At 40.1% G+C, this 144,179-nt stretch overlaps 2 protein-coding genes and 1 non-coding gene across 16 annotated transcripts; all 3 read left to right on the plus strand.

Annotated features, from left to right (window-relative positions):
- The first annotated feature begins 13,250 nt into the window (after nt 1-13,250).
- Nucleotides 13,251-21,032, plus strand: LOC137757257 (rho-related GTP-binding protein RhoG-like). Its single transcript, XM_068533941.1, has 2 exons — nt 13,251-13,352; nt 17,635-21,032. Exons 1-2 carry the CDS (start codon nt 13,251-13,253, stop codon nt 18,223-18,225), a joined length of 693 nt encoding a protein of 230 aa, XP_068390042.1. The 3' UTR covers nt 18,226-21,032.
- A 3,845-nt stretch (nt 21,033-24,877) lies between these two features.
- On the plus strand, nt 24,878-116,235 carry TAF1 (TATA-box binding protein associated factor 1). Of its 14 annotated transcripts, none has more exons than XM_068532838.1 (41): nt 24,878-25,078; nt 26,097-26,211; nt 26,356-26,472; nt 29,800-29,919; nt 31,039-31,280; nt 31,648-31,866; nt 32,257-32,475; nt 32,829-33,036; nt 34,924-35,100; nt 35,467-35,594; nt 35,688-35,795; nt 35,912-36,085; nt 36,529-36,702; nt 36,932-37,036; nt 38,817-39,017; nt 39,186-39,327; nt 39,743-39,873; nt 40,521-40,601; nt 51,555-51,704; nt 51,883-52,002; nt 52,310-52,485; nt 53,071-53,249; nt 54,687-54,900; nt 62,170-62,335; nt 63,733-63,944; nt 67,131-67,239; nt 67,457-67,555; nt 67,847-68,024; nt 71,174-71,241; nt 72,649-72,771; nt 74,594-74,686; nt 74,766-74,850; nt 98,412-98,479; nt 98,824-98,940; nt 102,117-102,242; nt 103,056-103,157; nt 103,424-103,580; nt 104,172-104,349; nt 111,742-111,782; nt 112,435-112,573; nt 115,585-116,235. In XM_068532838.1, the coding sequence occupies exons 1-41, from the start codon at nt 24,878-24,880 to the stop codon at nt 115,658-115,660; spliced, it is 5,838 nt and encodes a 1,945-aa protein (XP_068388939.1). In that variant the 3' UTR covers nt 115,661-116,235. The 14 variants fall into 14 exon arrangements, with proteins under 14 accessions (XP_068388939.1, XP_068388925.1, XP_068388929.1 ...); XM_068532824.1 differs by lacking the exon at nt 112,435-112,573 and adding an exon at nt 111,431-111,520 and having other exon boundaries at nt 24,879-25,078; nt 115,585-116,234; XM_068532828.1 differs by lacking the exon at nt 112,435-112,573 and having other exon boundaries at nt 24,879-25,078; nt 115,585-116,234.
- LOC137757561 (U6 spliceosomal RNA) lies at nt 77,663-77,769 on the plus strand. The gene has a single exon (XR_011072401.1). It is a non-coding gene; the product is annotated as a U6 spliceosomal RNA (small nuclear RNA).
- Nucleotides 116,236-144,179: the final 27,944 nt, after the last annotated feature.

Here is a 144,179-nt window from a genome sequence, read left to right on the forward strand (position 1 = left end):
CATCTGTTGATGGACACTTGGGTCATTTCTACCTTTTGGCTATTGTGAATAATGCTGCTGTGAACATTGGTGTACAAGTATCTGTTTGCGTCCCTGCTTTCAATTTCTTTGGGAGTGGAGTTTTTGTATCATATGGTAATTCTATGTTTAACTTTCTGAGAAACCACCAAACTATTTCCCACAGTAGCTGCAAACATTTTTACCTTTCCACCAGCAATGTACAAAAGTTCCAATTTCCTTTTTAAAAAATTATTTAAACTAAAAAAAACCCAAAAGTTCACGCATTTCTCCCACCCCTACTCCCCACCTCTTGAAACCCCTCTTTGCCTCTTGCAACCACCAGTCTGGTCTCTGTATCTGTAAGCTTGGAGATTGTTGTTGTTGTTATTGTTTTCAGATTCCACATATGAGAGAGATAATACAGTATTTGTCTTTCTCTGTATGACTTATTTCACTTAGCATAATGCCCTCAAGATCCATGCATGTTGTTGCAAAATGCAAGATTTCATTCTCTTTAATGACTGAATAATATATATTTCTTTATCCATTCATCCATTGATGGACAGTTACATTGTTTCCATATCTGAGCTATTGTAAATAATGCTGCAATGAACATGGGGGTGCATATATCTTTTCAAATTAGTATTTTTGGGTTTTTTTGGATAAATACCCAGAAGTGGAACTGCTGGATCATATGGTAGTCCTATTTTTAATTTTTTGAGGAACCTCCATACTGTTTTACATAGTGGTTGCATCAATTTACATTCCTACCAACAGTGCGCAAGTGTTCCCTTTTCTCCACATCTTTGCCAACAATTGTTATTTCTTGGGTTGTTTGTGTGTGTTTGTTTTTTTATTTGTAATAGTCATTTTAACAAGTGTGAGGTGATATCTCGTTGTGGTTTTGATTTGCATTTCTGTGATGATTAATGATGTTGATCATCTTTTCATGTACCTGTTGGTCATCTGTATGTCTTCTCTGGAGAAATGTCTTGTTCAGATCTTCTGCCCAGATTGTTTTTTTGTTTGTTTGTTTTTTTGTTTTTGCTATTGAGTTGTATGAGTTCTTTGTATTTTTCAGATGTATGATTTGTAATTATTTTCTCCATTCAATAGGATGCCTTTTCATTTTGTTGATAGTCTCCTTTGCTGTGCACAAGCTTTTTAGCTTGATGTAGTCCTACTTGTTGATTTTTGCCTTTGTTACTTTTGCTTTTGCTGTCAGATTCAAAAAATCATCACCAAGACCAATGTCAAGGAGCTTACCACGCATATTTTCTTCTAGATGTTTTATGGTTTCAGGTCTTACGTTTAAGTCTTAACCATTTTGAGTTAATTTTTGTGTATGGTGTAAGATAGTGGTTTAGTTTCATTCTTTTGCATGTGGCTGTCCAGTTTTCCCAACACCATTTATTGAAGAGACTGTCCTTTCTTCATTGTATATTCTTGTCTCCTTTGTCATAAATTGACTACAGTTCCAGTTTCTTCACATCCTCAACAACACTTGTTATTTTCCATTTTTTATCATAGCCATCCTAATAAGTATGAAGTTGTATCACATTGTGATTTTGATTTGCATTTCCCTAATGACTAATGATGTGTTGAGCATATTTTCATGTGTTTATTGGCCATTTGTATATATCCTCTTTGAAGAAATATCTATTCAAGCTCTTTGCCCATCTTTTTTTTTTTTTTAATATTTATTTATTTGGCTGCACTGGGTCTTAGTTGCAGCATGCGGGATCTTCGTTGCCACGTGCGAGATCTTTGTTGCAGCATACGAGATCTTTAGTTGCAGCACGCAGGATCTTTAGTTGTGGCATGCGGGATCTCGTTCCCTGACCAGGGATTGAATCCGGGCCCCCTGCATTAGGAGCCTGGAGTCTTAAGCACTGGACCACCTGGGAGGTCCCTTTGCCCATCTTTGAATTGGGCTGTTTGTTTTTTTTGTTTTGAGTTGTGGGAGTTCTTTTTCTATTCTGGATATTATTCCCTTATCAGATATATGATTTGAAAATATTTTCTCGCATTCCATACATTATCTTTTCACTTTCTTGATAGTATCCTTTGATGCACAAAATATTTTAATTTTGATACATTCCAATTATCTATTTTTTGTTGTTGTTGCCTGTGCTTTTGTTGAAAAGCCTGTCAATTTCCTATTGAATCTTCTGGCACCTTGTTGATAATCAATTAACTATATATGTGAAGGTTTATTTCTGGGCTCTATGTTCTATTCCATTTATCTATATTTCTTTCCTTATGCCAGTACCACACGTCTTGACTACTGTAGCTTTGTAGTAGTTGGTAGTTTTGAAATATGGAAGTGTGAGTCCTCCAACTTTGTTGTTTTTTCAAGACTGTTGTGGCCATTCAGGGTCCCTTCAGATTCCAAAAGAATTTTAGGATGGATTTTTCTATTTCTGCAAAAAGTTCCATTGGAATTTTGAGCAGGATTGTACTGAATCTGTAGATCACTTTTTCCCTACAACTGTGTGTGTGTATGTGTGTATACATACATATATATATAATTTATTGAGATGATCATGTGATTTTAAACCCTTTATTATGTTAATATCATATATCACATTGATTAATTTGCATATGTTGAACCATCCTTGCATCCCAGGGATAAATCCCACTTCGCCATTGTATATGATCCCTTTAATGTGCTGTCGAAATAAGTTTGCTAGTATTTTGTTGGGGATTTTTGCATCCATGTTCATCAGGGATGTTGGCCTGTAGTTTTCTTTTCTTGTGGTGTCTTTGTCTTGCTTTGGTATCAGGGTGATGCTGGCCTCATACAGTGAGTTATGAAGTATTTCCTCCTCTTCAATTTTTTAGAAGAGAATGAGAAGTACTGGTATTAATTCTTCTTTAAATGTTTGATTGAATTCACCAGTGAAGCCATCTAATCCTGAGTGTTTCTTTGTTGGGAAGTCTTCAATTACTGACTAAATCTCCTTAGTAGTTATAGGTCTTTTCAGATTTTCTATTTCTTTATGGGCCATTTTTGGTAGATTGTCTGTGAAAGGGACATACTCATTTCCTCTACTCATAGAATACTTCTGTATTCCAAATGTGTGAGTGTTTTTCCCACACCAAGAAATTCTCCAGATCTCAGCGGACACCAACTGGGTGTTCTATAGTTTAACTCAATTCTGACACTATCTAACTGGAGATAGCATCAGATCCCACAATTTAAGTGCTCAGTCCCACAAGTGTGCCCCCACTTCAGATGCCATTTGCAAGTCCAGGTTGTCATTTGTGTTTCTGAGTAAGCAGCTACATATCGGAGGTTCCCACAACCCCCTTCTTGAGTTTGATAACTTGCTAGAATGGCTCACCGAACTCAGGAAAACAGTTTACTTACTAGATTACTGGTTTGTTATAAAAGGATAAAAATCAGGAATAGCCAGATGGAAGAGATACATAAAGTTATGGGGGAAGGAGTGCAGAGCTTCCATGACTTCTCTGGGTGCAATACCCTCTCAGTACCTCCACATCTTCACCAACCTGGAAGCTCTCCAAACTCCTTTGGTTAGGATATTTCTGGGAGTGCATTTTGATATGCATGTTTGATTCAATCATTGACCATTGGTGATTACATCAATCTCCAGCCCCTCTCCCTTGGAGGTCAGGGGATGGGGCTGAAAGTTCCAATCCTCTAATCACATGGTTGGTTCCCCTGGCTATCACCTCCCATCCTGAGGCTATCCAAAGCCCCGAGCCAACAGTCATCTGGTTTATAGTCTTGTTCAAGTCTTCTGTTTCTGCATTGATCTGTCTGGTTGCTTGGCTGATCAAGTTGTCCTTGTTCCTTTTTTCCCTCTAATTCTAGTTCTCATTTCTAGTCAATGAGTAATAACCCCTATATTAAAAACATATTTAAACTTACATTTTTTCTGTACATAGCAATAATTATTTAGTACCTATAGTTCTCCCCTCATATTCTTTCCCACCTCTAATGTTTTTGTAAAATTAGTTGAAATTTTGGTTCTAAGCTTATTAAAATTATTGGCTACATTATACCTTTTATTTTAGGAATCCTTTTTTTTTTCTTTTAAAAAAATTTTTTTAGGAATCCTTTCTTAACAGTTGTACAACAGTCAAAACCATATTATCAGAAATTATTTACTTTCAGTGTTATTTACTTTTTTGTATATTAACATAGTTTCAAAATTTCAAACGTTTTAAGAGGATATACAATTTAAAAATCTCCTTCTCACTCTTGTTCCCAAGCCATACAGGTTCTCCTTCTAGGAAACAACTAAAGTTATCAGTTTCTTGAGAATCTTTTCAGAGATATTCTATGCATATACAAGCAAACATTCATGGTCCTTCTTTTAATTTTTTTCTTATCCAAATGATAGCGTACCATCCACATGTTCTGAATCTTGCTTTTGTCTTAACGATATATCTTGGAGGTCATACCAAATTATGCATTTTTAAACCTTTCATTGTGGAAATTTTCAAACATATACAAAGAAGAGAGAATAGTATAATGAGCCCCCATGAACCCATCACCCATTTCAGTAAAATAACGAACACTCTGTTATTATTGTCTTATTTATCCCTCGCATTTATTATTATTAATATTATTATTATTAAAACTTTGCTGGAGTATTTTAAAGCATATCCTATACATCATATCATTTCACTTTTAAATATTTTGGCTCATATCTTTAAAAGATAAAGACTTAAATACAACCACAATAACATTATCACACTCAATAAAATGTATAATTTCTCAATATCATCTAATACCTAGTCTGTATTTAGTTTTCCCTTAGTAGCTCAAAAATGTTTTATTTTGCAGTTGTCAACCTTCAGATATATATTTTTTAAATTTAATTAATTAATTAATTAATTAATTGATTAATTAATTAATTTGGCTGCCATTGGGTCTTCGTTGCTGCGCGTGGGCTTTCTCTAGTTGCAGCAAGCAGGGTCTATTCTTTGTTGTGGTGCTCAGGCTCCTCATTGTGGTGGCTTCTCTTGTTGTGGAGCATGGGCTCTAGATGCGTGGGCTTCATTAGTTGCAGCACGCAGGCTCAGTAGTTGTGGCTCACGGGCTCTAGAGCACAGGCTCAGTAGATGTGGCGCACGGGCTTAGTTGCTCCATGGCGTGTGGGATCTTCCCAGACCAGGGCTCGAACACGTGTCCCCTGCATTGGCAGATGGATTCTTAACCACTGTGCCACCAGGGAAGCCCCATCCTTCAGATATTTTTATTGACAATTTCGGAAGCTCTGCCACTCCCACTCCTTGTTTCCCTTAAGCTCTTTTTCCTATTTGACACTGTTGACTATTCCTCATAACTTTTAAAGCTATTCTGCATGTTCTTCTGTTCTAAATCCTTCTTTTTTATTTTTCCTTGGCTCCTCTACTTCCTCCTACCTGTACCCTTGAGGCCCAATGTTGAACTCTTCTCTTTTCTCTAACTTTCCTTTTCAGGTAACTAATCTACATTACTGTTTCAACTATCACCTTTGCTTGAAACTAATATAATACTGTCAATCAACTATACATCAATTAAAAAATAAACATCACCTTTGTTAATGACTAAAATCTTCATCTCTAGCTCAGGCCTCTCATCCAAACTCCAGTTCTCTATTTCTAACTGCCTACAGGACACTTCTGCATGAAAGCCCTATTGTAAACTCAAACTGAAAATATCTAAAATTGAGCTTACGATTTCCCCCATGCCAAGTAATTCTCTTCGTTTCCTCATTTCTGATCATGGATATTTCATTCTCCCTGTTCCTAAGCTTAACATCCTAGTTATTTCTAACTTGTGTTTCTCTTTCATTCCCCTTATTCAGTTAGTTACCAAATTCTGTTGATTCTTTCCTTGTAGTGACTCTAGCTTCTCTCCAGTCTCACTGTTATTCTCCAAAATCTAATCTCAGACCTTCATAGGTAACTTAGCTACCATTTAGCATTATGCTGGAAGTCTTGACCAATGCCATGAAATGAGAAATCAAAATAAGAGGTATAAATACTGGCAAGGCAAAGACAAAACTGTCAGGACTTCCCTGGTGGTGCAGTGGTTAAGACTCCACACTCCCAAATGCAGGGGGCCCGGGGTCGATCCCTGGTCAGGGAACTAGATCCCACATGCATGCCACAACTAAGGAGCCTGCATGCTGCAACTAAGGAGCCCACCTGGTGCAACCAAATAAATAAATAAATAAATAAATAAATAAATATTAAGAAAAAGACAAAACTGTCATTATTTCCAGTTGATATGAAAATCCAAGAGAGTCAACTTACAAGTTATTAAACAAAAAAGAAATATTTACATGCAAGATGGCCACTTATAAAATATATCTAAATCAATAACTTTCTATATAAGCAATAACTAAGTAGAAAATGAAATTTCATTCACAACAGTAACAAAAGCTATAAAATATATAAGAATATAGGCAAAAAAAAAAAGAATATAGGCAATGTTCTCTTATATAGGAGAGGATGAAAAAAAAGCACTAAGCATAAGAGAAAAATTTGATTGGACATCATCAAAATTAACTTCTGCTATTTCATTTAAGAAAATGAAAGGCAAGCCACAGAGTGGGAGAAAATATTCACAATACCTATGTCTGAGAAAGGATTTGTATCCAGAATATATAAAGAGCTTTTACAACTCTAAATAAGAAAACAACCTAATAACAAAATGGGCAAAAGATTTGAACAGACACTACACCAGGAAAGATGTATCAATAGCAATTAAGTAAATGAAAAGCTTCTCAAATCATTGGGCATCAGGGAAACGCATGTGAAATACCACTATATATACCCACTAGAATTGCTAAATTAAAAAGGCAATACTAAGTGATGGTGAAGATGTGGAGCACCAGGACTCGCATACATTAGAATTTTAAATGGTACAACCACTTTGCTGTACTATTTGATAGTTTTTTAAAATGTTAAACATACAAAGTTAAACATACACCTACCCAATGACCCAACAATTCCACTCTTAGGTATCCCTCAAGAGAAATGAAAACATATGTCCACAAAACGACTGATTGATGAAAGAAATTTTCAAATATTGAGGTACGGGGAAGTCATTCTGGCTTGAGTTAACTTGAATTTTATGCACACAGCCTGTTTGCGGCCTAACAAACATAGATTGTAACTCTGCTTTAATTATTAAAGAAAAGGACGCATTGACCGGAAGTAAACAATGCCCATGTTAAAAATAAAGATTAAATGCCTCCCTTCCTGAGATGCCAATACTGATACTCCTTCCATGATAAGGTTCCCTTCCCAGGTGCCAAGGCCAGTACTGACTCGCTGTGCACATGCCAATTTGGTTTTTGGTTTGTTTTTGGAAAACCTTGAAAGAATGTATCCATGACTTGTTTGATGTTCTTTGCTCTGACCAGATATAAAATTGTGATGAAAACCATGCTTATCTGGAGCAGTTCCTCAGCGTTATCTGAGAGGCTGTCTTCTGGGCTACAGTCCTCAGTTTGGCTCAAGTAAAACTCTTTTCTCTTCCTATTATAGATTATTTATTATTTTCGTCAATAAGACTTATATACAATATTCATAGCAACTTTATCCATAATGGCCCCAAACTAGAAACAAATTGCTATATATCCTTGCGATTGAATGCTACTAAGCAATAAAAGGGAATGAACTACTGTTATGCCCCACAACACGAATAAATCTCAGAAATATTATGCTGAGAAAATAATTAGCAGCTCATGGTTTTTGAAAAATCAAAATACTTATACAAGTTAAGAAGGTAACTATCAAGCTATCATATACAATGTGATGAAAGAAATTTTCACATATTGAGGTATGAGGGAAGTCATTCTGGCTTATGCATGATTTAACTTGAATTTTATGCTAGCTAAAACAACCTGCTTGTGGCCTATCAAACATACATTGTACACCTGCTGTAATTATTAAAGAAAAGGGTACACTGACCAGAAATAATGTCCATATTAAAAATAAAGATTAAATGCCTCCCTTTTGGGATACCAGTGCTAGTACTCCTTCGATGATAAGACTCCCTTCCCAGGTGCCAGGGCCATAGAGACTCACTGTGTACGTACTGATCTGCTTTTTTTTTGAAACTCTGAAGGAATGTATCCCTAACTTGTTTGATGTTCTTTGTTCTGACAAGATATAAAACTGTGCTGAAAACCATGCTTCTCTGGAGCAGTTGCTCAGTTATCTGAGATATCCTATTCCAAAAAAAAAAAAAAGGACACAAAAGAGTAAATGCTCTATGATTCCATTTATATGAAGTTCTAGAAAGGTATAATTAATCTTCAGTGACAGCAAGCAGAACAGTGGTCCTCTGGGGCTAGGGGTGGTAAGGATTGACTGCAAAGGGGTACAAGGGAACTATTTGGGGGTGATGGAAATGTATGTCTTGACTGTGGTAGTAATTATGTGGTGCATACACTTGTCAGAAGTCATCAAGCTATAAACTTAAAATGAGCTTATTTAGTGGTATATAAATTATACCTCTATATATTTGATTTAAAAAGAAAACATATAATTTGGCAATAAAAAGGGATGAAATACTGATACATGCTACATTGTGGATGAAACTCAAGAACATTACGCTAAGTGGAAGAAACCAAATACAAAAAGATGATATACTGTGTGATCCCATTCATGTGAAATGGTCAGGAAAGACAACTTTAGAGACAAGTAGATTAGTGGTTGTTGCCTGGGGGTTGGGAACAGGGAGTGACTGTAACTGGGCATGAAGGATCTTTTTGGGGTGATGGAAATGTTTTAAAATCAGACATGAAAAAAATAAAAAATTAAAATCAGATTGTGATGATAGTAGCACAACGTTGTAAATTTACTAAAAATCATTTAATTGTACACTTAAAGTGAACGAATTTATGGTATGTAAATTATATTTCAATAAAGCTGTTTTAAAAAGATAATTGACCATATGGTCCAGCAATCATGCTCCTTGGTGTCTATCCAAATGAGTTGAAAACTTATGTTTGCACAAAAACCTGCACTTAGATGTTTATAGTGCTTTATTCATAATTGCCAAATCTTGGAAGCAACCAAGATGTCCTTCAGTGGGTAGATGGATAAACTGTGGTACATCCAGACAATGAAATATTACTCAGCACTAAAAAGAAATGAGCTATCAAGCCAGGAAAAGACATGGAGGAACCTCAAATGCACATTACTAAGTGAAAGAAGCCAATCTGAAAAAGCTACATATGGTATGATTCCAACTAACGCAAAGCTATGGAGACAATAAAAAGATCAGCAGTTGTCAGATACTGGGGGGAGAGGGGAATGAATAGGTGGACCACAGAGGATTTTTAGGGCAGTGAAACTATTCTGTATGATACTATAATGGTGAATACATGTCATCATACAGTTGTCAAAACTCATAGAATGTACACCACCAAGAGTGAACTCTAATGCAAACTATGGACTCTGGGGAGTAATAACATATCAGTGCAGGTTTACCAATTGTAAAAACTGTACCACTCTAGTGTAGGATGTTGATCATGGGGGAGGTTGTACATGTGAGAGGGCAGGGAATATATGGGAATTCTCTATTTTCAGCTCAATTTTGATTTGAATTTAAAACTACTCTGAAAAATAAACTATTTTTAAAAAAGAAGAAATGAGCTATAAAGCCATGAAAAGCCGTGGATGAAATTCAAATGCATATTACTAAGTGAAAGAAGTCAATCTGAAAAGGCTAAAGATTGATTACAGCTATATAACCTTCTAGAAAAGGCAAAACTAAGAGACAGTAAAAAGATCAGTGGCTGCCAGGGGTTAGGAGGGAGGGAGGGATGCATAGGCAGGCCACAGAGGATTTTTAGGGCAGTGAAACTATTCTGTATAATACTATAATGGTGAATACGTTTGTTAAAACTCGTAGAATATACAACTTCAAGAATAAATCCTAAGGTAAACTGTGGACTTTGGATGATAATGATGTGCCAATGTAGGTTTGTTGATTGTAACAGACGTATCATGGGAACTCTCTACCTTCCGCTCAATTTTGCTGTGACCCTGAAACTGCTCTAAATAATGCAGTATTACAAAGTAACTATTTAGGGCTTCCCTGGTGGCGCAGTGGTTGAGAATCTGCCTGCCAATGCAGGGGACACGCGTTCGAGCCCTGGTCTGGGAAGATCCCACATGCCGCGGAGCAACTAGGCCCGTGAGCCACAATTACTGAGCCTGCGCATCTGGAGCCTGTGCTCCGCAACAAGAGAGGCCTTGATAGTGAGAGGCCTGCGCACCGCGATGAAGAGTGGCCCCCACTTGCCACACTAGAGAAAGCCCTCGCACAGAAACGAAGACCCAACACAGCCAAAAATAAATAAATAAATAAATAAAAATTTAAAAAGACAACAACAACAACAACAAAAAGTAACTATTTAGGGCTTCCCTGGTGGCGCAGTGGTTAAGAATCTGCCTGCCAATGCAGGGGACACGGGTTTGAGCCCTGGTTGGGGAAGATCCCACATGCTGCGGAGCAACGAAGCCTGTGCGCCACAACTACTGAGCCTGCGCTCTAGAGCCTGCGAGCCACAACTACTGAGCCCGCATGCCACAACTACTGAAGCCGGGGTGCCTAGAGCCCGTGCTCCGCAACAAGAGAAGCCACCGCAATGAGAAGCCTGTGCACCGTAACGAAGTGTAGCACTGGCTCACTGCAACTAGAGAAAGCCTGAGCGCAGCAACGAAGACCCAACGCAGCCAAAAAAAATAAAATTAAAAAAAAAGTAACTGTTTAAACAAAAATAATAACAATGTATCATGAGATAAAAGTAGAATGCACAATGAGCGGTCCAGGAAGAGAGAATGGAAGTATAATAATGTAAGGTTCTTATACTCTTTGTGAAGTGGTATAATAAACACTTAAAGGTAGACTGATAACTTATAGATGTACACCATCAACCTTTAAGCAACCACTAAAATAAAAAAAAACAAAGAGGTATAGCTAGGGACTTCCCTGGTGGTCCAGTGGTTACGACTCCATGCTTCCAATGCAGGGGGCGTGAGCTTGATCCCTGGTTGGGGAACTAAGATCCCACATGCCGCTCAATGTGGCCAAAAAAAAAAGGGGGTATAGCCAATAAGCCAACAAAGGAGATAAAATGGAATAAAAATAATATTGATTCATCCAAAAGAAGGCAGAAAAAGAGAACAAAGAAGAGATGGGGCAAATAGAAAACAAATAGCAAGATGACAGACTCAAACCTAACAATCACAAATCAACAATCACGTTAAATGTAGATGGTCTAAACACCCCAGTTACAGGGTAAAGATGATCGGATTGGGTAAAAAAAGCAAGACCCAACCGTATGCTGCCTACAAAAAATACTCCTTAAATACAAAGACACAAATAGGTTAAAAGTAAAAGTATGTAAAAAAAAGATGTACCATGATAACACTAGTCAAAAGAAAGCTGGAGGGGCTATATTAATATTGGACAAAGTAGATTTCAGAGCAAAGATACCATGAATAAAGAAGGTAATTTCATAATGATAGAGGGGTCAATTAATGAAGAGGACATAACAATTCTAAACACTTGTGCATCTAATATAAGACCTATAAAATACGTGAATCATGGACTTCCCTGGTGGTCCAGTGGTTATGACTCTGCGCTTCCACTGCAGGGGGTGCAGGTTCGATCCCTGGTCCGGGAACTAAGATCCCACATGCTGCGTGGCACGGCCAAAAAAAAAAAAAAAATCCATGAATCAAAAACTGATAAACTTGTAAAAAGAAATAGACAAATCCACAATTCAAGTCAGAGATTTCAATACTCTTAATAACTGATAGAACGAGTAGGCATAAAATGAGCAAGGATATAGTAGAAGTAAATAACACTATCAACCAAATTGACCTGGTTGACATTTATAGAACAGTCCACCCAATAGCAGCAAAATACACATTCTTTTCAAGTGTACATGGGGTATTTACCAGGATAGGCTATATTCTAGGCCACAAAACAAGTCTCAATGAATTTGAAAGGATTCAAGTCACACAAAATATGAATAATGGAATTTAAATTACCTATCAATAACAGAAACATCTCTGGAAAATCCTCAAATATTTGAAAACTAAATAATCCACTTCTAGACAACACATGGGACAAAGAAGAAATCAAAAAAGAAATTAGAACATATTTTGAACTGAATAAAAATGAAACCACACCATATAATTCATGACATTCTGCTGAAACAATAGTTACAGGGTAATTTTTAAGCACTAAACACCTATATCAGAACAGAAGGAAGTCTCAAAACAATAACTTCAGCTTTCACTTCAGTAAAAAGAAGAGCAAATAAAACTCAAAGAACAAAAATAATGAAGATCAAAGTGGAAATCAGTGAGATAGAAAACAAACAATAGAGAAAAATCAACAAAACCATATTCTTGTACACCAGTGTTCATTGCAGCATTATTCACAATAGTCAAAAGTTGGAAACAATCCAAATGTCCATCAATAGATGAATAGTAGCTAGAAAAGTCGAATTCATGGAGACAGAAAGTAGACTAGAGGTTGGTTTTCAGGGGCTGTGGGAAGAGGGGAATGAGCAGCAGCTATTGCTTAGTGGTACAGAGTTTCTATTCGGGGTGATGAAAAAGTTTCAGCAATAGACAAGGGTGATGGTTCCACAACATTGCGAATGTACTTAACGCCACCGGATTGTACACTTAAAAATGGTTGAAATGGCAAATTTTGTTATATATATTTACCACTATTTTAAAAAATTAATAATGTAATATATCAAAAACTATTGAATTGTACAATTTAAGTGAGTGAATTGTATGGTCTGTGAATTTATATCTCAATAAAGCTGTTAAAAAAAAGAGTGCATACTGTATGATTTCATTTATATAAAACTCTAGAAAATGCAAACTAATATATGGTGACAGCTACCTTAACTCACTACCACATTTTCTTTCACCGCCTCCGTTTTTACTAACACTTTTTCAGTTCCCTGACTGCCTCTTTATGTTAATATTTGTCTTGAGGAGAAAACAGCGGTCTGGGGAGGAGGAGGCGGCCTCACTTTGTCACGGGAAATGTGAAGCTCGGGGACCTCCGAACCGAGGAACTGGGACCCCAGAGATCCTTGATTACCCAAAGGTGTAGTTTAGAAGCCAGTGACTTGCAGAGCACGCGGCGGGCGCTAGAACTCCATTTCCCAGGAGGTCGCGGGGCACCGGGTGGGGACGGCGTCCGACGACGGGGGCGGGACTCGGTAGCTGCCCGGATGTGGCGCCGAGCCCGCCGAGCCTGCCCAGCCCAGCGAGAGACGCCTGGGAGGCTCTGCCAGCTGCGGTTCAACAGCGCGGGAGGACGACTACTTTGCCGGGTAATCCTTATGGAGAACCACCCCCCAGGCGGCCCCCTCATCCGCTCTTTTCTCGAGTCTCCCCATCCCCGGGACGGTTACCTTAGTATATGAGCCACTCCTTGGATGGAAGGGATTTGAGAGTGGGATGAGTTGTATGTATAGCGGGGAAGATCGAGCCAGCTCTTCCTATTTGTGAATCCGACGTGAGGCACCTCTCTGTCCCAGGCTCACGAGTCCATCTGAAGTCCCAGAACCAAGGACCCTCGGTGGAAAGGATGTGAGGGAAGGGCCGAGCGGGCTTGCGGTGGCTATCGATGGGTCACTAGAATTGCCTCTCTGGTTAAGTTTCCAAGCGCAGGATAGCCTCCCCTGGCTCCGGGTTGGGGAGAGTTCACATGGCTTCCTTCGCCCTGGGGTGTCTTTGACTGGACTTGAACCAAAAAGTCAGTCTTCAATGTGAAAAAGCTTCCCGGATTTAGTAGATAACTAAGTTGCAGAAAGTAGTAAATAAAAATGAGGGTCTTCTGCTGAATTGTTTTAGTTTCAGAAAGAATGATTTCAAGTGGGTTTGACTTTTGGAAAGGGTGAGACTTGGGGGGAGAATGTGCTAGAAATAGTAATATTCTGAGCTGCATTCTTGTCTTTACTGCTACTGGGTCTTTTTTAAAAATTTATTTATTTTTGGCTGCGTTGGGTCTTCGTTGCTGCGCACGGGCTTTCTCTAGTTGCGGGAGCGGGGGCTACTCTTCGTTGGGGTGCGCGGGCTTCTCGTTGCAGTGGCTTCTCTTGTTGCGGAGCACGGGCTCTAGGCGCCCCGGCTTCAGCAGTTGTGGCACACCGGCTTAGCTGCTCCGCAGCATGTGGGATCTTCCCAGACCAGGGCTGGAACCCGTGCCCCTGCATTGGCAGGCAGATTCTCAACCACTGCGCCACCAGGGAAGTCCAGTTATGGGGTCTTTTATGTTGTGCCTCTAACCTAGGAGAAAAGTGACTGCTGGGAAATGTACATGTGAAGAAGGATGCTTTGTCAGATGAGAATGGACGATTTAGAAGAAACTGTAATTCCAAGGTTAAAAGTGAATGCCTTCTGAGGTGTTGGTCTCTGCAGCTCCAGGCCTCTTCCAATTTCCAATCCTAGAGACATATTTAATGATCTCTGAGCTGAGGTGATGTCTACTTTACAGTGCTACTATGAAGCTTAAATAAGATATGTGAAAGTATTTTACACAATGCCTGTAACAGGCTCTCAGTTTTTAATTTCCCCTTGTTTCCTCATAGCAACTTATTTTTCTCTGGACCATGCTTTACTGTGTATTATTGTTTACCTTCTTATAGAAGTCCTGCCTTTACCCTAAGACTATAAACTTCTATCATCGTTCTTTTTTTTTTTTAACCCTTTTTTGAGTCCCTCCTAGCAGTGCATTGTGCATAGTAGTGCCTGGGAGAGTGTGTGGATAGCGGTGGAGATGAGGGGAAAGCTATGGGTGATCTGTAACCGGACAGCATTGTGCTGGATGCTGGAGCTGAACGAAACAACCTTTTCTCATATTGGTGATAAACAGAATATTTGCCTCTCTCTTGTAACTCCTAGCCTTCTCTCAGAGTTCCCAGCCCTTTAAAAACTATTATTTTTATTTTTAGTATTTTTAACCATTTTAAAGTGTACAGTACAGTAAGTATATGCACATTTTTGTGCAACAGATCTTTAGAATTTTTTTATCTTGAAAACCTGAAAGTCTATACCCCTTAAACAACTACCCATTTCCCCCTCCCCCAGCCCCTGGCAACTACCATTCTACTTTCTGTTTCTATGAATCTGACTATTCTAGATACCTCATATAAGTGGAATCATGCAATATTTGGCTTTTTGTGACTGGCTTATTTCACTTAGCATAATGTCTTCAAGGTTCATCCATGTTGTAGTGTATGAAAAGATTTCCTTTTTCTTTTTAAGGCTGAATTATACATATATATATATATATTTTTTCCTTCTTTATCCATTATCCATCGATGGACATTTAGGTTGCTTCCACCTCTTGGCTGTTGTGAATAATGATGCAATGAACATGGGTGTGCGATTATCTCTTTGAGATCCTGTCTTCAATTCTCTTGGATTATATTTTTTAGTCTTATTTTTAAACTTGTTAAATATGGAGAATTTCAAATATACACACAAGCAGAGAAAATCGTATAATGAATATGTGGGCTGAATGAATGAGTCAACTGTACAAAGCAGCCCCCTCCCACTTTTGCTGAACCTTCCCTTTCTTTGAGAGTTTGCTATAGGTGAGGGTGTTTTGGTTTTGTTCAGACCTGGGATGTTCTAGGTGCATTTCATCATGTAGGCCTGGTATTTATTATATATACCAGGAGCACTGGTAGACGTAAACAAGTAGAAAAGAGTGTAGATGGCTTTTCCTAGTTATAGAGGTGAGGAGCTGAACTTGGGATGCAAAATGGTCTTTGTGCCTAAGAGTTTTGCTCTAGTTCAGCAACCCCCTCAGATGCACTATTGTCCTGAAAGCAGCCACTTTGAGCAGAGACACTGGATGATACGTAGAGGCGGCTGGGAAGATGAGTTGTACAGGCAGTGATTGCTATCAGAGGCAAAAGAAATGAATCCAAACTGGAAAAGTCAAGGAAGGCTATTCTCATGGAGTGTGGTGGTGACTTTGCCCTGTTTCCATTGACTTTGTGTGTTTGATCCTCACGCATATTCCTAGATGGAAAAAGACAGCTATGGTCAGTGAGTCTTCTGGGATGATTGCCTACTAGAGCTGAATCAGGCTCTGGACTTTTAGCTGTGGGACCTGTGCCAAGGAAAGGAAGGCTTCTAGGTGGACCGCCTCACTGGGCAGAGCTGGTTGTGTGAGGAGAGAGCTACCCCTAGCGGGCCTGTGCGAAGCATGCTGAGAAGGCCAACTTTTTTTTCCCTTGACCCAAAATGAGCTGTTGTGTTTTGTCTGGTTTTTGTCTATGATATGGACCTAATGTAGACCTTAGCTAATAAGACAGCAGGATGGGGGAATGTGTCTATTCCCCCACATTCCCAAGGTGAGAAACTAATTGATTCTCAAATTTTTTTCCATAATCAAATACATATGATATTGTGTCCCCTTTCCTCCATGTTCGGACACTTGAAGTTAATGCTGTGAGGATCGGGTCTGAAATGAGGGTACTAGTTAAGAAGCTAAAGAAAATGGAGTGCTGTGGAGGCACTGACACAGTAGGGCATTGACAGAATATTAATAAGGGGGTACAGACATGGGAGCTCATAGTAAACGTGCTCCTTGGAGATCATCTGTGTTGTACCATTAACTCGCAAATACTTGATTCCTGAAGAAATGGACGAGAATATAGTGGTGTTATGACCTGTAGTTTTACTCAGATAAGGTCGGAAGGGGTGAGACCTCCTGGTTTGTCTAGCATTGTACTCACATTATAGAACTTTTGCCTTCCCCGGCAGATTAGTAATTTCTGTGAAGTCATAGTAGCTTCTAACACTTAATGAGTACTTCCTATGTGGCAGGCACTAATAAGTACAGCATACAGCACATGCATTCTTTCATGTAAGCTTCAGGTTAAAAACTTGCCCGAGTTCACAAAGCTTAGGAAAAGAGAGGACTGGTTTTCGACTCCAGGAGGTCTGACTTCAGAGTCTGGACTCTTAGCCGCTTCTCTGTACGGCTGAGTCTGACTGGCCTACCTTCCTCTCCAGTATTATGACGTCACTGTTGCTCAGGAACAGAGTGTCCTTTGCTGAGTCTATAGCCACAGACCCAAAGTAAGAGATGTGTTTCCTTTCGTTTCAACCTTGGGAACCTTCTTTCTATGCCAATTTTTTTTGTTTTTTAATTAGTTAACATTTATTTAGCATCTGCTATATTTTAGAACCTTTGATACTGTATACGCAGACCTTATGACGATACTGCAACATAAATACCTATCTTGTTGCGCTCACAGTCCTTTTTGAGAGTCTGATGACAGCTTTGGATCTTCTTTCCAGAAAAATTTCCTTATGCACATAATATTGCACACAGCTGCAGAGGTGGCTTCTAGAATCTACTGAAGCTTATCCTCTAGCAGTCCATGGACTCCATGGTAAGAATTCCTGCCCTCTGCCACCTTTCGCAGCTGACTCTTCCATAGTGTTAAGAGGCCAGGCAAGTGGCGGTGGCGGTGGCGGGGGGGGGGGGTCTCACCTCCTTTCTTTCTCCTCAGAGAGAAATGTTTATACGGCTTAGGCTCCTGAAATTAACCAGATGTCTGTGAACATTCTTTCTTTCTCTCTTGTCCGTAGGACTCCAAGGGAAGAATGCAGACGATTAAATGTGTGGTTGTGGGAGATGGGGCTGTAGGTAAGACCTGCCTCCTCATCAGTTACACGACAAACGCCTTTCCCGAGGAGTATATCCCTACTGTCTTTGACAACTATAGTGCCCAGACATCTGTGGACGGCCAGATCGTCAGCCTGAACCTGTGGGACACAGCCGGCCAAGAGGAGTATGACCGACTGCGAACACTCTCCTACCCCCAGACCAATATCTTCGTCATTTGTTTCTCCATTGGCAACCCATCTTCTTATGCCAATGTGAGGCATAAGTGGTACCCAGAGGTCTCCCATCATTGCCCCAATGTACCTGTTTTGCTGGTAGGCACCAAGAGGGACCTGCGAAGTGACATTGAGACAGTGAAGAAGCTGAAGGAACAGAGCCTAGTGCCCACAACTCCTCAGCAAGGCACTTCCCTGGCTAAGCAGGTGGGGGCTGTGAAGTATCTGGAATGTTCAGCCCTGATGCAGGATGGGGTCCATGAGGTATTTTCAGAAGCTGTCCGGGCTGTGCTTTACCCTGCCACAAAGAAGAACAGCAAGAAGTGTGTCCTCTTATAGCTTTTGGGGTGCTGCTTGGGGACTGCACCTAAGGAGAATAAGGGGGAATTCCTTTGACAGCATTTAACAATGCCAGCGTGAGCCACTTATCTCTTCCCCTGGAAACCCTAGACTCCAGGTTATTCAGCTTTTGGAGGAACAAAGAGAGGCTAGTTTGCACTTGGCTGCTTTGAAGTTTGGTCTGAACCTTTTGGAGGAAGTTTGAGAGAGTGAGAGTGTGTGTGTCTCTCCTGTCGAAGTGGTAAGAGGAGATGCCACCAAGCGCTGTTCTTTTCTGTCCTGGCCAGGCCACGACTAAGCAGAGCAGCCTAGCGCTGTTGTTTGTAGGCTTTTGCTTGGCTGTTTGAAATCTAATTTCAGCGTTCCTGGCTGTATTTACCGTTGAGCAAGTGCCTCCCAGAAGGACAAGGTTCTCCAAGTTTTCAAATCATTGCCTTAAGCTTTCTGATATACTAATGTTTGGAAACCATCTTATGTGTGATTCCTGGGTGTTCCCAATGTTGACATGCTCTTTCCATTCTTGAGAGGAGATATTTTTGCAATAATGGTTAAGCAGCATTCCTAGAGTTCTGTGAGATGGTAATAGATGTTTCTTAAAAGGGTTCTGTGGTCAAATAAGGCAGGAACCAGTGATTTAAATAATGCCAAATAGTTTCTTCTACTGCAGGAAGTTATAACTTTTAATAAGTATGCAGTATTTCCCAAACTTATTTCACTGAACTTTTGTTTTTTGTTCCCATGCAACACACCTATTAACATCTCTGGGAACACAGTTTCAGAGATGCTGGATTACAAGGCACTGGGAATTCCCATGGCGGAGACTGTGAAAAAAGCATAATGTCGTCCTGTTCTTTGTGCTGTTTCCCTCTTCATGCCTTTGAGAGGAATGTTTACCAGCCATGGCCTTGTTATTGGTTCCTCTTCCATCCTCAGGAGGTGGGTTTGGCACTTAGTCACGATAGCATATTGGCTGTGGGATCTGATGTTCAGATCTGCTCTCGGATTCTGCTAGCACAATAGGCACGGTGATGTGTAATGAACAGTCCCTCTGAAGAGCTGTGTCTCTGAGGCTTCTGTGTGGCTCTTTTTTCTCTCATCATCCTTCCGCTTGAAGGAAAGACCACTGAAGATTAACCCCCTAAATAAAACCAATGAAACGACCAACGAAATAAAATGTCCTGCCAGTCACTGTCAGGGGATTCTGTGAATGCCTCTGATACTTCTCTTCTGCTGTCATTCCTCTGAGTCACTATAAAGACTACCTTGCTCTCTTCCTGTTCCTCCCTCCTCTGTGTATCTCCCTGTGTGTGTGTTCAGCCCTGTGTGCCTTTTGAGGTTGCTCCAACAGGGCTGGGGTACGTTGGGTTTCCAGGCCGCAGGGCTGTCGTCGCCCTGGTGGCGGTGTTGCTGGAGTTGCTCAGTGGGCCTGCTGCTCCTTCTCCCTAGTTGTATTTTTGACCTTCCTCATTTGATATGGAAGGAAACCTTAACTCCCCTGCCTGGCAAATAGTGGTTGACAACTCCACTGTGCACATATCCTCTCACCCTGCCAGAATAGCATGGGATTTTTGAGAGTTTGGGAAATGGAGCTAAAAGGAACACATACCTCCCCTTGGGGTGGGTGGAGTGCCTGAGCTTCGCTCTGTGATCATCTTGCTGTTGCCCTTTGACAGGATATGATCAGAGTAACCTCAGGCTAACTGAACCTCCTGGAGAGGGTTGCCAGATAAAATACCATAATTTTTTAGTGTAAGTGCAATATTTGGGACACACTTACACTAAAAAATTATTTGCTGTTTATCTGAAATTCAAATGTAATGGGGCATCCTGTATTTTTATTTGCTAAATCTGGCAACGCTACTCTTGGAGAACCTGGAACCTGGAGGTCAAATATCAAGTACTGATAGAAGATAAAAGGTTATGTAGGGACTTCCCTGGTGGTCCAGTGGGTAAGACTCTGCGCTGCCGATGCAGGGGTCCCAGGTTTGGTCCCTGGTCGGGGAACTAGATCCTGCCTGGCGCAACTAAGAAGCCCGCCTGCCTCAACTAAGACCCGGTGCAGCCAAAATAAATAAATAAATAAATATTTTCTAAAAATGGTTATGTAAATTCTCTATTCTTCCTCCTTTTCTTCTCGTTGCCTTTTCCCTCACAGTGGACTAGTGTTTTGTTTTCTTTTTCCTTCATGACTGTACCCTCCACTCCACATAGTACTTCACTGGTGTATATTTCTACACTGCTGATTGTCTAAAGCTGTGGAGGATCCAGGATGAATACTGTTGTCCAGCGCTTGCCTTCTATCTCAGGTCCAATGTACTGTATCTATTTTCCAGTGTGTGACTCAGGGCCTCCTGAGGGTGGCAGGGATTCTGTATGAGAAGTGAGTCAACTAGAAGAGGGTGAGGGTGGACCTCCTCAACTAAGGCCCAGTAACACTTTGGAAAGTGGGGCTGCTGTTACAGTAACGTGGCCACCGTAGAAGTCAACTGGCTTCTGGGCACTGTGCCCACTGCCCTTGGGTAGGGTCACTGGGTTTTCCCAAAGGCAGCCAAATGAAAGTGTATTCCAGTCTCAGGATGTTCTGATTGATGCCACCTTGGGTGCTCACAGGACTTCATGGTTCAAAGGGGTTAGAAACATGGCTGTCACCTGGGTCTCTGAGAACTTTCTATTTAGCTACTGAAATCTTTTAAGTTGGATTTTAATTTAATAGTGCCTCCTGCTCTCCCTTTGCCTGGCAAATTCCCAAATGTAAGCCTGGGTTTGGTTTGGGCAAATTTGTGTCCTCTAATAAATGGAGGTGTGATCCACAAGTCTGAGAGAGTGGTTTTGTATTGGTCTGATTTAATAGTCTTAAGCATACACTGACATCTTGGTTTTTATACTTGAAAGGAATTTGTATGAAGACTAACATGCTAATATCACTTTTAACTTATTCATAAGGAATGGTAATAAACTTTTCTGATTTTACTGGGTCCATTGCTTTCTAAAAATCAAAGCAATTCCTCACCACCACCCCTTTGCTTTGAGTGGTTTCTAAATGCTTTTCAGCTTGCAAAGGATGAAATAACTATAATTGTCATATTGCACATGGCACCTATGCGTAGCTGTGCTTATTTCTCTACATCAGATAATCAGGGTAAGGAACTGTCTGCCCTGCTAACATTGATTGTCTAGTTCCTGCCCACCCCCTACCTATTCATCCCCAGGATTTAGCTTCATTTCCTGGTTTTCAATAATGACAGACCAGTTAGTTCCCTGTTGGTGATTTTCCTCACTTATTACACCACATTCAGTAAACAATTATCAAGCTCCTACTGTGTTACAGGCTTGACTGTGCTAGGGGCTGGGTTGTGAAGATAAGATATATCATTTAATATTTTTTGCCTCTTCCAGTTATCTCAGAAAAATCTCCTTCCCGTTTGTTATAAAAATGAACTAGGGAATTCCCTGGTGGTCCAGTGGTTAGGACTCTGTGCCTTCACTGCCGAGGGAGTGGGTTTGATCTCCTCCCCCCCCAAAAAAACCCACAAAGAACCACTCCCCCAATCCTGGCTGGCAACTGTAAATAGCGCTGGTACACTAGTAAGTGCACGAGTAAAGAAGTGCAAAACCATGTTTTTTGTTTTATTAAAAACAGCTTTATTGAGGTATAATTTACATACTGTACAATTCACCCATTTCAAGTACAATTTAATGATTTTTAGTAAATTTACTGAGTCATGCAACCATCACCAAAATTAAGTTTGAGAACACTTCCATCACCCCAAAGAGATCCCTCATGCGGTTAATCCCCGTTCCCACCCCCAGCCCTAGGCAACCACTAATCTTTGTCTTTTCTGAACATTTCATATAAACAGAATCAAACAATACATGGGTATATAATGAAAAAGAAGAGATAAGAACATACTCATTTGCATATATTTGCAAAAAGAAACACAGGAAATACAAATAGCGAATCATGCTGTACACCTGAAACTAATATGTTAATGTCAATTACGCCTCAATTGAAAAAAATAATAAACACAGGAAGGATAAACCAGAAATTAATGAAAATGGTTACAGGGAGTGGGTGACAATGGGGCAGAGAGCATAGGCATGGGAGCAAGACTTCTCTGGAAATAGCTTTTTATATAGTTTTGACTTTGAACCATGTAAAAGTTTACATTTTTTAAAAATAAAAATTGTATAAAATTTTTATCCTTTTTATTAAAAAGGACAATAAAAGCAAATCCTAAAGTTGAATACAAACGGAAACAACTCCACAGAGGAAAAAAAAGATTCACGTAATTTTTAATAGGATATAGTCTAAGGACAGAAAACTGCAAAGAACTTCTGAACTTTACTTAGGTTAACTGTTGGTAGTGGTATTGGTCTTGTAATTCTGAAAAGAGTAATATATATTGGTGTTAGGAACCAGAGTCTTCATTGTAAGAGAAGCAAGATACAAATATGAAATGGGGAACGGTGAGGGAGAACCCTGTGGTATTAGATTTGAATCGAAGGTATTAGTATAAACTCATTCATTAAAAATTTTTTCTCTCTCTCCACTGAAAGGGCCTACAAGCAATGATGCCCCAGTTTTGTTTTGTTTTGTTTTTTAAAATTTATTTATTTGGCTGTGACGGGTCTCAGTTGCGGCACGCGGGATCTTTGTGGCGGCGTGCGGGATCTTTAGCTGCAGCAGGCGAACTCTTAGTTGTCGCATGTGGATCGAACCTGGGCCCCCTGCATTGGGAGGGCGGAGTCTTAGCCGCTGGACCACCAGGGAAGTCCCGATGCCCCACTTTCTAAACACCATTCCCCACTAAAAGGAACCAGGGCTCCTTGGAGAAATGGCTTATATCAGATCCAGGACAGGGAATGCACAGAGTGAGCCTGGAACATCTTGTGCCAAAAAGCAAGGAAGGGCTCAAAGACTAATTGGGGTCATGTCAAAAGGACACAGGAGCCAGAGTGAAGTGGGAACTATTGGACAAATTTGTAACAGTTTGAGGATCAAAAAGGATAATGATGCTGTTAGATTGTAACACATTAAAATAAAAATACAAGAAAGGACGTAAGAAAAGGGAAAGTTCTTTACTGAGCAAGTCCAGTTAATAAACATAGAAGGAATTAAGAATTATAAAAATCACCCTTTTGCACTCTTCCAATATAATTGATTCAGGCAACGATCATCGACGGATGCTAAAACCTTTGGGTGCAAGGGCGATAGAGAACAGAATATTCACAGAATTTCAAAGTACCACCCCATAGGTTACTTACTAATACAAAAGGAAAAATGTGCCATTGCGATGGAGAGATCTGGTGGACACCACTTTTTTGAAGTGATCAAATTTAGCATCACCAACATTGGAACAACCTGACATTGTGCCTTCTGATGACCGGTAAGATATTTAACCGGAATCACTTTGAAGAAAAGATTAGACGAATTCAGCCTATAGAATATTTTCAAGACAACTTCCCTGGATTCTTCCAAATACGTAGTGTCATGCAACACAAAGAAAAATGCTGGTGGATTCTGGATTAAGAGACTAAAGGGAGATAAACAAATACAATGCATGAACCTTGAGTGGATCCCGGATTGAAATGTAAAATGCTCCAATTAGGACAATTGAGGAAATTTAAATACGGACTGTATGTTAAATGATATTGAATTAATGTTAAGCTTTAAAGATGTGCTAATGGTATTGTGGTTGTGTAGAAAAAAGTCTATTTTTAGGGGTGAAGAATCACGGTATCTGTAACTCACTTTTAAATGGTTCAGGAAAAAAAACCTGTTAAAATTGTCGGGGCTTTCCTGGTGGCGCAGTGGTTGAGAATCTGCCTGCCAATGCAGGGTACACGGGTTCGAGCCCTGGTCCGGGAAGATCCCACATGCCACGGAGCAACTGGGCCCGTGAGCCACAACTACTGAGCCTGCGCGTCTGGGGCCCGTGCTCCGCAACAAGAGAGGCCGCGGTAGTGAGAGGCCCGCGCACCGCGATGAAGAGTGGTCCCCGCTCGCCGCAACTAGAGAAAGCCCCCGCACAGAAACGAAAACCCAACACAGCCATAAATAAATAAATAAATAAATAACTTTGAAAAAAGTTGCAGTTATCTTTAAAAAAAAAATGTTAAAATTGTGAATCTAGGTGAAGGGTCGCCTGCTCGTTTTACTTATCTTTTACTTTCACATTTCCCCCCAAAAAAAGGGGGGAGGAAATCCATTTCTACGGGTAAATGTCAATTCAAAACAACTAACTGCAAAGGTACCTTTGGCACACTGCCAGTTCCTCTTTCGAACGAAACAGTACAGGAGGAGACAACACAAACAAGAAAAACCGGTTCTAATCTTCCGTGTCCTGTGGCGTGGTTACGTGCGGTTACCAGGACGTAGATGACGTGACCTAGGAAGCACTCCCCCCCCAGTGCACTGAGACAGCTCCTGCTTAGGTAAGTGGAAGGGGGCGGGACCGAACATTTTCTTTGACTAACCGCTTTTCACAGATCCAGCCTCCTGATCGCGTATAGTCCAATCAAAAGCCTCTAGTAAGGTAGTGACACCAATTCTCCTTTCTCGTAGGACTGGCGGCCTTTCCGGTTCTTTTTCTCTTTATTCCGCATCCGGTAGGGGTTGGTCACTGAACTCCGTGAGTCACTTCTGGGCGACATGGGTTTTTATTTCCGGCCTGTGGGGCGAGGCTGGGGTTTGCTGTCCCCCGTAGCGGCTGCCGGCGCCGACGCCGCCATCATGTCAGACACGGACAGCGATGAAGATTCCGCTGGAGGCGGCCCATTTTCTTTAACCGGTTTCCTTTTCGGCAACATCAATGGAGCCGGGCAGCTGGAGGGGGAAAGCGTCTTGGATGATGTGAGGGGGTGGGCGTGGGGATAGGGCTGGGGGTGGATCGGCTAAGGAAAAGGTGGAGTGAGGAGAGTTGAGTGGTCTTGGGAACCGGAAAAAGAGGGCGATGCGGCCCTCCCTCAGTGAGAGGGCGCACTTAACGTACGCGAAGAGGACCAGAGAAACAATTGCCATGCCAGTAGATCGTGCAGTAACGGAGAGCGAGGGGGCTCAGTTTGGGCGAGGGTGGAGACAAGAGAGGAGAACAGTAGGCAAGCTCTGGGACGTCAGCGGCGCTGATATGGGTGGCTTTGGAGCTAGTTAGATGGAAAAATAGCAGCTTAACCTAGTGAGAGTGCTTTCAAATCTTTGCTACGAGAACCTTGGAGATTCTTGAAACTGCGTTTGTGCCATCGCTGACTAGAGGTGGCTCTAGAGCGAGAGGACAGGACCTGCACGAAATCACGTGGTTCAGGTCCCAGTTCTTAGAACAGCCAATGTTCAAACCATCCGGGGCAGACCCCTTCTGGTCCCAGTGCACTTCTTACATAGTTTTCCCACCGTTCACTGACATTCATGAAATTGTTTCTTGTGCCTGACACTCACCTATCTTAAGTTCGTCTCCTCAAGGAGAAAATACTGACCAATATTCCTCATTCCCTGCAACACACAATAAAGACAGCAGTAAAGTTCTTGCCTTTGCTTTCTCTGATCGGAATGACCTCAGTTTCCTTAGCCTTTATTCAGGCAACTGCTGTTCCATTTATTTAGTCTTGGTGGGGGTTCCTTGAATAATCTTTCCTTACATTAGTTTAAAGGATGGTGATGAAATTGGACATGATGTGTTAATAAAGATCTGATCAATGTGGAGTTTAGTGGAAGACGTACTTTACAGTTCTCAGATATGATGCTGCTTTTAGCACGCTGCCGAGTCGTTTTTCAGATGGATTTATAGCTTTGTCGTGGATCTGGGAAATAAGCCTTGTGGGTGTGGGAAACTTAGGTTTAGGTATTGTCTTTGATTCTGGTGCTGTCCCTTTTTCAGGAGTGTAAGAAGCACTTGGCAGGCTTGGGGGCTTTGGGTCTGGGCAGCCTGATCACTGAACTCACAGCAAATGAAGAATGGATTGGGACTGACGGTGCCCTGGTAAATGATGAAGGTGAAGTCTGGGTCATGGGGAGTAAGGTGGGGGAGGAGGCTAGCCACTTACTGTACATGTACTTTTCAATGGGAATTATCTGAGGGAGTGAAAGTTTCTTGCTCTTTGTTTAGATCTACCCCCCCCCCCCCCTTTTATTTATAGGATGGATCAGGAGTACAGAAGATGCTGTGGACTATTCAGACATTAATGAGGTAGCAGAAGATGAAAGCCGAAGATACCAGCAAACAATGGGGACCTTGCAGCCCCTTTGCCATGCAGGTGATTCTTTGGTGCCATCAGTAAGAGCACTCCAGTACATTTTCTTGCTGTGTAGTCCAGTTTGTTTCTATCCAAGCTTTCTGTCATTGTTTCTGCTCTTTATGTCTTTGCTTCTCTCCCTTTGTCAGCTCAGTTCCAAGTAGCTGCTGTCCTCTTTTGTGTTCTGGGGCAGCGTTACTATACTCAGGCTTTTATTCCTCATACTGGTTAGTCCCAAATTCTTGGTGAATGCCAAATAAGGATGTTAATTCTTTTCTCCTTATCATCTGGTATTTGAGTACCTATGGGGTTCACAGTACTGTTTTAGATGCTATTTAAACTCAGTCTTTGCCCTCAAGGAATTGGTAGTTCAAGAAAGATTAAGTATGCAATGTTGTATATAAACGAGCACATGTATTTATCAGCTCAACTTCTGTTAATCACTCACTACCTGGGCGACACAGTGCGCTTAATGCTTGCTCACAACATAGGTTTTCCTCCCTGGTATAAGGTGCTACATTATAGAATCAAAATGTCAGCGTTTGAAGGGGTTTTAGTGGTTATTTATTCTTTACCTCCTCATAGATATGGAAACCTGGAACTTCAGAAAACTTGAATAAAATGTGGAACTTTATCAAAAGTTCTGTAGTTAGCTAGTGGCAGGCCTTCTAATTCAGCATTTCAGTTTATTAGGCATTGAGCACCCGTTATGTCCTATAAACTGTGATAGTAAAGTACAAAGATAATAAAATCCATTTTCTGATTTTTGAGGAGCTCGGCTCTGTAGTCTGGAACCTAGACTTGCTGATCCTAGTTCATTCTTTCCACTGCCCTATACTACCTTTCACTGTTTGGGACTTTGTGTGAAGTTGTTCACTGTTTATTCATTATCCACCTCTTTGAATTAGATTTCAGGCTGCTGAGAAGTATAGATAAAACCTTGGTAAAGAGCTGAACTTAGTTTCTTCAGAGCCAGTTAATAGATTTGGGTGCTTCTTATATAAAGAGAATTAACTGCACCACATACACAAGAAGTAACCTAGAAAAATAGAAGATACAGGCCTTACTTTCAGGGATATTGTTATCATTTGGGGAAGGTGAGATAAATGAATGCAAAACATAATTATTAATAATAAGAAGACATAAACTAGTTGCCAGCTCATATTTCTGTATAGAGTGTTACACTTAATTTTGAAGGGCTGCCAGACTGGCTAAGTCAAATAGCATAACTATTTGTTTGAGCACCCTGACATAGGCTGAGGGGGAGGTGGTAGCAGCTCTGATTTTTCAGGGCATGTTGTAATTTTCAGTTTTGGATTTGTTGTCTTGGCTAGGGATGGTAAGGAAGAGGATAGGTGAGCGGTTCTTAGTTGGGTTGTGTGAGCTGACCTCCTGGAAAAGGAGGATGCTGTATTTGATAGAGTCTCAGTACTGTGGGAAGCTCATTTCCAAGTTCTCTTGTCCTCTGAGGGTACCTTTATTTATGCCCTTAGCTTCCTCCTTCCCTGGCATTGGCCCCTTCACACGGCTTGATTGATAAGGGTGTTTCTTTGGAATAATTAGAAGTAGATGGAGGTCATTAGAAGAGGCTTCATGGAGGTGAATTTTGAGCAAAATTTTGAAAGATAAGGTTTGATGAAGAGGACGCAGCAGGGTATTGTGGTTTGGAAACATGGCTTGCATAAAGGTTTGGAGATAGAAACAAGCAAGTAGTGTGCGGGGAATTGGCCAGCAGGTTTTCTTGGAAGGAGTGGAAAACAAACACCAAATAGTAAGAACCAACCATAGAGCAATTTGACAGCACCTTTATGTACGCATTACTTGGGGTTTGCTGCCATAAGGAATTGTAAACTGATATAGATTGTTGAGTAAGAAGCAGGATGGTATAATGAAAAGAAGATGGACTTTGGAGTCAGAATGTCATAGGTTCAAGTCCCAACTCCATGTTTAGTTTGACCCTGGGAAAGTTGCTCAGTCTCTGAGGCTTGGATTTCTCATTTGTAATAATCTGTCAGTTTTTTTTCTGCAGTAAGTGTATTAATACCTACCTCATTAATAGGACTTTGGTGGGAATTCAAGTTCATTATCACATGGTATGAAAGCACCTACATAAGACAGTGTCATGGTGGATGCTCCATAAATGTTAGTTGTCTTTCCTTCCTAAATGAAAGTGAAAAGTGATGCTTGTTGCTTTGGGGTTTTGATTAGAAAAAGGGTAAAGGAGCAGACTAACTTGGAGACAGTTCTTGTGGGCTAGATGTAAAGTTATCAAGGTCTGGAGTAGGGTGACAACTGTGGAAAATGATAGGCAGGGTCAGACTTGAGAGTTGCTGATAAAACATCGGTAGGACTTGGTGAGTGAGGAAGCGTGTTGGAAAGACACTTTGTTGTTAAACCAGGCTTGAATTCTGACTTTGTCACTTAAAACTGTATGACCCTAAGTCACTTCACTTCTGTATCTCAGAATAATTCCTACTTTGCAGCATTATTGGGAGGATTATAGGTAAAATAGCTAAAAGTACATGGCACATAATGGGAGCTCAGTGAATAGAAGTTGCTATAATGACTACTATTAATGATTGATTGGAAAAGGTGTGTTGGGGGTAAGAGATTGATGAAGGAGACAGGAGGCTAAAATCATAAGCTGGGAAAATGAGGATGGAGGTGGTATTGATAGTAACAAAAGGGAATTTAAAAGAGTTGAAGGATATTTCAGTGTGATACGAAATGCAGTTGTTGAATATATGAATGGAAAAGCTCTTCAGGCAGCAGAACATGCAGTGCAATTGTAGAGGGGCTAAGTCAGGGCAAGACATAACAGATTTGAGTTTAGTCTGGATAAAGGTGATTCTTTAGAAAGGGAATGGAGAGTGTATAGAGGAATAAAAGCAGAGTGTTCAGGACTAAGTATTGAGTGATGCCACTGGTTAAAGGGTAGTGAAAAGAATAACAGACTACAGAAGGTAGACAGAAAAAAATGTGTCAAAGACTTGGGAGGTGAGAAGAAAGTCCAGTCTTAAGCTGACAGAGGAAAGAAGAATGTTAAATTCAGTTATGAGATTGAGTAGCATGAAAATAAAGGAACAGGGTTTGACCAGGAGAAGGAGCAAAGGTTTTAAACAGTTCTTGGGAGCTTCCTAAATTCCTGTATGAGATATACATGGTGTTAACAGCACTTGGTGATATGGTGTCATCTCTTTCTGAAGGCAGAAGCTGCATCTGTTGTGTGTTCTCAAGGCATCTGCCTAGTTCTTCATGTGGTGCTTTAAATTCTTGAATGACAAGGGAGCTCAAGGCTGTTGTGTGACATTCTGGATATTGAGGAGATCACTTTCTTGGTTTTATTAGATTATGATGAGGATGACTATGATGCTGATTGTGAAGACATTGATTGCAAGTTGATGCCTCCTCCACCTCCACCCCCAGGACCAATGAAGAAGGATAAGGACCAGGATGCTATTACTGGTGGTAAGTAGAGACTGTCTATTTTTGTCTAAGGAGCAAGTTCCATTCCTGATCCAAATTTCTGGCATGCTCATAGGGGGCTATCAAAATTAAGCTGCTAGGAAAAGACACAACTTCTAGAAGTGATTCATACAATTTTCAAATTTCAGTATTAAAGGGAAATTTTACTTTTAAAACATTTGACAACAGTATTTTAACATGCGCTCAAGAAAAAGTAGTTTAGGTCAGTGTGGTTCTCAAATCTGGCTGCCCATCAGCATCACCTCGAGTCTTTAAAAAAAATACAGATTTCTGACTCTCACCCTTGGAGAATCTGATTCAGAAGATCTGAGGTAGAGCTCAGGGATTTCAGAGAATTCCCCCAAGTAATTTCTGATGCAACTGATCTGTACTGGTATTTGGAAACTACCTGTTTAGATGACTCTCTTTAAAAGAAATGATTAAATAGGGAGGCACCTAGAATGTGTATAAGTCATTTAGAGCCAGCTGTCAGAGTCAGAGATTTCAAAGGCAGGGTCTTTAATGATCATCTCACCTATTCCTATGTCTGCAACAGCAGTAAGTAACCCTGTTCTAGGCTAGAAGATTGGGGAAGAGCAGTGTCTTTGACCTCCTGTATTTTGAGGCTTATGTCAACCTAAGTGTCTCCTATTAGAGTTTTAAGCCATTTCCTTAGTCTGCAGGCTAAGTAGCATTTGGTAACTTTGTGGCATAGATCTTATTTTATGCTAAATAATTTCATTGTTACCCTGTGGGCTTAAAAAATCTCTCCAGTTTATGGGTCCCTGAATCGGACATGAGGCCTGACTGGTATAAAAGTGTTATGTAATTTTTCTATTGGTCACATTTCTTTAACCTAATATACTTACAGAAAGTAGTAAATGTAGTAATAGTGTTTGTTTTCTCTCATCACAACCCCAGGGTACCAGGTACAAGGTGAGTTGGGGATGGTGGGAGATAATGAGTTGGAATGAGTTTTCTGGGTGGCATACTAGTAATCTGGGTGCTTGGAACTGTATCCCCTGCCACTGAGCCATGCTTAAGCCTAGAGTGGGTGTTGGCTGAATTTGAGGAAATATGCTCACAGTTACATGCCAAAGGGGTTTCTCTTCCTTGTTGCAGTGTCTGAGGATGGAGAAGGCATCATCTTGCCCTCCATCATTGCCCCTTCCTCTTTGGCCTCAGAGAAAGTGGACTTCAGTAGTTCCTCTGACTCAGAATCTGAGATGGGACCTCAGGAAGCAACACAGGCAGAATCTGAGGATGGAAAGCTGACCCTACCATTGGCTGGGATTATGCAGCATGATGCCACCAAGCTGTTGCCGAGTGTCACAGAACTTTTCCCAGAATTTCGTCCTGGGAAGGTACTTTCTATGGAGAATGCCCACATTGCAAACCACTGCCCTCTTGTAGATACTGAGTTGTGTTGTTAAGGTACTGAATATGGAATGGGTAGAATCTAAAGGTTTCCTTTTTTTAAGTTTTGTGCATTGATAGTACATGTGATTTATATAATTCTCATTAGAAATTGTCCTTTCTGTTTTAAAAGAACTAGTCCAAATTATTAAGGAGCACTTTACTTTCTTGGTAGATGTTATAAATCTGAGTTCAGCATTTCTTGATCCCTCCCTCACAGTTGAGTAGAATCCTCAAGGGAGTTTCCAGACTCAGAGCTACTGTTTTCCTATCTGACATTGAGTCTCTGACATAGAAGCATGTTTTGTGTTCTAGGTGTTACGCTTCCTACGTCTTTTTGGACCAGGGAAGAATGTCCCATCTGTTTGGCGGAGTGCTCGGAGAAAGAGGAAGAAGAAGCACCGTGAACTAATACAGGAAGAGCAGATCCAGGAGGTGGAGTGCTCAGTAGAATCAGAAGTCAACCAGAAATCTTTGTGGAACTACGACTACGCTCCACCACCACCTCCAGAGCAGTGTCTCTCTGATGATGAAGTAGGCAAAGTAGAGATCTGGAATTAAGATCTAAGAGGGGAACAAATGAGTTCTCCCTAGCTTATGTCTAAATTGAAAATAATACCTTAGCAGGCAGTGTCCTGTGCTGATTATCATTAAGTAATCACGATTTCAATCCCAGTGGCTGTCCCTTCCCTGTTGTAATAGAAAAGTATTGGGGGCAGGCAGATGGTGATACACTGATGAGTAGGAAAGTTGAATGATAGAGTATGCCATGATATACCTCCATTGTTTACATTCTAACTGCAGTCCTGTTCAAGAATCATCCTTATGGCTCCTCTAAGTTCCCCTCCTGCCTGTTAACTCCCTGTAGCCTTAGGGCATCTGGGATCAGGATATCTTCCTCCCCTCTACTTTATTCTGTTACAGATCACAATGATGGCTCCTGTGGAGTCCAAGTTTTCCCAGTCAACTGGAGATACAGATAAAGTGACAGACACCAAACCAAGAGTGGCTGAGTGGCGTTATGGTCCTGCTAGACTGTGGTATGATATGCTGGGTGTTCCTGAAGATGGCAGTGGGTTTGACTATGGCTTCAAACTGAGAAAGATGGAACTTGAACCTGTGATGAAATGTAGAATGATGGAGGTAAGTAACACTGGTATGTAAGAAAGGAATCACTGTGCCCAGAGCCCTATCAGTTTTACTTTACTTTTCAACTGGGGAGACACTAGGTAGGGTTTCCTTGGTGGGAGATTGAGGTGTCCAAGCCTTTTGTTTGGTGTGGTATATCACCCTGGCAACTTGGCCCCACTGCAAGGATTCTGTTTGTGAGATGAGTGCTGCGCCAGACTAGGAGTGGGAGGAGGCAGATACCCCTTCGTCATCAGGTTCTTCTCTCAAGTCAGAGACCACATTTGATGTATCTGTTGTGGGATTTGGAGTGGGAACTCTGACGAGTGACCATTCAGGGATTTGTTGTTCCTCTCCTGCTTGTGTAGGACTTCAGGAAACTTGAGGAAAGCAGTGGCACTGATCTTCTGGCTGATGAAAACTTCCTGATGGTGACACAGCTGCATTGGGAGGATGATATCATCTGGGATGGGGAGGATGTCAAACACAAAGGGACAAAACCACAGCGTGCAAGCTTGGCAGGCTGGCTTCCTTCCAGCATGACTAGGAATGCCATGGCTTACAATGTTCAACAAGGTGTGCATCTATGCCTGCTGTGTCCAGCACAAACTGTCCTTCATCTCAGTCATCTTAAGTAGGCTTAGCTGTGATCTTGGCTGCTGAGGGACAGTGAAATGTTTTGGATCTGAGCCCTGATTCTAGTCTGTAATGTTTTTTTTACACTGTTAATGAGCTAGGTTGGACTCTGATTTCTCATTAGAAAAATGTGAAAACTACTTTTTTTTTTTTATAATAATCTTTTATTTATTTATTTTTATATTTATTTTTGGCTGTGTTGGGTCTTCGTTTCTGTGCGAGGGCTTTCTCCAGTTGCTGCAAGCGGGGGCCACTCTTCATCGCGGTGCGCGAGCCTCTTCACCATCGCGGCCTCTCCTGTTGCGGAGCACAGGCTCCAGACGCGCAGGCTCAGTAGTTGTGGCTCACGGGCCCAGCCGCTCCGCGGCACGTGGGATCCTCCCAGACCAGGGCTCGAACCCGTGTCCCCTGCATTAGCAGGCAGACTCCCAACCACTGCGCCACCAGGGAAGCCCGAAAACTACTTTGAAGTTAAAGATCTTTCTGAACTGTAACAATGCTTTTATCTTTATAGTCTACTTTTGTTTCCAAAGGCCCTTTATCTTTATCATTCTAGAATTTGCTTTTTTCCTCCTTAAATACACGTGGACACTCAAAAAAGGTATGCTATGCTTAATGTAGAAAACTTTGAAGATACAGTACAGTGTCAAAAATCACTGGTAATCCTACCATCTAGAGACTATCAGCTTTAACTTTTTGGTGTTTTTTTCTTTCAGTTTTCTGTCTTTTGTGTGTATGTAGCTGAGCTCATTCCTATAGGTACAATTTTACATGTTGTGCTTTTCACGTAATGTAATATTATTTTACGTCATTTAAAGCTCTTCATAAAAATGTTTAATGACATGGGAAACTCATTTTAAATGGAAAAAAAACCCCAGATATGAAGGGGCATATTTGATACCCTGTTTGCATAAGTGAAAAAGAAAATCACACTATATAAACAGAAAGTTTACTAAAAGGGAATATACTATGGGATTCCCAGTGGTTCCTTCTAGTTTGTAAGATCACAGACAGCTTCGCAGTTTTCTTTATACCTTTCCTGTATTTTCCAAATTTTCTTGAGTTAATCTGGATTTCTTTTATAATTCAGAGGAAAACCAAAAATGTCTTCTAAATCTAAGAAATAGTTTTTTTTCTTTTTCCTTCCCTTCTATCTAAACGCTTTTATTAGTTACATAGCAGACATACATGGATGTTTTCATAATTTACCAATAATTATTGTATTTTAAATATAATATATTTTACTACATTTATTGTTAGCATATTTTACCATCATTTATTACCATAATTTATTTAATCAGTCCGTTATTAAACATTTAGCTGTCTAAATTTTGACTATTATAAAAAAACATTGCAGTGAACATTTTTGTCTGCAACATTTTTTTTTTTTTTTTAAGATTTTTATTTATTTACTTATGGCTGTGTTGGGTCTTCGTTTCTGCGCGAGGGCTCTCTCCAGCCGCAGCAAGTAGGGGCCACTCCTCATCACGGTGCGCGGGCCTCTCACCATCGAGGCCTCTCTTGTTGCGGAGCACAGGCTCCAGACTCGCAGGCTCAGTAGTTGTGGCTCACGGGCCCAGTTGCTCTGCGGCACGTGGGATGCTCCCAGACCAGGGCTCGAACCCGTGTACCCTGCATTGGCAGGCAGACTCTCAACCACTGCGCCACCAAGGAAGCCCTGCAACATTTTTAAAAGTACGCTGTATCCACTAGGTTCCTTTTCAGTAGCCACATGAGTAACTACTAGCATTTGCTCCTTTTCCCTTTGCTAGAATTGAAGGGGGCATAAATGTTTTGTTTGTTACTGTTTCCTCATGTTTTGACTAGGTTTTGCAGCAACCCTGGATGATGACAAACCTTGGTACTCCATTTTTCCCATTGACAATGAGGAGCTAGTGTATGGACGCTGGGAGGACAATATCATTTGGGATGCTCAGGCCATGCCCCGGTTCCTGGAGCCTCCTGTTTTGACACTTGATCCCAATGATGAGAACCTCATTTTGGGTATGGTACTGGCTGGGTCAGTGTTTCTCCTCCATAATTGACAGCTTGCTCTGCTAATGTCTGGGGCAGGAGCAAATCAGAAGGGTTGGGAAGGTCAAGACTAGAAGCTTCTTGATAGCAGTTTGAGACAGCAAAGTTGTGGCTGTCAGTTTCTAGTATTTGTGTATTGTTTAGGGAAAACTCATAAGGTAGGAATGTTGGAAAGTAGTACCTTGGAGATGTCAGGAGTGTAGTTTGGTTGGAGTTAATCATGGACTAGAAGTGGTCTGGAGAAGGATGAGAAATCTGGTTAGGAATTGCAAAGGTGTCAGTAGGAAAGGTGAATCTTCAGGGATAACAACTCCAGGGTGACTTTTGTTTCCTCAGAAATTCCAGATGAAAAGGAAGAGGCTACTTCTAACTCTCCCTCCAAGGAGAGTAAGAAGGAATCATCTCTGAAGAAGAGTCGAATTCTGTTAGGGAAAACAGGAGTCATCAAGGAGGAACCACAGCAGGTCTGTGAAGGGAAAAGGGGTTTGGTGTTTAGAAGAACAAAGAAAGGTAATGGAGAAGGGTAGTCTGACTAAGGTTTGATGATGTATCATTAGAACATGTCTCAGCCAGAAGTGAAAGATCCATGGAATCTCTCCAATGATGAATATTACTACCCTAAGCAACAGGGTCTTCGAGGCACCTTTGGAGGAAATATTATCCAGGTAAAAGTAGCATTTTTTCTGTGGTGAATGGGAACCACTGCTTTCTTCTGATGGAGGATATGGGTAAATCTTGCCTAGGCTGGAGTTTAATTTGAACCCTTATATTTCTGTCTTAGCACTCAATTCCTGCTGTGGAATTACGGCAGCCCTTCTTTCCCACCCACATGGGGCCCATTAAACTACGGCAGTTCCATCGCCCACCTCTGAAGAAGTACTCTTTTGGGGCACTATCTCAGCCAGGTCCCCACTCAGTCCAGCCCTTGCTAAAGCACATCAAAAAGAAGGCTAAGGTTGGTTATCTTGGTTAGAAGAAAACAGCTATAAAAGACATTGGAGTACAAATGGGGGAGATGGACTGGATATTAGATGATATTAGGAAATTATTTATTTTCTTAGATGTGATAGAATGTTATTGTGGTTATTTAGGAGAATGTCCTTGGGAGATGCATGTGAAAATGCTGTGAAGTGCCATGGTAACTGCAACTTTGAAAAACGGTTCAGCAAAATCTATTGAGAGATAGTTACAGATAAAACAAATATGGCAAAATATAAAGTTACATCTAAGTGGTGGGATAATAGGTGTTCATAGTTTTGACTTTATGTTTGACAATTTTTGCTATGAAGTTGGAAAAAAAAAAAGGCAAGTAAAAGTTTTTGATGTCTCAGTGAACAACATCACTCTGTAATTATTGTCCTGTCAGTAGCTGTACCGTATTGTCTTTGTTCTCGGCAGATGAGAGAACAAGAGAGGCAAGCTTCAGGTGGTGGAGAGATGTTTTTCATGCGCACACCTCAGGACCTCACAGGCAAAGATGGAGATCTTATTCTTGCAGAATATAGTGAGGAAAATGGACCATTAATGATGCAGGTTGGCATGGCAACCAAGATTAAAAACTACTATAAGCGGGTGAGTCTGCTCAGAAAATCTTTGTTGTTAGTATAGCTGTAGTTAAATATCCAGTGATCATATGTGAACGTGTGTTTTGTTATTTTATACTAGAAATTTATTGGGAGGAAGGAATGATATCCATTTTGCAGGTAGTACTATTAGTAGAATGCTATGCTCATAGAATATTTTGTGTAGGCTTATTGATTATATTCTGGGATAATAACTGGGTCTGCTGCATTCCTTATAGAAACCTGGAAAAGATCCCGGAGCCCCAGATTGTAAATATGGAGAAACTGTTTACTGCCATACATCTCCTTTTCTAGGCTCACTCCATCCTGGACAATTACTTCAGGTGAGGAATTATTTCCTGTTGTAACTCTTTCCTAAGGAAATTGACAGATGAGGAGCTAGTCAGCCCAGAAAGGACCAATTCTAGTTGATTGAGATACTATTTATACATCAAATATGGGAAAGAGCAATATAAACTAAAAATGATTATAATCCAAAAATTTTTTGCATCTTTTTATTGAAACTGGCTCCTTATTATGTTATTCAGTAGGTTAAATTTGAAATAGTTTTTTGAAAATACATAGTGGTAAGAAGTCCAGAAACATCTGGGTGGCATAGGGAAGTCAACCTGGGATTAATAATTTACTATAGGGACTTCCCTGGTGGTCCAGTGGTTAAGACTTCACCTTCCAATGCAGGGGTTGCAGGTTTGATCCCTGGTTGGGGAGCTAAGATCCCACATGCCTCAGGGCCAAAAAACCAAAACATAAAACAGAAGCAATATTGTAACAAATTCAATAAAGGCTTTAAAAGTGGTCCACATTAAAAAAAATCTTAAAAAAAAATTTACTATAGTTAATTTATGAATGTTTAATTTGTATGTGTAAGACGGGTATGTGTTGATTATAGTAGTCGTGGTCATTTTGAGTATTGAACCACCCTGAACTGTGCTACTTACAGTCCCCAGCTGTAGTGAAATGGTTTTTTCCCCTCTTTGTTCTGATGGGTATAGAGATGCCCTCTGCTAACCTAGCTTTTACATATTTTGTTAAGGGAAGGTACAGAGGTCCACAAATGATGTGAGGAAATCTTTAGCACTCTTCTACCTTGTTCCCCCCCCACTCCCGCCCCACTTCATTTCTCTTGGCAATCTTAACCATTTTACCTGCTCTTGTACCTACTTTATTCCATTGTTTCTATTGCTTATTCTCTTAAAACATCTACAAAGCACATTGTTTTTTTATCCTTTACATCTGTAGTCCATTTCCCACCAAATTTTGAGTATCACCTTCATACTGTTCCTGGAGTTCCTATCCCTGTAACTTGCTATTGAGATTTTTCTACCAGTCCATCCCCTTCTTTTGTGGCTACTTTTGTAGTCTCTCAGAGAGATCCCTTTTTACCTTCCCCTGTAACTCTTTTCCACATTTAGAATTTTCTTTCCACGCCTATCTATTGAAGATCCTCTCTCTTTTCTACTTTTCTGATTTTTTTGAGAAGTCTTTCCTTAGAATCACAGGTTCTTGTGATAGTTGATCCTCATCTGGCTGCTACTTAAACAAGCTCAAATGTTTCTGTCCTGCATGTTTGGTCTGTCTTTTCTAGCACACTTTCTAATTCATTAGTTGTTTTTGTTGTTTTATTTTTTTTATTAATTTACTTAACAAATGTTTTGATCTCACATATTATGTCAAGGGCTATGCTAGGTCTAGGGTAGTAGTATGGTACTTGTTAGTTTATAAAGTGATTTTCATATGTAATCTTTATAGCAATCGTGTGAGGTATAGGCGTTTTAAATATCTCCATTTTGTAGATGAGGAAAATTAAGCTCATAGATATTAAGTAATTTATCTGACATCATACAGTGAGTAGCAGAGCCACTGTCATCTGAATCCAAATCCTGTAATTTCCCCACTACTGACTCTTAAAGGTAGCCAGTGGGTAAAAAGTTATCTGTCTAATCCCATTTGATATTCCATGTTATAATTTGTTTACGTTATTCGATACACCTTAGATGGCATAATGGGGATAGAGAGCAAACAAGCTTGATTTTCCTTTCTCATTAGTTTACTAAATTTCCAGGGTTTCTCTGTATATAACTTTTGTGTTTTTATTTTTGTTAGGCATTTGAGAACAATCTTTTTCGTGCTCCAATTTATCTTCATAAGATGCCAGAAACTGACTTCCTTATCATTCGCACAAGACAAGGTTACTATATTCGAGAATTAGTGGATATTTTTGTGGTTGGACAGCAGTGCCCCTTGTTTGAAGTTCCTGGGCCCAACTCCAAAAGGGCCAATACACATATTCGAGACTTTCTCCAGGTAAGAATGAGAGGATAGGGAGGGGGTCTGGGTGTACGTAAAAGGATATGTGGATTTGGGGGCACACCAGGAAAGATCAAAACACATAGGGGATTAGCAGGGGAAGGGGCCCTGGGGAGGACTTTTATCCTTACTTTGCCAAATAAAAAAATTCGGTTTGTTGGGCAGGTTTTTATTTACCGCCTGTTCTGGAAGAGTAAAGATCGGCCACGGCGGATCCGAATGGAAGATATAAAAAAAGCCTTTCCTTCCCATTCAGAAAGCAGCATCCGGAAGAGGCTAAAGCTCTGCGCTGACTTCAAACGCACAGGTCATCAGTTGTGACTGATTATATGTCCTCTCTGCCTCTCTCCAAGAAAGGAATTAGGGCTTCCAGTTAAAAGGATAAACATACAGTTAATAAAATAGAAAAAAATAATAAAGTCATCAAAAGGAGGTAGCAAATCTTCTAATTATGGAGGCTCTGATTACTATTTAATTTTTTTTTTTTTTTTGCTATTTAATCTTGCCTGTCAGGAAATTCAGTGTGATTGTTGGATGTCTTACGTGAGATGTAGGAAACCTAGCAGCAGGGCTTTTCTTTGCCGGACAGTCAGGCTAACTGTGGCTAGGCCTGATACCTTCTAGGACATTGCCTAGTTCAGTCTTGTTTTGCCATCCCTGTTGGCTGTCAATGAAAGGGCCTTTGGAATTCAGAATGGTCTCATTTTCTCTCTCTTTTCTAGGCATGGACTCAAACTGGTGGGTGCTGAAGTCTGATTTTCGTTTACCAACTGAGGAGGAGATCAGGGCTATGGTGTCTCCAGAGCAGTGCTGCGCTTATTATAGCATGATAGCTGCAGAGCAGCGGCTGAAGGTGAACACCTTCCTCTTAGGCACTACTTATGCCTGTGGGTTTTTTTCAGAGAGATGAGGATGAAGACTTTTCTCACTGGCTTACGAATGATGGTTACTAGATTATTACCAATTATTTATAAAGTCAAACTGTATGATGTACTCTGTGTACATCAGTTCTGGGGTAAACTGCATTGTAGCTAAATACCAGTGGGAAGGCTTAGTGAGGGACTTAGGGCATATTGTTTTGCTTTGAAAATGGTTGCTCATTCATTTGGGTGGTGGTTTTAATCTCTGTTCTTTGTAAGACAGGTGTGTTAGCAGGGAAAGTACTTAGTTGTTTTCCATAGCCTTCCAGGTGGGCAGAGATGATGATGGTGCTGGACATGTGGTTTAGAGAAGCATAATGTCCTTATCAGGCCAAAATAGGAAAGATCTAGCTGGGGTGGGATAGCACAACTCTGTCCCACTGAGTTAATGAGCATCTCTATTTCGCTTCCTTATGGGCCTTAACTATCCACATGTATTAGCCTAAGGATGTAGAATGGTGATAGGTACGCCTAAGACTTTACAGAATCCATTCTTTATGCAAAATGGGCTTTGGTGTTCTGTACTTGGTATTCATTGAAACTTGTGCTTTGTCTTACGCATGGATTTGTCCTCTTCCAGGATGCTGGCTATGGTGAGAAGTCCTTTTTTGCTCCAGAAGAAGAAAATGAGGAAGATTTCCAGATGAAGATTGATGATGAGGTACGGCTTTAATCTTTATTAGTACATCCCATTTATCCTTTTTTTAAAAAACAGCTTTATTGAGATGATTGACATACAATAAACGGCACATGTTTAAAGTGTACTATTTGGTACGTTTTGTTGTATGTTTATACCTGTGAAATTGTCGTGACAAGATAATGAGTGTATCTGTCACCCCCAAAAGTTTCTTCGTGCCTCTTTGAAATCCCTTTCTCCTCTCTCCTCCGTTCTCTCTACCCTCCCTGTCCCTTGACAACCACTGATGTGCTTCCTGTCACTATAGATTAGTTTGCACTTTTTAGAATTTTAGATAAATGGAATCATACAGTTACATGTACTCTTTTTTTTTTAATTGGTAAAATACATACACAGAATTTACCATCTTAACCTTTAAGTGTGTAGTCAGTAGTGTTAAGTACATTCACACTGTTATACAACCAATCTCCAGAACTCTTTCCATCTTGCAAAACTGAAGCTCTATTACCCATTAAACAGTAATTCCCCATTTTTCCCTCCCCCAGCCCCTGGCAACCACCATTTTACTTTCTGTCCCTGTGAATTTTACTACTTTAGGTACTTCACCTAAGTGGAATCATACAGTATTTGTTTTTATATCACTGATTTATTTCATCTGGGATAATATTCTTAAGGTTCATTCAGGTTGTAGCATGTGTCAGAATTTCCTTCCTTTTTTTTTTTTGAGAGTTTTTGTTTTGTTTTTTATTATCTTTGGCTGTGTTGGGTCTTTGTTGCTGCACGCAGGCTTTCTCTAGTTGTGGCGAGCGGGGGCTACTTTTTGTTGCGGAGTGCGGGCTTCTGTTGTTGCAGAGCACGGGCTCTAGGCGCGCGGGCTTCAGTAGTTGTGGCGCATGGGCTCTAGAGCGCAGGCTCAGTAGTTGTGGCGCATGGGCTTAGTTGCTCCGCGGCATGTGGGATCTTCCCGGACCAGGGCTCGAACCCGTGTCCCCTGCATTGGCAGGCAGATTCTTAACCACTGCGCCACCAGGGAAGCCCTTCCTTCCTTTTTAAGGCTGAATAATATTCTGTGATATGTATACACACACACATATACCATGGAATTTTATTTTGGTTATCCATTCATCCATTGATGGACATTTGCATTGTTTCCACCTCTTGGCTGTTGTGAATAGTGCTGCTATGAACATGGGTGAGCAAATATCTCTTCAAGACCTTGCTTTCAATTCTTTTGCATATATACCCAGAAATGGAATTACTGGATCATATGGTAATTCTATTTTTATCAATAGTTTTTTGAGGAACCTCCATAATGTTTTTCAAAGCATCTGCACTGTTTTACATTCCTATCAATGGTGTATAAGAGTTCCAACATCCCCACACTTTCGTCAGCATTTGTTATTTATTGTTTTTTTGATAAGTAGCTATCTCAATGGGTGTGAGGTGGTATCTTAGTGTGGTTTTGAATTGCATTTCCCTGATGATTACTGTCTTTTCATGTGCTTGTTGGCCATTTGTATGCCTTATTTTGAGAAATGTCTGTTCAAGCCCTTTGCCCATTTTTGAATTGGGTTGTTTGCTTTTTGTGGTTGCGTTGCAGGAGTTTATGTATTCTGGGTGTTAACCTCTTTTCAGATATATGTTATGCAAATATTTTCTCCCATTCCATAGGTTGCCTGTCACTCTGTTGTGTCCTTTGTTGCTGAGAAATTTTAAATTTTGATGTAGTCCAGTTTACCTAATTTTACTTTTGTCGCTTGTGCTTTTGGTTCCATATCCAGGAGATCATTGCCAGATCCAGTGTCGGGAAGCTTTTCCCCTGTCTTTTCTTCTAAGAGTTTTACATTGTTAGTTCTTACATTTCAGTGTTTGTCCCATTTTGAGTTAATTTTTCTTTATGGCGTAAAGTAAAGGTCCACCTTCATTATTTTGTACATGGGTATTCTATTTTCCCAGCACCATTTGTTGAAAGTGTAAATTTTTTCTTGTCTGTGTTCTTCACTCTAATTATGTTGAGATTCATCCAGGTGGTTGTGTGTATTAATAGTTTGTTCCTTTTATTGCTGCGTAGTATACCACAGTATGGATGTACTACAGTTTGTTTAATCACCTGTCAAAGGGCATTTTGGTTGTTCCCAGTTTTTGGCTATTATGAATAAAGCTGCCTTAAATATCCATGTATAACTCTTTATATGGACATACATTTTTTTTGGCGGGGGGGGGGGTAAATACCTAGAAGTGAAATTGGCTGGGTTGTATGGTAACTCTGTTTTACCTTTGGAGGAACTGCCAGACTTTTCCACAGTGGCTGCACCATCTACATTCCTACTAGCAGTGTATGAGGGTTCCAGTGTTCCAAAATCCTTATCAACACTTGTTATTTTCTATTTATTATTATTGCTATTATTATTATTGCCCGCCTATAGTGGGTGTGAAGTGGTCTGTCATTGCAGTTTTATTTTTATTTTTATTTATTTATTTTTTTTTTCCACACACACACACACACACTGTATTTTATTTTTACAAGAGATGAGTAGACTGACACCAAGCATTGTATATGGATGACCACAACAAAAGCAACAATGATTGCAATTACCAAACATGAAACACACTCATACTATGTCATAATATTGACATTCAGTCCAGTAATCCTCCACTGTAACAGCTCCTTTACTTTGCAGTGAAAATTGATTTGTATATTCTTTGCCTCTGAGTCCTTGTGGGATTTTTTTTTTTTAATTCAGACAGAAAGTCACAAAAATTATACTCATCCTCATCAGTTCACTCAGTCCCATGTAATTAATTTTTTTTTCATCTTGATCTTTTGTTAGCAGTTTTATGAGTTCATCAGTTTTTCATTAGAGTTCTGAAAATGCTTATTCATTCAGTTCAGCAGTACAGTCAGTTACCAGAAACCTGTACTTGTCAGAGTCTTTTCCATGAATTTCTTGAAGATGAAACCCTTTTATAGGAACATATTTGCAAAAGCATCAGAGTACACCCAGAACTGTCTGTAAATGACAAAAGACTTAAAAATGACCACAGTTAAAGATTTGATGAAAGTTCATAATAATGCAGTTGACAAGAAAATTAGTTATTTCTGAGATATACATTTTAAAGTAATAACTAGGATTATGACTTATAACATTATACCAGAACATATAAGATTTTTAGAAATTTCATGTAATGTCTAAAACATTTATATTAATATATTTCCATACAAATAACCCAATGAAAGTTTAGTATTAGTTGTTTTGTTTGTTTTTTTATACTGCAGTTTCTTATTAGTCATCAATTTCATACACATCAGTGTATACATGTCAATCCCAATCGCCCAATTCAGAACACCACCATCCCCACCCCACCGCAGTTTTCCCCCCTTGGTGTCCATATGTCCGTTCTCTACATCTGTGTCTCAACTTCTGCCCTGCAAACCAGCTCATCTGTACCATTTCTCTAGGTTCCACATACATGTGTTAATATATGATATTTGTTTTTCTCTTTCTGACTTACTTCACTCTGTATGACAGTCTCTAGATCCATCCACGTCTCAACAAATGACTCAATTTCGTTCCTTTTTATGGCTGAGTAATATTCCATTGTATATATGTACCACAACTTCTTTATCCATTCGTCTGTCGATGGGCATTTAGGTTGCTTCCGTGACCTGGCTATTGTAAATAGTGCTGCAATGAACATTCGGGTGCATGTGTCTTTTTGAATTACGGTTTTCTCTGGGTATATGCCCAGTAGTGGGATTGCTGGGTCATATGGTAATTCTATTTTTAGTTTTTTAAGGAACCTCCATATTGTTCTCCATAGTGGCTGTATCAATTTACATTCCCACCAACAGTGCAAGAGGGTTCCCTTTTCTCCACACCCTCTCCAGCATTTGTTGTTTGTAGATTTTCTGATGATGCCCATTCTAACTGGTGTGAGGTGATACCTCACTGTAGTTTTGATTTGCATTTCTCTAATAATTAGTGATGTTGAGCACCTTTTCATGTGCTTCGTGGCCGTCTGTATGTCTTCTTTGGAGAAATGTCTATTTAGGTCTTCTGCCCATTTTTGGATTGGAGTGTTTGTTTCTTTAATATTGAGCTGAATGAGCTCTTTATATATTTTGCAGATTAATCCTTTGTCCGTTGATTCGTTTGCAAATATTTTCTCCCATTCTGAGGGTTGTCTTTTCGTCTTGTTTATGGTTTCCTTTGCTGTGCAAAAGCTTCTAACTTTCATTAGGTCCCATTTGTTTATTTTTGTTTTTATTTCCATTACTCTAGGAGGTGGATCAAAAAAGATCTTGCGGTGATTTAGGTCAAAGGGTGTTCTTCCTATGTTTTCCTCTAAGAGTTTTATAGTGTCCAGTCTTACATTTAGGTCTCTAATCCATTTTGAGTTTATTTTTGTGTATGGTGTTAGGGAGTATTCTAATTTCATTCTTTTACATGTAGCTGTCCAGTTTTCCCAGCACCACTTATTGAAGAGACTGTCTTTTCTCCACTGTATATCTTTGCCTCCTTTGTCATAGATTAGTTGGCCATAGGTGCGTGGGTTTATCTCTGGGCTTTCTATCCTGTTCCATTGATCTATGTTTCTGTTTTTGTGCCAGTACCGTATTGTCTTGATTACTGTAGCTTTGTAGTATGGTCTGAAGTCAGGGAGTCTGATTCCTCCAGCTCCGTTTTTTTGCCTCAAGACTGCTTTGGCTATTCGGGGTCTTTTGTGTCTCCATACAAATTTTAAGATGATTTGTTCTAGTTCCGTAAAAAATGCCATTGGTAATTTGATAGGGATTGCATTGAATCTGTAGATTGCTTTGGGTAGTAGAGTCATTTTCACAATGTTGATTCTTCCAGTCCAAGAACATGGTATATCTCTCCATCTGTTGGTATCATCTGTAATTTCTTTCATCAGTGTCTTATAGTTTTCTGCATACAGGTCTTTTGTCTCCCTAGGTAGGTTTATTCCTAGGTATTTTATTCTTTTTGTTGCAATGGTAAATGGGAGTGTTTCCATAATTTCTCTTTCAGATTTTTCATCATTAGTGTATAGGAATGCAAGAGATTTCTGTGCATTCATTTTGTATCCTGCAACTTTACCATATTCATTCATTAGCTCTAGCAGTTTTCTGGTGGCAGTTTTAGGATTCTCTATGTATAGTATCATGTCATCCGCAAACAGTGACAGTTTTACTTCTTCTTTTCCAATTTGTATTCCTTTTATTTCTTTTTCTTCTGTGATTGCCGTGGCTAGGACTTCCAGAACTATGTTGAATAATAGTGGTGAGAGTGGGCATCCTTGTCTTGTTCCTGATCTTAGAGGAAATGCTTTCAGTTTTTCACCATTGAGAATGATGTTTGCTGTGGGTTTGTCATATATGGCCTTTATTATGTTGAGGTAGGTTCCCTCTATGCCCACTTTCTGGAGAGTTTTTATCATAAATGGGTGTTGAATTTTGTCAAAAGCTTTTTCTGCATCTATTGAGATGATCGTATGGTTTTCATTCTTCAATTTGTTAATATGGTGTATCACATTGATTGATTTGCTTATATTGAAGAATCCTTGCATCCCTGGGATAAATCCCACTTGTTCGTGGTGTATGATCCTTTTAATGTGTTGTTGGATTCTGTTTGCTAGTATTTTGTTGAGGATTTTTGCATCTATATTCATCAGTGATATTGGTCTGTAATTTTCTTTTTTTATAGTATCTTTGTCTGGTTTTCGTATCAGGGTGATGGTGGCTTCGTAGAATGAGTTTGGGAGTGTTCCTTCCTCTGCAATTTTTTGGAAGAGTTTGAGAAGGATAGGTGTTAGCTCTTCTCTAAGTGTTGGATAGAATTCACCTGTGAAGCCATCTGGTCCTGGACTCTTGTTTGTTGGAAGATTTTAAATCACAGTTTCAATTTCATTACTTGTGATTGGTCTGTTCATATTTTCTGTTTCTTCCTGGTTCAGTCTTGGAAGGTTATACCTTTCTAAGAATTTGTCCATTTCTTCCAGGTTGTCCATTTTATTGGCATAAAGTTGCTTGTAGTAGTCTCTTAGGATGCTTTGTATTTCTGTGGTGTCTGTTGTAACTTCTCCTTTTTCATTTCTGATTTTATTGATTTGAGTCCTCTCCCTCTTTTTCTTGATGAGTCTGGCTAATGGCTTATCAATTTTGTTTATCTTCTCAAAGAACCAGCTTTTAGTTTTATTGATGTTTGCTATTGTTTTCTTTGTTTCTATTTCATTTATTTCTGCTCTGATCTTTATTATTTCTTTCCTTCTGCTAACTTTGGGTTTTGTTTGTTCTTCTTTCTCTAGTTTCTTTAGGTGTAAGGTTAGATTGTTTACTTGAGATTTTTCTTGTTTCTTGAGGTAGGCTTGTATAGCTATAAACTTCCCTCTTAGAACTGCTTTTGCTGCATCCCGTAGGTTTTGGGTCGTCGTGTTTTCATTGTCATTTGTCTCTAGGTTTTTTTTTATTTCTTCTTTGATTTCTTCAGTGATCTCTTGGTTATTTAGTAACGTATTGTTTAGCCTCCATGTGTTTGTCTTTTTTACGTTTTTTTCCCTGTAATTCATTTCTAATCTCATAGCGTTGTGGTCAGAAAAGATGTTTGATATGATTTCAATTTTCTTAAATTTACTGAGGCTTGACTTGTGACCCAAGATGTGATCTATCCTGGAGAATGTTCCGTGTGCACTTGAGAAGAACGTGTAACCTGCTGTTTTTGGATGGAATGTCCTATAAATATCAATTAAATCTATCTGGTCTATTGCGTCATTTAAAGCTTCTGTTTCCTTATTTATTTTCATTTTGGATGATCTGTCCATTGGTGTAAGTGAGGTGTTAAAGTCCCCCACTATGATTGTGTTACTGTCTATTTCCTCTTTTATAGCTGTTAGCAGTTGCCTTATGTATTGAGGTGCTCCTATGTTGGGTGCATATATATTTATAATTGTTATATCTTCTTCTTGGATTGATCCCTTGATCATTATGTAGTGTCCTTCCTTGTCTCTTGTAACATTCTTTATTTTAAAGTCTATTTTATCTGATGTGAGTATAGCTACTCCAACTTTCTTTTGATTTCCATTTGCATGGAATATCTTTTTCCATCCCCTCACTTTCAGTCTGTATGTGTCCCTAGGTCTAAAGTGGGTCTCTTGTAGAAAGCATATATATGGGTCTTGTTTTTGTATCCATTCAGCGAGCCTGTGTCTTTTGGTTGCAGCGTTTAATCCATTCACGTTTAAGGTAATTATTGATATGTATGTTCCTATGACCATTTTCTCAATTGTTTTGGGTTTGTTTTTGTAGGTCCTTTTCTTCTCTTGTGTTTCCCACTTAGAGAAGTTCCTTTAGCATTTGTTGTAGAGCTGGTTTGGTGGTGCTGAATTCGCTTAGCTTTTGCTTGTCTGTAAAGCTTTTGATTTCTCCATCAAATCTAAATGAGATCCTTGCCGGGTAGAGTAATCTTGGTTGTAGGTTCTTCCCTTTCATCACTTTAAGTATATCATGCCACTCCCTTCTGGCTTGCAGAGTTTCTGCTGAGAAATCAGCTGTTAACCTTATGGGAGTTCCCTTGTATGTTATTTGTCGTTTTTCCCTTGCTGCTTTCAATAATTTTTCTTTGTCTTTAATTTTTGCCACTTTGATTACTATGTGTCTCGGTGTGTTTCTCCTTGGGTTTATCCTGTATGGGACTCTCTGCGCTTCCTGGACTTGGGTGGCTATTTCCTTTCCCATGTTAGGGAAGTTTTCGACTATAATCTCTTCAAATATTTTCTCTGGTCCTTTCTCTCTCTCTTCTCCTTCTGGGACCCCTATAATGCGAATGTTGTTGTGTTTAATGTTGTCCCAGAGGTCTCTTAGGCTGTCTTCATTTCTTTTCATTCTTTTTTCTTTATTCTGTTCTACAGCAGTGAATTCCACCATTCTGTCTTCCAGGTCACTTATCCTTTCTTCTGCCTCAGTTATTCTGCTATTGATTCCTTCTAGTGTAGTTTTCATTTCAGTTATTGTATTGTTCATCTCTGTTTGTTTGTTCTTTAATTCTTCTAGGTCTTTGTTAATCCTTTCTTGCATCTTCTCAATCTTTGCCTCCATTCTTATTCCGAGGTCCTGGATCATCTTCACTATCATTATTCTGAATTCTTTTTCTGGAAGGTTGCCTATCTCCACTTCATGTAGTTGTTTTTCTGGGGTTTTTTCTTGTTCCTTCATCTGGTATATAGCCCTCTGCCTTTTCATCTTGTCTATCTGTGAATGTGGTTTTTGTTTCAAAGGCTGCAGGATTGTAGTTTTTCTTGCTTCTGCTGTCTGCCCTCTGGTGGTTGAGGCTATCTAAGAGGCTTAATGGGAGGCTCTGGTGGTGGGTAGAGCTGACTGTTGCTGTGGTGGTCAGAGCTCCGTAAAACTTTAATCCACTTGACTGTTGATGGGTGGGGCTGGGTTCCCTCCCTGTTGGTTGTTTTGCCTGAGGCAACCCAACACTGGAGCCTACCTGGGCTCTTTGGTGGGGTTAATGACAGACTCTGGGAGGGCTCACGCCAGGGAGTACTTCCCAGAACTTCTGTTGCCAGTGTCCTTGTCCCCACCGTGAGCCACAGCACCCCCTCCGCCTCTGCAGGTGACCCTCTAACACTAGCAGGTAGGTCTGGTTCAGTCTCCCCTGGGGTCACTGCTCCTTCCCCTGGGTCCCGGTGCGCCCACTACTTTGTGTGTGCCCTCCAAGAGTGGAATCCCTGTTTCCCCCAGTCCTGTCGACGTCCTGCAATCAATTCCCACTAGGCTTCAAAGTCTGATTCTCTAGGGATTCCTCCTCCCGTTGCCGGACCCCCAGGTTGGGAAGCCTGACGTGGGGCTCAGAACCTTCACTCCAGTGGGTGGACTTCTGTGGTATAAGTGTTCGCCAGTCTGTGAGTCACCGACCCACCAGTTATGGGATTTGATTTTACTGTGATGGCACCCCTCCTACCGTCTCATTGTGGCTTCTCCTTTGTCTTTGGATGTGGGGTATCCTCCTTGGTGAGTTCCAGTGTCTTCCTGTCGATGATTGTCCAGCAGGCAGTTGTGATTCTGGTGCTCTCGCAAGAGGGAGTGAGAGCACGCCTTTCTACTCCGCCATCTTGGTTAATCCTCCTGTCATTGCAGTTTTAATTTGCATTTCCGTGATAGCTAAAGATGTTGAGCATCTTTCTATGTGCTTATTTATCATCCAGTTATCTTCTTTGGTTGAGGGTCTGTATCTCTTTTGCCCATTTTTATTTTTAATTAGTTGTTTGTTTTCTTCTAAAGTTTTGAGAGTTCTTTATGTATTCTAGGTCCGAGTTCTTTATCAGGTACGTGATTTACAGAGATTTTCCTCCCAATCTGAGGCTTGTGTTTTAATTGTCTTAGCAGTGTCTTACGAAGAGCTGAAGTCTAACTTGTAAATCTTCTCCTTTGTTGCTTGTGGTTTTGGTGTTATATGTAAGATATTTTAATCTAACTCAGGGTTGCAAAGTTTTTTTCTCATATTTTCTTCTAAAGGTTTTATTGTTTTAGATCTTATGGTTAGATCCATTTTGAGTTAATTTTTGTTTAGGGTGCAAGGTGTAGGTTAAGGTTCATTTTTTTTGCATATGAATGTCCAGTTATTCTAGTACCATTTGTCAAAAAATTAAATGATCTTTTAAAACAAAAATTTGGTCATATCACTCTCTTGCCCAAAGACTTCCTTTGGGTCCTCATTTCTTTTAGGAAGAAATCCTTAACATGATTCATAAGGCTCTACATGATTTTGGTCTTGTATTGTAATACAACTCTCACCTCCTCTCATCTGTCACTGCCCATCTTATACTCTAAGCTCCAAACATACTGAAGTTCATTCAGTTCCCTTAATTTCTTTCTGCTGTCTTCTAGGATTTTGCAACTGCTATTCCTTCTGCCTAGAATGTTTTCTCTCCACGCCTCTGTCATCTGGCTTTCATCTACAAGTTATATTCTCCTGGAAGCTTTCCCCGACTCTTGCCCTCACTCCCACCCTTCATTCAGATTGGATCACCATCCTTTCCTTCTTTGTGTACATACAGCACTTTTTACTTTCCTATCACGGCACTGATCATGCAGTATTGAATTTGTTGGTTTATTTGTCTCTCCCTCACTAACATGAGGTCCTTGAGAAAGTAGTGCTTGACATGTGGTAGATATTCCATAAATATTTGTTAAGTGAGTGAATGATTGTCAGTGAGGTCAGGCAGAGTGACTAAAGAAGCATTGTTGTACTATTCTTTTGAGGTTGGAGTTAACAATGAGTGGATGTCTAAGAATTTCCAAAATTAAAGATTCTGTTGAATGGCCTTTAAGATTAAATCTTGAGTAGAGAATTGGCCTCTTTCTAGCTAATAATTTATACTCTTGACTGGTCTGTTTGGACAAGCACATTCCCCTTGTCTTAACTGCCTGCTTATTTAATGGGGTTGATGAACACTATTCAGGGTCCCAGGAGAGGACAGGCCTTTTTGACCAAACCAGTGGCAGAGGTAGAATACACTTTGATTTATTGCTACTGGGATTGGGGCCAGTGCTTTTGTAAAGCATGCTTATCATCTAATTGTGAGAGTCATTCTGAAGAAGGCGTTTGAGTAATTGGGCAATCAAATGTGGTCATCAATCTAACTTAACTCTTTGAGCATCGTGAGGGTGGGGGCAACACTGTCTTTGAGAACCCTCAGTCAAACCCAAGGGATATGGGTCTGAAGGGGGTACCACTGTTCCACATATTCCTACTTATACTGACTGAGATCTTGGCCTCTATTTATTATCATGATTTAAGTACCATAGGAAAGAACAGCAGGCTGAGTACTGGGCAGCTTTATGTAACTATTGATCTCTGTGGACAGTTTAAGAAAGCATCAAATTGTACATTATTGTAATTATCCCCACCTTCTAAGTATGGCTAGAGCAAATGTTTCCCACCACCCTTTGAATCTTTTTCTATAACTCAGGTTCGCACTGCTCCTTGGAACACCACAAGGGCCTTCATTGCTGCCATGAAGGGCAAGTGTCTCCTGGAGGTGACTGGGGTGGCAGATCCCACAGGGTGTGGTGAAGGATTCTCCTATGTGAAGATTCCAAACAAACCAACACAGCAGAAGGTGAGACTGTCTGAATTTCTAGAGGTTAAAAATCAAGGGAGGAAGAAATAGAGGTTAAGGAATGGAGATGAATGGGTGGGGATCTGGAAAGCCATTAAAATGTTGACAGGATGACTTAAATGCCTACCATAAAGAGTTCGGCTTACTAGGATTCTCTCTTGTTTTGTTTCTGAGGTAGGATGATAAGGAGCCTCAGCCAGTGAAGAAGACAGTGACAGGAACAGATGCAGACCTCCGTCGCCTTTCACTGAAAAATGCCAAGCAACTTCTACGTAAATTTGGCGTGCCTGAGGAAGAGGTGGGTGTGGAAGAGGAAGACTTACAGGCTCCTAGGGGCTTTGTATAGAGAGGGAAAAGCTTGGAGGCAGATGCTAGGAACTAACCTGGAGAATTTTGTAGGGTAGGTTGTGGTAAACTGGATCTTAGATACTTTTTCAGGAGTTAGCTTTCCCAAAGCTTTCTGTTTAACCTGCTTTGGGTGATTTCATTGTTGTTGTGTTTTTTGTTTTTTTGGTTTTGGTCTAACTCTCTAACCGTGTACCCTGGTTTGTCCTTTGAAATCCCTGAATGATTTGTGTGTGTGTGTGTGTGTGTATCTCTTGTAGATTAAAAAGTTGTCCCGCTGGGAAGTGATCGATGTAGTACGCACAATGTCAACAGAACAGGCCCGCTCTGGAGAGGGGCCCATGAGTAAATTTGCCCGTGGATCAAGGTTTTCTGTGGCTGAGCATCAAGAGCGTTACAAAGAGGAATGTCAGCGCATCTTTGACCTGCAGAACAAGTGTGTTGTTTTAGTGCTGAAGAAAATCCAAGCTGGAAAGGGGAGGGGTCCCAGACATTATTTTATAGTGAAGAGAAGGTCACCTAATAAAGTGACTAGTGGTCAGGTATCTGAGATTTCAGGGTGGTGTCTATTCATAATACTGCTAGAGTACCTACTCCCTTCAAAGCAGCTTGGCAAAGGTTTTGAATGGCAAGAACTGCTAGGTTCCATGGCAACTTTTGTGGCCTACTTGGACCTGGCAGCCATTACAGTGGTGATAGGCAACAGTAGGCTTAGTGGTTAGAGGATGGTAATGCCCTATTAAAAATGACCGATGTACTGATTTGTTTCTCAGGCTTTTTCCAGGAATTGTGAAAGAGTTGCAGTACTATTTCATATTTTGAACTTGCCTTGTGACTAAATTTCTGGGAAAACTTTGTAGAGCTTCTCTGTTCAGGGTCCCATGTCTTAGTGGATTTTGAATATTTCTTTTTTAAGGTTGATTTCTCAATTTCCTACTCTTGCCTAAACTAAAACTGTATTTCTTCAGTTGTTTCTACACATTTATGTTTCCCTCTTCTTAACATTGTTTTTTCTTTTTAGGGTTTTGTCATCAACTGAAATCTTATCAACTGACACAGATAGCAGCTCAGCTGAAGACAGTGACTTTGAGGAGATGGGAAAGAACATCGAGAACATGTTGCAGAATAAGAAAACCAGCTCTCAGCTGTCACGTGAGCGGGAGGAGCAGGAGCGGAAGGAACTGCAGCGGATGCTACTGGGTGAGGGTAGTGACTTCACAGACAGACAAGAAAAAGAAAGATCAAGAAAGTGTAAATAACCACGCTAATAACTGAGGTAAAGCTGGAGGCAGAATAAGTAGGGGATGAGTGTAGGGAAGCCTATAGATGAGGTAGAGAGATTCTGCAAACTGGACTCTAGGTGTGTCTGTGGGGCACAAATTGAAGAGATGCTGCCAGTCCACTACTGCCTCTGTCTGTATTTTAGGCCTGGCCAAGCCAGGGCTATCAGTGCTGTACATCAATTGAGTTTTCTGGGCATTCATCCTAGAGGGTAAGAGTTTTTAATACAGAATCTGTGGATGAATTGGGGGGTTGTTCATGAACCCTCTGAAATCACATGTACAATTCTGTGCAAATGTGCCTTTTCTGAGAAGATCCATGGCTTTCAGAAGATTCTCAAAGGAGTCTTAGACCCTAAAAAGTTTAAAATCACCAACCCAAAATTGCATAAGTTGACGGTGGGAATGAGAAAGGCCTAAACTGGTTAGGGATTTGGTCACTGGGAATGAAAAGAGAAAAATCAAAGGGACCTTAAGATTTCACTCTTGCTTGCTAGAAAGATGGTGGTGGTACCATTGATTAAAGTAGTAAATTTCAGAAAAAGAAGCAGGTTTAAGAAGGAAAGGTGTAATATGTGGTGTTTGAGGTCCCCATGATACTCCCAGTATAGATGTCAAGCAGGCAGTTGAAAACTTGGATGTAGATACTGAGAGAGGATAAAGGCTGAAGATGAAGATTTAAATGACTATTTTCACTCACAGTAGCCTTTCCTTTGTTTCCTCTCTGTAAAAGCTTTGTGTAATTCTGTTGTTCTGGCTACTTCGTAAAGATGTGATAAAGCCTTTCCTCGAGTGTGGTCCTGGACCAGCAGTATCTACATCACATGGGAGCTTGTTAGAAATGCAGCATCTCAGGTCTCACCCCAAACCTACTGAATTAGAATCTGTATTTTAACAGGATCCTCAGATGATTCCTATTCATTCATATTAAAGTTGGAGAAGCATACTCTAGGCCTTGAGACTCTGGATTTTTTCTGTGGTGCCATCTATTTCCCGTGGGTGCTTGGGTGCTTTTCTATAATGTGACCATCAACTGCTTCCTGCTTGGACTTTCTTCTTGCGCTGTTGTTCAGAGGAATCAGAATACAGCTACTGCTCTTCTGTCCCCTATATAACAAACGTGTTTCTTTGAGATCCTTTCAGAACTTTCTGTACTAACAAAAACGAGAACACTGACAGTGGTAAAATGAAGTCAGGAAAGGACAACTCAGTGTATTCTTGGGGCTGGTGGTGACTGATGCTTTCTGTAGAACCATAGTTCTGTGGGATGTTGAGCTTCGGAGTCTCCACTCAACCCCAAGAAAATGGCCATTTGGGTGGTAGGGGGAATGTGTGGAAATCTTTTTCTGCCTTGCAGCAGCAGGCTCAGCAGCAGCAGGAAACAATCACAGAGATGATGACACAGCTTCTGTGACTAGCCTTAACTCTTCTGCCACTGGCCGTTGTCTCAAGATTTATCGCACGTTTCGCGATGAAGAGGGGAAAGAATATGTTCGCTGTGAGACCGTCCGAAAGCCAGCTGTCATTGATGCCTATGTGCGTATACGGACCACAAAAGATGAGGAATTCATGTGAGTTTGACTCCCTCCCCACTTTCCAGTGCGATAAGGAGAATGATAATGATGGGGTAGGGAGTGAGGGTGGATGCTTGAGTTTTTTATATTTTTAATTTTTTAATTTTTTTTTCCACACCCACACACTGTATTTTGGCTTTTTTTTTTTTTTTTTCAATTTACTTATTTTGGCTGCATCAGGTCTTTGTTGTGGTGCACGGGCTCTACATCGCATGCAGGCTTCTCTCTAGTTGTGGCGCAAAGGCTTAGTTGCCCCGCGGCACGTGGGATCTTAGTTCCCCAACCAGGGATCGAACCCACATCCCCTGCATTGGAAGGAGGATTCTTAACCACTGGACCACCAGGGAAGTCCCCACACTGTATTTTATTTTTACAAGAGATAAACTGACACCAAGCATTGTAAATGGATGACCACAATAAAAGCAACAATGATTGCAATTACCAAACACGAAACACACTCATACTATGTCATAATATTGACATTCAGTCCAGTAATCCTCCACTGTAACAGCTCCTTTACTTTGCAGTGAAAATTGATTTGTATGTTTTTTGCCTCTGAGTCCTTGTGGGATTTTTTTTTTGCGGGGGATTTTTTTTTTTTTATTCAAACAGAAAGTCACAAGAATTATAATCATCCTCATCAGTTCACTCAGTCCCATGTAATTAATTTTTGTTTATCTTGATCTTTTGTTAGCACTTTTATGAATTCATCAGTTTTCCATTAGAGTTCTGAAAATGCTTATTCATTCAGTTCAGCAGTATAGTCAGTTACCAGAAACCTGTACTTGTCAGAGTCTTTTCCATGAATTCCTTGAAGATGAAACCCTTTTATAGGAACGTTTTTGCAAAAGCATCAGAGTACACCCAGAACTGTCTGTAAATGACAAAAGACTGAAAAATGACCATGGGTGAAGATTTGATGAAAGTTCATAATAATGCAATTGACAAGGTAATTTAGTTATTTCTGAGATATACATTTTAAAATAATAACTAGAATTATGACTTATAACATTATACCAGAATATATAAGATTTTTAGAAATTTCATGTAATGTCTGAAACATTTATATTAACATATTTCCATACAAATAACCCAAAGAAAGTTGAGTATTAGTTGTTTTTTTTGTTTGTTTGTCTGTGTCTCAACTTCTGCCCTGCAAACCAGTTCATCTGTACCATTTCTCTAGGTTCCACATACATACGTTAATATACGATATTTGTCTTTCTCTTTCTGACTTACTTCACTCTGTATGACAGTCTCTGGATCCATCCACGTCTCAACAAATGACTCAATTTCGTTCCTTTTTTTGGCTGAGTAATATTCCATTGTATATATGTACCACAACTTCTTTATCCATTCGTCTGTCGATGGGCATTTAGGTTGCTTCCATGACCTGGCTATTGTAAATAGTGCTGCAATGAACATTGGGGTGCATGTGTCTTTTTGAATTATGGTTTTCTCTGGGTATATGCCCAGGAGTGGGATTACTGGATCATACGGTAAATCTATTTTTAGTTTTTTAAGGAACCTCCATACTGTTCTCCATAGTGGCTGTATCAATTTACATTCCCACCAACAGTGCAAGAGGGTTCCCTTTTCTCCACACTCTCTCCAGCATTTGTTGTTTGTAGATTTTCTGATGATGCCCATTCTAACTGGTGTGAGGTGATACCTCACTGTAGTTTTGATTTGCATTTCTCTAATAATTAGTGATGTTGAGCATCTTTTCATGTGCTTCTTGGCCGTCTGTATGTCTTCTTTGGAGAAATGTCTATTTAGGTCTTCTGCCCATTTTTGGATTGGGTTGTTTGTTTCTTTAATATTGAGCTGCATGAGCTGTTTATATATTTTGGAGATTAATCCTTTGTCCGTTGATGCATTTGCAAATATTTTCTCCCATTCTGAGGGTTGTCTTTTCGTCTTGTTTATGGTTTCCTTTGCTGTGCAAAAGCTTGGAAGTTTCATTAGGTCCCATTTGTTTATTTTTTGTTTTTATTTCCATTCCTCTAGGAGGTGGATCAAAAAAGGTCTTGCTGTGATTTAGGTCAAAGAGTGTTCTTCCTATGTTTTCCTCTAAAAGATTTATAGTGTCCGGTTTTAGATTTAGGTCTCGAATCCATTTTGAGTTTATTTTTGTATATGGTGTTAGGGAGTGTTCTAATTTCATTCTTTTACATGTAGCTGTCCAGTTTTCCCAGCACCACTTATTGAAGAGACTGTCTTTTCTCCACTGTATATCTTTGCCTCCTTTGTCATAGATTAGCTGACCATAGGTGCGTGGGTTTATCTCTGGGCTTTCTGTCTTGTTCCATTGATCTATGTTTCTGTTTTTGTGCCAGTACCATATTGTCTTGATTCCTGTAGCTTTGTAGTATAGTCTGAAGTCAGGGAGTCTGATTCCTCCAGCTCCGGTTTTTTCCCTCAAGATTGCTTTGGCTATTCGGGGTCTTTTGTGTCTCCATACAAATTTTAAGATGATTTGTTCTAGTTCCGTAAAAAATGCCATTAGTAATTTGATAGGGATTGCATTGAATCTGTAGATTGCTTTGGGTAGTATAGTCATTTTCATAGTATTGATTCTTCCAATCCAAGAACATGGTATATCTCTCCATCTGTTGCTATCATCTTTAATTTCTTTCATCAGTGTCTTATAGTTTTCTGCATACAGGTCTTTTGTCTCCCTAGGTAGGTTTATTCCTAGGTATTTTATTCTTTTTGTTGCAGTGGTAAATGGGAGTGTTTCCATAATTTCTCTTTCAGATTTTTCATCATTAGTTTATAGGAATGCAAGAGATTTCTGTGCATTAATTTTGTATCCTGCAGCTTTACCAAATTCATTGTTTAGCTCTAGTGGTTTTCTGGTGGCATTTTTAGGATTCTCTATGTATAGTATCATGTCATCTGCAAACAGTGACAGTTTTACTTTTTCTTTTCCAGTTTGTATTCCTTTTATTTCTTTTTCTTCTGTGATTGCCGTGGCTAGGACTTCCAAAACTATGTTGAATAATAGTGGTGAGAGTGGGCATCCTTGTCTTGTTCCTGATCTTAGAGGAAATGCTTTCAGTTTTTCACCATTGAGAATGATGTTTGCAGTGGGTTTGTCGTATATGGGCTTTATTATGTTGAGGTAGGTTCCCTCTATGCCCACTTTCTGGAGAGTTTTTATCAGAAATGGGTGTTGAATTTTGTCAAAAGCTTTTTCTGCATCTATTGAGATGATCATATGGTTTTTCTTCTTCAATTTGTTAGTATGGTGTATCACATTGATTGATTTGCTTATATTGAAGAATCCTTGCATCCCTGGGATAAATCCCACTTGATCGTGGTGTATGATCCTTTTAATGTGTTGTTGGATTCTGTTTGCTAGTATTTTGTTGAGGATTTTTGCATTTATATTCATCAGTGATATTGGTCTGTAATTTTCTTTTTTGTAGTATCTTTGTCTGGTTTTGGTATCAGGGTGATGGTGGCCTCGTAGAATGAGTTTGGGAGTGTTCCTTCCTCTGCAATTTTTTGGAAGAGTTTGAGAAGGATGGGTGTTAGCTCATCTCTAGATGTTTGATAGAATTCACCTGTGAAGCCATCTGGTCCTGGACTTTTGTTTGTTGGAAGATTTTTAATCACAGTTTCAATTCCATTACTTGTGATTGGTCTGTTCATATTTTCTGTTTCTTCCTGGTTCAGCCTTAGAAGGTTATACCTTTCTAAGAATTTGTCCATTTCTTCCAGGTTGTCCATTTTATTGGCATAGAGTTGCTTGTAGTAGTCTCTTAGGATGCTTTGTATTTCTGTGGTGTCTGTTGTAACTTCTCCTTTTTCATTTCTAATTTTATTGATTTGAGTCCTCTCCCTCTTTTTCTTGATGAGTCTGGCTAATGGTTTATCAATTTTGTTTATCTTCTCAAAGAACCAGCTTTTAGTTTTATTGATCTTTGCTATTGTTTTCTTTGTTTCTATTTCATTTATTTCTGCTCTAATCTTTATGATTTCTTTCCTTCTGCTAACTTTGGGTTTTGTTTGTTCTTCTTTCTCTCATTCCTTTAGGTGTAAGGTTAGATTGTTTACTTGAGATTTTTCTTGTTTCTTGAGGTAGGCTTGTATAGCTATAAACTTCCCTCTTAGAACTGCTTTTGCTGCATCCCATAGGTTTTGGATCGTCGTGTTTTCACTGTCATTTGTCTCTAGGTATTTTTTGATTTCCTCTTTGATTTCTTCAATGATCTCTTGGTTATTTAGTAATGTATTGTGTAGCCTCCATGTGTTTGTGTTTTTTACGTTTTTTTCCCCTGTAATTCATTTTTAATCTCATAGTGTTGTGGTCAGAAAAGATGCTTGATATGATTTCAGTTTTCTTAAATTTACTGAGGCTTGATTTGGGACCCAAAATGTGATCTATCCTGGAGAATGTTCCGTGCACACTTGAGAAGAAAGTGTAATCTGTTTTTGGATGGAATGTCCTATAAATATCAATTAAATCTATCTGCTCTATTGTGTCATTTAAAGCTTCTGTTTCTTTGTTTATTTTCATTTTGGATAATTTGTCCATTGGTGTAAGTGAGGTGTTAAAGTCCCCCACTATTATTGTGTTACTGTCAATTTCCTCTTTTATAGCTGTTAGCAGTTGCCTTATGTATTGAGGTGCTCCTATGTTGGGTGCATATATATTTATAATTGTTATATCTTCTTCTTGGATTGATCCCTTGATCATTATGTAGTGTCCTTCCTTGTCTCTTGTAACATTCTTTATTTTAAAGTCTATTTTATCTGATATGAGTATAGCTACTCCAGCTTTCTTTTGATTTCCATTTGCATGGAATATCTTTTTCCATCCCCTCACTTTCAGTCTGTATGTGTCCCTAGGTCTAAAGTGGGTCTCTTGTAGACAGCATATATATGGGTGTTGGGTTTGTATCCATTCAGCAGGCCTGTGTCTTTTGGTTGGAGCATTTAATCCATTCATGTTTAAGGCAGTTATCAGTACGTACCTGTGACCATTTTCTTAATTGTTTTGGGTTTGTTTTTGTAGGTCCTTTTCTTTTCTTGTGTTTCCCACTTAGAGAAGTTCCTTTAGCTTTTGTTGTAGAGCTGGTTTGGTGGTCCTGAATTCTCTTAGCTTTTGCTTGTTCATAAAGCTTTTGATTTCTCCATCGAATCTGAATGAGATCCTTGCCGGGTAGAGTAATCTTGGTTGTAGGTTCTTCCCTTTCATCACTTTTAAGTATATCATGCCACTCCCTTCTGGCTTGTAGAGTTTCTGCTGAGAAATCAGCTGTTAACCTTATGGGAGTTCCCTTGTATGTTATTTGTCATTTTTCCCTTGCTGCTTTCAGTAATTTTTCATTGTCTTTAATTTTTGCCAATTTGATTACTATGTGTCTCGGCAAATATCTCCTTGGGTTTATCCTGTATGGGACTTGCTGCACTTCCTGGACTTGGGTGGCTATTTTTTTCCCATGTTAGGGAAGTTCTCGACTATAATCTCTTCAAATATTTTCTCTGGTCCTTTGTCTCTCTCTTCTCCTTCTGGGACCCCTATAACGCGAATGTTGTTGTGTTTAATTTTGTCCCAGAGGTCTCTTAGGCTGTCTTCGTTTCTTTTCATTCTTTTTTCTTTATTCTGTTCCACAGCAGTGAATTTCACCATTCTGTCTTCCAGGTCACTTATCCGTTCTTCTGCCTCAGTTATTCTGCTATTGATTCTTTCTAGTGTAGTTTTCATTTCAGTTATTGTATTGTTCATCTCTGTTTGTTTGTTCTTTAGTTCTTCTAGGTCTTTATTAAACATTTCTTGCGCCTTCTCGATCTTTGCCTCCATTCTTTTTCCTAGGTCCTGGATCATCTTCACTATCATTATTCTGAATTCTTTTTCTGGAAGGTTGCCTATTTCCACTTCATTTAGTTGTTTTTCTGGGGTTTTATCTTGTTCCTTCATCTGGTAAATCGCCCTCTGCCTTTTCATCTTTTCTGTCTTTCTGTGAATGTGGTTTTTGTTCCACAGGCTGCAGGATTGTAGTTCTTCTTGCTTCTGCTGTCTGCCCTCTGGTGGATGAGGCTATCTAAGAGGCTTGATGGGAGGGACTGGTGGTGGGTAGAGCTGACTGTTGCTGCAGAGCTCAGTAAACTGGGCTCTGTAAAACTTTAATCCACTTGACTGTTGATGGGTGGGGCTGGGTTCCCTCCCTGTTGGTTGTTTGGCTTGAGGCAACCCAACACTGGAGCCTACCTGGGCTCTTTGGTGGGGCTAATGACAGACTCTGGGAGGGCTCACGCCAGGGAGTACTTCCCAGAACTTCTGTTGCCAGTGTCCTTGTCCCCACCGTGAGCCACAGCACCCCCTCCGCCTCTGCAGGTGACCCTCTAACACTAGCAGGTAGGTCTGGTTCAGTCTCCCCTGGGGTCACTGCTCCTTCCCCTGGGTCCCGGTGCGCCCACTACTTTGTGTGTGCCCTCCAAGAGTGGAATCCCTGTTTCCCCCAGTCCTGTCGACGTCCTGCAATCAATTCCCACTAGGCTTCAAAGTCTGATTCTCTAGGGATTCCTCCTCCCGTTGCCGGACCCCCAGGTTGGGAAGCCTGACGTGGGGCTCAGAACCTTCACTCCAGTGGGTGGACTTCTGTGGTATAAGTGTTCGCCAGTCTGTGAGTCACCGACCCACCAGTTATGGGATTTGATTTTACTGTGATGGCACCCCTCCTACCGTCTCATTGTGGCTTCTCCTTTGTCTTTGGATGTGGGGTATCTTTTTTGGTGAGTTCCAGTGTCTTCCTGTCGATGGTTGTCCAGCAGCAGCTAGTTGTGATTCTGGTGTTCTCACAAGAGGGAGTGAGAGCACGTCCTTCTACTCCGCCATCTTGGTTCCTCCTGATGCTTGAGTTTTAGTGATAGGATTCTGCACAGTTGTCCCTGGAAGTCTGTGTTAATTGGGAACCATTTTGCCTTTAGAACTTTGGGTTTGAACAAAGCCAAATCACAGGGAGAATTCCAAATTTGTTGCAAAATAAAGGCATGTTTTTAGTTCCACTGGGTCCTTTGTGTTTTCATTGGTTGGTTGGCAAAAATCTTAGGGACTCCTCAGGGCTTCTCATTCTGAGAGAGGTGCCTCTCTGCACGTGGAAGACTGATGAGCAGGGTAGATGGGGATGCCAGGTAGCCCCTTTTGTTTCATTCTTGGTGGATTACTTTAGTTCTGAGATGTTTGCTATCAGGACAGTCTTCTTGGTTTAAGTTTGCTTATGGATCTGTGATTTTTTTTTCCCCATTATTTAGTCGTAAATTTGCCCTTTTTGATGAACAGCATCGAGAAGAGATGCGAAAAGAACGGCGGAGGATTCAAGAGCAACTGAGGCGGCTTAAGCGAAACCAGGAAAAGGAGAAGCTTAAGGGTCCTCCTGAGAAGAAGCCCAAAAAAATGAAGGAGCGTCCTGACCTAAAAGTAAGTATATGTGGTGTGATCATAACTAAGAAAGCATAGCTTTTCCCTTAGCTTTTGGCATCCTCCCTTACTGGGAATGAGGGCAGTATTGTGGAAAACTAGTTTGAATTGATGTGGCCACTTGGGTGTTATTAGTACTCTTGCGACTGCTACTGACAACACCAGACTTGATCTGGTGTCACTGGGTGTCATTTATACTTCATCCATTGGAAATATTTTCTGTGAGTTGAGATAGGTGTGGTGCATTTTTTTTAACATGTACATGTATGTACTTACATGAACACATCTTGTTTTTAAATTGCATGTGCTAAAAGAAGCAACAGAAAAAAACATACAGGTTGCTTTGCATAATTTAGGTGGGATTCCAGATATTACTGTGCAGTGTAACTGTAACGTGCATCACAGAATGAGGCAAGTATATATATGTGTATGGCTGGTTCGCTTTGTTGTGGGGCAGAGGCTAGCGCACCATTGTGGGGCAATTATACTGCAATAAAGATGTTAAAAAAAAAATTGAGGCAACTGTGGTACAGTGGAAAGAGCCATGGACTCGGAAACAGAAGATCTGGGTTCAGGTTCTTGTTCTGCCATTTAGTAGCTCTGTGACCGTAACCTCTCCAAACCTGTTTTCTCTTCTATAAAATGATACCTGTCTCACACTGGTGTTGTATTAAAGTATATAATGCATGAGGAGCACTTTATAAACTGTAAAATTCTCAACCAATGTGAACTGCTGTTAACACGTACTGAGGTCATCAAGTATTTTAATGTTTCTTTCTTCTATGTGATATTATATAAGTATTGTATGATACAGTATTGATCCACTTTACAGATGAAACTGAGGGCAGTTGCAAAAGTAAGATGGAGACTTGGGTTTTTTCGGGTTTTTTGCCACTCTGCCTGGCTTGTGGGATCTTAGTTCCCTGACCAGGGGTTGAACCCAGGCCTTCTGCAATGAGAGCACGGAGTCCTAACCACTGGACCACCAGGGAATTCCCGGAGACTTGGTATTATTAAGCCTTTTCCTTGAGGCTGGGAATACACCCATGCTGGCTGCCTGTGAGGCTGAATGCAGCCTTGGGCTTCCAATAGCCTTTCTTATGCATATTTAATATTTTCATAGTTTACAACTTAAATTGGGGGTAGAAATCCTCTCCCTTTTCTCCCTCACTTGGTTTTTAAAGTAATGTTCAGTCTCTGGATTTCATTTTGTTTTTAATGTGTCATTTCCATACATGCACTTTTGTCCAGTGCCTTCTGGTTGAAAGGCATATAATGATTGTTAGAATAAAAGTTCTGGGCCTGCCTTTGTTTCTCTTCTACCTTCTATATATTTCTTAAAGCTAACACAAAGAAGCCTGCTTACCTCTGACATGCTGATACTTTTCCTTTTGCAGCTGAAATGTGGGGCTTGTGGTGCCATTGGGCACATGAGAACAAACAAATTCTGCCCCCTTTATTATCAAACAAATGCTCCACCTTCCAACCCTGTTGCCATGACAGAGGAGCAGGAGGAAGAGTTGGAAAAGACAGTCATTCATAATGATAATGAAGAACTTATCAAGGTTGAAGGGACCAAGATTGTCTTAGGGAAACAGCTAATTGAGAGGTAAGAGATAGCAGGTGGGAGAGATCTGTTGGAGGTTGGTGATATCAATGGGTGGCAGGGGTGGATGTGATGTGTTCTCTGAAGTGGAATGTAGGACATAGGAACTTTGATGGATTTTCCTCACTAATTGTTGCCGGTAATGAAAATTAGTCTTGTGAAGCACTCATTAAGCTCCACCACTTGCCCTTGGGCATGCTGCCTAACTTTTCTGAGTCTTAGTTTCCTTATTTACAAAATAAAATCACCCTTACAATGGTAGCTATGAAGGTAAAATGAGGGAGACTATATAAAAAATGTAGTATAGTGCCTGGCATATAGTAGATGCTCTTCCTATTCTACTTCCAGGCACTTGTAATATTTGTAAGGTCCCTGATCTCAGATGTTCTGATAATGGACCATCCAAAAAGATTAAGGAGACAAACTGTGCTTATACTTATCTGTCTCTTGCCCTCAGAGAATTTGATAATCAAGTAGAAAAGTTTTTAAATAAAAAAAAATTCTCCCCTAAATTTTTAGTTTGAAAATTGCAAACCTACAGAAGAGCTGAAGGAATAATAAAGTTTGTTGTTCCTCTAAATTCACCAGCTGTTAACATTTGTCACATTTGTTTCATCTTTATTTATCTAAAACATTTTCTTTCTGCTGAAGCATTTGGAAGTTTTAGGCATCATGGCATTTCACTCAGATTCTTTAGCACACGTCTCCTAAGAATAAAGATGTGGCAAACATGATACTATTCCTACACGTAAGAAAATTAACATTAATTCAATAGGATCTAATATTCAGTCCTTATTCAAATTTCCCCAGTTGTCTCAATGTCCTTTATTGCCTGCCCCTCACCCCCCTTCAGGATCCAATTCCAGTTCAAACATTAAGTATTTTGAGTCTCTCTTAATCTAGAACTGTCCTCCCCACCTTTTTGGTTTTCATGACTTTGAATGTTTTGAAGAGTCCAGGCCAATGGTCTCATAAAATATTCCACATTCTGGATTTGTCTGTTTTCCCATTGATTATATTCAGAGTAAATGTCTTTGGCAAGATTACAACATAGGTGGTGTTATGTACTTACTGCACCACATCAGGAAGCAGATAACGTCAGGTTTTCTCAGTATTTTGATTATCTTATTAAAGTGTTAATCCCCAGATTCCTCTATAATAAAGGTATGTTTTTTCCATTGTAATTAATATGTGGGTGAATATCCTGGTTTTTTTTTTAATTTTTTTTTTTTTTTTGGCTGTGTTGTGTCTCCATTGCTGCACGTGGGCTTTCTCTAGTTGTGGCAAGTGGGGGCTACTCTTCATTGCGGTGCGTGGGCTTCTTGTTGCAGTGGCTTCTCTTATTGCGGAGCACGGGCTCTAGGCGTGCAGGCTTCAGTAGTTGCAGCATGCGGGCTCAGTAGTTGTGGCACGTGGGCTCTAGGGCACACGGGCTTCAATAGTTGTGGCGTGCAGGCTCAGGAGTAGTTGTGGCTCGTGGGCTTAGTTGCTCTGCAGCATGTGGGATCTTCCCGGACCAGGGATCAAACCCGTGTCCCCTGCATTGACAGACGGATTCTTAACCACTGCACCACCAGGGAAGTCCCTTTTTTTTTTTTCAGTAGCTTGAAACAACATACATTTATTATCTCACAGTTTCTATGGGTCAGGAGTCTGGGCACAGCTCAGCTGGGTCCTCTGCTCAGAGGCTGCCTTCAAGGTGTCACTAGGGACTGTGGTCTATCCTGCTAACAATCTTTCTCTCAATAGTTTTTTAACATCCATTGATGATCATTACCTGATAGCTCAGTTATTACATTGGGGGTTGCTTAATGGTGGTTTTTCTAATTCTTTTCATTCTTTCTACATTAACTGGCATTCTGTGAAGAGCTTCCCCCTCCCTTTTTTGTTTGGGTATTACTATAGATTCTGAAATTCTTTCTTTTGGAAACTTTAATATATTAAAATCTATTAACATCATTATTAATTTTGATGGCCAGATTGCCCCAAATTTGATCCCTTCAAGCCTGATCTGTGTCCTTTTGAAATGACCCTATAAATTTTGAAAACTTCTTTGCTTTTTGGCACGAGATGTTCCAGGCTGTCCTTGAAATTTCCCTGTCCCAGACCCAGAATCAGCCATTTCTCAGGGAGTCCTGGTTCCTTTTATTGGGGAATGGTATTTAGAAACCAATATCTAGGTGTTAGGTATGCTCATTGCCACTGAGATGTCATTGCTTCTAGGCCCTTAGTAGACAGAACTAGGAAATATACATATATTGTAAATCACAACTTCATATCAATACCTCCAATTCAAATTGTATCTCCTCATCTTCTCATCTTCCTCCATTTCATATTTTTATCTCATCCTCCTCATCTTCCTCCGTTTCATATTTTTATCCTTTCTTTGGTTCCCAACATCAATATATTTATTCATTTGCTCTGTCCTATGATATGTACAAAATAGTTTGAGAATTACAATACCAATACTACTACCAACAACAAATCTGTACAGTAGGTTCAAGGTGTTTTCTGTAATTTGTTGTCCTTGGATTATATGCCACTGAAGTTGTACAGTCAGGGTATTATATTCAAAATATATTTGAATTCTTTTTTGAGTATATAATTTTTAATTAATTTGATATGCAGTTATATTCATTTGTTTCTGTTTCTGTTTAGATTTGAGGGTTGTTTTCCATCCTCGTTAATTTAATTTATCAATATCTATAGTAGTCACGTCTTGAAGCACATTAGAAAAGGAAAATGTAGTATCTTGATCCCATATGATGGAAGGGAAAAAGGTGGATGGGCTTTTAATGATTGAGGGAGACTCAAATTAGTTTTTCTTTTCAAACCTGCTTTAATTTCTTCCTTGTTTCTATTCTGAGTAAGTTAAATTTCCTAGCCCTTTAATTACCCAAAGATAGAATGTTGGAGCTGGGAGGATTCTTGAAATTCCTTTAGCCTAGTTCCCTTATCTTCCAAATAGGAAACTGAGGTGAAGTTGTGGCTTGCCTAGTTCTTTATTAATTTGGAGATCCTATGAGGCCTTGCCTGATCTGAGCCTTAGAATGTGGATGTCTGGCCTTTGGTTTGGCTTTTTCCTCCCCAGGCTCATGCTCAGGTACTTTGGACTTTTTCATTGTAATTGCTTTTTTTCTGGGGACTAGAAATAGGGACTGCACACTATGAAAGTGTTATTGATTGCAGTGCAGATGAGGTTCGCAGAAAATCTCTGGTTCTCAAGTTCCCTAAGCAGCAACTTCCTCCCAAGAAGAAACGGCGAGTTGGAACCACTGTTCACTGTGACTATTTGAATGTGAGTATTGGCATTGCTGCTTTCTGACCAGATAGGGTTCTCATTAATTCCCCCAGCCCTCTAAGCCATGGCCCTGATATAGCCTTAGATTCTCTCCCTTTGGCCTTGCCCTGAGAATTACGTGTACTGTTCATTACCGGGTTTCCAAAATATATATTTATTGTGTTTTTTTTTTTTTTAATCTAAAGAAGCATTCTGATTTCTTATTTTTCCTTAGAGACCTCATAAGTCCATTCACCGGCGCCGGACAGACCCCATGGTGACATTGTCATCCATTTTGGAGTCTATCATCAATGACATGAGAGATCTTCCAAATGTGAGTTCATTGCATTCAGATCTACAGTATGGGTGGCAAGGCTGTTCTGCGTGATTTCAGATAGATGGCAGTAGAGTGTAGTCCTAGGAACCTGGAACTCCTAATTCTTTGGGATATAGTTTTTCATTTATTTTTTAACAATTTAGTAGAGGAAACAGACCTGCTCCATCTAGAAAGATTCCTTTGAGAGTTGATGGCCAGGTAGAGACAGGTAAGATGTGAGAGAGTCTTCAGGAATTGGTCTGGCAACTGTTCTTTGCTCATGGATGGTGCTGGTTCTTGTTTGCACAGACGTACCCTTTCCACACTCCAGTCAATGCAAAGGTTGTAAAGGACTACTACAAAATTATCACCCGACCAATGGACTTACAGACGCTCCGTGAAAATGTGCGTAAACGCCTCTACCCATCTCGGGAAGAGTTCAGAGAGCATTTGGAGCTAATTGTGAAAAATAGTGCAACCTACAATGGTAAGAATCACCTGTTCTTTGACTGCAAAGGTCACCTTTCAGATCCTTATTTATCCCTTACTAGTCCTAAATTTAGACTAGATTAGACTGACTGAAAGGACCTACAATGTATTAGTGCATTTTGGGGTTATGAAAATCAGGTAATGTACATTTTAATCATTTAATAAGTATTGCTTCTTTTTATTCCCACTTTTTTATGTATCCTCTAGAGAATTTAGAGAATCTGTTGAAATGAAACAATTGCATGAGAAGCAGTGGGAGATAGGAGTGAGCCTAAGTAAACAGAAGGGAGAGGCATTCAGTGTGGATGGAACCCCCGCAGAGTATGTGCTTGTTGACCATATTTGTCTTTGAGTTGGTCTACAAATCTGTTATAGGGGCTGTTATATGTCTACTTTGCTCAAAAGCTGGAAAGGCAAGGAGGAAGAAATCTGTTTTCTGAGTCTTAAAGAGTTCAAGAAACAGTGTAGCTTCTGCATGTAGAGGATAAAGTTTTCTGGTTTCCAGTTGTATCCTTAGTGTAGGGATTAAGGTTACAGATAGAGTATGAACTATGGCTCTGCCAGTTACTAATTGAGTTACCTTAGACAACTTATTTAACCTCTCATAGCCTCTTCAGTTTTCTTACTTGCACACATGGGACAATAGTAGTACCTAGATTTTAATTCGTTTCACAAGCAGGCCTGACCCATTTATCTAGTCTCATCTCCAGTGACTGGCTCCCAGACCTACTATAGATAGAGACTCCTGCTATGCTCAATGTTGTATTTAACTAAATATCCTATACCATGTCTTCATGCCTTTGTACAGTATTTGCCCTTTGTCTGGAGTGCCCTTTATTCCATTTCCAGTCATATTTCGAGACCAACTCATATCATCTCTTCATGAAGACTTATTCAGATTGCCCAAAGCACCCATTTTTTCAATCCTCTGTGCCCCCCCTAACACAATTAAATCAAGTTTTATAGCTCTTATGTGTTATATATAATTGTTTATATATCTGATTTTCCCATCACTTTGTGACCTCCTAGAGAGACTATTCATCTTTGTATTCCAAGGGCCTAGCAGAGTACAAGACACATACAAAGGAAGAATAAATTTATTAGTCCCAACTGTCATTCAAGGTGACAAGGATAAATGCATAAACAAAAATCAGCTTGGAAGGGGAATGGGAAGGTAAGAGTTGACTTTGAAAATACAGAGCTTGAGGTACTTGTGGGTCATTTAGGTGGCAGTGTTCGTAAAAATTTGGAAATTTAAGTTATGACTTTCACCACGTCACCCTCTAACTCAATCTTCCTTCTTCCTCATACCCAAATGCGGATAATAGTGTTAATAGTAGTAGTGCCACCATTGCTAGTATTGCTGTCCATCTAGTTGTACAACCTAGAAATGTTGGCCATTGTTATTCCACTCTCCCTGACCTATACTCATAGATCACTAAGTTGCATAAATTGTACCTTCTAAATTTTGCCGGAATACACCCCCTTCCTTTTGGTCTCCATTGCTAGTATCTTAGTTGAAGCCCTTGTCGTCTCTTGTTTGACCTCTTGCAATAGCTTCCAGACTTTCTCTCTGCTGCTTGCCTTAATTCTTCATACTGTTGACAGGGTATTTTTTTCTGATACACAAATTTGAAAAATTACTCTCTAGCTTAAAATCTCCAGTGCCTTTGTATCTCCTATGAGACCATTGTACTATGTCCCTTCTTGCCTTTCCAAGTTCCATTTCCTATGTCTCCTCCACACATACCTACCTGTATTCCAGTTGTACCAAACTACTTGTGATTCCTGTTGTGAAATTTATTGTTTCATGTTTCCATGAATTTGCTTACTTAACATGTTTTTGCATACTTTTTCCTCCCTCTGGAATGTTTTTCAGCCTTACTGTCTACCTGATAGACTTCTCCTGTTTAATAACACTGCTCGATTGTCATTCACAACAAGCCTTCCCTACTCCTCCCTGGTACTCAGATTTAATTGTTGTAAAACAACTTAAAACACGTTGCAACCCCTCCATAGTTCGTAGTAATCAGTGTATTCCTCTATTTGCACTTACACTCACTTTTTAAAAACTTTATTATGGAAATTGTTAGGCATATACAGAAGTAGAGAGAAAGTAAATAAACTTCAGTGCACCTATTCACCCAGTTCCACAATCACCAGCATATATGGCCAGTCTTGTTCATTGTTTAGCCTGTATTTCCAGACATCATATCATTTCATCTGTAGATACTTCAAGCACTTACACCCTGTCTTGCAATGCTTTATTTTCGTATCATTTTCTTTGACTAAACCAAGAACTCTCTAAGGTAGGGACTGTGTCTTATTTTCCCTTTATTCTCAACATTGAACATATCACAGACAGTCATTAAACAGTTGTTGAATGAATAAACAAACCCCTGTTAACTAATTAATAAGTAGTTGGGAAAAGAGCTGAGTTTTAGGCTCTGGGGAGCACTTACACGAAAGAATTGACAGAGGAAGATAAGAAAGTATACTGAAAGGAAGTAGCCAGAATTACTGTTTTTTTACATGAAAATGTTTTCACTATCCCTATGATGAGCTTAAATTAGGGTAGCCATAAGCAGGGAATGTAGGAGATAGTTGGAGGATTCTGTGAAGCTCTTGTTACGGATTTCAGGGAAACTAAAGTAATAGTCTGAGGTGGGGTGGAGGTTCTTTTCTGACAAAGGCTTTGGATTAGCCATATGTTGGGTGGACATCACAAACCATGAGTTCTGCAAACAAAAATTGCAGTCACAAATTTTGTATGCTAAGTATGGAAAGATTATAAATCATTCATTGGTCTCCTTAGCCATCCTTAAACAAATTGTCATTCCCCATCCATAGTTTTATTTTCAAGGTATTAAAGGCAACAGTATCGACAGTAGTACTGCTATGTATGGATATACACAAATAAGGGAGAGAGTTAAAATTAGTTTATTCATCCATATTGTGCATCTGCTATGTGTTAGGCACTGAAAAATGGAGATAAGACTGATACATTTGTCTAACCCAGCAGCTAGGCTGGTGCCTGGCACATATTAGGTGATTAAGTAAATGAGTTAAAAATCTGGAGAGGTGTTGGTAGCTCTTGCCTCCCATTTTTAGTGGTCCCATCTCTTTTATTGTTCCTCTGTAATCTAGGGCCGAAGCACTCATTGACCCAGATCTCTCAATCCATGCTGGATCTCTGTGATGAAAAACTTAAAGAGGTAAGACATTTAAAATGAGAGAAAAGCAGTAGAATGAAGCTGGCAGGTACCAGTATTGAGGAAGTAGGGAATGTAACAGAAGGAAGAGTAGAGAAATGAGGGAGTAGCCGGTCTTTTGTACGTTAGAGTCTGGAGGGGACCTTAGAAATCATGTAGTCTAATCCTTCCCTTTTGTAGATGGAAAAACTGAGGTCCATAGAAGAAACTAATTTGTCTTGGGCATCATGGCTATTAAATAGTAGGGCTACGATTAAAATATAAAATCCACATAACTCTTTAGAAAGGGCCAAGGAAATTGACTTCCCAGGAAGTCAGCTGAAGCTAAGAGACTGTTTTGGCAGGGAGAAATTTTAATTTTTAAAAGATAATCTATCTGTATTTCATCTTCTTAACAACAAAAAAAATGGCACCTTAATAGGCTTAAAAAATATAAGTATGATGATGTTAATATTGAAGTAGAAATTCCATAAAAGAGGATAACCAAATGGCCAGTAAACATGAAAAGATTCTCAACTTGATTGATCATTGGGGAGATACAAATTTTTTTTTTTTAGTTTTTAAATTTATTTTTATTTTTTGGCTGTGTTGGGTCTTTGTCCCTGTGCAAGGGCCCTCTCCAGTTGCGGCGAGCGGGGGCCACTCTTCATCGCGGTGCGCGGGCCTCTCACTGTCACGGCCTCTCCCGCTGCGGAGCACAGGCTCCAGACACGCAGGCTCAGTAGTTGTGGCTCACGGGCCCAGCCGCTCGGCAGCATGTGGGATCCTCCCAGACCAGGGCTCGAACCCGTGTCCCCTGCACTGGCAGGCGGACTCCCAACCACTGCGCCACCAGGGAAGCCCGGGGAGATACAAATTTAAACCATGATTAGTTAACACTGCATACCTCCCTTAGAAAGGGACAAAAAAGACAAAAAAACAAAAGACTGAGTTTTAGTGGGTGAGGATATGGAGCAGTTGACACACAAACTTTTTCCTAGTACCGTCTAAAATGAATTTATTGGGTTAGATTCCCTTACACAAAAGTCACTACTCAACAATAATGTGTTCAGTGTTTTCAGCAATAGTTTTATGGCAAAAGCAGTCTGATAATTAAAACTTAATTTGGTGAAGATGTGTTTGTTGTGGGAGCTAAGCTATTGATGCCCAGGGATGTATATTTTTGATGTTCTACAAGAATAGAAGATAGAATACCTAAAGGAATTGGTCAGTACATCTCTTTTGATCCTTTTACTGGAATATTATTTCTCTTATCTGGACTTTTTGTCTGGAACTGAATAGGCCACAATTCAAAGTTAGACTTTTTGGGACAAGGGCAATAGACAACTGAACCTTAAATTATCCTTAATACTCTATGGTGATTATACCTCAGGGAAACCCCTGCCTTTCCTTTGCTTTGTTTCATGTCAGAAAGAAGACAAATTGGCTCGTTTAGAGAAAGCTATCAACCCCTTGCTGGATGACGATGACCAAGTGGCATTTTCTTTTATTCTGGACAACATTGTCACCCAGAAAATGATGGCAGTTCCAGATGTAAGTGGTCTGTGTGTTAAATATTGTGAAGATAGTACAGGGGAGAGGAAAGGGTGAAAGGATGTGTGCCATGTGTATGTATGTTGGGGAGTCTGGAGCGTGGTGTTTGTCAATTCAAAATGGTATATAATTTTAAAAAGAAACTGTTTTGCTCTATGAGTGCATTATTGATATCAAAGAGGCCAGGAATCTGTGATATAGAGAGGTTCTTTATACCTGTTGTTGACATTCAGTATTTTAATGCTCCTGAATAGCCCTGGAGAGAAATTAGGATGCCAGCTAATGGGAGGTTTTGGATTTAGAGGTGCTTCTTAACAAATGAGAGTTTGATAATTACCCAGCATTCATTGTCTTTTTTTCCCTTATTTATTTATTTATTTATTTATTTATTTATTTATTTATTTTTGGCTGCGTTGGGTCTTCGTGCTGCGCGCGGGCTTTCTCTAGTTGTGGTGAGCGGGGGCTACTCTTTGTTGCAGTGTGCAGGCTTCTCATTGCGGTGGCTTCTCTTGTGGAGCACAGGCTCTAGGCGTGCGGGCTTCGGTAGTTGCGGCACACGGGCTCAGTAGTTGTGGCGCACAGGCCCTAGAGTGCAGGCTCAGTACTTGTGGCTCACGGGCTTAGTTGCTCCGAGGCATGTGGGATCTTCCCAGACCAGGGCTCGAACCCATGTCTCCTGCATTGGCAGGCGGATTCTTAACCACTGTGCCACCAGGGAAGTCCCGCGTTTGTTGTTTTTTGTTTCATTTTTTGTCTTGCAACTTTATGACAGGGGTACCATGTTGATTCTGTGTATCATTTTGTTGTAATGATCCTCCCTAGGGAATTCTGAACTGAGTTTCCTTTTGTGTTGTAGGCATATGTTGTGTATGCAGTAACGCTATAAACCAGAGTCCCCAATCTTTTTGGCACCAGGGACCGGTTTCGTGGAAGACAATTTTTCCACGGATGGTGGGTGGGGGACGGTTTCAGGATGATTCAAGCGCATTACATTTATTGTGTACTTTATTATTATTACATTGTAATGTATAATTAAATAATTACACAACTCACCATGATGCAGAATCAGTGGGAGGCCTGAGCTTGTTTTCACTTGCCACTCACTGATAGGGTTTTGATATGCGTCTGCAAGCCGTTGATTTATTATGGTCTCTGTGCAGTCAAACCTCTCTGCTAATTATCATTAATTATCATCTGCTAATCTGTATTTGCAGCCACTCCCCAGCGCTAGCATCATCACCTCAGCTCCACCTCAGATCATCAGGCATTAGATTCTCATAAGGAGCGCGCAACCTAGATCCCTCACATGCGCAGTTCACAGTAGGGTTCACGCTCCTGTGAGAATCTGATGCCGCTGCTGATCTGACAGGAGTCTGCTGATCTGACAGGAGTCGGAGCTCAGGCGGTAATGCGAGCGATGGGGAGTGGCTGTAAATACAGATGAAGCTTCACTTGCTCACTCACTCGCCTGCCCGACGCTCACCTCTTGCTGTGCGGCCCCGTTCCTAACAGGCCACGGGCCGGTACCGGTCCATGGCCTAGGGGTTGGGGACCCCTGGTGTAAACCTTCTGCATGGGACAAGGGAATGAGAGATTTTAATTGTGAATATAGAGTAGGGATCCTTACCCTACCAGGGCACATGAACCCATAAAGGAATCCCCTTAAATTATATGCAAAGTTTTGTATGATTATGTGTCTTTCTGGGAAAAGGGTCCATAGCTTTTGTCGGAGTCTTAAGAATATTTGTGACCCAGTGAAGTTTGAGAATCTCTGGTATAAAGAATGGTTTCCATTTAATTTCTCATGCTTTCTTTTTGCTAGTCTTGGCCATTTCATCACCCAGTTAATAAGAAGTTTGTTCCAGATTATTACAAAGTGATTGTCAGTCCAATGGATTTAGAGACCATACGTAAGGTGAGTGATTTGGTCTAAAAATGTCTTTTGGGAACCAAGTAACTTTGTGTATCTGAGTCCCTGATTCTTTTAATCACAGAATATCTCCAAGCACAAGTATCAGAGTCGGGAGAGCTTTCTAGACGATGTCAACCTTATTCTGGCCAACAGTGTTAAATACAATGGTGGGTATTTCTCCTTTTTTTCTCTTTCCATCAATATATCCATCCAACATTAGTTAGCATTATTAAAATTTAAGTGCATAAAGCAGGCTTGAGCCATGATAGTCAGCAGAATCAGTCATGTGACTTACTCTGCATTTTTTTTTAAAACAGGCATGTACTTTAGTGTGTTCTGTAAAGTTTGCTAATAACGTTTAATGATGAAAAAACAATGTATATTTATTTTCTAAACTTCGGAAAGCACCGAAAAATGAGATGAGAATAAAAATCAAATGGATATTACTTTGGGCCATCACTGCTTTCCATGAGATGTGAAAACTCACCTATGGGTGTGCTTCCTCAGAGCATGGGGTTTTTGCTCAATATGTGAAATGATTGAATAATGTATCTCAGGTGCTGTGCTAGCTACTTAATCTACCAGTGGGAAAGATATCATTGTCCTCATGTCAGTGAAGAGAAACAGTTAAAATGCAGCTTGGCAAGGGCTATATTAGAAGGATGTACAAAGTGCCCTAGAGGAGAGGAAGGAGTACCTTCACCTAAGGGTTAGGGAAGGCTTCATAAACAAGTTAATACAGTTCAGTTTTGAATGGCTCACTTAAGTGAACATCAGTTGAGCACCTAATATGTGCTGGCACTGATAGATGTTACAAATATAAAGTCAAATTAGATATGTTCTCTGCCTCCAAATTGGTTATAGTTTAGTTGGGAAAACAGAAAAGAAAAATTACAGAACTTAAGTATTATGCTAGATGCATTCACAGAGTGCCAAAGGAAAACAGAAACAGGATATCTAAATCAGAGTGGGATTAGAGGAAGCTTTCTGGAAGAGAGTTTTCTTAAGCTGAGTTCTAAAGATCAATGGAGTTTGCTAACCAAAAAATGAGGAGAAAGCGTTCTAGGCAGGGAGAAGAGCAATATATGAAGGCACAGGGACCTGAAATTACATCTTGGGTTTAAGAAACAAGTTATTGGGGTTGCAGTTAAGTGTAACTGTTGATGAATGACTGGTTATATATAGAGAAGTAGACAGGTGTCAAATCATAAGAGGGCCTAGTGTATGCCGTGTGTCATACTTAAGAGCTTTTACATTATCCTAAATGGAAAAACGTTGAAAGAATTAGGCAGCAAAATGACAATCCCAAATAACTCCTGAAGCAAAACAGAAGAGGGAGCTAAGGGCATTTGAGAGAATTGCCTAGCATACTGAGGTCTCAGCTAAAAATCCACCTGATTGTATGACTTTTCTGCACAATATTCAGGAACCCAAGTAGTGTGGCTGTTAAGTTTGCCAGATAGAAGGGACAGAGAATTAGAAAGAGGAGGTGACGGAGGGGACAACCAGAAAGACAGATGAGGAAATGGGTATTCTGGGTATAGTGAATAGAATATCATGGAGGAATGAAAGAACAGGGCAAGTTCAAGGAACTGTACTTGACTAGAACCTATATATTTCATTAAGAGAAGTGGTAGGAGGGCTTCCCTGGTGGCGCAGTGGTTGCAAATCCGCCTGCCAATGCAGGGGACACGGGTTCGATCCCTGGTCCGGGAAGATCCCACATGCCGCGGAGCAACTAAGCCCGTGCGCCGCAACTACTGAGCCTGTGCTCTAGAGCCTGTGAGCCACAACTACTGAAGCCCACATGCCTAGAGCCCGTGCTCCGCAACAGGAGAAGCCACCGCAATGAGAAGCCCGCGCACCGCAACGAAGAGTAGCCCCCGCTCGCCGCAACTAGTGAAAAACCCGCGCGCAGCAGCGATGACCCAACACAGCCAAAAATAAATAAATAAAATAAATAAATTTTTTTTAAAAAAAAGAAGTTGTAGGAGATGAACCTTCCACTTTTGTTCCATCTGGGTTGCGTTAAAAGAATCTGCGTCGTCCCTTGTGCCCTTCTTATTGCTGATTGGAAAGTGGAAATGACTTCTGTCAGGTCATTTATTTCTCCATTATTGTCTCCTGAAAGCACCTAAAGCTAATCAGCCAAAATTCTGGTAATAGAAGTTGGCAGGCTCACAGGTGTCTAAAAATGAGTATAACAAGTAATAAGCAAGCAAGAGTGTTACAGAGAGGATGCTTGGCCTGGTAATGACTGCCTGAAGATAGAGGGCAGATGTATGAGGAGCTTATGTAAGGCAACAAGAAAAACCCAGAAGATGCTAATTGAAATGAGAAGAGGGCAGATGGACAAATCACAGAAGACAAAAATTAAATACCAAATGAAAATGAATATTCAGTTGTACCTAGTAATCAAAGAAATGCAAATTGAAACACACCATTTTTTTGCCTATTAGATGAGCTCAATTTCTCTCTTTTTTTTTCAATTTCTTTTTTAATGGAAGTATTCAAAATGCTAGTGAGACAGGTACTCTCACATATGCTGTTGGCAGTGTAACATTGTTAGACATTTTTAGAAAGCTCTTTGACAGCATTGAGACTCAAAAATAGTTAAGTGAACAGACTTTGTGGTCAGGTAGACTTGAATTTGAATATTGGCCCCACCACTTCATAGCACTGTGACTTTGGACAAGTAACTTAGACTCTGCTTTCTTTTCTGTAAAATGGGGAAAATAATAATACCCTCCTCAGAGGGCTATCGTGAGGATTAAATAAAATAATGCATGTAAGTGCTTAGCACGTGGTAGGATAATCTATCCTAATCAGAGATATAGACAAAGCTGTTCATGATAATGTCATTTATATTAATTAGAAATAACCTGAACGGTTAATGTAAAGGGAATGACTAGTTATTGTGCCACCTGTATGATGGATTGCTATGTAAAGATTGAAAGCTTATTTTAAAAACTAATGACAGTGCTCACTTTGGCAGCACATATACTAAAATTGGAACGATACAGTGAAGATTAGCATGGCCCGTGCGCAAGGATGACACGCAAATTCGTGAAGCGTTCCATATTTTTTTGTTGTAAAGCAGAAACTAACACACCATTGTAAAGCAATTACACTCCAATAAAGGTGTTAAAAAAAAAACAAACTAATGACAAAAGTGCTTAGAATGTTAAGTGAGAAAAGCAGAACACATAACTTTATGTCATCTCAGTTATGCTTTTAAGAAAAGATACATAGAAAAAAGACGTGCTGGTGATAAGTGATTATTTCTGAGATGTAAGGTTACGGTTGCCTTCATTTTCATCTTTTGTATGTTTTCCAAGTTTTCTACTGGTATGGAAGGCAGGAAACTCTTTCATGAGGAGGTGATTTTTGAGCTAAATTTTGAAGGATGATGATTATTGTAGCTAATTCTTTAGTGAGCACCTGCTGTGCCAAGCAAATAGTCAAGTGGAGAAGGGTGGGGAAGAAGTTCCAGGTAGAGAGTGCAAATGCTAAAAAGATGAGAGTGCCTTGGATAGGGCAGTGCAAATAGTTGAGTTTGGCTAGGGTGCAAAGTGGGAGCTAGTTTTGGTGTTAAGAGATTAGTTTTTAAAGTTAGATGGGGCCAAGTAATGAAAGGCCTAGTATGCCTTTAAAAGGACAGACCACCATAACAGGTATTTTAGTAAGATCATCCTGGAAGCTATCTGAAGAATAGATAGGAGGGGAAATGAAATATGGAGACCAGTAAAGAAACTATTGACAGCAGTCCAAGTTAAAAGTACTGAGAGCTTGAACTAAGTTAAGTAGCAATAAGAATGGAAAGATGGGGACAGATGGTAGAGATATTGAGGAAGTAGGATTGATACCTTCATAAATGGTTGGAAGTTGAGCGTATGGGTAAAGGACAGGGAGAATTCAAAATGATGCCAAGTACTCTTATGCTCTTGGTGAGAACATAAATCAGTACAAACTTTTTAGAGGACTATAAATGTGTATTCCCTTTGACTAAGCAAGTTCATCTCTCAAAGGAATACTCCACATAGGTTTGCAAAGGCATACGTACAAATGTACATATGTTTGTAATTGCAACATTGTTTGTAATTGCAAAAATATAGGAGCATTCTAAATATCCAACAATAGGAAATTGGTTAAATTATGGTACATCTATATGACAGAATACTGTTTAGCCATCAGAATGGTAGATTAGCTAACAAATAAAGCTGTACCTTACATATGCTGATATCAAAATATATCCAAGATATGTACTGTTGAAAACTAGATCACTCAACAGTATTTACAGAAGGAGTTGCAAATTCAGATCCTATGGAGGCCAGACAGGTAACATAAATGAGTAAAACAGGCTCAGTAGGAATGGATGAACTGGAGAGCACATCCCCCATCTAAAGGGCTCAGTCACTATTTTGTTCAATTGTTGTCACAGAGTAGAATTACTAAAGGGAGAGGTGGAGGATAATCTTCACTTTATACTTTTTTGTACTTAGGTGTTTGAATTTTTTTAATTGAGCATGAAATACTTTTGTAATTAAAAATAAAGAAATTTCCGTTTTTTGGAAGGATGGATAAGTCAGATGACATTCAGAATTCTGACTTGGGCAAACTGGTGGTGCCATTGACTAATACAGTTGTCCCTCGATATCTGCAGGGGATTGGTTCCGTGACTCCCATGGATACCAAAATCTACAGTTGCTCAAGTCACTTATATAAAATGGCATAGTATTTGCATATAACCTACATACATCCTCCCATATACTTTAAATCATCTCTAGATTACCTACAATACCCAATACAATGTAAATGCTGTGTAAGTAGTTATAAATACAATGTAAATAGTTGCCAGTGTGCAGAAAAATCAAGTTTTGCTCTTTGGAACTTTCTGGAATTTTGTTTGCAAATATTTTCAATCTACAGTTGGTTGATTTCCGTGGTTGCAGAACCTGTGGATACAGAGGGCTGACTGTAATAGGAAATACAGGAGGAGTGGTTTTGGAGAAAAGTGGTAGAGTTCAATTTGGGCTATCTTGTATTGAGATAGGACATCCAAGTGAAGACTTTCAGTAGGTAGTTAGCTATATAGAGGTCCAAAGCTCAGAAGAGAAGTCTGTACTATTTGTACATATGGATATTTTTTTCAAATCATCAGCATATAAAAATATAAGTGCATGAGCTCAAATAGGGAGTAGGGTACATTCCTTGAACCCCCTGATGCTGTAGGTGAAATATGGTTGTATGTTTTTCAGACCATAGCTTTATCATATTACCAAAGTTGTATGTGACCCAAAAAAGTTAAGAACCACTGTTAAGAGAGAATGTAGGATGAGAATATACTCAACAAATACCAAATCAACATTTAAGGGATCAGGTGGAGAATACTGAGGAGTGACCGGAGTGAAAGAAGGAAAACCAGAAGAGAGTAATGTCCTGGAAACCAAGAGAAGAGGAAAATGGCCAACAGGTCAAGTGCTACGGAGAAGACCAAAGAGAACGGTCATTAGAAGAGCTATTTCAGTGCAGTGGTAGAATCAAAAGCCAGACTACAGAAGATATAGATGAGTGAGAATTAAGTGGAGACTGAAATTTGCCCGTGAAGGGAAGATGGAAGACTGTAATCAATGTTTTGGAGGGGACGAAGGCATTTGGACAGAGGGGACGTTTGTATAGGTGAAAGAGAAGAAAATTAAGAATATAAGATAGGATCCCTATGAGAATGGGAATATAAACATTGAGAAAGTTTCTGCCCAGTAGCCTCTCATTTTCTCTGCAAAGTAGCAAACGGGGTCTTTTGCTAAGAGTGGGTGAGGTGGTGGGAGACAGAATTTGAAGAGAAATGTAGATAAGGGTTTGAATTATCTGTTGTAGGAAATTTGAAAAGGAGCTGACTTAGAGACATTTCAGAAATATTGAGCAGCCTTTGAGGGTCCAGCTGAAGTTGGAGATCATTCATTTTTATAACAGCATCAATTGGCACAGTTGGGTAACTTGTCAGTGCTCATCAAACCACGTGAGGAAACAAGGCAGATGGTAGAATTGATTCAGGATTGGGATTTTGTTTCTGGATGTGTCACAGAGATCGGGAATTGACAGTGTTAGCAAGAAAAAAAAAGTTGATGGTTGAGCTTCTCAAACTTTGTCACCAAAGGTCCCTTTATAGCAGAGGATTATGACTACGTAGCCTCTAGTTTAGGGGGACTATCCCAAAGCAGCTCTACAAAAGCTTGAAATTTTTGTGGCAATTCATGTTTTATCTTTTAAATTTATACTGATTTTGTATTAGGCGAAATCTCTTTGTACTTTAACATGTTTCAAATTTCTTACCAAATTATTTTATATCCTCCCCCTCCCCCACCCCCACTCTCACCTCCATCTTCAAGTAAAACTGCTGATGAAGAAAGATAAATGACAGTGATCCTATAGCTTTCTTCAGTATACTGCTACACATTGCCTTAGTTTTTGAACTAAAGCCAGGAGAGGCTTGATAGAGACAGGAGTTAATGGGGATGCAAGTTTCCTTGAGATCAGAGAGAGAGAATGAAAAAACTGGACAGATACAAGGCTGTGATAAGGAAGTGTAGTATGTTGGCATTGAAACTTTCAGAGGTGAAGCAGTTTTTAGTAAAGACAACATTCTGGATATAGTCGTGGATATGTTTGGCTGGAGTGGAGATGCGAACCATTGGCATGAAGATTTGCAAGGATTTTGGATGGGTGGTACATGTGAACGTTAGAGTAACCCACCATGATGGGGAGGGATTTGGAGCCAAGAAGATTGTGCCAGGTGTGCAAGTCCTTGGTGAATGTGAGTAGGTTAATGATGGTGAGTAAAGGTGAAGAGCAAAGATCTCAGACTCAAGTGGCCTATAGGGGCCACGCAAGTAATGTAAATGAGTGAGGTGGGCCAGGTGTGGATTGTGGTAAACTGGAAGAGTACATATTCCATCTAAAGAGGCTTGTACTTTACTACATCTGATTGTTTTCCTAAGGAGATGAGTATCCAGTGTCACTAGGTATCTTAATTTTTCAGGAGAAGCTGAAAATCTGGATTTGTGTGTGTTAGACATTTCCCAATTTTTTCATATTTGCAAATAGTTAAAAAAAATTTTTTTAACTGTGCAAGCCAAATAAAAACATCTATCTGCAGGCCAAATCTGGCTCCAAGGCAGCTGGTTTTCAACCTCTGGCATAGTAGAGAACCAGCCTCAAAGTAGGAGGGATTTTTTTCTTTTCCCCAAGGGGAAGTAAATAATAATTTGGTAGCAGCAGTGGACAGCCTGGAAGGCTGTCTTCCCTGCATCCTTAACCAGTGGGTGAGAGTGTAAGAAACCTCTGAATAGGGCTGTAAGGGTAAGTGGTGTCATGAGATAAGAAATGTCACATTTTTTATACTAAAAGGACACCCATCATGGAGTTGAAGGCACATATGAGATGTTTCCTACCATCAGGTACTATACACAAAATAATACTTTTGTTTAAAACTGTGTTGGTTTGGCCAGATACGAACCTGCCTGTTTCTAATTAACAGTAACAAAGTCCATGTGGAATCTATTCCCTGCTTTAAAATTTTTATTTCAAAAAATTTTACTAACCAAAATTAGTAGAATGGTATCTCTAGTTAACATTATTTTGACTCTTTCCATTCAGATCTTTCACACATAATATCACACTGCATAGTGGCGTATTTCCATAGCATTTTATATACCTTCATTGACATATCCCGTATTATCATGTATATGACACATGAGCTATATTGTACATAGCTAGAATGCTTAACACTAAGGTTATCATCGGGCAACAAGTGGAAGATAAGTAATACTCCAGATGAAACTGCACCTGGAAGTATGCAGTACACATTGGAGGACACAGTCTTGTACTTGAGGTGGTGGTGATGGACTGCACACTGATATCGGAGTTTAGGCCTTTAGGCCTTCCAGATACCACATAGGTACTGAATCAATCTCAGAGCCTCTGTTCATGTTCAAATTACATTTGAAGGAACGTTAATAATCAAGGAAACCCAAAACTTGGGATTGGAACTGTTTGCAGTAGTCTTAAAAGGCACACAACATTCCATGTCAGTGAGAGAGTCATACAGATAAAGAAATCCTATCTGAAAAACACAGCCCACATTTTTTACTGGTCTTAACAAAGCCACAAAGTCTTAAGTAGTTGGCAGAGGCCTTAATACTTAACGTTTGATTTAAATTTAAGGTAAACTGCATAGTCTGTACCAATAGATTATGCCGAGCTATTCATGACGAAATCCCTTTTCCCAAAGAATTTCCTAGCAAGTTCCTCCTCCGGTGTTCTTCAAACCAAAAAGTCAACTCCAAGAAGAAGCCATCTTACCTGCAATAAGTAGATGATATATCATAAAATCTGAGCGCCTGACGTTTTAGAATGCTCAATAGGACCCTACAATCTAGATTAGATAAAAAATAAATTTACCCAAAAAATCTCTAGGGTAGTTTTTTCCTACACTTTTGTTTGAGTAATTCCCAACCCTGTGTGAGCTCTAATAGTTGTTCTGCTTATAGGACTCTTTCCGGACATGTGCAGCTTAGTATTCAGCTGAAGACTCAAGAGAGCCTTTCTGAAGATCTTAGGTTATTTTTCTGTGGAGTTCTCTTCTCTCCAGATCTGTCCTGCAATTTACAGCTGTTTTAGCCTCCTCAGACTCCACTATCTGGCTCTATGGCTTAGCAAGACTGCTGTGCTTTTCTTGGGTTTGGCAGAAAGTCAAGGACAACTGTAGGGCTCACTTCCTTTATTTCCTTTCTCCCAAGAATCACAGTCCTATACTTCCTGGTTGGAAACAGTTGTTTCATATGTTTTTTCCAGTTTTCCGGTTACAGTGGGAAGACTAGTCCAATAGCAGTTACTCTATCATGCCCAGAGGTCTTTCAGGTTTATGGTATTTTCTGACATACAGAAACTTCATTTTTATGTAGTTACATTTATCAGTCTTTGCCTTTATAATTTCTATCTTTGGTATAATTGTTTAAGAGACCTTCCCTACCCCCAAGATATCCAACTGTTTTTTTTTCTAATACATATAACATTTTAAACGTTTGAATGTTTATTGATTTTTATAAATAGAATCTAAGGTATAAGGTAAATATCTAACTTATTTTCTCTTCCAAAGGATCAGCCAGTGTCCAAGTTGTATTTATGGAATAGACTATCCTTTTCTACATTAGTACAAAATACCACCTTTATCATATACTGAATTCTTATATATATTCTTGAACCTATTTTGGAGCTTTCTATTTTGTTTTATGTGTTTGTTTATCCAGTCTGCACTGTTACCACCAGATAGTATCACTGTGATCATCATTCAGACTTTATAATTTTAAATTCCTCTGCTAGACTATCTTCACCCAAGTATCCTAAATACACTCTAGGATCATTTTTGTTAGATTCTATCTTGTCCATAAATAGATAGGTAGGTAGGTAGATAATATTGACATTTTTCTAATTTGTGGATTAATTTGAAGAGAGTGTATATCTTTATAATAATACATTTCTTCATCTAGGAGCTCATGTTTCTTCATTTGTTCACATTTTCTTTTACCTCCCGCAACAAAAACTTCTAGGTTTTTTGTATAATTTCTAGGCATCTTTTGTTTATTTCTATATGTTTTATAGTTTTTGTTGCTATTGAGCATCTACTTTTTTCTTGTTGAGTTTTTCCCTAGTTAATTAATTAATTTATAAATTTATTTTAATTTTGGCTGCATTGGGTCTTCGTTGCTGCACGTGGGCTTTCTCTAGTTTCAGCGAGCAGGGGCTACTCTTCGTTGCGGTGCGCGGACTTCTCATTGCAGTGGCTTCTCTTGTTGCAGAGCATGGGCTCTAGGCACGTGGGCTTCAGTAGTTGCGGTGCGTGGGCTCAGTAGTCGTGGCGCACGAGCTTAGTTGCTCCATGGCATGTGGGATCTTCGCGGACCAGGGATCGAACCCGTTTCCCCTGCATTGGCAGGAGGATTCTTAACCACTGCGCCACCAGGGAAGTCCCTATTCCTAGTTAATTTAAAAGTTTTGCTACTGTTGTACATGTGCTCCCCGCCCCCAAAGTGATTATTAAATCTAAAGGTTTCAATCAGTTTGAAGAATAGTATTGTTCATAGGTTAATATAATGCTTAAAGTATTTCTGTATACTAGTTTCTAAGTCTGTCCTTGAGACTACTCTGTAAGTTTGGCCATTAATAAATATTAAGGTTCTTTGTTTTTTTCTGTCAATGACTCTCCTTAGATTGGGGCCAAGATATAAGTATTCCTACATACAGGTTAAGTCTCTCACGTCACTGAAGAGAATAAAATCTCTTTTGATCATAAAAATGGTAAAATCTACACAACATAACAATTTACCTTTTTTAACCATTTTTAAGTTTACAATTCAGTGGCATTAAGTACACTCACAGTGTTGTGCAACCATCACCACTATCAATTTCCAGAACCTTTTCATCATCCCAGACAGAAACTCAGTACTCATTAAACAGTCACCACATTCTCCCATTCCCCCAGTTCTTGGTAACCTCTATTCTACTTGCTGTCTGTGAATTTGCCTCTTCTAGGTACCTCATATGAATGGAATCATACAGTACATAGAATATTTGTCCTTTTGTGTCTGGCTTGTATTTCACTTTGCATAATGTTTCCAAGGTTCAACCATCCATGTTGTGGCATGGATGAGGATTTCTTTCTTTTTCTTTTCTTTTCTTTTTTCTTTTAAACGAATATGTAACGTCTCTCTCCTATTCTTTACCTGCCATTCATGCCTCACTTAGCTTTAATCTGGTTCTACCCTGCCCGGCATACCAAGTGAACAGTATTACATAATTGCCTGGTATAGTGGGCACTTTTCAAGTCCTTATCTTAACCTCACCCCAGTATTTGACATTACTGACCATTTCTTCCTTGAAACTGTAGTATGATTGGCTTCATAACAACTTTCAGCTCTTACTTGCCTCCTACCTCTTTGACCATTCCTTTTCAATCTCCTTTACTGAATGTTTTTCTGCCTGTTCCTACAACTTTAATTACTACCTCTTCCCTGATGACTCTCAACTCTATTCTGGGGAAAGATCTATATATATCCCAACCACTTGCTGAACATTTCCTGTTGGATGTCCCAGTGGAACTTGAAACATGCTTCAAACTGAGTGTTCTTCCAACCTTTCTCTATTCCAGTTTTCTCCCTCTGTCCTTTACTTGACTCACTCCTTTACTGTTTCCAATCTGGGTTGAATGAGGTACTAGCATCACTGAGTAGCTACATCTGGAAACCTCAGAGTTACTTTTGATTCTTTCCCTTGAATAAATCCCCAACTTCCAGCATATCACTAAAACCCTCATTATATTTTGCCTAAATTATTACAATAAGTAGTCACCTGGCCAGTGTCCCAGCCTTTAGACTTATCTCTTTCTAACCTATCATTCACATTCCTGTCAGATAGACCTCTTTAATAATTCATACTTACAAAAAGGTCAAACAATACAGAAATAGATAGAATTAAATATTAAAGCTTCTTCCGGAGACACTGCTTTGGGAAAGATCCCCAGTGTTCTCCTTACTTGCTGCAAGTGGTAAATCCATCCTTCTCCTGGGGAAAAAAAAAACAAACAAACACTTGTTCCTGCCCTCCCGCTCCTATCTCCCATAGTTTTATTCCCTAGAGGTAACAGTTTGGCGTATATCCGTCTATACTTTTTTCTGTACTTATACAAAACATGTTAAGTAATTACACATAAATAGTTTTTAACTTTTGGGGTTTTTTTTTTTTTACAAAAATTGTCATTTTTATAGATAATTATTCTGTAAGTTGCTCTCTTTGCTCATGAATATATCCTGATCCTCTTTTTTAAGCTTCCATTTTGAAATAATTTTAGACTCAAGAAATTACAAAAATAGTGTAGAGTCCTATATACCCTTCACCCACCTTCCTCCAATGGTGACATCTTACATAGCTGTGGTTCAATATCAAAATCAGGAAATTGATATTGATGCATTACCATTAACTAGATTACAGACCTTATTCAATTTGCACCTTTAAAAAAATCTATATTCATTTGTGCGTGTGTATAGTTTTATGCAGTTTTATGCCATCACACCACCACCACCACCATCAAGGTTTAGAACTGGTCTGTCATCACAAAAGAACTCCCTGACGCTACCCCTTTGCCTCCATGTCCCTCCACGTGCACCCACCGTTCTCCTTGTTCCCTGGCAACCTCTTTGCTCTTCTCCATCTCTATAGTTTTGAAACTTGAGCATGTTATATAAAGAATAATATAATATTTTTGAGATTGATTTTTTTCACTAAATATAATTCTCTTGAGATCCATCCAAATTATTGTGTGTGTCAGTAGTTAATTTTTTAAATTGTTGAGTAGTGTTCCATCTCACTAGAGTTTGTTCAACCATTCAATCATTGAAAGACATTCAGTTTTCCAGTATTTTGCTATTATGAATAAAGCTGCTGTGAACATTAGTGTACAGGATTTTGTGTGAATATAAATTTTCATTTCTCTGGGATAAATGCTTAAGAATATGATGGTAGATGTATGTGTGGTTTTGTGAGAAACTGCTGTACTCTTCCAGAGTGCCCATACCACTTTGCATTCCCACCAACAATGTATGAATCATCGTTTCTCTGCAGTATTCATTCATCTATCTCATTGTGTTTTTACTTTGCATTCCCCTCATGGCTGTTGATGTTAAACATCTTTTCATGTGATTATTTGCCATCCATATATTTTCTTTGGTGAAGTGTCTGTTCATTTCTTTGCCCTGGTTTTAATTGCGTTGTTTTCTTATGATTAATGAGTTTTGAGGGTTCTTTATAGGTACGCCCTTTATTAGATATATGATTAGATATATGATTTTTTTTTTTTTGGCTGCGTTGGGTCTGCATTGCTTCTCGTGGGCTTTCTCTAGTTGCGGCGAGCGGGGGCTACTCTTTCATTACGGTGCGCGGGCTTCTCATTGCAGTGGCTTCTCTTGTTGGTGGAGCACAGGCTCTAGGCTCACGGGCTTCAGCAGTTGCAGCACGCAGGCTTCAGTAGCTGTGGCACGCAGGCTCAGTAGTTGTGGCTCACGAGCTCTAGAGCACAGGCTTAGTTGCTTTGCGGCATGTGGGGTCTTCCCAGACTAGGGCTCGAACCCGTGTCCCCTGCATTGGCAGGTGGATTCTTAACCACTGCACCACCAGGGAAGTCCCTAGATATATGATTTACAAAGATTTTTTTCTAGCCTGTGTCTTTTCTTTTCAGTCTTTTGACAGTAACTTTGGAAGAGCATAAATGTTTAATTTTGATGAAATCCAATTTATCAATTTTTTCTTTTTGGACTGTGCTTCCGGTATGTCTCTAAGAAGTCTTTGCTTAACCCAAGGTCACAAAGGTTTTCTCTTATTGTTGTACATTTAAATCCATGATCCATTTTTTAAAAAAATAATTAATTTATTTATTTTTGGCTGCGTTGGGTCTTCATTGCTACATGCGGGCTTTCTCTAGTTGTGGCGAGCGGGGGCTACTCTTTGTTGCGGTGCGCAGGCTTCTCATTGCGGTGGCTTCTCTTGTTGCAGAGCACAGGCTCTAGGCACGCGGGCTTCAGTAGTTGTGGCGCGTGGGCTCAGTAGTTGTGGCTCACGGGCTCTAGAGCGCAGGCTCAGTAGTTGTGGCACATGGGCTTAGTTGCTCCACGGCATGTGGGAACTTCCCGGACCAGGGCTTGAACCCGTGTCCCCTGCATTGGCAGGCAGATTCTTAACCACTGCTCCACCAGGGAAGCCCCATGACCCATTTTGAATTTATTTTTATATATGGCATGAGATTTAGGTTGAGGTTCATTTTCTTTTTGCCTGTGGATGTCCAATTGTTCCATTATTGTTTGTTGAGAAGACTGTTCTTACTCCAGTGAGTTGCTGTGAGCACCTTTGTAAAAAATCAGTTAAATGTGTGGGTCTGTTTCTGGGTTTACTTTGTTCCGCTGACCTATGTATCTGTCCCTCTGCACATTGCCGTGATTACTGTAGCTGTGTAGTAAGTCTTATTATCAGGTAGAGTGATTCCTTTCACTTTATTCTTTTTCTAAATTGTTTTCTTATTCTTTTGCCTTTCCACGTAAATGTTAGAAGAATCTTGTCTATATCTACAAAAAAGTCTTGCTGGGATTTTGATAGGAATTGAGTTAAACCTATAGATCAATTAGGGGAGAATTGACATCTTTACTGATCCTGTCTTATTGTTAGTACATAGAGATCTCTATCATTCTTTTTAATACATTCCATAGCATAAATATATATATATATATATCATAATTGATATCCTTGCACATTTGTAGGAATATTTTTGTAGGAAATTTCGATAGATGTTCTAAAATTGTGTTCCAAAAGGGCCATACCTGTTTATAATAAAAATAACAGTGAAGGAGAATGCCTGTTTCCCTACAGCCTGTCCAACACTGGAGATTATCAGTGTTTTAAAATCTTTGCCAAATTATTTCTGTAAAATTCAGGTATATAACTTAAACTAAAATTTTCCATCATAAAAAAGTTACATGTGCATTAAAAAAAAGCAAACCATATAGAATTGTATATAGTGAAAAGGAAAAATCTCCCTGTCCTTCTCCTTTACCCATCCCATTCTCCAGAGTAGTGTTAGTTTTGGTGTGAAGCATTCTGGGCCTTTTTCTGTACACACCATATACTTTTTCTTTTTTTGACAAATGAAAGCATATATTCTGTTCTACAATTTTCGTTTTTCAGTTGACATTATATTACGGACAATTTTTCATTCATCTAAGTATGTGATCTTGTTTAAGTAAAATCTGTTCATATGTGACTCAAAAAGGCAAAAGAGTGAACTGAATATCATTTTGAATGTTTCTGGAAAAAAAATCTAAATTGGATTTCTACTTTGCTTTTAAAAATACTGTGGCTGCTTGCTATGGAGTACAGTATGGAGGTTCCTTAAAAAAAAACTAAAAATAGAGTTACCATATGATCCAGCAATTCCACTCCTGGGCATTTATCTGGAAAAGATGAAAACTCTAATTCAAAAAGATACCTGCAAGGGGACTTCTCTGGTGGTCCAGTGGTTAAGACTCCACGCTTCCACTGCAGGGAGCATGAGTTCAATCCCTTGTCGGGGAACTAGGGTCCCATATGCTGCACGGCACAGCGAGAAAAAAAAAAAAGATACATGCACCCCAATGTTTATAGCAGCACTATTTACAATAGCCAAGACATGGAAGCAATGTCCATCAACAGATGAATGGGTAAAGAAGATGTAATATATATATACACACATACATACACACAATTGAATATTACTCAGCCTTAAAAAAGAATGAAGTAATGCCATTTGTAGCAACATGGGATGGACCTGGAGATTATCATACTAAATGTAGTAAGTCAGACAGAGAAAGACAAATATCGTATGATATCACTTATATGTGGAATCTAAAAAAATGATACAAAAGAACTTATTTACAAAACAGAAATAGACTCACAGACATAGAAAACAAATTTACAATTACCAAAGGGGGAAGGTGGGGGGAGGGATAAATTAGGAGTTTGGGATTAACAGATGCACACTACTGTATATAAAATAGATAATCAACAAGGACCTACTGTATAGTACAGGGAACTATATTCAATATCTTGTAATAATCTATAATGAATTATATAAAAGAATCTGAAAAGAATAGATATATATAGATGTATAATGGAATCACTTTGCTGTACACCTGAAACTATCGCAACATTGTAAATCAATTGTACTTCAATTTTAAAAAAATACTGTGGCTGCTACTATGTATAAAAAGGGTACAATGATATATTGTATGGCACAGGGAATACAGCCAATACTTTATAATTAAATGGAGTATAATCGATAAAAATTTTGAATTACTATGTTATACACCTGAAACTAATATATAAATCAACTATACCTCAATAAAATGTGTGTGTGTGTGTGTGTGTATGTATATATAAATAAATACTGTGGCTGAAGTAGAGGGAGATTGCCCAGTGATAATTGTCTTTTGACATTTCATTTCTGTGAGAATACTTGTTTGTTGTTCAAGAATTCATTATCTGCTTAAGTTTGATAAGGAATAGACATAAGATGTCCATAAGTTACTAGCCCTCTTCTCTTATGTACTGTATTGAGCTAGTGAATAGTGATATAGCAATCTGTTACAAGGCATCATCTCACTGAAAGTCCTGTACTTATGGTGAGCGAGATACTATAATATGCTAGAAAACAAATATGCACCAGAAAGTGTTAAGGCTACAACAAAGCCCACATTTCCAAAAACAGCATTTGGGAAAATAAAAATTATTATTTATTAAAAGAAAAAGGAGAGGGCTTCCCTGGTGGCGCAGTGGTTGAGAATCTGCCTGCCAATGCAGGGCAGACGGGTTCGAGCCCTGGTCTGGGAAGATCCCACGTGCCATGGAGCAACTGGGCCCATGAGCCACAATTACTGAGCCTGCGCGTCTGGAGCCTGTGCTCCGCAACAAGAGAGGCCGCGATAGTGAGAGGCCTGCGCACCGCGATGAAGAGTGGCCCCCGCTTGCCACAACTAGAGAAAGCCCTCGCACAGAAACGAAGACCCAACACAGCCATAAAATAAATAAATAAATAAATTTTTTTAAAAAAAGAATAAACTGTGATAACAAAAAAAGCACTTTAAAAAAAAAAAAGAAAGAAAAAGGAGATATAGAAAAATAGGCTTTCTGTCAGCCTAGGAGTTTCTGTAATGTATTGTCAAGGCAGTGTATTTTTTCTGGTGCCAGGAGAAACAAAACAAAACCTTATTACCGGGCTTCCCTGTGGCGCATTGGTTGAGAATCTGCCCGCCAATGCAGGGGACACAGGTTCGAGCCCTTGTCTGGGAAGATCCCGCATGCTGCGGAGCAACTGGGCCCGTGAGCCACAACTGCTGAGCCTGCGCGTCTGGGGCCTGTGCTCTGCAGCAAGAGAGGCCGTGATAGTGAGAGGCCCGCGCACCGCGATGAAGAGTGGCCCCCACTCGCCACAACTAGAAGAAAGCCCGCACACAGAAACGAAGACCCAACACAGCCATAAATAAATAAATAAATAAAAATTAAAAAAAAAAAAACCTTATTACCGTGAAGGATATAAATCAATATTAACTTCCCCGTGTTTATTCTATATAAGCTATTACAGTTGGCATCATGTAGAGGTAGGTGAAGAGTATAGAAAGAAAAATGGGCACAGAAAGAAAAATGGCCTAAATCTAATAAGTGATTGCTGTAAGCTCCATGGAGGCAGGAACCATGTCTGTCTCATATCCCCAGTGTGTAGGATAATGCTTGGCACATAGTAAACACTCAGTAAATATCTGTTGAATGAACTAACGGCCAAAGAAAGAGGTGCAGTACCAAGAAAAAGTGGAGAGTGGTGCTGTAGAAGCTTGGGCTTAGAGAATTTCAAGGAAAAGTGAACGTCAATTGCGTATGTAACATAGCACTTCTAGGGTTGAGTCTGAAAAATGTTGAGTGGATTTGGCAGTTAGCATATCACTGTTGACCTGATGAAAACAGTTTCAAAGAAGTGTTCTTTAACACTGCCTCATTCTCTGACACAGTTGCTACTTTCTCTACGATCCCTTAGTGCTTGGTATGTTATTGAAATTATGAGTTTGTGTATATTTATCTTCCATGAAGCCTTGAAAGGGCATCAAGCACAAGGACTTATCTCTTGTTTTTTGTTTGTTTTGTTCTGTTTTTTATCTTTGTATCTTTGTATCATCAGAGCCTAGCACTATACCTGGCTTACAGTAAGTACTTAAAAATGAAGAGTTAGGCTGTTATAAATTTTATTCTTCAAGAAAAGGTGTTTTGAATTGTCTATATTGTTATTTTTCTAATTGTTGTAGAAATATGAGATGAGTGTGTTTAGCTAAGGCTATGTATGTATTTTTTAAGTTGCTAAATGGAATGGTCCATTTGGGGGAAAAAAGTATTTTAACGTTCTTTGGGACTTTTAACGAGGTAGGTCCTGAATGTAAATCCTACCCATGCCCAGTGAGATTTATTACCCCAGTTCCCCTCTGGATTTTCTAGCTTCTTGAGTTTCTAGTCCTGATTCTGAGTAAAGTTCTGCTACAATGGTTTGAGAGCTCAAACCTTTTATCTTGGAAACTAAACATCTTAATTTGCATTTGATCTACGTCATACCTAATGTAAAGAGCCTAGCTACAGTCTGAAAGGTTAGATTTACTTCTCTTTTTACCTTTTCTGGACCTAGTTTGAGATAAATATCTAAGAATTGGGAGAGCCCAAGCTCATCTTTTTTGGGATCTGTGGACTATGCATAATTGAATTTAGTAATTCTAGTTTCTTTAGGAATTAGCTGTGCAGATTTTTCCTTTTTTTCTTTTTAAATCTGGCACTGATTTTTTTTAAAGCTTTCTACTGCTACTGAGATTTTATTTTTTAATTTTAATGATTCACATTGCAACACATGCATATCCCCCACACCGTTCACTGTCAGGATAATAATTTATGCTTGTTTTGGCACAGTGCTTATCTTCTTAGGAGGAAGGTTATTTTTAGTATTTGTGGAAATGTTCTCAAAGGAAATAGGAGCTTAGAAGTGATCACAAACCCCCTTCTCTTGGTTGTGCAGGACTGCTCACCAACTCAACTGGTATTTTTCTCTGAAACCTTTTAGATAGCAATAATACTTGTTTTCCCTCTCTAACTGGAACCACAAAGCTTGTAACTTTCTTCTCTTCTCCTGACATTACTAAAGAGGGAAATTAACTTAGAAATGACAAAAGGAATTTTCTTTGATTTTGGTGGAATATCAACTTTCCAAAGCTGTCATTGGAATTATCACTATTTAAGGACATTTGATTTGAATTACATGCGATTCTGTAGGCTACTGCCAATCCTTATGAATGAGGCAAAGTATAAATATAAATATATTTCTTTGATATTTACAGTTGCTTTGCCATGATTTACTAAATAAGGGGAGAGAAGAAAAACAAAATATATTCAGAAAAACATACATTTTTGCAAATGAGTCACTTGTTCTCCTGTAGGGCACAGTGATAATTCATAGACGGTTTTATCTTTCACATTCATTTTCATGTCATCCTGGAAATTACTCTTCATAAATTCTGATTTTCTGTATAGTAATCCTTTAGGGACCGGGAAATTGGAATTCAGTTTCTGCCTCCTCTTTTTCCCCCCACAGTAGCCACAGTATCTTTATTATTCCCGCAGAGGCCCTGTTGTCTGTGTATGTCTTTTCACTGGATGACTCTTTTCTTCCTAAGCTGTGAAACTTAAAGCTGATCATCCTACTTTTATTTGTTTGTTTATTTATTTATTTTTGGCTGCGTTGAGCCTTCGTTGCTGTGCATAGGCTTTCTCTAGTTGCGGCGAGCGGGGGCTACTCTTCATGGCGGTGCACGGGCTTCTCATTGCGGTGGCTTCTCATTGCGGAGCACGGGCTCTAGGCGCGCAGGCTTCAGTAGTTGTGGCACGTGGGCTCAGTAGTTGTGGCTCGCGAGCTCTAGAGCACAGGCTCAGTAGTTGTGGCGCACGGGCTTAGCTGCTCCACGGCATGTGGGGTCTTCCTGGACCAGGGCTTGAACCCATGTCCCCTGCACTTGCAGGTGGATTCTCAACCATTGCGCCACCAGGGAAACCCTGATCATCCTACTTTTAGTAAGCACCTGATTGCTGCAGAATATAGAGCAATATTTTTAGCATTATGCAGATGGTTATGGACCCCTTTGAGAATCTGATGGAAAACTATGGATCTTCTACTCAGAAAAATATGTATTATATACAGAATTCTGTTTACAGTTTCAGGAGGTTCATGGATCTCTCTCATTACCACTCTATTCAAGAATTTCTGGTTATAGGGACTTTCCTGGTGGCACAGTGGTTGAGAATCCGCCTGCAAATGCAGGGGACATGGATTCAAGCCCTGGTCCAGGAAGACCCTACATGCCGTGGAGCAGCTAAGCCCGTGCGCCACAACTACTGAGCCTGTGCTCTAGAGCTCGCGAGCCACAACTACTGAGCTTGCGTGCCACAACTACTGAAGCCTGCGCGCCTAGAGCCCGTGCTCCGCAGCGAGAAGCCACCACAATGAGAAGCCCACGCACCACAACAAAGAGTAGCCCCCGCTCACTGCCCGTGTGCAGCAACGAAGACCCAATGCAGCCATAAATAAAATAAATAAATGAACAAACAAATAAATAAAGAATTTCTGGTATAGGTAGGGTTAAGAAAATATCTGTGTATTTTTATCCTTTTTTGGTGGTGTTAACAGTGGTTTGCCAACTCCACCACCATCTTTCATCCGAAATATTATACTTCAGTGCCACTTTGCATATAGTAGAGTAATAGAGTTAAATAGCTGAAACCCTTGTAGCTCTTGAGAGCATGGACTGTGAAAAAATGAGAACAGACACAGCTAGTAATCAAAACACAGAAGTATCTCAGCTATATAAGTAAGTGTATTTTTTTATATTCTGGGGGCTTTATTAGTGGGTATTTATTTTATTTTTTTAGGTTTTTTTTTTAATGTAAATTTATTTTATTTATTTATCTTTGGCTGCATTGGGTCTTCGTTTCTGCACACGGGCTCTCTCTAGTTGCAGCGAGCAGGGGCTATTCTTCGTTGGGGTGCATGGGCTTCTCATTGCGGTGGCTTCTCTTGTTACGGAGCACGGGCTGTAGGCGCACGGGCTTCAGTAGTTGTGGCTTGCAGGCTCTAGAGCTCAGGCTCAGTAGTTGTGGCGCATGCGCTTAGTTGCTCCGCGGCATGTGGGATCTTCCCAGACCAGGGCTCGAACCTGTGTCCCCTGAATTGGCAGGCGGATTCTTAACCACTGCGCCACCAGGGAAGCCCGTGGGTATTTATTTAGAGTTGTGTGTTGCAAAGAAAATGGGCAACGAAGAGGTCACATCTTTTAAATGGTTTAAAGTAAGAGAAAACTTTGCAAATGTATAAAACTAATTTTTCCTTGTATTATGAGAGCATTGAGATATTGAAAGGGTTGGTTTATGTTTAGGTTTCAAAACTGAAGAGCTGAATTCTTAATCTATAGGCTGGAATTTGAGCGATGAGTCAGGTAGGTAGGTATAAGAGCCAGGATACTGCAATAAGCTGATGTTGTACTGGCTTGGTGAAGGAGGGCTCTAACCTGTATGCAGCCTGTTTTCTCTAACATCATGCATTTCTATCAACATGAAAGCTTGTCTGATAACTTTTGCAGTCTGTCTCCGTCAGTACTTTGAGGACCAACCTACTGGTGGCCCTAGAAGATTAGAACTCAGAAACTTCAGCTTCGGTCTTCTTATCACTCAAACTATTCTTGACTGTGAGCCAGCTCTGGCTGTCTTTCTACATGTCCTGAATATCTTTTGGTTGACTGCGTTTTCTTTCTGGTTTCTGTTTGGCACAGTCAGCTTGTGTGAGGACACAACTTTACTTATCTTTTATAAAGACTAGATGACCTGGGACTTCCCTGGTGGCTCAGTGGTTAAGAATCCGCCTGCCAATGCCGGGGACACGGGTTCGTGCCCTGGTCCGGGAAGATCCCACGTGCTGCGGAGCAACTAAGCCTGTGCACCACAACTACTGAGCCTGCGCTCTAGAGCCCACAAGCCACAACTACTGAGCCCGAGTGCCACAATTACTGAAACCCGCGCGCCTAGAGCCCGTGCTCCGCAACAAGAGAAGCCACTGCAATGAGAAGCCTGCGCACCGCAACGAAGAGAGCAGCCCCCCGCTCGCCGCAACTAGAGAAAGCCCGCGCGCAGCAACAAAGACCCAACGCAGCCATAAATAAATAAATTAATTAATTAAAAAAAAAAGAACAGATGACCTATGTTTGTGAGAGATTTTAACTGAAGGAGACTTATTTATTTGTATAATAGCTTGCAATAATCAGAGTAGTTACAGCACGAAAACTTCACATGTGGTATATTTTTTATCCTTTACATCCTGATAAATAGTAGATTTAATTCAAGCATCACCTCCTCTGTGAAGCCTTTCCTAATTCTTCTTTCCTTCTTACATCCCAGAATTGGCCACTTCCTCCTCTATGCCTCTACTGAGCCCTGTATAGATTTTTTCACTGTATTGTATTGCCCCATTTGTTTATAGTCTATCTCACTGTGCTAGACCATAACTTCTTGAGGATATGGTCTATATCTTACTCCTTTCTGTGTCTAGTGCCTGGCGCCTAGAAGGTACTCAAAAATGTTTTATGAATGAGTAGGTGAATGAACAGTATGTTAAAGACTATTATAAAGCACTTAAGGCAGGGAATAAAAAGTCAGATGTTTTCAGGGTCCAGGCGTAAATGAGTTAAGCAGACCTGATAGGGACCAACGTAACCTGGGAAACACATGCCTTATCTAAAAGGGACAGCTGCTACTCAGATCCAGCCCATCGGTGCATTATGAGAATGCTAACCCTGTGTTGCCACATCTTTCACTTTTTTAAGAGAAGCCAGACATTTGGGTTTTTATATGAAATCTCTTGATTGTTAAATGTTGCCAACTAAGATTTTTTTTAACTTTTTATTGAGGTATAGTTTACGTACAGAAAAGTATATATTATGAGTGCACAGCTCAATCCATTTTCACAAACTGAAGTGATTTTTTTTAATTGAAGTATAATTGACCTACAGCAGTATGTTAGTTCCAGGTGTACAATACAATGATTTGACATTTCTGCACATTATGAAACGATCACCACCTGAACTGATTTTTTTGTGAGCCAAATAAAACTGGATTGATCTGCAAGCCACCAGTTTGCAACTTGTGACAAAAACTGTATGGGGAGCTGTGTAGTTTGGTTAAGAATCACCTAATAGATTAAAGTATCTTAAAGAGACACATCAGTCAAATGCAGTGTGTGGACCTTATTTGGATTATGATTCCAAAAAATCAAATGTAAAAGAACATTTGTAAAACAGTTGGGGAAATTTGAATGTTGACTGGCTGTTTAATAATATTAAAGAATTATTGTTAACTATTTTAGGTGTAATACAGTTGGTTTTTCTTTTTTAAATAGACTTTATTTTTTAGAGCAGTTTAGAGCAAAATTGAGCAGAAGGTACAGAGAGTTCCCATATACCCTGTGCGCCTACACATGCTCAGCCTCCCCTGTTATCAACGTCCCCCACTAAGTTGGTAAATTTGTTACAATCAATGAACCTACATTGACACATCATTATCACCCGAAGTCCATAGTTTACATTAGGGTTCACTCTGGGTATTGTACATTCTGTGGGTTTTGACAGATGTATAGTGACATGTATCTACCATTATAGTATCATACATAGTTATTTTTTTAAAGAGTCCTTAAAGACACATACTGAACAATTTATGGATGAAATGAAATGCTGGAATTTGCTTCAGAATAATTTGGGAAGTGTCAAAGTTGGTGTAAATGAAACAGGATTGACCATGTATTGATAATCATTGACACTGAGTAATGGATGGGTACATGGGAGTTCATTTTATTAGTGTCTCTGTTTTTGTATGTGTTTGAAATTTTCCACCTCCAAAAGTAGAGCAAGAGTCCAAGTTAAAGCTGAAGCATGATTCTTTGGATCTAGGATAATGGGACACTACCACTGGTGACAATGTAAATTTCTGGAACTGAAGTCTGCAAAGGTAATGGCGTTCTCTTCGTTTTTAGGGCCTGAAAGTCAGTATACCAAGACTGCTCAGGAGATTGTGAACGTCTGTTACCAGACATTGACTGAGGTAAGTGGTAAAGAGGAGGTCCCCTTAGGATCTAGCTTTCTGGAATCCCTTTGTTCCCTAGAGTGATGAGGAGGCCTTCTCTGCCTATCCTGTTTTAAAACGTAATATCCCACCCCAAACCTCAACCCACATCCCTTATTTCCTTCCCTGCTTTATTTTTTTACCTAGCACTAAATGTTTTTAATAAACTATGTAATTATTTACTTTAATTACCATATGTGTCCTGCCACTAGAATAGAAGCTCCTCGAAGACAAGGATTTTCATTTGTTCCTTTTACAACTTTTGTATCCCCAGTGTCTAAAACAAATGCTGAATGAATTCACTAATTTTCTTTATTTCTCAGTATGATGAGCATTTGACTCAACTTGAGAAGGATATTTGCACAGCTAAAGAAGCAGCTTTGGAGGAAGCAGAATTAGAAAGCTTGGACCCAATGACCCCAGGGCCTTACACACCTCAGGTGAGTCTGAGGACTAGAAGCCTCCTCTTACAGTTTTCTTTTTGGTTTGGGAACTTGGGAGCATGTTAACAGATGTATTTACTGAGATACCCTTCTTCTCTGTCCTTCCTCTTCATATGCCTTTCGTGTGCTTTCTTGTCTTCTCAAAGGCTAAGGTGAGTGAGGGCCGTGGGTCTTGGTAGCCTTGTTGAATCCAGAAGAGACAGATATGGGATGAATGAATGGGGTGGGGTCTTAGTTGTTTAGGCAGTATTTAGGAATACCAGATTCCTGACTACCATAGCCAGAGGCATTCTCTTGAGTCTCTGGAGCTCCCTTGCCTCATGCATTGGGGTTCTAGGACATCCCTAGAGTATAGACATGGGCCACATTGTTCCTGTGCCTTATAGATGCCTGATTACTCATTCCCTCTGAGATATCTCAGTGTAGCTCAGATGTCACCCATTTTCCTGGATTGACTCGCTCTCCCCGTAAATGAAGACAGGTAATGTTTTATAATGTTCTTAAATTTTCATTTCAAAGACTAGAGAGCAAGATTAATAAGAAATTTTTAGTCTTTCGGATCTGACCCTTGAATATACTAAGAGTCTCTTTCATCTATACTATACTCTTAGAGGGCTGGTATATTTGAAAAATAAGACTTACCAGAATATAACTGTATTGGAGGCACTGTGGTAAAGTGGAAAGTACATGAAGGTTGGTATAAAACAGTCCTGGGTTTGAGTCTTAGCTCTGCTGCTATCTAGCTTTGTGAATTTGGGAAGTTAACTTAACCCCTCTAATCCAGTTTCCGTTTCTCTAAAATGTACTTTTCAAGATTGTTGTAAACATTAAACAAGGTCATTTGCCCAGCACATAGTAGACATTCAGGAAATGTTTATTTCCTTATCTGTATGAAAGTCACCTACAGGATTCTCAGAGGCCCTTTCAAATTTAACCAAATATTCTAATGCAGATTTCTCCCAATTCCCACTGGAAAACGTTTTTCCATTCTGCTCAGGTTTCACTCTGAACTAATAATGCAACCTGTGTGATCTCTGTTGGATAATTGCTGTCTATATCTCATTCATGCACTCTCCCTATCTATCTTTTACTCTCTCTTTCACCCCAAAACCTAGGCCACTGAGGGGCCAAGTATAAAGAGCCCTAAGATACTTCTTCCAGGCCCAGAACAAGGAAAGGCTCTTGGAGTGTGTGGGCAGATTGGGTCAAGGGGGCTTGGGTGAGTGATGTTGCCCAGGAAGGTCCTATTTTCTAATAGGCCCACAGCTTCCGCAAGACCCTTTGTGGTAAGTTAAAGCCTGGGTTTTAGCCATCATTCCCCAGGAGAGTCTAACTACTGAGTGGCGTGTGGTTTGCTCTGCTCTATGACAGCCTAAGGCTAGCCCTTTGGTGAGTCAGAGCCTTAGACCCAGAAGCCATCTTCCCTTCTTCCCTTCCCCTCCCAACTATCGCAAATGGCGAGGAAAACCTGGCAACTGTTCTCCCTCAGGAGCAGTAGCTGTTGTTTTGTGCAGTTAAGAGGATCTCCTGTGAGGAGCAGGGTGTAGGTATTGCCTCTTCATTATTCCAGTTCACTCTCTGATCATTGCCTTCGCTCATATATACACGTTTTAAATTAGTAAGCCCAGTGCATTACTTCTAAACCTGAGGAAGATGCGCATGAGTGATTGTCCTTACTCATTACTACTCTCAAACCCAAATGCTATTAAAGTGTGTTTGTGTAAGTTTAACCTGTCATAATACAATTTTGTTGTGTAGAAACATGACAGTAATCGTACTTTACTTCCAGCTCTAAATGGTGGTAATCAATAATGTATCTTCACTCAACTGTTTCTACCCAGCTTGTATTGCACCATACGTTCAGCTTAACACTTTCTCTAAAATTGCTTGCTTTACATTTTCCCACATAGCGTTTCATTCCCTGATTTTCTCTTCTTTTGTTCCACAACTAGTTTATTTGCAGTGTAATGCTTTGAATTCTTTTTTGCCTCTCTTTCTCCAAAACCCTGTTCCCAATCAGCCTTGTTTGTTTGCTTTAAAAACAACAACAAAACCAACAACAAAGTAACACACGTGGGTTTTTTGTTGATAAAAGTAACATGTTCACTGGGACACATTGGAAAATACACAGAATAAATAAGTTACGTAAAATCAAGTCCACCAGTCAGAAAGAACCAACCACGGTGAACATTTTGGCATGTTTCAAATCTGTAATGCGTGTACGTGTGCGCTTATAGACACATTTTTAAAGTGAAATTGGTCATTATGATTTTGTGTCTTGTTTTCGCTTCACATTATATCATGAGCATTTTATTTCATTAAATAGTCTTTGAAAACATTTTTTAATAGCCACATAATATTTCTGCCCTCAGTCAGCTTTTTAGAGAATGCTTTCCTACTTTTCCAGCCTGTTCTTTTTTAGTCCCTCCTGCCCTCCTTTCACTGAATAGTCCATTTATTAAATCCCTGTTCTCTTTAGGAGAGGGAAGAAGGAAGGACATGCTCCTTGGGTAAGGAGCATATACACATCTCTTAATTCTCCCAAACAACCTTGTGAGGTAGACATTATCATCCGTGTTTCACAGTTGAGGAAACCAAGGCTTAGAGAAATTAAGTAATTTGTTAAAGTTACTCTGCTAGCAAATGGTAGAGCCAGGACTCAAACCCAGGGCAGTTTACTCCAAAGTCCATGGTTTTTCACCATGCCATTTTGCCTCGTAGCATCCTCTGGTGAGCTCATAAGCTCTTATACCCCATTCCATGCTCTGGTTGGAACTGAAATTTCTTTATCCCATTTTCTATTAGATGTCTCCAAACCAAACAATCCAAATGGCACTGGTATGAAGCCCTGGGCCTAAAAACAATAAGACAAGGCTTAGAAGAAATTAGGTTATTGACCATAAAGGCTGTTAGGACATAGAATTGTCCCATAGCTTTGATGCTTTTCTGCTTCAGGCTTCTGATCATATACATCAGATGCCTCTCTGCTAGAATGAGCAACATTTGTGAGATTCCCAAAAACCTGTCCATAAAACTATGTCAAAACTATGTTTTCTCTTTAAATGGATTGTTCTGCATGACCTTTTTCTGCAGTGAATACTCTAAAGAGGAGTTCTCTGTATTTCTTGCTCCCTTTACTAAATAGAAGCTAAGTTGTATGATTTGTGCCACAGCCTCCTGATTTGTATGATACCAACACATCCCTCAGTATGTCTCGAGATGCCTCTGTATTTCAAGATGAGAGCAATATGTCTGTCCTGGATATTCCCACTGCCACTCCAGAAAAGCAGGTGACACGGGTAGGATATTCTTTTTGTGAGATTGGTAGTATGCTTGGGGGTAGGGGATGGGGGAGTGATGGTGGTGATGTGTGGACATGTGTCAAGGATGATGATTGGACCCCTTGGCCCTGGGAATGAAGGCCTGGAAATGTGATTTCAAGGTGGGACGGTGGCAGGTCGCATGACTGGCATTGTCTTCTGTCTGTCACCATGGGCAGAGTCAGGCACAGCAGAACTTAAGGGAAGGTACAAGTGTGAAAAGTGTGTGAGGCATCACAGCAGCCTGACAGGTGACTAGAAAGACCAACTGCATTCAGAGACAGAGTTCAAAATAATTACCCTGCTACTTTACTGTATATGAGTTATCTAAATTAAAGTTATTTTTAAAATTAAGTTTTTTAAATTGGCGTTTTCTAGAGGTATCAGCAGATACTCCTGATCTGAAGCCAGAACTCTTATCAGCTGATCTCAGTCAGGGTTCCACTGGAGAGTACAAAATCCAGAAGGGTTTTTCTGTCCCAAAGAGTCCAACACAAGCTAGGGAAAGCTTGGTTTAGAAAGGAGGAGTCTCCTTGTGATGATACAGTAATAGTAGACCAAGGCCTTCCTGTTCTTTGGGTTTTTGTTTGTTTGTTTTTTTTAACCCTACCTGTGATTTCCAAAGAATGAATGGGGGAAAATACACATGCCTTGAGCTGTGTAAACAGCCCCCACTAGCTGTGGGGTTGGCTGGGATATCAGGGAGGAGCATCGGTCCTGAGTGAGAGCCCTTGGTTGACTCCTCCTACTGGCACGTCCCTCAACGATGTGCTATTTGTGTTCCTTACTCAGATGCACCAGGGCCGAGGTAGGCTGGGCGAGGAAGACTCTGATGTAGATATTGAAGGGTATGATGATGAGGAGGAGGATGGGAAACCTAAGACTCCAGCCCCAGTGAGTATGCTTACAGAAAGCTTATGGTTACATTATACCCTTATATGGTAGGAGCCCCAGTAGTACAGGACAGGCCAAATCCCCAGGCGCTATCAGAAGGTCTCCATAGTGAGGCCCAATCTGACTTTAAGAACCAGCTAAACAAATCTATCCACCAAAATTATGTAACTTCTTGTAAGGCAGCAAGGGGGGTGTGGCTGGTGGTGGCTTCTGGTCTTTTACTTGGTCGATTAATGGGACTTTGATCCTCAACTGGTCTCATTTAGGAAGGTGAAGATGCAGATGGTGATCTTGCAGATGAAGAGGAGGGAACTGTGCAACAGCCTCAAGCCAGTGTCCTGTATGAGGATTTGCTTATGTCTGAAGGAGAAGATGATGAGGAAGATGCCGGGAGTGATGAAGAAGGAGATAACCCTTTCTCTGGTACGTAGCTCACCATGGCACCCTCAAGACTTGGGAGGAAGCTCTGGGCCACATATGCTGTTACCAGAAACTGCTCTTTTATTGAAGTCCCATTAATAGACCTCAGGGTACTGAGCAGTCACTCATAGGCTGATCAAATTCATTAGTCTTAGAAGAGGTGAAAAAGTACAACACAGAAGGTACAAAAGATGACAGTCAAAAAGGCAATGCCAAAGCAGCAGTTTTGATTTGAATACTTGATAAAAACGAGATAGAAGTGTTATATGTGGCAATAGGGAAGGAAAATGAAGAAAAAAGATCCTGCTTTGGGATTTTTTTGTGGATTAATGGCAATGGCAGGGGATGAGTATAGGAGGAGATGATGGGGGGAAAAAGAACAGATAGATAGCACTGAAATGGAAAAAGGAAATGATTTTTTAATTCTCTTTCCAAACTACAGATCTTGTCAATGTTGACCCTAGGCAATCCTCTGAGGTGAGGAGTCCAGGCAAGATGCCTCTGTAGATGCATGGGATTAACTAGTTCTGGAAGACTAAGCCAAAGATGTTAATTCTTTGTCAAACTTATCTCAGGATCTGTCTCTTTTCACAGCTATCCAGCTGAGTGAAAGTGGAAGTGACTCTGATGTGGGATCTGGTGGGATAAGACCCAAACAGCCCCGCATGCTTCAGGAGAACACAAGGATGGGCATGGAAAATGAAGAAAGCATGATGTCCTATGAGGGAGACGGTGGGGAGGCTTCTCATGGTTTGGAGGATAGCAACATCAGGTAATCGGTAGCAACACGCTACAGGGCTGTGGCATCAGTGCCCAGCTATGATGTCAGAGGGCCCAGCATCAGATTACTTTCATCCATCAAACACTTCCTGAGCACCTGCTAGGGCCAGGCACTGTGCTAGGCCCTTGGGGATACACAGAGGAGCAAGACATATCCTGCCCTTGAGGAGCTCACAGTCTAGTGGAAGAGACTGATACAACAAAATTATTACAAGTACAGTGTGATAAGAGCTACATAGCATAGGTTAAGTACAAAGTGCCAAGTCACCACTGAGGAGGGAGTATCTCGCTCTGCTTGGAGCAATCAGGGAAAGTGTCACAGATGAGGGAACATTTGAACTGGGCCTTACAGGATGAATAGGAGTCTACTAAGTAGATAAGTGGCAGCAGGTGAGGAGATCCTTAGAGATGGAACAGTATGTTCAAAGGCACAGAAATATAGCAAAGTAAATTCCAGACAGAAGGGAGGTTGCTGGGCGTTGTGACTCTAGAAGTAGCAAGGGATTATACTGTAGAGGACCTTAACTGGTATGCTAAGACATTTGGATTGTGGTTAATGGGAATCATCACTTTAAGGAAAAGAAAGTAACATCAAATTTGTGTGTTCAATAACTCTAGGGCAGTGATAAGGAATTCAGCTAGAATCTGTTAGGAGTGGAAGAAAGGGAAGGGACATATTCAAGAGCTGTTCACAGGGTAGATCAATTGGATTTAGGAGGTAAGGAGATTAGATATATAATGAATGGGAATGTCACTGAGAGAAGAAAGAGGAAAAACAGGTATTAGATGGAGTGGGAAAGCAGGCAAAAAATGAATTTGTCTGTGGACATGTTGGATTTAAGGTACATATGATACATCTAAGCCACAAGTATCCAGAAAGCAGTTAAGAGTCTCTTCATCCAGCAAATATTTACAAGTACAAAAGCAAGGATGTTGTCCTTGCTTCAGGGAGTTCAGTCTAGTGGGAAATCTAAAACAGGCAAACAGATGATGATCACAGTGTAACAAGAAAAGTGCTGTGATAGGCAACGACAGGATTTTTCTGGGACTTGGGTAGGAGTGGAGTAGGGGAGCTGGTTAGAGAAACTGAGCTGAATCAGAATAGGAATCAGCTAAATGAAAAAGGAAGTGAAGGACATTCCAGAGACTAAGAACAGCATGTATGATGACGCAGAGACATGAAACACTTCTAGAGAATGCAAGTAGCTCAGTGTGGCTGGAGGTTTTGATCATGATCCGTGTAATAGAGACAGTTTAAAGAAGTAGGTAAGGACCAAATCATGAAGGGCCTGAAAATTTGGGGCAAACATTGAATGAGAGTAGTATGATCAGATCTGTATTTTGGAAAGGTTGCTCTGTGCCCCAAAAGAAAGATGGGCAAAAGCCATGAATTAACAGTTTACAAAAGAAATGCAAATGGCCAATAAATATATGAAAAATTAGCTTCCCTAAGAATCAAAGAAATGCAATAAAACAATGAAATGCAATTTTTTAACCTATAAGATGGGCAAAGATTAAAATGAATGATAATGCCCAGTGTTGGAAAAGGCATGAGGAAAAAGACATTCTGAAATGACTGGTTGGTAATGTAAATCGAAAGGGGTAGGTGAGAGAGATACAGCAATTTATCATTATAAATCAGAAACTTAAAAAGCGTGCATCCCCTTTGGCCCCCACATTCCATATCTAGGAAGTTATTCCATGGGAACAATAAAATACCTTCATCAAGATGTTTGTACAAGGATGTTTATCACAGCATTGTTTCTCATAGTGGGAAAATTGAAGACAGCTTAAATGTTCTAGTGAGAGACTGTGAAATAAATCATGTTACAGCCATACAGTGGAATACCATGCAGCTATTAAAATGATGCTATAGATGTATGTTTATTGACATGGAAAGATGTTCATTATAAACATTAGTGGAAAAGCAGATTCCTGAAGAGTATATAGAGTATTCCAATTTTGTAAATAAAAAGGAAATGTTTAAGCATCAAAGTGAAGTGCATAGAAAAAAATTTGGAAGGTCATATACCAAAAGATTATCTCTGGGTGGTAGAGTTATTGGTGTTTTTTTTTTTTTTTCTTTTTTTCTGGTGTATATTCTAATTTTTTTTAACCAGTGAACGTGCATTACTTGTGTTTTTTTTAAGTAAAATTAAGAATAAACAAACAAACAAAAATAAACAGCACTCTGGCAGAAATGTGAAGAATTAATTGGGGGAGAGCAAGACTGGAGGCATAAAGACTGATTTCAGTGGTGCAGGCGGCCAGGGATGACAAAGGACTAAGCCAAGGCAGGCAGAATAGGGCTGGAAAGGAGGGGATAGAGACAAGATATATTGAAAAGGTAGAATCTTCAGGACTGTTGACTAATTGGATATGTAGATGAGTGAAGCTGTAAGTGGCAGACGAAACTATGAGGCTCTCAGAGCATTTATGGTCATGTAAGTTGGCAGTGTGTTGTTCGGGTGTAGGGGAGTTTCTTTCATTCAGATTCTTGCGTATATGAAGTTGGCAAGTTGATGTTTTTGAATAGGATCATTTTTCTCTCAGGGACCTGTAGAACAGTCCAGAACCGTCATTTTAGTGTCCAGGGGAGGTGAGATGGGCTGATCCCTTGGTGGCACCAAGAACGGGACTGGTCAGCTAGAGGATGGTGTCCGAGCTTGAGAGATGACATGTTTCTCTTCTCAGTTATGGGAGCTATGAGGAGCCTGATCCCAAGTCGAACACCCAAGACACAAGCTTCAGCAGCATCGGTGGGTATGAGGTATCAGAGGAGGAAGAAGATGAGGAGGAGGAAGAGCAGCGCTCTGGGCCGAGCGTACTAAGCCAGGTCCACCTGTCAGAGGACGAGGAGGACAGTGAGGATTTCCACTCCATTGCTGGGGACAGTGACTTGGACTCTGATGAATGAGGCTTCCTTTGGGCCTCCTTGGTCAGCCTTCCCTGTTCTCCAGCCTAGGTGGTTCACCTTTCCCCCATTTGTTTATATTTGTACAGTGTCTGATCTTGAAATCACCAGATTAACTAGTACCGTAGCCTTTAAAAATTAGTAAGTAAGTAAATGATAAAAAATCACCTCTCCTGATCTTCCTGGGGCAGTGCCACCCTTTGATTTAAAACCAAGCAACCCCCTTCCCCCTACCACTAACAGAGAGCAATCTTCTCCTTCTCCAGTGCCCCCTTTAACTCCATTTATTGCTCTTAGTATCATTCTTTCCTGGGGAAAGAAGAGAAATCATGAAAGAACTAATAACTTTATGTCCTCTTGATGTATTAGAAAATTTCCAAGCATGGTATCATCTCAGTTTTCTAATGTGCAGGCTGGAACAGGGGACAGCCCCTCTGCTGGGACAGAGAATTGGATTCTGGTGGACTCTGTGCCACACTAAAAGCATAAACCTCTTGGACAAACTGAACTGCCCATTATTTTATTATGTATTTGATTATACACTGCCTTGTTCCTAAATGGATTGGAGGCAAATAACTATAAATCTTTGAAACAGCCTATATGTCAGAAATGATATGTTGCCATGTAAATGTGTTCTGTCCCTCCCCCCCAGGGGAAATGGTAGGGAAATGGTAAGTTCCTTAGGGCAAAGACTGTGTCTTCTGTTTCTTTTCATGCTCAGGATATGGTTCTGTGCAGAGTAGGTACTCAGTAAATGTTCCTAGAATCATAAAATCCTCAACAGATTCGTTACTGAGCATCTGCTCCATGGTAAGCATTCCATCAAAACCTTGGGATGCAAAATTAAATAAGACGCATTCCTTTCACTGAACAATATCACCATCAAGTTGGGGGAGGGGGAGTGGAATTCAAGACATGTTAATAAATCATTACAGTACTGTGAGAGAAGTGCAATTAAGAAGCTAGGTATAAAGTATAGGGGAAAATAGAGGAGTGATCATGTCTGAAAAAGTCAGGGAAGTCTTCCTAGAGGTAATTTTTAAGCTGATTGTTGAAGAATTATTAGGAGCTTGCCAGATGGAAAAGTCCAGGCAGAGTGTAACATGAAGTGAAAAGGCCGAACTCCAGAAATGGCAGAGTGTGTTCCTAGTTTGTTTGTTTGTTTGTTTGTTTGTACCTGCCGTGTTCCAGAAAGGATTTAAGGTGGTTTATGTTCCAGTCCCTCAAATGCTGGAATGGCCAGAGATGAGACTGAAAGATGGATAGGAAGCATATCGTCAAGAGCTTTGAATTTGATGCTACTGCATATGAATTCTATATTATGAGAAATGAGGCGCTCTAGTGGAGTGATATAATCAGATTTGTGTTTTAGAAATTTTCTGTATATTAAATGAAGAAAAATTGAACAATCATGTAACGTGTGATACCGTTTTTGTAAATGACAAAACCCATGTGTGTGTATTTATATGTGTTTATATATACGTGTATATGCAAAGGAAAAGGTCTGAAAGGATATACACAAAACTGTTCACAGTGATAACCTCTGGGGAGTGGGATTGGAGGGGAGGGGGCTATATGCTTGTGTGTCTACTGGGTGGGGTATTGTGCTTTTATTTCTGTATTTGAATTTTTTACAAGAATGTATTATTTTTGTAATAAAATTTAAAAAAATTCCAGCACTAGTGCGGAGAGTGGTTTGGAGGGGGGCAAATCTAGTTCAAGTATGGGGTAGTGGAGCCTGAACTAGGGCTGTGGCATTAAGATGGGGAGGAGGGGGATGAATTTGAGAGCTGTTTAGGGGATAGAATCAACAGGACTTGATGACCAATTGGCATTTGGGAGTGGAGAAGGAAGAATGAAAGGTGGCTTCCAGAATTTTGGTTTAGCTTGATTGGATGGGTACATGGTATTCATTCATTCATTCAGCATTTATCGAGCCACCTGTTTTTATCAAGTAGTCTGCTAGATGCTGATACAGACGTTAAGATACAGTTTCTGATGGCAGGGCACTTAAGGTCTAGAATGAGTGATAGACATATAAATAAGTTTAATAAGAAATGATCATTGCAATAAATATTTACAAAGTTTCATGGTGATAAGGAGTTACCAACTCTGCTTATGAAGTAAGGATGAGAAGCCTTCGTAGAGGGGAACCCTTCAGATAGATCATGAAGAGTAGGGAGGAGTTTGCTGGGGGCCAGCGGGGGGGAAGTATTCTAGGCAGAGAGAACAGAATGCTTAGGGGCATGAAAGTACATGGTCTGTTCATGGAACAACAAGTAGTTCTGGATGGATGGAATAAAGGAAACATATGTAGTGTAGTGATTACAAGGCTCAGGATCAAATGCTCATCTTAGAGAGATCACTGGCACAGTGTGAAAAATGGATGGGCTGGGGAGGGGTGACGCCAGATGAGAGATGATGGAGACTTAAACTGGCTGAGGCATTGGCAGTAGGGGTGAAATGAGAGGTACCTCTTGGTGACTGATTGGATAATGGAAAGTAAAAAAAAAAAAAAAGTGGAATCTAGGTTTCTGACTTAGGTGATTGGGTAAATGGTGATGGCCATTCACTGAACAGATTGAGGGTGGAAGGTAGGAGAAATAGCTAAGTTCGGTTGGGAGCATGTGTGTTTAAACTATGATAGGTAGAAAGCTTAGGATTTGTGCAAACTTGGGAGTAGGTGAGATCACACAGGAAGCCTGTGTAGAGTCAGAAGGGTATGGAGGGCAGAATGCTCGTATAGACCAATTTTTAGGGGTGGTCAAAAATAGAAGGAAAACTTGATGATATTTCTTAAACCAAGGAAGGAGTTTTAAAGGAAAAAAGAAAAAGACTTAGCATATATACCACAGAGAAGTAAAGTAAAATAAAGCCTGAGAGCCTTTGGGTTTGGCAACTAGGAGGTCCCTGGTGACCTTAGCTAGCAAGAGAGTGAGATTAGAAGCCAGCCAGCAGGAGGGTGAGGGACAGATGGAAGATGAGGAAGTGACAAGAGAGATCATAGACTACTCTTTCAAGAAGCTAGGCTGTGAGGAATAAAAGAGGGGGAGAGTCTTTTTTTTTTTTTTAACATCTTTATTGGAGTATAATTGCTTTACAATGGTGTGTTAGTTTCTGCTTTATGACAAAGTGAATCAGTTATACATATACATATGTTCCCATATCTCTTCCCTCTTGCATCTCCCTCCCTCCCACCCTCCCTATCCCACCCCTCTAGGTGGTCACAAAGCACCAAGCTGATCTCCCTGTGCTATGCGGCTGCTTCCCACTAGCTATCTATTTTACGTTTGGTAGTGTATATATGTCCATGCCACTCTCTCACTTTGTCACAGCTTACCCTTCCCCCTCCCCATATCCTCAAGTCCATTCTCTAGTAGGTCTGTGTCTTTATTCCCATCTTGCCCCTAGGTTCTTCATGACCTTTTTTTTTTTCCTTAGATTCCATATATATGTGTTAGCATACTGTACCTTAAGATGGAAGAAAAATAGGGACTTCCCTGGCTGTCCAGTGGTTAAGACTCTGCACTTCCACTGCAGGGGCCGCAGGTTTGATTCCTGGTCAGGGAATTAAGATCCTGCATGTGGCGCCGGTGCAGCCAAGAATTAAAAAAAAAAAAAAAAGATGGAAGATAAATAAGTACGCTTACATAGGCTTAAGGGAGAAAGCAATAGAGAAGGAGGGGTTGGAAAAAAGCAAAAGAAGATAATTGTTGGAAAGACCTCTGTGAAAACAGGAAGGAATGTTAGCATAGATAGCATTTCCTCCTATAGGAGAAGAGATTCCCCCCCACCCCCAGACAAAGGAAGGACGGAGTTGGAGTTACAGATCAGCGTATAGATGAGGGAGATAGAAAGTTGGAGGAGTTCACACTTCATAGCTTCAGTTTCCTCTGTGAAATAGGTAAAATCATCCTTGTGAGAAAAGTGAAAATGGGATGGGAGCTTGAATAAAAGTGTTGAACTGCTGAGAGAATGAAAAACGGGAAACCTGCTAAATGTCCATTAGTAGCAGAGAGGTTGAATTATGGTACGTCCAGTCAAAAAATATGCAACTGTTGAAAAAGAATGAGGAAAATCTATATGTACTAATATGGAAAGATATTCTTGAAGAAATAAGTCTTCGAATAGTAGGTGACATTTAATTTCATTTGTTTAGGAGACAAAAGGGATGTAAATCCATATTTGCATATTCACAGAGAAGATTTGGCACGTTGCGCTTCAAACTGTTAACACCTCTAGGAGTGAGGTAGGGTTGGGGAGGGGCGCATTCTTTTCACTGTAAACCCTTCTATTAATGTTGAAGTGTTTCTTGGTATTTTTTTTTTAATGGTCATGAGGGAAATGGGAGCTGGAGCTGACTAGGGATCCATAAAAGGATTGTTATAGGTGTTCAATGCACAAATGAGGTTAAATGGTGTTTATCTAAAATGGTACCGATTTACTTTATTGTGTGATTTTTCTCCAAAGGTCCTCAGCAACACAGCTGTCATGGTGTAGAAGCAAAAAAGGTAAAGCAGTTTGCATGTGACTATAAATAGTTAGGGATGGTTAGAGCATGGTGCATATGGAAGGGGCTGGCAAAAGCTGAAACTAGAATTAGCCAGGGTCCAGATCATGGAGAGCTCTATATGCTTTGCTAAAGAATCTGGACATAATCCTAAAGGCAGTAGGAATCTATTGAAGGATTTGGATCACTTTAGCTGCAATTTGGGCTATGGACTATAGAATAGGACTGGAGATGGTTGTGGCAGTCTTTTAAGCAAGATATGAGTCAGTTGTGAAGCAAGAACAGTGGGCAAAGATTTGAGAGAATTGAGGAGGTAGAATCTACAAGTGATTGATTAAATGTGGGGGATATTTCAGTCAGTCAAATGTTGATTGAGCCTAGTGGGTGCCAGGCATTATTCTTCGTGCTCTGAATACAGCAGTGAATAAAACATACCCCCTTCCCTCAGAGAGTTTAGGATCTAGTGGGGGAGGAAGACAAACAAGTGAATGAGAGTGAGAGAAGTACTCCGAAGACAAAACAAAGTGATGAGAAAGGGTATGGGGTGAGGGTTCTAATTTAATGGTCAAGGAAGACCTTGCTGAGTAGCTGTCATTGGCGTATAAATATGCATGTATTACTGTGATAAAACATTTTTTTAAAATTTGAAAAAGTAAGCAATGAAGGAACCACAAAGGGTACTTTAAAAGACTGGCCAGAGAAGTATGAGGAAACCAGGATACAGTTTTTAGGGAAGCCAAAGGAGAATTTCAGAGGATGGAATGGTCAGCAATGTCCAGTATTTGCAGAAAGGTCAGTCAGATAAGGACTGAAATATGTCATTTGGACTTGGCAGTTGGTGAGCCTAATGAAAATAGTTTCTTTGGAATGGTGGATGCAGAAACCAGATGGCAAGTGGGTTTAAGAATTGAATTGAGGGCTTCCCTGGTGGCGCAGTGGTTGAGAATCTGCCTGCCAATGCAGGGGACACGGGTTAAAGCCCTGGTCTGGGAAGATCCCACATGCCGCAGAGCAACTGGGCCCGTGAGCCACAATTACTGAGCCTGCGCGCGTCTGGAGCCTGTGCTCCGCAACAAGAGAGGCCACGATAGTGAGAGGCCCGCGCACCGCGATGAAGAGTGGCCCTCGCTTGCCGCAAGTAGAGAAAGCCCTCGCACAGAAACGAAGACCCAACACAGCCATAAATAAATTAATTAATTAATTTTAAAAAAAGGAATTGAATTGAATGTGAAGTAGAAACAGAGCTTGATTTGATTAAATAATCCACTGTGCCAGCCCCTCTGTGCAGAGAGCTCTTCTTACCTGACCCCATTTAATCCTGAACCATCTATGAGATCAATATTATTTCCATTTTACAAATGAGGAAACTTCCTCAGGAGCACCAAGGGTAGAAGAGATTAGCCTTGGCCTAGAGAAGGGCCATCTTTAAATTAAGACCAGAAAGATGGGTATTGGATATAGAGAAGCAGTAGGAAGGAAACCATGACTCTGGGCATTGTGGACCATGGTAAGGAGTTTTGTCTATATTCTAAAAGTAGTGGGAAATTTTTCAGTGGGAGTGGGGTGGAGCCTGAGAAGGTAACCTCAGGATTGTGTTTCCAAAACACCGGTTCCATATCAGTGTAAAATAGACAAATTTTTTCCTATTGGTAGTTTAATCTTCTTTGGCAATTCCAGGGTCTTCGGTATTACGGTGCAAATATTTGCCTAAATATAATAATATAATTTGTTTCCCCCTGACTTTGAAGATAAACCACTGGTGTACTTGTACTGATTCCCAGGCCCCAGTTCAACCTTCTTGAGTCAGAATGTCTGGGGAAGACTGGTGGTGTGTATATTTTACAGATGGCCCAAGTGATTTTTTTTTTTTTTTTGGCCATGCCGCGCAGCTTGTGGGGTATTAGTTCCCCGAACAGGGATTGAACCCGTGCCCTTGGCAGTGAAAGCGGGGAATCCTAACCATTGGACTGCCAGGGAATTCCCTCCAAGTGATTCTTATCTGAGAAGTTTGGGAAACTGATTCAGCAACATTCCCAAATTAATGCTATCCTCTGTATCAGCTGTTGTTGCCAGAATCCTAGCTCTCTGTGCACCAGTGCCAAACAGAAATATCGAAGACAGAGTGATGGAGGAGAAAGAAAGAGTGGCTTTATTTCTTTGCCAGGCAAAGGGGAACACAGTACGCTAGCGCCTCAAGAACTGTGCCCCCCTTCACTGGGGAATAGGGAGAAGTTGTATAGTCAGGGGTAGTGGTCAGAGGTATGTGATAAGGATCAAGGCAGTAACAGTCTTGCATTCTTCTTTCTTCTGCAAAGTTTCAAAAGGGTGGGGTTGCTGACAAGAGTACAGTGTGTGCAGGGTCTCCTAATCTCCTGAGCTTCTCTGGTCACTTTAATCTTGCCTCGGGTGGTTTTGTGGCTGCTCCTCCCTTGATTAGCAACTGTTCAGGTCTGCCCTTTGGAACTCAGGGAAGGTCATGGAGGCTGGAGTCTTGCTTACAAGAAATGGGGGACAAAAAGGCCTCCCTGCCCAGGAGCCCCAGAGGGCCCTGCTTGGCATCGGTCCCTCCCTTTTCTTTGATATTCCTCAATCTTGAGGAGAACAGATGTTGGACAAGAAAAGGGAACAATCGTTTTGGATAGAGATGTTAATCATAAACTCGGCAGAGGAACTCAGCTTTAGGGGGACTCGGTTTTCATCCCCACTTCAGCTGTATCTTTCCCCAAACCTTTTAGGGAACGGGGCGACGACAGCTTTAACTACTTCTTGCTGAGCTGGGGCGTATTCCTGCCTAAATTTTGGGGAATAGATAACAAATTAGAAATATTTGAGTTCCAAGTCCTGGATCCGAGTCTTATGTGATTAAGATCTCAATCCCTTGTTTTGCCATTTTGGTGTAGCAGACCCAGTTAGAAGTAAGAGGAGCGGGGACTTCCTTGGTGGTGCAGTGGTTAAGAATTCGCCTGCCAATGCTGGGGACACGGGTTCGAGCCCTGGTCCGGGAAGACCCCACATGCCGCGGAGCAACTAAGCCCGTGCGCCACAACTACTGAGCCTGCGCTCTAGAGCCAGCAAGTCAGAACTACTGAGCCCATGCGCTACAACTACTGAAGCCCGCGCACCTAGAGCCCGTGCTTCGCAATGAGAGAAGCCACCGCAATGAGAAGCCTGTGCATCGCAACGAAGATTAGCCCCCGCTCGCCGCAACTAGAGAAAGCCCGCACACAGCAACGAAAACCCAACACTGCCAAAAATAAATAAATAATAAAATAAATACATTAAAAAAAAAAAAAAAAAGAAGTAAGAGGAGTGACAACTAGAACTTTAGTAGACAGAACAGATCTCATTTCCTTGGGAATTCAGGGGAGTAAGTCTGAAGCCCGGTCTGGAACCTGTACTTCAGAGAGACTTATTGTAGCCAGTTGTTTCCAAACCATTCCCTGTATGGGGAAAACCTATCAAGGCAGTCCTGAAGACCCAGAAATAGGAAGCTGACCACATGTCTAGCAGTTAGAATTATCAAAAGAATCAGCATATGAATCTATAGGTAGAAGGTATGAGAAAGGCTAAGAAAACAGAACTTTCATTCCACTTGTCGGAACAAATACTTAAAGTTTCCCAAAGGGTGAGATGTCTGCTTCTCAGGAGTCTGCGCTGGCTGTAGGCAGGCTTGGCTGGTCAATAGCTGATAATCTTCTTACTCTGGTATGATGTACCCACGGTTTTACTCTATCTAATTTTAGAGAGGCGTGAGTAGTAAGAAGAACGTCCTAAGATAAGATCCCTTTCATTTTTTTCTTCAGGCTGCTGCTGCTGCTCAGGTCATTGCTCTTTTTCATACTTCAGCAGCACCCCGTCTCCCGCTTTGAAGGGATGTAAGAGAGCTTCCAGGTGAGGGGGAGATGACCCAGGTCGAGGATCTCGGGCAAGCTGTCTACTTCTGATGTCATCTTCTTCTCGCCCTGGTGTGAGTGTAGTTTCTCCTTTGTTTGAGCATTGTTTTGAGGTGATTTTGAGGTCAGCCATCCTCTCTATAGGCCACTCCAGCGCAGGGGCCCTTTGTGAGTGGAAATTAATCCAAGAGTCAATTCCCTTCAGTTTCTCGCTGTGCATAAGCTAGTTAAGAGTACCTGAAAAGGGTCCTTCTGCCCAGGTTGGAGATAGTCCTTTAAATTATGTCTTTTCCAGTATGCATAATCCCCTGGTTGCAGGTCATGGGGCATCTGATCTTCATCCAAAGAAATTACTGAGATAAGCTTCAGAAACAAACTTAGAGTATCCTTTAATAATTCAATTAAACTTTACATTAATATAACATAACAGCAAAGAACTATGTGGGAGATGAGTGTTAGTAATTACAGATCTCCATTAACAAAACTGGGATTTAACATTCATTGAAAAATCTTTTTCTCTCTAAAATTACCCTCTTTTCTACTAAATGTAACCAAATTAAGACTAATTGGTTTGTAAAATAAGTGTGGTCTCAATAAACTTGGTTTGATGATTTATATAACTGTAATTGATCATATAGACTTTTTACTTGCTGAAACTTTTATAAGGAGTCTCAGACTGGACTTTTTTTTTTTTTGAACGTCTTTATTGGAGTATACTTGCTTTACAATGGTGTGTTAGTTTCTGCTTTATAACAAAGTGAATCAGTTATACATATACATATGTTCCCATATCTCTTCCCTCTTGCATCTCCCTCCCTCCCACCCTCCCTATCCCACCCCTCTAGGTGGTCACAAAGCACCAAGCTGATCTCCCTGTGCTATGCGGCTGCTTCCCACTAGCTATCTATTTTACGTTTGGTAGTGTATATATGTCCATGCCACTCTCTCACGAAAGAATGCTCAACATCATTAATCATAAGAGAAATGCAAATCAAAACTACAATGAGATATCATCTCACACTGGTCAGAATGGCCATCATCAAAAAATCTAGAAACAATAAATGCTGGAGAGGGTGTGGAGAAAAGGGAACACTCTTGCACTGTTGGTGGGAATGTAAATTGATACAGCCACTATGGAGAACAATATGGAGGTTCCTTAAAAAACTAAAAATAGAACTACCATACGACCCAGCAATCCCACTACTGGGCATATACCCTGAGAAAACCATAATTCAAAAAGAGTCATGTACCAAAATGTTCATTGCAGCTCTATTTACAATAGCCAGGACATGGAAGCAACCTAAATGTCCATCAACAGATGAATGGATAAAGAAGATGTGGCACATATATACAATGGAATATTACTCAGCCGTAAAAAGAAACGAAATGGAGTTATTTGTAGTGAGGTGGATGGAGTTAGAGTCTGTCATACAGAGTGAAGTAAGTCAGAAAGAGAAAAACAAATACAGTATGCTAACACGTATATAAGGAATCTAAGGGGGAAAAAAAAAAAAGGTCATGAAGAACCTAGTGGCAAGACGGGAATAAAGACACAGACCTACTAGAGAATGGACTTGAGGATATGGGGAGGGGGAAGGGTAAGATCAGACTGGACTTTTAAAGGACCTCTCAGGGCTAGGAAAGTCACGCCAAGGGCTTATCACAGATTTTTGCCTAACAGATGTAGGTGAATTCCTCCCTTTTCAAGGTCTCCAAAATACCTTGGGATTTCTGTAACCGCTAGTGAGGTAGCCTTCCTAATTTATCCAATAAAGCTGTTTCCAGTCTCTGGAGGGAGCAGATAGAGAGATAAGATAAATGTTTCAATTCTGCTTACAAAAAAGTATAATTTACCAAATTTCTGTAAGTTATAATGAGTTTGAGGGGAAGGTTTCCTTATACCTGGAAAACACAGATTTAAACCAGTAATTTTTTCAGATAGAAACCATAAAAATAACCATATTCACCAGTTCACTCCATCCTATATAACTAATCATTTTTTGGTTAACAGCTTTAGGAGGCCATCAGGTTTTTCATTAGAATTCTTCAATTTCGTACCCAGTTCAGCATTATGGTCTGAAAGTCAGAAACTTGTATATATCCAAAAGTCCTTTCTATAAATCTTCTTGAAGGGGAAGCATTTTTTGCAAAGGCATTAGATTGAAACGGTAAGTGTCTATAATGACAAAAGACTTAAGAAGGCACGTTTAAAATCTGATTACAATGCAATTGACAAAGTAACTTGGTTACTGTTGTGACATACAGCACTTTAAGATAATAACTAGAATTATGACTGATAACATTTTATTACCAGGACATATCAGATCTTTATGAAGTCCATATAATTTCTAGAATATCTGTATTAGTAACATTTACCATACAATATAACCTAAGAAGATTTATTACTCATTTGACAATACTTCCCATGTAATTTAACATACCAAATGAACCTGATTAGTATCTCTCTTTGGGATGTTTCAGGGCCCTTTGAAGCATCCCAAAGTTAGCTAGAGGTTGAAGAAACTTTATTACTATTTGATTTGGGAAGTTTTTTTTTTTTATTCTTTTTTTTAATTTAAATTTTTTTTTATTTATTTATTTATTTATTTATTTATTTATTTATTTATTTATTTATTTATTTATTTATTTTTGGCTGTGTTGGGTCTTCGTTTCTGTGCAAGGGCTTTCTCTAGTTGCAGCAAACGGGGGCCTCTCACTATCGCGGCCTCTCTCGTTGCGGAGCACAGGCTCCAGACGCGCAGGCTCAGTAGTCGCGGCTCACGGGCCCAGCTGCTCTGCGGCATGTGGGATCTTCCCAGACCAGGGCTCGAACCCGTGTCCCCTGCATTGGCAGGCAGATTCTCAACCACTGCGCCACCAGGGAAGCCCTGATTTGGGAAGTTTTGTCGTAGAAATGTAAGGGCTTAGAACACTCAGTCAGATAGGATCATAGGCCACTGTGAAACAACAGTTGTTCAACCCAGCCAAAGTAACAATAAAAGATTTCAAAGGCAAATACAGAACTGATCACTTAAAAGGTCAAGAAACTTAAAATCTGTTATCAAAGGCAGTTCAACATTTTAAGAAAACTTGTCTTAACAGAGAGAAAAGTCAAATTTAAGTTTTGCACCCACTTACTTTTAAAATTCATTTACTCAATTAAATTTATTTTAACCTTAGTCAGTCCTGATCATGGACAATTTTCTTGGGGTCCACTTCCCACAAAACTTTTTATCACTTTCTGTATCCATCACTTTATTTTCCATTTGAAAACAGCCAGCCCTAAGTCAGACCTACTTCCTTTTCGCTCAATAAAATCTAATTCCATTCCTCATGCCTTCTTTACTGAAAACATACATCCTACTTTCCTATTGTTTACTGAAATGTTCTTATTATTTCTGTTAGCTTTAATTACATGTTTAAATTAGAATCCGTATCTCTTAAGACCTTAATATCTTGTGAAAACTATGAAGTAAGCAATTATGAACTGTCCTTTACGTTAGCGTTTTGTAGAATGGTGAACATAAATACCAGTGATAATTTAAAAAAATAAAAAAATTTGCTTTCTGATAGAGCACATCTCAGGATGGCACCAAACATATTCATTAAGTTCTAAATATCTTTAGTTTCTCTGTAAGAGGAAGCCAGTGTTCAGTAATTAATGTTTCAGTATCTTATTTTATTTGGGAATGACCTAGCTCTTCAGTAAACTTCCATCACTTAATTTAGTGCAACTCTAGACTTGCTTTCAAGTTGCCAGAATCTGGAGAGACTATTTTAGATAGACATTTCTAAAGCATAATCATTCTTAATAGAATTTATCTAAAGGCTCTTATCTCATTTACATTTTCTTTCCTTAAAAGTTTCTTCACCTTGAATTGGGCCACTGCCCACTTTTTGATCTTTGATGGTCAGCCTTGGAGGTCATGGTGCTGGTGGGTGTGTCACTTAGCTTGCTGATGTGTTACAGTGAGTGGATACTGAGGCTCAAGGTCTAGTGGAAGTCAACTCTGCCATCTTGGACCTGTTTGGTTCTAATCAGTTTATATCATGTCCTCGGGCTATGTCATTCCTTTAAAGTTTGTGCCCTGCCCCCCGCTTCCCTCCTATTTCATTCCTTCCTCAGAGATTTTACTCCCGTATTCTTATGGGAAGCAGAGAGGGGTGACGGTCTTCTGTAACTGCTTCAAGGCTGAGTAGAGGCATTGACCCTGCCTGTTGGGAGTAAAAATCTGTGGATGCCTGACCTAGGGGTCCCAGGGACAGGACAGTTCCTTGTCTTAAGTCAGTATGGGCCTCGTATAGCTGTCATCGTGATGTGGAACTGCTTCCATAGCCTTTCTATGAATCTGCTTGCTGATGAAGCGCTTTTTGTAACAACGTCAGAGTACAAAAGTATCTATAAATGACAGAAGACTTAAAAGCCATGGTTAAACATCTGAGTACAGTGTAATTGATAAACTTGGTTACAGTAACCAGAATTACAAATGATTACATTAAACTTAACACACCAAAAAATCCTAGTTGAATATTTCTCTTTAAGATACCTCAGGTGCCCTCTAAAGTATCCCAAAGTTAGCTGGAAATCAAAAAAAACTTTAAGGTTTGATATTTGGGAAGTTTGTCAAAAAATTTTAAAACACTTGGTCAAATAAGATCATCAGTCACTGTGAGACAATACTTATTTCTTAAACCAAAGTAGCAAGAGATCTCAAAAGCAAATACAAATCACTTAAAGGCAAAGAAACTCACACAATCTGTTGTCAAAAGCAGCATTTCAAGAATACTTTGGAGGGAGAAACCAAATCCAGTCTTGTTCTAGCCCATTCCTACTGAAATCCATGTACCCAACTAAATTTAGTCCAATCTTAGAAAATCCTGATCATGTATCACTCTTTTCAGTATTTTTCATTCTTCACACATTTTTTTAATGCTTTTTAAGAAAACTTATTTAATTTATTTTTGACTGCGTTGGGTCTTCGTTGCCGCACGCAGGCTTTCTGTAGTTGTGGGAGCGGGGGCTACTCTTCGTTGAGGTGCGCGGGCTTCTCATTGCGGTGGCTTCTCTTGTTGCGGAGCACAGGCTCTAGGCACGCGGGCTTCAGAGCGCAGGCTCAGTAGTTGTGGCGCACGGGCTTAGTTGCTCCTCGGCATGTGGGATCTTCCAGGACCCGGGCTCGAACCCGTGTCCCCTGCATTGGCAGGTGGATTCTTAACCACTGCGCCACCAGGGAAGCCCTTCACACCTTCTTTTACTAAAAACACATATCTTACTTTCCGTAAAAGTTTTTTCCCATTGAGTTCCTTTTCTTAATTGACAAATTTGTAATAGAGATAGAATAAGGTCTTATTTGACCTCTAGTAAACCTAGGTACAACAGAAGTATTATACTTGACATTGATGACTCTAACATATCTATATTAATCAAACCAACAAGCTTAAGCCACCTTCAATACCGGATATCAGGTTAGTACTGAATATTTTCCGGATGACATGAACCTGAAATTCATTCTAGCCAGATTATTTTCTATTTCTGAGTATTTATATAAGCACTTGATTTTTTTAAAAGCCAACTAAGTAGAGCTCTTTTACGAATTCATTTTTGGCAATACCACACACCTACAACACACATATAGACACATACGAACACACAAACAAACATAGAGGCCTCATAGTTTCCATTCGAAAATTTCAGCCCTGAGTCAGGTACAACATAAAAGCCATCAGTTACAAGGGGTTGGATTCAAATTGGGCTTCTAGCAGATGGAACACATCAAGGTCACCTATCTAGATGGTTGAACCCTTTTTACTAGTGTTTACAGAAGAAAAGACACTTAAGATTTCTATTTATCCTTGACAAGTCAAATTCTAAATTACTTTACCCTTTTTAAAATTTCCAGTTTAAAAAGATGGCAGAGGTTAAGTGTTCCTGAGAAGACCAGACAGGACATTTGCATCTCAATGGTACAGGCAAGTTCCTCCTAGGATGACTTTGTTTCCCTTTTGTTTAATATTTATAAGCCTCTTAAGATAAATAGGGGGGGTTTTGGGAGTGGTAAAAGAGATTGGTGCGTTTTGGATTATTTTCGGAGCCACACCTCTGGTCCTGTAAAGACTACATTTGTAAAACAAGGACAGTTTTGTTTTCTTTTTCAAAGAATTGGGTGGCTACCTTAACGATATTGAGGGACTGACATACCCATTCACCCATGTTGGAAAGTTCTACTTTTCCTCATTTAGCTTAGGGGAGAAGGCCTCTTCCAAAATTCCTATCAGGCTCTGAATATCAGCTATGGTTAGTTTAGTCAGACCAGTGGCCTCCTATTTTGGTAATCTATTTACAAACATTTTTTGAGGATCTTCCCTACGTTTAAGAAATTGGTACCTTATATTTAGACACTATATAACCCTTTTACTTAATAATCACTGGCTGGATATCTTTGGCCAAGCCCGGAACCTCGATATTCCACGTTCCAGGGTCTACTAAGGCTTATCAGAACAATCTGAAGGAGTAAGGGAACGTGCAGCAGTGGGGGAGGCTTGTTTTCCTCCCTGAGCCAGGAGAGTTTTTCTGATTCCTCAGGCTTTCAATTATAGGAGAAAGTCCTGGACATAAGGGAACCTCAGTCCATTTTCCCATCCTGTGGCAATAAAGATCTAATTGTAAGAGACCCATTTTTAGGCCATTTTTCTTTGTTATTGGATCATAGCTATAGGTTGACCGAAGTCATTCAAACTTTTTTCTAAGGGGCTCCCCGGTGGGGGTGGAAACTTAGAGGAAGCGCTTCCCATTCTAGCTTGAGCAGTTAGTAACATGTCTGCGCGCTCAAACCAAAGTAACCAAACGAACCCAAACCTCGCCAGCTGGAAGCCACACTCAAAATTTTAAAAAAACAGCAAAGAGATGCCCAGAAATCAAAAACCAAATGGCAAAAATGCCCCAAATGTGACTTCCCAGTCCCACTAGACCTGTGACCTTTGTCCGAAGCGGCGCCTTACAAATGGAATTTCCCTTCACAGGGAGAACTCCCCAAACTGGAACCTAAGTTCCCCAAACGGACATAGTCAAAAAGCCCACGGTGTGCACTCCAGGGGACTTACCAAATTGCTGGCAAGTTTGTTGCGACGTACCAAACGCCCTCTTTCTGATCCTCCAAGAGTTAATGTCTTCTCAGAGTAGATGTCCGGGCTGGTGCGGAGAAGGGAGAAGGAAGGTGTCCTCAAGGCAAAGAAAGCCTCGGCAGCTGCTAGGGCAACCTCTCCCCCGATCTCCGCCGCAGCCATGGAGTTCTGCAGCTGAGACGGCGGGTCGGGTGTGATCGGGGCAGGGCCCTATGACAGGGGAACCCTGGCGATCTGGCCTCAGAGAAATCCTCCAACCCTCTGCTCTCCCTGGGGAGGGTGGCGTGGAGAGAAATCCCTGAGCAACCGATCAAGCCGAGGCCCCTACGGGGCCTCCTGCCCGCGAGTCAATCCCGGACGAGCCCCCAAATTTGTTGCCAAAATCTTGGCTCTCTGTGCAGCAATGCCAAACAGAAATGTGGAGACAGTGTTATGGGGGAGAAAGAATGGCTTGCTTTCTTTGCCAGGCAAAGGGGAACACAGCAGGCTAGCGCCTCAAGAACTGTGCCCCCCTTCACTGGGGAATAGGGAGAGGTTATATAGTCAGGGGTAGTGGTCAGAGGTATGTGATAAGGATCAAGGCAGTAACAGTCTTGCATTCTTCTTTCTTCTGCAGAGTTTCAAGAGGGTGGGGTTGCTGACAAGATTAGGGTGTGTGCAGGGTCTCCTAATCTCCTGAGCTTCTCTGGTCCCATTAGTCTTGCCTCAGGCCCTTGATTAGCAACTGTTCAGGTCTGCCCTTTGGAACTCAGGGAAGGTCATGGAGGCTGGAGTCTTGCCTACAAGAAATGGGGGACAAAAAGGCCTCCCTGCCCAGGAGCCCCAGAGGTCCCTGGTCGGCATCACTGTTCTTCAACAAGTATTACATCAAAATGGGAATAGGGGTTGCTTATTGTAAATTTAAATTCCTGGGCTTGGAATGTGCATTTTTAACATGCACATCTATAATTCTGATGCAGATAGTCCTTAAAATAATACTAGCAACAATATTCATAATAATCCTTTGGTAAACATAAGTACTTTAGAAGAAATATAGAATCACAATTTTTTAATTATCAGGTATATAGTACTACAAATTTATCCTTTGCTTTTTGGTTCATAATAACTTAATATTCAAGGTTTTAAAAAATAATAAATTACCCTTAATGTTATACATTCAATCTATTATGTATAAATGTCATACGTAAACTGACAAATTACATATAAATTATAAATTCTGCAAGTTGGTTTAAATAGATGTAAGACTTTAAAAATCATTTATTTAAAACTGCCTGTACAGGTTTGGATTTTCCACATTTTGGGGTCTCAGAATGCAGTGTTTTCAATCAACTGCACATTACAGCTTTTCAACTTTTAAAAATATCCACTCATCCTGATTTACAGTAAAATAAAAATGTGTACTTATATCCTGTGTTTGTGACTCTCACTTACACAGTACAAATAAGAACTTGTATCAACCAAAAATTTGACTCAGTTAACTGTAAGAAGTGGTCAAATAACAGAGTAAGCAGAATTAAATTACATTTTAGTAGGTGGAGGGTATGTCATATCAATGATCACAAATTTATTCATTTTTCCTATGTTTCCTTCTTATGAAATCTGGAATACTATAAAGGGAGGAAACAGCTATATGGGAAAACTTGGGAGCACATTTATTTGCTCTAGTTCCCAAAACTAGAGACATAGTTAAATACGTAGGAAGGAAAAAGAATTTATCAATGAAAAATGAAGGTTGGTAGGGTGCCAGATATATTTTGCTTCAGTTTTCACAACTGTATCAGAAGAAAGTATATTAGAAGCTGTTTATTTTAGACAACTCACTTCCTAAATTCCTTTATCCTAAATATTGACAGTCTGCCTATCTTTTAAAATAACATCAGCATAGTGCTGGGCACATATTATGACCCTGAAGGCAAGAGTTTAAACCAGTCTTATTTGTTTCTTTGTTTCTTCCCCAAATACACTGGGAGTTAAGATGAGCATTCATTAGTAAACAAATGTTCTAGATTCTGGGAGAGGGGGGATGGGGTGGCTCTAGATTCTGGTGGTGGGGAAGGTCACCAGAGTCTGGGAGGAGGGTTTTTTTTTTTCCGTTTTTTTTTTGTTGTTGTTTTTATTTATTTATTTATTTATTTTTGGCTGTGTTGGGTCTTCGTTTTTGTGCAAGGGCTTTCTCCAGTTGCGGAGAGCGGGGGCCACTCTTCATTGCGGTGCGCAGGCCTCTCACTGTTGAGGCGGCCTCTCTTGTTGCGGAGCACAGGCTCCAGACGCGCAGGCTCAGTGGTTGTGGCTCACGGGCTTGGTTGCTCCGCGGCATGTGGGATCTTCCCAGATCAGGGCTCGAACCAGTGTCCCCTGCATTGGCAGGCAGATTCTTAACCACTGCGCCACCAGGGAAGCCCCAGGAGGGTTTTTTTTAAAGCCTCCCAAGTGATAGGGAGACCTGCCCCACCCCGCCAGCCCCGTCCTTCCCCATCCCTGATTTAGACAATTTGATGAAGTTTCCCCGATATTATATTACAAAAATTCGTAGGTTTCAATACTTAAATTTAAAACTAATGGATTTCTTATCAATGAGGAATTTTCAGCCTTTACCTTTGTTCTCTATCAAACAGCTCTCAGTCTATCAAACAGTGGTTAAAATAATGGATCTTACCCTGTTTGGGGATATGGACAATTTTGAAAATATAGTAAAAGCTGTGAATTTTCCTTCCAGAAAAAATATAAATACACATAAAGTTTTTTTATTTTTAAAAAATTTTTTTAAAAATTTTATTTTATAGTGGAGCATAGCTGATTAACAATGTTGTGTTAGTTGCAGGTGTACAACATAGTTATACATATACACGTATCTATTCTTTTTCAAGTTCTTTTCCCATTTAGGTTATTACAGAGTAATTTTTTTTTAATTTTCTTTTTTTTTTAATTTTTGGCTGCGTTGGGTCTTCGTTGTGGCACGCGGGCTTTCTCTAGTTGCGGCGAGCGGGGGCTACTCTTCATTGTGGTGCGCGGGTTTCTCATTGCGGTGGCTTCTCTTGTTGCGGAGCATGGGCTCTAGGCGTGCGGAGTTCAGTAGTTGTGGCACACAGGCTCAGTAGTTGTGGCTAGCGGGCTCTAGAGCGCAGGCTCAGTAGTTGTGGCGTACGGGCTGAGTTGCTCCGCGGCATGTGGGAACTTCCCGGACCAGGGCTTGAACCCATGTCCCCTGCATTGGCAGGCGGATTCTTAACCACTGTGCCACCAGGGAAGTCCCTATTACAGAGTATTGAGCAGAGTTCCCTGTGCTATACGGGAGGTCCTCGTTGGTTATCTATTTTAAATACAGCGGTGTGTACATAAGTTTTGTATATAATATCAGGTGCTTATTAGACTCCTGCTTAAGAAAGTAATTTAAAAAGAGGTGTAGTCTGAGGTTTAATGTAACTTTCTCACCAAAGGTGTCTAAGTTGCAAACAATAGAGCATCATTTAAATACTCCTAAATCTTTAGACAAAATCATAAGCAAGTTACAGGCTCGATCGCCAATTTACAATAGAGAGAAAAGTTGGGACAACACTTTTTCATTCTCTTGAGGTAAATTTATCAGTCGTTTCACTTCCTCCAACCTTGTGATTGCCAGCTGTAACTCCAGATTCCAGTAGAATCTCTTTGTGGACTATGAGGATAAAAATATTTCAACAAAAACCCACATTTCAGATCCAAGTGTCTTAGAAACAGTGTAGTGTGTGGTGGTTTGAAATACAGGCTTAAGTATCATGTATACTTATGTATATAACAGCTTACTAGCAATTAACTAACATTGCTTCCTCAGCTATCTGACAGAGTTGTAGTGAGAGTTAAATGAGATAGTGCCTATGAAGTGCTCAGCACAGTGCCTGGCACATGGTTCACACCCAGTAAATGTTAGCTGTGGTTCTTATCTCTTCTGAATAAACAATAGTTCACACATTTAGACCAATTTAAGTTATTCTAGCTCCTTAAAGTGAAACCTCGATCTTAATGTGAAATTGCAAAATATTCCAGACTAAGTAGAAATCCTCAGGAAGGGAGGGTTTGTCAGAATTACTTGAGAGACGTTTTCAAACTCCCATTCCCTGTTAATCTTCTCCCCCCACATGGAGAGTTGCTTCCACTCTCACCCGGAGTTTTACTATCCCCCTTGGCTGAAAATCAGTGCCTTGGTGAGTCACTATTATGGATGAGAATCTACACAGGTAGAGGGGAAAGCTTCAGAACCATGTATTGACTTCATCTCCCTTTCTGGCAGGGCCAGAAAACAACTTTTCAGTTTACTTGACTCTCCTTTATTTAAAATAAACAACTCTTTATGACAGTCAAATAAAAGTAAAACACAAATATCTGATGGCTCTAGACAGCTCCAAGTACTGTAATAAAGCCAAATTATTGCAGATATGAAAAAAGCGTAAGAATTTGTCCACCACTAACTTTTGTAATTTAAATATTTTAGCTTCTCTTCCAAGTTACTTGATGTGTTTCTGAAATTCAAGTTTAGAATAAAAGCTTGGCCACGCGGCTTGCAGGATCTTAGTTCCCTGACCAGGGATTGAATTTGGGCTGAGGCAGTGAAAGCGCCGAGTCCTAACCACTGGACAGCCAGGGAATTCCCAAAACTTGGGGTTTTAAAAGTTTTGCTTCTCATTTCATTTTTTTTTTTACTTTAGAATCAAATTGTAAGTTATGAGATTTAACTCTCAGATCACCAAGCAAGTATGGCTTCTCCTAACTCTGAGCAATAAATATCAGACTGGGCAGAATTTGTTTGCCAGAAAATATAAATTCTTTAAAAAGGTAAGACGAGAAATTTCTTACAACTAAATCAGAAGTTGTTCTCTTTGACTCCATCCTAGCATGATGATTTTTTAAATTATTATTTCGAAGTAAGTTATTACACAGTAATACATCCATTCAATTTATACACATTTCACGTACCAGTTTAGTCAATTAATTTCTAGCTTCAAGGGCTCCTCATTTTATAACACAAATTCTAAGCTTTTCCATGCAAACCTCTAATTATTGAAATTTCAAGCACTTAAACTGCTTTTGATTCAGTAGGAGCTGTGTAAAGAGGACAGCCTGGCGCCTTCCCTAGGTGTCCTGTCTTAACATAGGTAGTGCCCAAGACTTAGAAGATAATCTCTCAATATACAGGTAAAAGAGGCTATACTGCCCTGTCCCCTCCCCCCAGTACTCATTACAAAATCTTCTGTTCTCCAACATATGCTACCCTTGTGCATTTTGCCAGGGACATATTTACTTGCCTAGTCTGTAATATGCCGCTTCAGAGCCTAGAGACAATTCAGAGATGCTCCTGTGTGTGATTTACAAAATAAACCAGATGACTTACGGCATTGTTTTCAAATGAAGATAATATGTCTTAATGCCTAGGAACATACCTTTTTTTTTTTAAATTTTATTTATTTTATTTTTGGCTGTGTTGGGTCTTTGTTTCTGTGTGAGGGCTTTCTCTAGTTGTGGCAAGCAGGGGGCCACTCTTCATCGCGGTGCGCGGGCCTTTCACTATCGCGGCCTCTCTCGTTGCAGAGCACAGGCTCCAGACGCGCAGGCTCAATAGTTGTGGCTCACAGGCCCCAGGCGCAGGCTCAGTAATTGTGACACGCGGGCCCAGTTGCTCCGCGGCATGTGGGATCCCCCCAGACCAGGGCTCAAACCCGTGTCCCCTGCACTGGCAGGCAGATTCTCAACCACTGCGCCACCAGGGAAGCCCGGAACATGCCTTTTAAGTCAGACTCCTATGGCTCTTTAGGCAAGTCCCCTGGGCGTTAAGTTTCCTCATCTGTGAATGTAGGATAGTAGGATAATCGTAAAGATTAAATGAAAAATACATTGTGAAGTGCTTAGAATAATGTCTGGCACATAGTAAGCACTCAGTATGTGTTAACTCTCATTTTATTGTTACAAATAGTAATGATGAGTAGGAGAAGAGGACCTTCTTTCCTTGTTCTAATTCCACAACTCCTCAGTTCCTAATTCACAATCTACCAGTGTTGCAGTTCAAGTAGGAAAGCACGGCACGCTGGTAAAACAGTGAATGCAAAACTGTTGGGAGGTAATCCGTCCACTCAGGGAAGACCAGTTGGCCACGCAGTTAGTTGACCAGTGGTAGCATTCATCCCAGCCCATGGTCTCTGCCTCACCAATCAGAAGCTGTGTCTAAACCTTAAAGCAAACTGATATATAAACATTTACTAATTTGTTAATCAACAATGAGAAATTTAACAAGTAGGCAAGTACTCATATTTGCTCATTAGTACATTTTCTGCTAGTTGACAAGTCTACACGAGAAGACTTTGTAATCAGAATGTTGCTTAGTGAGGAGACAATCAGAACCAGGGCAGTAAGTTGGATTTTACCTTTAAATTTTTACTATGGAAAATTCCAAACATACTTAAAAGTAGAGGTGTATAATGAACCCTCATGAACCCCTCATATAGCTTGAACAATTATCAACATTTTGCCAGTCTTCTTTCATCTATCCCTCCCCCTTTTCTTGGAGAGGTGCTGTAGTATTTTAAAGTAAATCCCAGACATCATATTTTGCCAGAAAATTATTCATTATGTAGCTCTTACGGATAAAACTTTAAAAACTCCTCTACCTTTATCACATACCAAAAATGACAATAATCACGGGACTTCCCTGGCAGTCTAGTGGTTAAGACTCCGAGCTTCCACTGCAGGGGGCACGGGTTCGATCCCTGGTCGGGGAACTAAGGTCCCTCATACTGCATGGCGCAGCCCCCCCCCAAAAAATCCCCTTATACTATCTAATACCCCATCTATGTACAAATGTCCCCATTGTCTCAAAAAAAGGTATACATTTGGCTTGTTGAAATCAGGATTCAAACATTATATTTGGTTCACGTCTTTTAAGTCCTTTCTAATCTTTAACAGTTCCACCTCTCTCTCTTTTTTTAATGGCATTTGTTGTTGAGAAAACCAGGTCACTTTGACTTTCTCCCAGTATGGCTGACTGCGTCCCCAATAGTCTTCTATTCCCTGGTATATCCTGTAAACGGGAAGTTAGACCAGGAGGCTTGATTAGAGTCAAGTTCAGAATGTTTTTATTTTCGAGGGAGGGGGAGGAACAAGATGTTTCATAACTGATGGTGTGTGCTTCCTGTTGCATCACATCGGGAGACACACGATTATCTGGTTGTTACACGGGCCAATTTGAATGGCTGGGATCAAGCTGTCATAACCTCATGTACCCATCTTCTGTATAGGGATGGATTTGATACCAGAACAGCCTCCTAGACAGTGCTGGGGAATACTGATGAACTTTGGCCTTTACCTTGGACTCTCGTATCTGATGACTTGCAGACTATCCTTGCTCTGTTAATATCCCATTTCGTCAGATAGAGCTCAGTAGGGCTTCCCTGGTGGCACAGTGGTTAAGAATCCGCCTGCCAATGCAGGGGACACGTGTTCGAGCCCTGGTCCGGGAAGATTCCACATGCCGCGGAGCAACTAAGCCCGAGCACCACAACTGCTGAGCCTGCGCTCTAGAGCCTGTGCTCCACAACAAGACAAGCCACCGCAACGAGAGACCCACGCACCGCAACGAAGAGTAGCCCCCACTCGACGCAACTAAAGAAAGCCTGTATATTTGCTAAAATAAAAGCTTCTTACCTACTGGAACAATCCATCCTGTGCTTACCCCAAATCAACTTAATTGAATTTGGAGTATTAAAAATTTTGTAGGTCCCTTCCACAGATGGCTTGTTTTAGATCCCTTACATTTTTCCTATATTGGTTTTTAAATTATAAAATAGTTCATGTGTATAAAAGAATATAATGGGGGATAGGGGAGAGAGGGATTGGGAGTTTGGGATTAGCAGATGCAAACTATAGAGAATGGATAAACAAGGTCCTACTGTATAGCACAGGGAACTATCTTCAATATCCTGTGATAAACCATCATGGAAAAGAATATAGAAAAGAATGTATATATCTGTATAGCTGAATCGCTTTGCTGTACAGCAGAAATAAACACAACATTGTAAATCAACTATACTTCCATAAAATAAACTTAAAAAAAGAATATAATGGATGGGGACTTCCCTGGTGGTGCAGTGGTTAAGAATCTGCCTGCCAACACAGGGGACATGGGTTCGATCCCTGGTCCTGGAAGATACCACATGCTGCGGAGCAGCTGAGCCTGTGCACCACAACTACTGAGCCTACTGAGCCTGTGCTCTAGAGCCCGCGAGCCACAACTACTTGAAGCCCACGTGCCCTAGAGCCCACGTGCCGCAACTACTGAAGCTCGCGTGCTCTAGCACCTGTGTGCTGCAACTACCGCGGGCTCCACAACGAGAGAATCCACCGCAGTGAGAAGCCCGCGCACCACAATGAAGAGTAGCCCCACTCGCTGCAGCTAAAAGCCCACGTGCAGCAAGGAAGACCCAATGCAGCCAAATAAATAAAAATTAAGCCAAATAAATAAAAATTTAAAGAATAAAACAAACTGTTCAAAATAAAAATTTTTAAAAAAGAATATAATGGATGTACTAGATGTAAAGAATAATAAAACCTTTAAATGTGTACCTACCACATAAGAAATTATATTTTTTTCTTCAATAGTTTTATGTTGAAATAACTTTGGATTTACAGTAGAGTTTCAAATATAGTACAGACAGGTCCCCTATACCCTTATCTGACTTCCCCTAATGTTAACATCTTAATCTGGTACATTTATCAAAACTTAAGAAATTAGCATTGGTACAGTTCTATTAACCAAACTAGAGACTCTATTCAAATTTCACTAGTTTTTTCACCTATGTCCTTTTTCTGTTCCAGGATCCAATCCAGGATACCACGTTGCATTTAATCATTATGTCTCTTTAGTCTCCTCCAGTCTGTGAAAGTTTCTTGGTCTTTCCTTGTCTCTCATGACCTTGATGCTTTGGAAGAGTACTGGTCCAGTATTTTGTAGAATGGCCCTCAGTTTGGGTTTGTCTGATATTTTTCTCATTATCCTGGTGGTATGCATGTGGGCGAAGAAGACCACAGTGTGAAGTGCCTTTCTCGTCACATCATACCAGGTGGTGCACAGAATATCAGCATGACTTATCACTGGTGATGTTAACCTTAATCACTTGGTTAAGGAGCTGTCTGCCAGGTTTCTCCACTATAAAATTACTAGTTCTCCTTTTCCATGTACTGTTCCTTAGAAGCAAGTCACTGAATCTAGTTCACACTCAGGGTGAGGGGAAATTAAGTTCCATCTCCTAGAGCAAGAAGTAGCAAAGAAGTTGTGAACATAAGTTAAAGCCACCAAAGTAAGTAATGAACTTTTGATAGACTCCTTACATTTTTTTTAACCAGCAATATGAGTTTATTTAGGAATGGCAGAGGAATAGCAATTAAGGACATGCCAACTATAGCAAATGATAGGCAACTCCAGAGACCAAGGGGAGGAATGTTATTTTACAGAGGAAAAAAGGAAGTTGGGAAAGCCTGCTTTGTACGAAAGTCCATTGAAGGTGTTGACCGTAGAAATAGAACAGCCAATTATTTTACCAGAAAAATGGGTTCATTCAGGAATAACAGAGAATTGCAATTTGGGATAACTTTGCTATAGAAGAACTACAGGCAAGTCTGCCAGGCTCCTTATATTTTGACTCCTCTTAATTTTATTATTACTACCAATATTGCCTGCAGTATCCACCAACTACTTCCTATTTCTTCATCCATGAGGTTATTATGAATTCGTCATTGCCTTCTTGAAAGCTATAGGTATTTGTACAGCAGTTTCCCAGACTTGTCTGATTATCATAATTACCTGGGGTAACTATACAAGTTTCCCAGCCCCTCCTCTACAATATGGTTCAGGTTAACTGGGATGTGGGCTTGGAAACGAGCTTTAAAGCATCCCAGGTGATTCTTATTATGAGACCAAGTTTGAGAAATACTGGCTTACAGCATTTCTCTCTTCTCCCTGTTTTGCAATGGCTAAACATCGACACAAAACTTACTGTTCTTTATGTTTATAGTTTCCTTATTTATATAGTTTCCTTATTTCCTTTTTCAAATTTAGGAAATCTGTATTTTCCCATCTTCCACAGAGTAAGGACATTTGAATGTAAATGACAAGAAATATTTCCAGCTGGGAAAGGGCAGGTGGTCTCCCAACTCTTTCCCTCTAGTTTTGGTCTCTTCTTCCCCTTTCCCTTTTGTACTTGAAGCCTCTACTGCTTTTGTAAAAAGGCCAGAAGTTTTTCTTTAGGAGTTTATCTCTGCTTATTTCTTCTAAACCTGAGGGGTTTCAGTAAGGATGCTATTCATTTTTGTTATCCTGCTTCCATAATAATAATTTCAATAACTACCATCTGCCAGATAGCATGCTTTATGTATTAGGTTGAACAATATGGAAAACATTTTTGTAGGTCAAAATGATTGAATGTTGGCGATTTAATATGGTTCAACCTAATACATTATCCTAGTATTTTTTTTTTTTTTTTTTTGGCTGCGTTGGGTCTTCCTTTCTGCACGTGGGCTTTCTCTAGTTGCAGCGAGCAAGGGCTAGTCTTAGTTGCGGTGCACGGGCTTCTCATTGCAGTGGCTTCTCTTGTTGTGGAGCACGGGCTCTAGGCACTCAGGCTTCAGTAGTTGTGGCACACAGGCTCTGTAGTTGTGGCACGCAGGCCCTAGAGTGTGCAGGCTTCAGCAGTTGTGGCGCACAGGCTCAGTAGCTTTGGCTCGTGGGCTCTAGAGCGCAGGCTCAGTAGTTGTGGCACACGGGCTTAGTTTCTCTGCGGCATGTGGGATCTTCCCAGACCAGGGCTTGAACCTGTGTCCCCTGCATTGGCAGGCGGATTCTTAACCACTGCGCCACCAGGGAAGTCCAGCCTAATACGTTATCTTCTTTAATCCTCACAGTAACCCTCAGGGTTGGTGGTAGTATGCCCATTTTTACAGGTGGGAAAACTGAAGACCAGAATAATTAGGCAACTTTCCTAAAGTCACGTATTTATAAATGGTAAAGCCAGGGTTTGGATACAGGGCTATCTGTTTCTGAAACCCATGTTTTTGAACACAGTACTGCTTTAAAGAAAATGTTATGATGAGGGTATGATAAAGCAGGCACTGACACACTGTGTGTGGGAGTGTAACTCAGTACAATTTTGCTGAAAGCTATTTGACACTGCATCAAGAGCCTTAAGAATTTTCATCCTTTGCATCTAGTAACTCCAGTTTAAAAACATTATCCTAAGGGAATAATCAGAGATGAACATGAAGTTTTATGTAAAATACGCTCATCAAAGCATTCTATTTTTAAGATAAAAAATTGGAGGGAGTTCCCCAGTGGCCTAGTGGTTAGGATTCCAGGCTTTCACTGCCGTGGCCTGGGTTCATTTCCTAGTCAGGGAACTGAGATCCCACAAGCCACGTGGTGCAGCAAAAAAAAAAAAAAAAAAATAGAAACCATGAGTGTTCGACAATATGGAATTAAATTAAGATACAGCCGCAAGATGGACAGGGGACATGGAACAATGCTCATGATACAATGTCAAGTGAGACAAACAGTATACAAAATTAAGTATGACCGCATTTTTTAAAAAATAAATTTATTTATTTATTTATGGCTGTGTTGGGTCTTCGTTTCTGTGCGAGGGCTTTCTCCAGTTGCGGCGAGCGGGGGCCACTCTTCATCGCGGTGCGTGGGCCTCTCACTATCGCGGCCTCTTTTGTTGCAGAGCACGGGCTCCAGACGCGCAGGCTCAGTAATTGTGGCTCACGGGCCCAGTCGCTCCGCGGCATGTGGGATCCTCACAGACCAGGGCTCGAACCCGTGTGCCCTGCATTGGCAGGCAGATTCTCAACCACTGCGCCACCAGGGAAGCCCAACATTTTTTGTTAAAAAAAAATAAGTATAGAAAAAGTCTGGGGGCTTCCCTGGTGGCGCAGTGGTTGAGAATCTGCCTGCCAATGCAGGGGACACGGGTTCGAGCCCTGGTCTGGGAAGATCCCACGTGCCGCGGAGCAGCTGGGCCCGTGAGCCACAATTACTGAGCCTGCGCGTCTGGAGCCCGTGCTCCGCAACAAGAGAGGCCGCGATAGTGAGAGACCCGCGCACCACCATGAAGAGTGGCCCCCGCTCGCCGCAACTGGAGAAAGCCCTCGCACAGAAACGAAGACCCAACACAGCCATAAATAAATAAATTAATTAATTAATTTTAAAAAAAGTCTGGAAGGAAATACAGGAGAATTGTAACACTGGTTACATCTGCACAGTGGGATGAAGAGTGGTTTTCATTTTATTTTTTAAATTTTTCCATAGAGGGCTTCCCTGGTGGCGCAGAGTTTTTGTTTTTGTTTTTTGTTTTTTTAGTATTTATTGATTAACAAATATTTATTGAGTATATATGGTGTACTGCTATAAAGTGAATGGGTTTTTTTTTAAATTTATTTAATGTATTTTTTTTATTTTTGGCTGCGTTGGGTCTTTGTTGCTGCACGCGGGCTTTTCTCTAGTTGCAGCGAGCGGGGGCTACTGTTCCTTGTGATGTGTGGGCTTCTCATTGCGGTGCCTTCTCTTGTTGCGGAGCATGGGCTCCAGGCGCACAGGCTTCAGTAGTTGCGGCACGCGAGCTTAGTTGCTCCGCAGCATGTGGGATCTTCCCGGACCAGGGCTCGAACCCGTATCCCCTGCATTGGTAGGCAGATTCTTAACCACTGCGCTGCAACTACTGAGCCTGTACTTGAGAGACCACAAGCCACAGCTACTGAGCTGGCATGCCACAACTACTGAAGCCCGTGCACCTAGAGTCCGTGCTCCACAACAAGAGAAGCCACTGCAATGAGAAGCCCGCGCACCACAACAAAGAGTCGCCCTTACTCGCTGCAACTAGAGAAAGCCTGTGTGCAGCAACGAAGACCCAATGCAGCAATAAATAAATAAATAAATAAAATTTATTTTAAAAAGAAGAAATTTATAAAAAAAATTTTCTTCTATAGAGAATTTTCTATAAGAAACATATATTACTTTCATCATAAAAATGTTGAAAATAAGTTTTGTTACAAGAAAAAAGTCATTTATAATCCTACTATGCCAACATAATAACTTTTCATTTTTGCATATCACCTCCCAGTCTTTGTTCCCGTAGTTGCATAATTTTACCTGATAGCAGTCATGGTGTACAAAATATGTTTTTTAAACTTTTAAAAATTATTATTTAAAAAAAATAAAAATAAAAATAATTATTTAAATATTATTGTTCATTGTAGAAAATTAATATAGATAGGCAAAAAGAGGGAAATACAAACCTGTAATCCCACCACCAAAGAAAATCACCGTTAACTTGTTTTGTGTATAGTTAGCTTCCAGGCCTTTACACACTTGTGTATACATAATGTATACCAAGATTAGATCATACTTGCACATACCATTTTTTAATGACTGCGTAATAGTTTATTGAATTTACCCTTACTTATTTAACCATTTCCCTATTATTGTGTTATTAGACTGTTTCCAGTATTTCCCATTTTTAGATAATTCAACAATTAACATTTCATACATATAGCTTTTACTTTTTTATATATGTATGTATGTATTTATTTATTTATTTATTGGCTGTGTTGGGTCTTAGTTGCGGCACGCGGGATCTTTCGTTGCGGCGTGTGGGCTTCTCTCCAGTTGTGGCGTGTGGGCTCAGTAGTTGCGGTGCACAGGCTCTCTAGTTGTGGCGTGCAAGCTCAGTAGTTGCAGCATGTGGACTTAGTTGCCCCGTGGCATGTGGGATCTTAGTTCCCCGACCAGGGATCGAACCTGCGTCCCCTGCATTGGAAGGCAGATTCTTAACCATTGGACCACCAGAGAAGTCCCATGCATATAGCTTTTACTTCTGTTGAATTGTTTCTCTAGCATCAGTTTGTGAGTGTGGAATTATTAGGCCACTGGTTAAAAACAATTCTATAAAGTTGCTATCTATGTAACACACGGTCAAAAAATCAGAAGAGCTCATAATGAATAGCAGCTTCCCTACCCACACTTCCCTTTTCTTCTCCACTCACTTTCCCCAAAGCAACCACTTTTATCTGTTACAAAGGTATTTATGGGTTTTGATATGTAATGCCACATTGCTTTCCGAAAGTTTGTACCCATTCTATGTGAACATACTAATTTCACTACAACTTTGTCAACTTTAGATGTTATTTAAAAGTTGTTTTTGCCTATTTTCATTCATTCAATAACCGTTCCAGCACCTACTACAGGGGACAACTGAGGTTACGAAGAAGAATGATACAGCATCTGCTCTGAAGCATCACAGGAAGCCAGATTGACAGGAGAAGCAAAACCCAAGAGTACAGTACAGTGTGATCAATGCAGTGGAAGCATATGAAAGGAAAAGGGAAAGTTGAGAGGAAAAAGTAATCAATTTTGCAAGTTATGGGCCAGTGATGAGGGTGAAGAAAAGCTTTACAGTTCAAAAGACCTTTGAGCTGAATTTGAATGGCTACTGAGGGGTTGGCAGGTAAGGTGGGGTGAGGATATTCCAGACAGATAGTACATATCCAAAAGCCAGAGCCTAGAATCAGCGTCGAATGTTTGCAGAGCTGCAAGTAGTCCAGCAGAATTGGAACACTGGGCCTGTGGGGAGGGAAAATGAGGGTAGGGGAAGGCAGAGTAGATTATGAAACAGATCCCACAACTGGTTGTAGACCACGGTGAAGAATTTGGACTTTATCTTGATGGACAATGAAGAATGTGAAGGATGTGATTCGATTTGGTTTGGTTTTAAAGAGATTAACTCTGGCTTCACTCTAGTGAACGTGTTAGAGAAGAGGCCAGGCTGGAGGAAAGGGTACCTGTTACAAGGCGATTGCATTCGTTCAGGTGAGAAGTGTTGTGGACTTCAACTAGAGCAATGATATTTGGGTTGGAGTAGATGGCATAGATTTGGGAGATGTTTAGGAGGTAGACTCAACCATGCTTGGTGACTAATTGTTAGAGGGCCAAGAAATAAGGAGGCTTATAGACTCAGTCAATAAATCTTTATAGTGTGCCTATTATGTGCCAGACACTGTTCTAGGCTGTGGATGTAGCAGTGAAAAACATGGAAATAAATCTCTGTTCTCATGGAATTTATATCTGAGTGGAAAAGAGACAGTAAACAAGGAAACACAAACTGTGTTAGAAATAAAAGAAGGTGAGCAACAGTCAGCTCTACCCACCACCAGAGCCTCCCATCAAGCCTCTTAGATAGCCTCAACCACCAGAGGACAGACAGCAGAAGCAAGTAAAACTACAATCCTGCAGCCTGTGGACCAAAAAAACCCAGAGTTACAGAAAGATAGACAAGATGAAAAGGCAGAGGGCTATATATCAGATGAAGGAACAAGAAAAAAACCCAGAAAAACAACTACATGAAGTGGAGATAGGCAACCTTCCAGAAAAAGAATTCAGAATAATGATAGTGAAGATGATCCAGGACCTCGGAATAAGAATGGAGGCAAAGATTGAGAAGATGCAAGAAATGATTAACAAAGACCTAGAAGAATTAAAGAACAAACAAACAGAGATGAACAATACAATGACTGAAATGAAAACTACACTAGAAGGAATCAATAGCAGAATAACTGAGGCAGAAGAACGGATAAGTGACCTGGAAGACAGAATGGTGGAATTCACTGCTGCGGAACAGACTAAAGAAAAAAGAATGAAAAGAGATGAAGACAGCCTAAGAGACCTCTGGGACAACATTAAACACAACAACATTCGCATTATAGGGGTCCCAGAAGGAGAAGAGAGAGAGAAAGGGCCAGAGAAAATACTTGAAGAGATTATAGTCGAAAACGTCCCTAACATGGGAAAGGAAATAGCCACCCAAGTCCAGGAAGCGCAGAGAGTCCCTTACAGGATAAACCCAAGGAGAAACACGCCGAGACACATAGTAATCAAAATGGCAAAAATTAAAAAAAAAATGGCAAAAATTAAAGACAAAGAAAAATTATTGAAAGCAGCAAGGGAAAAACGACAAATAACATACAAGGGAACTCCCATAAGGTTAACAGCTGATTTCTCAGCAGAAACTCTGCAAGCCAGAAGGGAGTGGCATGATATACTTAAAGTGATGAAAGGGAAGAACCTACAACCAAGATTACTCTACCCGGCAAGGATCTCATTTAGATTTGATGGAGAAATCAAAAGCTTTACAGACAAGCAAAAGCTAAGAGAATTCAGCACCACCAAACCAGCTCTACAACAAATGCTAAAGGAACTTCTCTAAGTGGGAAACACAAGAGAAGAAAAGGACCTACAAAAACAAACCCAAAACAATTAAGAAAATGGTCATAGGAACATACATATCAATAATTACCTTAAACGTGAATGGATTAAATGCTCCAACCAAAAGACACAGGCTTCCTGAATGGATACAAAAACAAGACCCATATATATGCTGTCTACAAGAGACCCACTTTAGACCTAGGGACACATACAGACTGAAAGTGAGGGGATGGAAAAAGATATTCCATGCAAATGGAAATCAAAAGAAAGCTGGAGTAGCTATACTCATATCAGATAAAATAGACTTTAAAGTAAAGAATGTTACAAGAGACAAAGAAGGACACTACATAATGATCCAGGGATCAATCCAAGAAGAAGATATAACAATTATAAATATATATGCACCCAACATAGGAGCACCTCAATACATAAGGCAACTGCTAACAGCCATAAAAGAGGAAATTGACAGTAACACAATAATAGTGGGGGACTTTAACACCTCACTTAACACCACTGGACAGATCATCCAAAATGAAAATAAATAAGGAAACAGAAGCTTTAAATGACACAATAGACCAGATAGATTTAATTGATATTTATAGGCCATTCCATCCAAAAACAGCAGATTACACATTCTTCTCAAGTGCGCACGGAACATTCTTCAGGATAGATCACATCTTGGGTCACAAATCAAGCCTCAGTAAATTTAAGAAAATTGAAATCATATCAAGCATCTTTTCTGACCACAATGCTATGAGACTAGAAGTGAATTACAGGGAAAAAAACGTAAAAAAGACAAACACTTGGAGGCTAAACAATACGTTTCTAAATAACCAAGAGATCACTGAAGAAATCAAAGAGGAAATCAAAAAATACCTAGAGACAAATGACAATGAAAACACGACGACCCAAAACCTGTGGGATGCAGCAAAAGCAGTTCTAAGAGGGAAGTTTATAGCTATACAAGCCTACCTCAAGAAACAAGAAAAATCTCAAGTAAACAATCTAACCTTACACCTAAAGAAACTGGAGAAAGAAGAACAAACAAAACTCAAAGTTAGCAGAAGGAAAGAAATCATAAAGATCAGAGCAGAAATAAATGAAATAGAAACAAAGAAAACAATAGCAAAGATCAATAAAACTAAAAGCTGGTTCTTTGAGAAGATAAACAAAATTGATAAGCCATTAGCCAGACTCATCAAGAAAAAGAGGGAGAGGACTCAAATCAATAAAATCAGAAATGAAAAAAAAAATCAGAAATGAAAAAGGAGAAGTTACAACAGACACTGCAGAAATACAAAGCATCCTAGGAGACTACTACAAGCAACTTTATGCCAATAAAATGGACAACCTGGAAGAAATGGACAAATTCTTAGAAAGGTATAACCTTCCAAGACTGAACCAGGAAGAAACAGAAAATATGAACAGACAAATCACAAGCAATGAAATTGAAACTGTGATTAAAAATGTTCCAACAAACAAAAGTCCAGGACCAGATGACTTCACAGGTGAATTCTATCCAACATTTAGAGAAGAGCTAACACCTATCCTTCTCAAACGCTTCCAAAAAATTGCAGAGGAAGGAACACTCCCAAACTCATTCTATGAGGCCACCATCACCCTGATACCAAAACCAGACAAAGACACTACAAAGAAAGAAAATTACAGATCGATATCACTGATGAATATAGATGCAAGAATCCTCAACAAAATACTAGCAAACAGAATCCAACAACACATTAAAAGGATCATACACCACGATCAAGTGGGATTTATCCCAGGGATGCAAGGATTCTTCAATATACGCAAATCAATCAATGTGATACACCATATTAACAAATTGAAGAATGAAAACCATATGATCATCTCAATAGATGCAGAAAAAGCTTTTGACAAAATTCAACACCCATTTATGATAAAAACTCTGCAGAAAGTGGGCATAGAGGGAACCTACCTCAACATAATAAAGGCCATATATGACAAACCCACAGCAAACATCATTCTCAATGGTGAAAAACTGAAAGCATTTCCTCTAAGATCAGGAACGAGACAAGGATGTCCACTCTCACCACTGTTATTCAACATAGTTCTGGAAGTCTTAGCCACGGCAATCAGAGAAGAAAAATAAAAGGAATACAAATTGGAAAAGAAGAAGTAAAGCTGTCACTGTTTGCGGATGACATGATATTATACATAGAGAATCCTAAAACTGCCACCAGAAAACTGCTAGAGCTAATGAATGAATATGGTAAAGTTGCAGGATACAAAATGAATGCACAGAAATCTCTTGCATTCCTATACACTAATGATGAAAAATCTGAAAGAGAAATTATGGAAACACTCCCATTTACCATTGCAACAAAAAGAATAAAATACCTAGGAATAAACCTACCTAGGGAGACAAAAGACCTGTATGCAGAAAACTATAAGACACTGATGAAAGAAATTAAAGATGATACCAACAGATGGAGAGATATACCATGTTCTTGGATTGGAAGAATCAACATTGTGAAAATGACTCTGCTACCCAAAGCAATCTACAGATTCAATGCAATCCCTATCAAATTACCAATGGCATTTTTTACGGAACTAGAACAAATCATCTTAAAATTTGTATGGAGACACAAAAGACCCCGAATAGCCAAAGCAGTCTTGAGGGAAAAAACGGAGCTGGAGGAATCAGACTCCCTGACTTCAGACTATACTACAAAGCTACAGGAATCAAGACAATATGGTACTGGCACAAAAACAGAAACATAGATCAATGGAACAAGATAGAAAGCCCAGAGATAAACCCACGCACCTATGGTCAACTAATCTATGACAAAGGAGGCAAAGATATACAATGGAGAAAAGACAAGTCTCTTCAATAAGTGGTGCTGGGAAAACTAGACAGCTACATGTAAAAAAATGAAATTAGAATACTCCCTAACACCATACACAAAAGTAAACTCAAAATGGATTAGAGACCTAAATGTAAGACTGGACACTATAGAACTCTTAGAGGAAAACATAGGAAGAACACCCTTTGACCTAAATCACAGCAAGATCTTTTTTGATCCACCTCCTAGAGTAATGGAAATAAAAACAAAAATAAACAAATGGGACCTAATGAAAGTTAGAAGCTTTTGCACAGCAAAGGAAACCATAAACAAGACGAAAAGACAACCCTCAGAATGGGAGAAAATATTTGCAAACGAATCAACAGACAAAGGATTAATCTCCAAAATATATAAAGAGCTCATTCAGCTCAATATTAAAGAAACAAACACCCCAATCCAAAAATGGGCAGAAGACCTAAATAGACATTTCTCCAAAGAAGACATACAGACGGCCACGAAGCACATGAAAAGATGCTCAACATTACTAATTATTAGAGAAATGCAAATCAAAACTACAATGAGGTATCACCTCACACCAGTTAGAATGGGCATCATCAGAAAATCTACAAACAACAAATGCTGGAGAGGGTGTGGAGAAAAGGGAACCCTCTTGCACTGTTGGTGGGAATGTAAATTGATACAGCCACTATGGAGAACAATATGGAGGTTCCTTAAAAAACTAAAAATAGAATTACCATATGACCCAGCAATCCCACTACTGGGCATATACCCAGAGAAAACCGTAATTCAAAAAGACACATGCACCCGAATGTTCATTGCAGCACTATTTACAATAGCCAGGTCATGGAAGCAACCTAAATGCCCATCGACAGACGAATGGATAAAGTTGTGGTACATATATACAATGGAATATTACTCAGCCATAAGAAGGAACGAAATTGAGTCATTTGTTGAGACGTGGATGGATCTAGAGACAGTCATACAGAGTGAAGTAAGTCAGAAAGAGAAAAACAAATATCGTATATTAACGCACATATGTGGAACCTAGAAAAATGGTACAGATGAGCCAGTTTGCAGGGCAGAAGTTGAGACACAGATGTAGAGAACGGACATATGGACACCAAGGGGGGGAAAACTGCGGTGGGGTGAGGATGGTGTTGTGGTGAATTGGGCGATTGGGATTGACATGTATACACTGATGTGTATAAAATTGATGCCTAATAAGAACCTGCAGTATAAAAAAACAAAACAACTAATACTAAACTTTCATTGGGTTATTTGTATGGAAATATGTTAATATAAATGTTTCAGACGTTACATGAAATTTCTAAAAATCTTATATGTTCTGGTATAATGTTATAAGTCATAATCCTAGTTATTACCTTAAAATGTATATCTCAGAAATAACTAATTTTCTTGTCAACTGCATTATTATGAACTTTCATCAAATTTTTAACTGTGGTCATTTTTAAGTCTTTTGTCATTTACAGACAGTTCTGTGTGTACTCTGATGCTTTTGCAAATATGTTCCTATGAAAGGGTTTCATCTTTAAGAAATTCATGGAAAAGACTCTGACAAGTACAGGTTTCTGGTAACTGACTGTACTGCTGAACTGAATGAATAAGCATTTTCAGAACTCTAATGAAAAACTGATGAACTCATAAAAGTGCTAATAACAAAAGATCAAGATAAAAAAAAAATTAATTACATGGGACTGTGTGAACTGATGAGGATGAGTATAATTTTTGTGACTTTCTGTCTGAATTAAAAAAAAAGAAAAAATCCAACAAGGACTCAGAGGCAAAGAATATACAAATCAATTTTCACTGCAAAGTAAAGGAGCTGTTACAGTGGAGGAATACTGGACTGAATGTCAATATTATGACATAGTATGAGTGTGTTTCATGTTTGGTAATTGCAATCATTGTTGCTTTTGTTTTGGTCATCCATGTACAATGCTTGGTGTCAGTCTATTTATCTCTTGTAAAAATAAAATACAGTGTGTAAAGAAAAAAAAAAAAAAAGAAATAAAAGAAGGTGGTATATTAGTCATTGTGGCCAGGTTGGGGTGGCTGTGGACCTACTTCAGATAAGATAGACAGCAGAAGTCTCTAATGAGGAGGTGACATTTTCACTAAGGCTTGAAGATGAGAAAGAGCTAGCCTTGCATTGAGCCACAGGAAGATCATCCTAGGTAGAGGGAACAGCAAGAACATGGCTCTGAGGCAGAAAAGAGGTTGGTGTATTGGAAGAACCGAAGTGTTGCTAA

The sequence above is a fragment of the Eschrichtius robustus genome, chromosome X, assembly GCF_028021215.1.
Source record: "Eschrichtius robustus isolate mEscRob2 chromosome X, mEscRob2.pri, whole genome shotgun sequence".
Taxonomy (NCBI): Eukaryota; Metazoa; Chordata; class Mammalia; order Artiodactyla; family Eschrichtiidae; genus Eschrichtius; species Eschrichtius robustus.

Coding starts and splice junctions, on each gene's coding strand:
- LOC137757257 (XM_068533941.1), top strand. CDS start 13,251: ATGTGGCGCCGAGCCCGCCGAGCCTGCCCAGCCCAGCGAGAGACGCCT. Junction 13,353..17,634: donor GAGGACGACTACTTTGCCGG/GTAATCCTTATG, acceptor TCTTGTCCGTAG/GACTCCAAGGGAAGAATGCA.
- TAF1 (XM_068532838.1), top strand. CDS start 24,878: ATGGGTTTTTATTTCCGGCCTGTGGGGCGAGGCTGGGGTTTGCTGTCC. Junction 39,018..39,185: donor ATATTCGAGACTTTCTCCAG/GTAAGAATGAGA, acceptor TTTGTTGGGCAG/GTTTTTATTTACCGCCTGTT. Junction 102,243..103,055: donor CAGAAAAGCAGGTGACACGG/GTAGGATATTCT, acceptor TTCCTTACTCAG/ATGCACCAGGGCCGAGGTAG.